At 44.4% G+C, this 144,179-nt stretch overlaps 1 protein-coding gene across 2 annotated transcripts; it reads right to left on the bottom strand.

Moving 5' to 3' along the window:
- Window positions 1-28,835: 28,835 nt before the first annotated feature.
- Window positions 28,836-131,224, bottom strand: SLC9A4 (solute carrier family 9 member A4). Of its 2 annotated transcripts, none has more exons than XM_077296656.1 (12): window positions 130,722-131,224; window positions 93,838-94,301; window positions 90,497-90,756; window positions 88,918-89,135; window positions 82,284-82,486; window positions 78,443-78,529; window positions 76,764-76,834; window positions 71,312-71,470; window positions 40,111-40,210; window positions 31,108-31,227; window positions 30,234-30,318; window positions 28,836-29,190 (listed from the first exon to the last, which is right to left on the bottom strand). In XM_077296656.1, exons 1-12 carry the CDS (start codon window positions 130,918-130,920, stop codon window positions 28,913-28,915), a joined length of 2,244 nt encoding a protein of 747 aa, XP_077152771.1. In that variant the 5' UTR covers window positions 130,921-131,224; the 3' UTR covers window positions 28,836-28,912. The 2 variants fall into 2 exon arrangements, with proteins under 2 accessions (XP_077152771.1, XP_077152770.1); XM_077296655.1 differs by having other exon boundaries at window positions 28,843-29,190; window positions 88,909-89,135; window positions 130,722-131,016.
- Window positions 131,225-144,179: the final 12,955 nt, after the last annotated feature.

Raw genomic sequence — 144,179 nt, 5'->3', positions numbered from 1 at the left:
ACATGTGGGGGTTGCCTGGTTGCTAGGGAATCCCCACATGTACTCAGCCTGGCTAATAGCTGTAAATCATTCAGCTGCCTCTATGAAAACGAAATTTCCGAGCAGTCATAAATTCTCAGAGGTCACCCGAGCATGCTAGGGAAAACCCGAGCAACGAGTACACTCGCTCATCACTAGTGCTAATGCAACAAGTCCGCCCTCTTCATGTCTATCTGCTGTCTGTCCTACATTCAATCTAGCCCTCATAATCTGTTAGCTCTACATTGACACACGCCTTCTCTGTAGTCAGCACAAGATGGCAGTAAAAGCCTTTCTTATATGCACAAAACATGAAAAGTTTCCAAAGAAAATAAAAGTTTCTATGAAATATGTCGTTAGGATGGTTCTCTTGCAGAAGTGAATGTGGTAGCCTTTTTAGTTTGTATTAAATTTTAGTAAAGAGATTGATAGTCCAGGCAGCATAAATCAGAGTCTGCTGTGTTATTACAGCCCTCAATGTTTTCAAAGTTTCAGAGAAAAGATATTCAGAAAAGCCAGCTGGGGATTATGCATCTGGATGACTAGTCCTATAAAGGTCCCTTTATCATGTTTTGCTCTCCTAGGCTGACAGATCTCTCCCAATACACACACATAGAAACATTTTGACACACAGGTCTCTCCCTAAGTAAGTTTTCTCTGAAACTGCAAAGTTTGAAAAAAAAAACATACAAGGCTTTGATAATGAGGCTGAACTCTGATTCATGCTGGAAGAATGCTCCATGAGGACTGGATTCCAGCACCAATAAGAAAATGATAAAACTTAGCTTTTACTCTGTACAATTAAAATTATAGTGACAAAAAGTAAACAAAAAAGAAAAAAGAAATATTGAGGATCCATAAGTTCACGAGCTTTGGGCTAGCAACCCTTATTCGTAGACTGAAACAGCAATGAATTAGGGTTGTTAATCCCAAACTCGTAAGCTAAGAGATCCTTGATCTTTTTGATCTTTTTTGCTTTTTCTCACCATGTTTTTAATTGAACAGTAAAAGTTATGTTTTAACTTTTCCTCATTGGTACTGGAGCCTTTATCCTTTATCCTCATGGACCCTTTATCCTTTTCTGACCTGGATACCAGCCTTGTGTGTTTCTACACTCCATGCATCATACCCTGACCAAACTAGGTCTACCAGGGTTCCTATCTAATATATAATTGCCTAGAATACAGGTCCTTCTCAAAAAATTAGCATATAGTGTTAAATTTCATTATTTACCATAATGTAATGATTACAATTAAACTTTCATATATTATAGATTCATTATCCACCAACTGAAATTTGTCAGGTCTTTTATTGTTTTAATACTGATGATTTTGGCATACAACTCCTGATAACCCAAAAAACCTGTCTCAATAAATTAGCATATTTCACCCGTCCAATCAAATAAAAGTGTTTTTTAATAACAAACAAAAAAACCATCAAATAATAATGTTCAGTTATGCACTCAATACTTGGTCGGGAATCCTTTGGCAGAAATGACTGCTTCAATGCGGCGTGGCATGGAGGCAATCAGCCTGTGACACTGCTGAGATGTTATGGAGGCCCAGGATGCTTCAATAGCGGCCTTAAGCTCATCCAGAGTGTTGGGTCTTGCGTCTCTCAACTTTCTCTTCACAATATCCCACAGATTCTCTATTTCTCTATGGGGTTCAGGTCAGGAGAGTTAGCAGGCCAATTGAGCACAGTAATATCATGGTCAGTAAACCATTTACCAGTGGTTTTGGCACTGTGAGCAGGTGCCAGGAAGCATGAAGTGCTCCAAAATCTCCTGATAGCTAGCTGCATTGACCCTGCCCTTGATGAAACACAGTGGACCAACACCAGCAGCTGACATGGCACCCCACACCATCACTGACTGTGGGTACTTGACACTGGACTTCAGGCATTTTGGCATTTCCTTCTCCCCAGTCTTCCTCCAGACTCTGGCACCTTGATTTCCGAATGACATGCAAAATTTGCTTTCATCAGAAAAAAGTACTTGGGACCACTTAGCAACAGTCCAGTGCTGCTTCTCTGTAGCCCAGGTCAGGCGCTTCTGCCACTGTTTATGGTTCAAAAGTGGCTTTACCTGGGGAATGCGGCACCTGTAGCCCATTTCCTGCACACGCCTGTGCACGGTGGCTCTGGATGTTTCCACACCAGACTCAGTCCACTGCTTCCTCAGGTTCCCCAAGGTCTGGAATCGGTCCTTCTCCACAATCTTCCTCAGGGTCCGGTCACCTCTTCTCGTTGTACAGCATTTTCTGCCACATTGTTTCCTTCCAACAGACTTACCATTGAGGTGCCTTGATACAGCACTCTGGGAACAGCCTATTTGTTGAGAAATTTCTTTCTGGGTCTTACCCTCTTGCTTGAGGGTGTCAATGATGGCCTTCTTGACATCTGTCAGGTCGCTAGTCTTACCCATGATGGGGGTTTTGAGTAATGAACCAGGCAGGGAGTTTTTAAAAGCCTAAGGTATCTTTTGCATGTGTTTAGAGTTAATTAGTTGATTCAGAAGATTAGGGTAATAAGTCGTTTAGAGAACCTTTTCTTGATATGCTAATTTATTGAGACAGGTTTTTTGGGTTATCAGGAGTTGTAGGCCAAAATCATCAGTATTAAAACAATAAAAGACCTGACAAATTTCAGTTGGTGGATAATGAATCTATAATATATGAAAGTTTAATTGTAATCATTACATTATGGTAAATAATGAAATTTAACACTATATGCTAATTTTTTGAGAAGGACCTGTACTACTTCCTGCAATTTGTGCCAACTTCCGTGGCTTTGTCCGGAGCTATTGTCCGGAGCTATTGTCCGGAGCTATTGTCCGGAGATAAGTGACGTCACCAGTGTCACCCAGGCAGAGCACAGTGGCCCCAGGCAGAGCACAGGGGCCCCAGGCAGAACATGGGGCCCCAGGCAGAGCACAGGGGCCCCAGGCAGAGCACAGGGGCCCCAGGCAGCATATGGGGCCCCAGGCAGAGCACAGGGGCCCCAGGCAGCATATGGGGCCCCAGGCAGAGCACAGTGGCCCCAAGCAGAGCACACACCAAATCGGAGGCCGAGGGGCCCCGCCAACCAAATCGGAGGCCGAGGAGCCCCGACCACCAAATCGAAGGCCGAGCGGCCCCGCCCACCAAAGCAGAGGCCGAGGGGCCCGGCCCCGCCCACCAAAGCAGAGGCCGAGGGGCCCCGACCACCACATCGGAGGCCGAGGGGCCCCGCCCACCAAATCGGAGGCCGAGGGTCCCCGCCCACCAAATCGGAGGCCGAGGGTCCCCGCTCACCAAATCGGAGGCCGAGGGTCCCCGCCCACCAAATCGGAGGCCGAGGGTCCCCGCCCACCAAATCGGAGGCCGAGGGTCCCCGCCCACCAAATCGGAGGCCGAGGGTCCCTGCCCACCAAATCGGAGGCCGAGGGGCCCCGCCCACCAAATCGGAGGCCGAGGGTCCCCGCCCACCAAATCGGAGGCCGAGGGTCCCCGCTCACCAAATCGGAGGCCGAGGGTCCCCGCCCACCAAATCGGAGGCCGAGGGTCCCCGCCCACCAAATCGGAGGCCGAGGGTCCCCGCCCACCAAATCGGAGGCCGAGGGTCCCCGCCCACCAAATCGGAGGCCGAGGGTCCCCGCCCACCAAATCGGAGGCCGAGGGTCCACACCATCCAAATCGGAGGCCGAGGGTCCCCGCCCACCAAATCGGAGGCCGAGGGTCACCGCCCACCAAATCAGAGGCCGAGGGTCCCCGCCCACCAAATCGGAGGCCGAGGGGCCCCACCAACCAAATCGGAGGCCAAGGAGCCCCGCCCACCAAATCGAAGGTCGAGGGGCCCCGCCCACGAAAGCGGAGGCCGAGGGTCCCCGCACACCAAATCGGAGGCAGAGGGACCCCGCCCACCAAATCGGAGGCCGAGGGGCCCTGCCCACCAAAGCGGAGGCCGAGGGTCCCCGACCACCAAATCGGAGGCCGAGGGTCCCTGCCCACCAAATCGGAGGCCGAAGGTCCCCGCCCACCAAATCGGAGGCCGAGGGTCCCCGCCCACCAAATCGGAGGCCGAGAGTCCCCGCCCACCAAATCAGAGGCCGAGAGGCCCCGCCAACCAAATCGGAGGCCGAGGGGCTTCGCCAACCAAATCGGAGGTTGAGGAGCCCCGCCCACCAAATCAAAGGCCGAGCGGCCCCGCCCACCAAAGCGGAGGCCGAGGGGCCTGGCCTCGCCCACCAAAGCGGAGGCCGAGGGGCCCCGACCACCACATCGGAGGCCGAGGGGCCCCGCCCACCAAATCGGAGGCCGAGGGTCCCCGCCCACCAAATCGGAGGCCGAGGGTCCCCGCCCACCAAATCGGAGGCCGAGGGGCCCCGCCAATCAAATCGAAGGCCGAGCGGCCCCGCCCACCAAAGCGGAGGCCGAGGGGCCCGGCCCCGCCCACCAAATCGGAGGCCGAGGGGCCCCGACCACCACATCGGAAGCCGAGGGGCCCCGCCCACCAAATCGGAGGCCGAGGGGCCCCGCCCACCAAATCGGAGGCCGAGGGTCCCCGCCCACCAAATCGGAGGCCGAGGGTCCCCGCCCACCAAATCGGAGGCCGAGGGGCCCCGCCCACCAAATCGGAGGCCGAGGGGCCCCGCCCACCAAATCGGAGGCCGAGGGGCCCCGCCCACCAAATCGGAGGCCGAGGGTCCCCGCCCACCAAATCGGAGGCCGAGGGTCCCCGCCCACCAAATCGGAGGTCGAGGGTCCCCGCCCACCAAATCGGAGGCCGAGGGTCCCCGTCCACCAAATCGGAGGCCGGTCCCCGCCCACCAATTCGGAGGCCGAGGGTCCCCACCCACCAAATCGGAGGACGAGGGGCCCCACCAACCAAATCAGAGGCCCGCCCAACAAAAGTAAGTGCGGCCCCAAAAGTAAGTGCGCCCCCGGGTGCAAAAGTAAGTGCGCCCCCGGGTGCAAAAGTAAGTGCGCCCCCGGGTGCAAAAGTAAGTGCGCCCCCGGGTGCAAAAGTAAGTGCGCCCCCGGGTGCAAAAGTAAGTGCGCCCCCGGGTGCAAAAGTAAGTGCGCCTCCGGGTGCAAAAGTAAGTGCGCCCCGGGTGCAAAAGTAAGCGCGCCCCCGGCCCCGGGTGCAAAAGTAAGCGCGCCCCCCAGTCCCGTGTGTGAAAAGTGCTGCTGTAAAGCTGGTAGCGCTGTTCAAGCACCATGTATTTCCTTCAGGAAATGCCCATCTAATATATAATTGCCTAGAATACTACTTCCTGCAATTTGTGCCAACTTCCGTGGCTTTGTCCGGAGCTAATGTCCGGAGATAATGTCCGGAGCTAATGTCCGGAGATAATGTCCGGAGATAATGTCCGGAGCTAATGTCCGGAGATAAGTGACGTCACCAGTGTCCTACACCCAGGCAGAGCACAGGGGCCCCAGGCAGCATATGGGGCCCCAGGCAGAGCACAGTGGCCCCAGGCAGAGCACAGGGGCCCCAGGCAGCATATGGGGCCCCAGGCAGAGCACAGTGGTCCCAGGCAGAGCACAGGGGCCCCAGGCAGCATATGGGGCCCCAGGCAGAGCACAGTGGTCCCAGGCAGACCACAGGGGCCCCAGGCAGCATATGGGGCCCCAGGCAGAGCACAGGGGCCCCAGGCAGCATATGGGGCCCCAGGCAGAGCACAGTGGCCCCAGGCAGAGCACAGGGGCCCCAGGCAGAACATGGGGCCCCAGGCAGAGCACAGGGGCCCCAGGCAGAGCACAGGGGCCCCAGGCAGCATATGGGGCCCCAGGCAGAGCACAGGGGCCTCAGGCAGAGCACAGGGGCCCCAGGCAGCATATGGGGCCCCAGGCAGAGCACAGGGGCCCCAGGCAGCATATGGGGCCCCAGGCAGAGCACAGTGGCCCCAGGCAGAGCACAGGGGCCCCAGGCAGAACATGGGGCCCCAGGCAGAGCACAGGGGCCCCAGGCAGAGCACAGGGGCCCCAGGCAGAGCACAGGGGCCCCAGGCAGCATATGGGGCCCCAGGCAGAGCACAGGGGCCCCAGGCAGCATATGGGGCCCCAGGCAGAGCACAGTGGCCCCAGGCAGCATATGGGGCCCCAGGCAGAGCACAGTGGTCCCAGGCAGAGCACAGGGGCCCCAGGCAGCTTATGGGGCCCCAGGCAGAGCACAGTGGCCCCAGGCAGAACATGGGGCCCCAGGCAGAGCACAGTGGCCCCAGGCAGAGCACAGGGGCCCCAGGCAGAACATGGGGCCCCAGGCAGAGCACAGGGGCCCCAGGCAGAGCACAGGGGCCCCAGGCAGCATATGGGGCCCCAGGCAGAGCACAGGGGCCCCAGGCAGCATATGGGGCCCCAGGCAGAGCACAGTGGCCCCAGGCAGAGCACAGGGGCCCCAGGCAGCATATGGGGCCCCAGGCAGAGCACAGTGGTCCCAGGCAGAGCACAGGGGCCCCAGGCAGCCTATGGGGCCCCAGGCAGAGCACAGTGGCCCCAGGCAGAACATGGGGCCCCAGGCAGAGCACAGGGGCCCCAGGCAGCATATGGGGCCCCAGGCAGAGCACAGTGGTCCCAGGTAGAGCACAGGGGCCCCAGGCAGCCTATGGGGCCCCAGGCAGAGCACAGGGGCCCCAGGCAGCATATGGGGCCCCAGGCAGAGCACAGGGGCCCCAGGCAGCATATGGGGCCCCAGGCAGAGCACAGGGGCCCCAGGCAGCATATGGGGCCCCAGGCAGAGCACAGTGGCCCCAGGCAGAGCACAGGGGCCCCAGGCAGAACATGGGGCCCCAGGCAGAGCACAGGGGCCCCAGGCAGAGCACAGGGGCCCCAGGCAGCATATGGGGCCCCAGGCAGAGCACAGGGGCCCCAGGCAGCATATGGGGCCCCAGGCAGAGCACAGCGATATTTTGGACCACTGTGCGGTGTTTCAGACCCCCTGTGTGATGTCTGGGGCCCTGTTCTTAAGTATATTAAAGATTAAAGTAACGTATATTAAAGTATATTATAGATCAAATTTGACACGTTTATGAGCACCATTGAGTGATATACTCAAGAATGACATAATTTTTCAACATTTTATGGTTTCAAACTGTAAACACTCAGAGTTTTTTTTACTTCAACCAGAAAACCTTAACGGTTCATAAAAAACTTGACTGTTCAGGATATGATAAAAGTCATAGTATTCTGAATCTTTAACTTATAAAGATACCTTTACATGGGGTGATTATTGGTTCCAGAGAGGCTTTCAGCGTTTTTGACTCATTGACTTTAATTGAGTCAGTCAAATCTGCAGCAAAAATGCAGATGTAAAAAGGTCTGCGGATTTGCTGCAGATTTGCTGCCAAAAAGGCTGCGAATTGTCAAAGGAAATGTCAGAAGGAGGAAGAGTGTGTGGGTGGAGAATATGTGTGTGTGTCTGTGTGTGTGGGCGAAGAGTATGTATGTGTGTCCCTGTGTGTTGGCGGAGAATATGTGTGCCTCTGTGTTTTGGCAGAGAATATGTGCATGTGTGTGTCTGTCTGTCTGTGTGTGTCAGTCTGTGTGTCTGTGTGTGTGTACCCATGCGACATGTGTACCCAGGCATCGTCTGATGGGACTACTACTCCCATCCGGCTACATCTTTTGTCACATATGATAGAGACAGCTTGAGCCGATGATGGGAGAATAGTCTCATCAACGGGTGCCTGTGTTCAATTGTAAAAAAAATTGTAAAAAAAATTCAAAACATTTACATAATTACTAGTGATGGGCAAGTATGCTCGTAACTCGAGATTTCCCGAGCATGCTCGGGTGTTCGAGTATTTGGGCATGCTCGGAGATTTAGTTTGTGTCGCCGTAGCTGCATGATTTGCGACTGCTAGACAGCCTGAATACATGTGGGGATTCCCTAATAAACAGGCAATCCCTGCCTGTATTCAGGCTGTCCAGCTGCGGTGACACAAACTAAATCTCCAAGCATGCCGAAATACTCGGAAAACACCTGAGCATGTTCAGGAAATCACGCGTAATGAGCATACTCGCCCATCACTAATAATTACATACATACTGTTTTCACATACAAAATACATATTCACCGAACGCCTAATCCATGATGCCCGTTTCGCCTGCAAACAGTCAAAAATAATAAACCAACATATACTCACCTTTCCGCCGTAGCCCATTTAATACCGAGTGTCCCACGTTGATCTCACCTGGCTGCCGGCGATACACTGAGCTAATCATTCCTGCAGTGTATCACTGAGCCGCCATGAGAGTTCAACGGAGTTCATAAGCTGATCAGTTCCGGTGCTCTCACTTACGGCACTACTGTGTGAGAAAACTTACGAATCAGTGCAGTAAGTGAGAACACAGGAGCTGATGGATTCCAATGTATTCTCTCATGGCAACTCAGTGATACACTGCAGGAGCGATTACCTCCTGTCAGTGTATTGCCAGAGGCCGATAGAGCAGTCACATCTTCCGATGTGACTGTTCTACATGTGAGCTCACCGTGGGACACTCGGTATTAAGTGGACTACATCGGACAAGATAGTATTATATGTTGGTTTATTATTTTTTGCTTGTTTGCAGGAGATGAGGGCATCGGGGATAAGAAGTTCAGTAAGTATGGTAAATTTAGATTCAATAAAGGAGTCTTGGGATGCGCCATTTCTGGGGTGGCTGAGAGCTGATGTTTTTAGCCTGGGGGGTGCCAATATCCGTGGCCCCTTCCCAGGCTATTAATTTTGGCCCACAGCTGTCTGCCTAGCCTTTGCTGGTTAGATTTTATAGGGGAATCCCATGTCAATTTTTTTTCTGGGGTTGTCCTGTAAACTAGCCAGTATAGGCTAAGCAAACAGCTGTGAGCTGATATTAATAGCTTGGGAACCTTTGGCTATTGGCTCCTTCCCAGAATATTAACATCAGCCCTCAGCTGTCGGCTTTCCCTCTGCTGGTTCTGAAAATTATGCGGGAGCCCATGCAATTTTTAAAAAAAAATTTTTGAAAAATAAACAGATATTGCATTTCACGCAGATTTCTGATAGAGGTTGTTTTGTTACAGCATATGTAGGTTAATTATGTTAATGCTCCTACATAGGCTGGTGATTATGCATGTGTGCGTATATGTCCTTAATATTAAGGAGGGTATCTGGCTGAAGAGGTTGAACAAGGAAGTAAAATCACAATTCTTTTTTTTTTAATGATATATCTTTATGTAGCTCTATGGAGTTAGAAAAATGCATGAAAAAACGCATCAAAAACATGCATATTTTCAGCTGTGTTTTTCTGCCAAGAGATGGAGAAACCTTGCAGAAATTTCTGCAAGCAAATACGCAACGTGCGCACATAGCCTAAAATGCATAAAGTTAAAATATATATATATTCTCATTTTTTACATTTAAATATTTACAAAAAGGAAAAGGGGCCATTGTTTGGGCTCCCTGGGTGCTCAGATAACTTTGACCAAGGTTTCAGACTTTAATTAGCCTGTTAGAGTAATGGCTTGTTCAGTATCATCGCTAGGAAAAGTCAGATAACGCAAATTTCACAGCTTTATAAAAACTCAGCCTCCTCTAACCTTGTGCCAAAAAATAGCAGCCACAAGTTCTTCTAAGCCGCTGCCCAACACTCTGAAAATGAAAATGGTGGAGTCCAACAAAGCAGAAGGCTAAGAAGATAGCAAAGCATTTTCAAGTTGCCCTTTCCTCAGTTTGAAATATAATTAAGAATTGGCAGTTAAAAGGAACAGTGGAGAACACTATAAGTTCTGGAAGACCAAGCAAAATTTCAATAAGAGCAGCTTGAAGGAATGCTAGAGAGGCAAATCAAAACCTCTGCTTGACTGCAAAAGACGTTCAGAAAGGTTATTTATTTAAGACACCTCCACCTAATGTGAGGTGCCTGAACAATGTGGTTAGTCTGTTCCCAGCACGCTTGCTAATTCTCACATCTCCATTTTATTAGTAGTTTGCCAGTACCTGCTAGGTCCATTAGTGTCTGCCTGTACCTGCCTATACTCGCTTGTTCCAGCCTGTCCTTGCTTGTGCCTTCCAGCGTACCTGCCTGTGACCACCTATATACCAACAGTATCTTCCAGCACCTGCCTGTGCCCACCTGTATACCAGCCATACCCGCTTGCATCTGCCTGTGCCCACCTGTATACCAGCCGTACCTGCATACACTTGCCTGTCACCACCTGTATACTAGACGTTCCTGACTGCACCTGCCTGTGCCAATATATATACCAGCTGTACCTGCCTACATCTGACAGTGCCTGCCTGTCTAGAAGTCGTGCACACCAGCACCTGCAGCTCCTGGGTTTCTGCCGTGCCTGCCTGTACCAGCTAAACTTCCCGTCTTGCTGTTCCAGCATCCTGTCCCTTGGGGCTTAGCTGCTATGCAATCAAGGTCAGTGCTGGTGTTGTACCTAGTTATGCCCCTACGGGGTCTACTCGGATCACGATAAAGTGGTTCCACCACTCCCATTACAGCCTTCATGATAGAGTCATCAGAAGAAAACTTCTCCTGCATCCTCACCATAAAATTAAGCATCAGAAGTATGCAAAACAACAGCTTAACAAGCCTGATGCAGACAAGTCCTATGAACCAATGAGTTAAAAAAGTAGCACTTTTTTAACTCAATGATCAAATATACTTTGGAATTGTGTTGCAGCCAATAGCATTGGAACAGTTCATGGGAAAAGGGAAGAATGGATTCAATGACATTAATGCAAATACTTGATGTAAACATACCATCTGTAAAAAAGCTGAATTTGAAAAGAGGATGGCTTCTACAAATGGATAATAGTCTGAAACACACGTCAAAATTTACAATAGACTACCTTAAAAGGAGCAAATATATTTTATTAAGTCAAAGAAGATTAAAACCTTAAATAAAAATCAAGGGAGATACAGATGCAGAATAAGCTGTCTGCACAGGGAATATAACAAGGCCTAAAAGATTTATATTAGGAGGCATACATACAAAACCTACTTAGAAATATACAAAAATTATGTACAAAGGCTTGTACTTAATCAAATGAACTATAATGTCCATGCGCCGTTTTGATCTGCATCCTTTCCCTGCGGTGAGCGCTCACTCAGACTTCAGGCTGCTGGTTGCCACCGAGATGCATCTGTGTTTCGGCTGGCTCATCCCCCGGTCTTGACGCGTCGGATGGGGCGTGGACTAGCAGCACATGATGCTAACCAGCGGTAACATCATACCCAGTCTGTTAGTGTGAGCGCTGAAACAAACCACTACCACCATTGATTAACCATGCTATAAAAGCAACCACATGTCCACCTACCTCCATAACTACCCCACAGGAAGAAGCATCATGCGAAACGCGCATTGGGGTTCTGCGCTGTACTGCCATTTAGTATATATCTTCTAACCTACTGCACTGGAGACACTTTATTTATTTTTGCCCTTTGCACTTATATACACTTGCTTGTTGTGAATTTACCTTTTGGCTCCCTCTAGTGGTTACTAGTGATTTGACTCTGGGTATGTCATTCATCCCTTGTATGCTCACCTGGGTCGTTAGGTCAGGGGTGTTGCTATATAAGCTCCCTGGACCTTCAGTTCAATGCCTGGCAACGTTGTAATCAGAGCTAATCTGTTGTGCTCTTGTCTACTGATCCTGGTTCCTGCTAAATTAAGCTAAGTCTGCTTTCTTGCTTTTGCTATTTGTTTTTTGTTTGCATTTTTTGTCCAGCTTGTACATAATCTGTATCCTAACCTTGCTGGAAGCTCTAGGGAGGCTGGAGTTCTCCCCCCGGGCCGCTAGACGGTTCGGGGGTTCTTGTATCTCCAGTGTGGAATTTTGTTAGGGTTTTTGTTGACCATATAAGTTATCTTACTACATTCTGCTATTAGTAAGTGGGCCTCTCTTTGCTAAACCTAGTTCATCTCTGTGTTTGTCATTTCCTCTTACCTCACCGTTATTATTTGTGGGGGGCTTGTATCCGACTTTTGGGGTCTATCCTCTGGAGGCAAGAGAGGTCTTTGTTTTCCTCTTCTAGGGGTAGTTAGTCCTCCGGCTGGCGCGAGACATCTAGCGACCAACGTAGGCATGTTCCCCGGCTACTTCTAGTGTTGGCGTTAGGAGTAGTTATATGGTCAACCCAGTTACCACTGCCCTATGAGCTGGATTTTTGTACGTCGCAGACTTACTTGTTCCTCTGAGACCCTCGCCATTGGGGTCATAACACTTGCTGCCTTTGCAGCTTCATATAGGAGCCATTATAGTTCATTTGACTTCAGATCTTTTTCAATGCATTGTTGCCACATTGTCTCTTATGACTTCCCTGCCAACTTGTGGTATGAATCTTCAATATTAGTGGATTTTATATGAATCATCAGGCTTTCTATGACCTGTGTCTTATGCACCTGTATTAAGACTTCGGTCTATGTAATTTTTCTGCATTTATAAATCTGATATTATTGGACACTATTTGAATCAAGCCTTTGTACATAATTTTTGTATATTTCTAAGTAGGTTTTGTATGTATGCCTCCTAATATGCAGTACATCTTTTAGGCCTCAGTATATTCCCTGTGCTGACAGCTTATTCTGCATCTGTATCTCCCTTGATTTTTATTTAAGATTTTTAATCTCCTTTGACGTAATAAAATATATTTGTTTTAATTGGCCCAAACTTCCTTGTCTTCATAGGATTTATATGTTTAATGGAAGTACCTTCTATTTAGGCTTGTAATAGGTGGACTTAAAAGGAGCAAGCTGAAGGTTTTACAACGGCCCTAGCAGTCCCCTGTTCTGAACATCATTGAAAATCTGTGGCTATACCTCAAAATAGCAGTGCATGTAAGATGACCCAGGGATCTCACAGAACTGGAAAAATTTTCCAAGGAAGAATAGATGAAAATCCCTCAATTGAAAATTGGAAAACTCTTGGCTGGCTACAAAAAGCATTTAAAGCTGTGATACTTTCAAAAGGGGGTGCTACTAGGTATGACCCATGCAGGGTGCCCAAACTTTTGTATCATCCCATTTTCCTTTTTGAAATTTTTAAAATGTAAAAGATGAAAATACAAAGGCAATGTGTCATCTTTAACTTTAGGCCTTTTAGAGATCATTTCATCTCCAACTTGCTTAACTTTTCAGAATAACAGTCATTTTGACTAGGGGTGCATAAACTTCATAAACTTCTACATGCCACTGGATTCCAAATCTCTTTTTATTTATTTCATAAAATTTCAATGAGCCTTACAGTAATTGAAAAAGCTTGATATGCATATGTGACCATTGCCCCTAGTGCCTTGAAGGCATTAATGAGGGTTAGCAAGAGCAGCGAGGTTGTAGGGATCAGCGTTCTATAATGTTGGTTCTGCATTAGTACTTTAAAATGGCATGAATCCTGTGAGTAGTATGTTAAAGAATAGAATAGATCCATTAGGCTGGTTATTTATTTTATATGTACTTGTGGTACACGAATATATGTCTGGGTGACCCTATAAATGCATTAAGTCACATAACATTACTGATATTTGTTTTACTGCTAAGGTTGAGAATCTGAAATAGTCCAGTGTTGTAAGTTATCAAGAAAAACCTGTTTGAGTTTCAGTTAATGAGCAATTGCAGTGTATCATTAAGTATTTCATATCAAAGTTTCAGGGATTTATTTACCTGCCTCATACTTATCTTAGTAGGCTTGCTAACCAAATAGAAGCCTTCCCAGTCAGTTCTTTATTAGAGATTGCATTGATGTTCTACAACACTGAAACTAAGAGTAATATTTAATGCTTATTATGTTTTGATTTTAGTGGGAAGGTGTTTGGCAGCAGATTCAGTCATTTGCATTTTTACTATTTCCTGTACACAAAGCAAAATAACAGGGTTCCTGCAGAGACTGTTCCCAAACTTATTTCTCTCCAGGTGTGGCTACTGCAGCAAAATATTCCGTTGTAAGATATCAAGAAAAACCTGTATGCGTTTTAGTTAATGAACAATGGCATTGTAGAAAAACAGAACAAACAAGTGGCTTGTGGGATCACGAGTAATTAAAACTACACTAACTCTGCTGTTATGGGAACATTCAGTGTAAGTGCTGGAAAAATCTACTGAACTGTATAGCAAAAATGTCCATAAAAAGAGGAGGGTTGCAGCACATGCACTTATAAAATGCAAAAACTTATTTGTTTCACATCCAATAAAACATTACACATGTAGCCTAAATAATAATATTTCTGATGCGTTTCTGGCACTAAACTCGTTCTTTGTCATAGAGTTAAAACCATTACAAGGAGAGTACAATTTAAAATGAGCAATGAACATATGTGGCTATAAAAATAATTCAGAATTTTACATAATGAAGACTGTGGACTAATCATCAAATTAGTAAGTATACATTGTATTATTCCTAAAATTCATGCCATTTTGCCAATTTATATTCAAAATGAGCATCCAATACATTTCTCATGATCACAGTTTTTCTACTAATTGTGTCGTTTCTCGGGATATTTCACTTTTTATGTACCATAAATAATAAACTTACTAGTGTATTTGTGTTTATCTAGACAAATTGCTTTTTAGCACCCGAATGTACATGGTTACCTTTGTATATATTATACAAATGTTTAGCTATGCAATTTTTTACTTGTACTTCCAATACCCAATATTGTAGATTGTAAGCTCTCATGAGCAGGGTCCTCTTATTTCGCTTTAATTATTGTATTGTTAACGTCGTTACTTATGACTGTTGTGTTTGAAACTGTTAAACTGTAAAGCGCTGCGGAATATGTTGGCGCTATATAAATAAATATTATTATTATATTATTATTTACCCAAGGTGCACTTTCAATGCAATACATTGTATGATGTACATCAACTGAAAAAAATATTGTTGCCAAACATGTACATAGTCTATATCAATATGGGCCTAACATGCAGACTCTCAGCTTTAATTTAAGAGTGTTCACATCTTAGTTGGTGTGAGGGTTTAGGAATTACAGCTCTTTAGTATGCAGATTGTCTCTTCAGAGAGGAAGGGGACTAGAACTCTAGTGCCACCTATTGGAAGAAGCAATCCTAACAGTCAATGTCGACCCTTTAACGAGCCTTGTCACATGACTTAGGATAAGAGCCAAACCAAATCTCAGTTTGCAGACACTGTTTTGGGGTACTGCCCCTAGTCAGTGCAAAGTGGAGATCTGGTTTGGCTGAATGAGAGGCGTCTGACCGGGATCCAAAAAGTATTGTTTCTCCTTGCAGAGAGTGACATGTTAAGCATGTTGAGATGAGGAGACTTAAAGCTGCAATGCTCCTCTGGGAAACATGCAAATTGTCTCTTCAGAGAGGAAGAGGACTAGAACTTTAGTGCCACCTATTGGAAGTAGCAATCCTAACAGTCAATGTCGACCCTTTAACGAGCCTTGTCACATGACTTAGTATAAGAGCCAAACTGCCCCTTTTTAAAGGGACCACAAGTAATTGTACAATTATCTCAAAAGCTCTTTAATGGGCTGCATGGGCTATTCCCTTATTAATCCATCATCAATTAAGCAGTTAAAAGGTGTTACGGAACTGCAACACAGAACTAGGATAGAAGGGGGAAAACTGACCCTGCACTGAGACTAGGCTGATACCCTACGATGGAGTGGGTGACCCATTCCTTGCTAATAGACCCACCGACGATCCTAAGTTAATCTAAAGCAAAGACCTTTAGATATAGGGAAGCAGGTCCCTAAAAGATCTAAGGACTGGGTATAAAAACAGGTAACCTCCTAATAGAAAACACAGAGAGGTCTGCAGAAACCAACTGAAAACAGAAACTAAGGATAGCAGAACAGGGGGTCCCAGAACTGCACAATATCAAACACAGAAAGGTATCAAAGCACCTAGCCAGAACTCTAGTGGATTAACACTGTTGTCCAGCAAGGACTGAGAGGCAAGTGCTGGGTAATAAAGGGTGGTACAATCACCTGACCTAAGACAACCCAGCACCAGGGGAAAAAGACCAGCAGCCAGAAAACCACAACAAGATGGCGGACGGTCAAAAACAAAACAGATTCTAACAAAAGGTCTCAGAGCTCATACCAGGTGTGGCATTTGCATTTGGAAGCTTTTGCTGTGAACCTGCTAAATGCAGTCAAATGAGTTCTCAATTAAAGTGAAACATACAATTATTAGGCTGGAAAAAAAGAAGTCCATCATAGAGAGAGAGAGAGAGCAGAAATGTTAGGAGTGGGCAAATCAATAGTTTTCTACATTCTGCAAAAAAGAAAAAAAAAAGAACACACTGGTGAGATTGGGAACTCAAAAAATGGCCTGGAAGTCCATGGAAGACAACAATGGTGAATGATCACTGAATCCTTTCCATGGTGAAGAAAAACCCCTTCACAACATCCACCCAAGTGACGAACACTCTCCAGGAAGTAGTTTTGTCAGTAATTAAGTCTACCATAAACAGAAGACTTCATGAGAGCATTTACAGAGGGTTCTGAAGAAGCCAGTCAAGTTTTGAAAAAGCTTTCTTTGGACAGAGGAAGCTAAGATCAACCTGTATCATAATGATGGGAAGAAGAAAGTATGGAGAACGCTTGAAATGGCTCATGATCCAAAGCACACCACATTCTCTGTAAAACATGGAGGAGGTAGTGATGACCAAGCTCCTGTCTGGTTGGGCTCTGGAACTTTATAGACAAAGGTGTCTCAGTCCTAGTGGGCTGTAGGGTGTGGAGTGCATCACATTCACGAGCAGACCATTGCCTCCAGGCTTCCATCCTCAGTAGCCACTGCACACAATGCATGGGACACCAGGATCTTTGAAACAGTCAAACGTTTACTAAACAGTCAAAGTTCATCAGTAGGATACAAGTGGGATAGGGCACAACAATGCATAGTTCCATCCTCCTTAGCACAACTCTCTCTTCCTCTTTTTTGCCAAATATTTATTCTGGACTACCCCAAAGCCCGCTGACTCTATCAGCCCCAGTGATTCGTTGTCCACTCCGGCAAAGCACCCAGGTCCGACCACCTGCCCCTCATGTAACTCCATATCCAATGACTTCATGATGTCAGAAGACTAGGTCTGCTCCTTGGTACCTGGCCTGAGCCCTAGACTCCAAACATCGTTGGAATGTCCATCAGGGATCTCCATTTGGCCACCCACTGCCCTGAACGTTTGGCTGATGCTGCCCCTAACAAACCAACACCCCACCTGAACTTGAACCCACTCCACATTTCACTGGCTGACACTAAACTCCCCCTAACCAGGAAGTGTCCCCCTTATTATCAGCAGTATGTGTTATGACCCCAATGGCGAGGGTCTCAGAGGAACGTGGAAGTCTGCAGAATACAAAAATCCAGCTCATAGGGCAGTGGTAACTGGGTTGACCATATATCTACTCCTAACGCCAACACTAGAAGTAGCCGGGGATCATTCCTACGTTGATTCTAGATGACACGCGCCAGCCGGAGAATCTAGCTACCCCTAGTAGAGGAAAACAAAGACCTTTCTTGCCTCCAGAGAAGGGGACCCCAAAGCTGGATAGAAGCCCCCCACAAATAATGACGGTGAGGTAAGAGGAAATGACAAACACAGAAATGAACCAGGTTTAGCACAGAGAGGCCCGCTTACTGATAGCAGAATAAAGAAAGGTAACTTATATGGTCAACAAAAACCCTATCAAAATCCACACTGGAAATTCAAGAACCCCCGAACCGTCTAACGGTCCGGGGGGAGAACACCAGCCCCCCTAGAGCTTCCAGCAAAGGTCAGGATATAGATTTGGAACAAGCTGGACAAAAATACAAAACCAAAACAAATAGCAAAAAGCAAAAGGCAGACTTAGCTGATATAACTGGAACCAGGATCAGTAGACAAGAGCACAGCAGACTAGCTCTGATAACTACGTTGCCAGGCATTGAACTGAAGGTCCAGGGAGCTTATATAGCGACACCCCTAACTAACGACCCAGGTGCGGATAAAAGGAATGACAGAAAAACCAGAGTCAAAAAACTAGTAACCACTAGAGGGAGCAAAAAGCAAATTCACAACAGTACCCCCCCCTTAGTGAGGGGTCACCGAACCCTCACCACGACCACCAGGGCGCTCAGGATGAGCGGCATGAAAGGCACGAACTAAATCGGCCGCATGAACATCAGAGGCGACCACCCAGGAATTATCCTCCTGACCATAGCCCTTCCACTTGACCAGGTACTGAAGCCTCCGCCTGGAGAGGCGAGAATCCAAGATCTTCTCCACCACGTACTCCAACTCGCCCTCAACCAACACCGGAGCAGGAGGCTCAGCAGAAGGAACTACAGGCACAATGTACCGCCGCAACAAGGACCTATGAAATACATTGTGAATAGCAAACGACACAGGAAGATCCAGACGAAAAGATACAGGATTAAGGATTTCCAATATCTTGTAAGGCCCAATAAAACAAGGTTTAAATTTGGGAGAGGAGACCTTCATAGGAACAAAGCGGGAAGAAAGCCATACCAAATCCCCAACGCGTAGTCGGGGACCCACACCGCGGCGGCGGTTGGCAAAGCGCTGAGCCTTCTCCTGTGACAACTTCAAGTTGTCCACCACATGATTCCAGATCTGCTGCAACCTATCCACCACAGAATCCACCCCAGGACAGTCAGAAGGCTCCACATGACCCGAAGAAAAGCGAGGATGGAAACCAGAGTTGCAGAAGAAAGGTGAAACCAAGGTGGCGGAACTAGCCCGATTATTAAGGGCAAACTCAGCCAACGGCAAGAATGTCACCCAATCGTCCTGATCAGCAGAGACAAAACACCTCAAATAAGCCTCCAAAGTCTGATTGGTTCGCTCCGTCTGTCCATTAGTCTGAGGATGGAAAGCAGACGAAAACGACAAATCAATGCCCATCCTACTACAAAAGGATCGCCAGAACCTGGAAACGAACTGGGATCCTCTGTCTGACACAATATTCTCAGGGATGCCGTGCAAACGAACCACGTTCTGGAAAAACACAGGAACCAGATCGGAAGAGGAAGGCAGCTTAGGCAAAGGAACCAAATGGACCATCTTGGAGAAGCGATCACATATCACCCAGATAACGGACATGCCCTGAGATAGCGGAAGATCAGAAATGAAATCCATGGAGATATGTGTCCAAGGTCTCTTCGGGACAGGCAAGGGCAAGAGCAAACCGCTGGCACGAGAACAGCAAGGCTTAGCTCGAGCACAAGTCCCACAGGACTGCACAAATGACCGCACATCCCTTGACAAGGAAGGCCACCAAAAGGACCTGGCCACCAGATCTCTGGTGCCAAAAATTCCCGGGTGACCTGCCAACACCGAGGAATGAACCTCGGAAATGACTCTGCTGGTCCACTTATCCGGGACAAACAGTCTGTCAGGTGGACAAGACTCAGGCCTATCAGCCTGAAATCTCTGCAACACACGTCGCAGATCCGGAGAAATAGCTGACAAGATAACTCCATCTTTAAGAATACCAACAGGATCAGCGACTCCAGGAGCATCAGGCACAAAGCTCCTAGAAAGAGCATCGACCTTCACATTCTTTGAACCAGGTAAATACGAGACAACAAAATCAAAGCGGGAGAAAAACAATGACCAGCGGGCCTGTCTCGGATTAAGGCGTTTAGCAGACTCGAGATACATCAGATTTTTGTGATCAGTCAAGACCACCACACGATGCTTAGCACCCTCGAGCCAATGACGCCACTCCTCAAATGCCCATTTCATGGCCAACAACTCCCGATTGCCCACATCATAATTTCGCTCGGCAGGCGAAAACTTCCTAGAGAAAAAGGCACAAGGTTTCATAACAGAGCAACCAGGGCCTCTCTGCGACAAAACGGCCCCTGCCCCAATCTCAGAAGCATCCACCTCAACCTGAAAGGGAAGTGAGACGTCAGGCTGGCACAAAACAGGCGCCGAAGTAAACCGGTGTTTCAACTCCTGGAAAGCCTCCACGGCAGCAGGAGCCCAGTTAGCTACATCGGAGCCCTTCTTGGTCATATCCGTCAAAGGTTTCACAATGCTAGAAAAATTAGCGATAAAACGACGGTAGAAGTTAGCGAAGCCCAAGAACTTCTGAAGACTCTTAACTGACGAGGGCTGAGTCCAATCAAGAATAGCTCGGACCTTGACTGGGTCCATCTCCACAGCAGAAGGGGAAAAAATGAACCCCAAAAAGGGAACCTTCTGTACACCAAAGAGACACTTTGAGCCCTTGACAAACAAAGAATTTTCACGCAGAATTTTAAAGACCAACCTGACCTGCTCCACATGCGAATCCCAATTATCAGAAAAAAACAAAATATCATCCAGATAAACAATCAAAAATTTATCCAGATACTTCCGGAAAATGTCATGCATAAAGGACTGAAAAACTGAAGGCGCATTGGAGAGCCCAAAAGGCATCACCAAGTACTCAAAATGACCTTCGGGCGTATTGAATGCGGTTTTCCATTCATCACCTTGCTTAATGCGCACAAGGTTGTACGCACCACGAAGGTCTATCTTGGTGAACCACTTGGCACCCTTAATCCGGGCAAACAAGTCAGACAACAGCGGTAAAGGATACTGAAATTTGACAGTGATCTTATTTAAAAGCCGATAATCAATACAAGGTCTCAAAGATCCGTCCTTTTTTGCCACAAAAAAGAATCCCGCACCAAGAGGGGAAGAAGACGGACGAATATGTCCTTTCTCCAGAGACTCCTTGATATATGAACGCATAGCGGTATGTTCAGGTACCGACAGATTAAACAGTCTTCCCTTAGGAAATTTACTGCCTGGGATCAAATCTATAGCACAGTCACAGTCCCTATGAGGAGGCAGTGCACTGGACTCAGACTCACTGAAGACATCCTGATAATCAGACAAATACTCCGGAACTTCCGAAGGCGTAGAAGAAGCAATAGACACAGGCAGGGAATCCCCATGAATACCACGACAGCCCCAACTTGAGACTGACATAGCCTTCCAGTCCAGGACTGGATTATGGGACTGTAACCATGGCAGCCCTAAAACAACCAAATCATGCATTTTATGTAAAACCAGGAAACGTATCACCTCGCGGTGTTCAGGAGTCATGCACATGGTAACCTGTGTCCAATACTGCGGTTTATTTGCTGCCAATGGTGTAACATCAATACCCCTAAGAGGAATAGGATTTTCTAATGGTTCAAGAGTAAAACCACAGCGCTTAGCAAATGAGAGATCCATGAGACTCAGGGCAGCACCTGAATCTACAAATGCCATGACAGGATAAGATGACAGTGAGCAAATCAAAGTTACAGACAGAATAAATTTAGGTTGCAAATTACCAACGGTGACAGGACTAACAACCTTAGCTATACGTTTAGAGCATGCTGAGATAACATGTGTAGAATCACCACAGTAGTAGCACAAGCCATTCCGGCGTCTATGAATTTTCCGCTCATTTCTAGTCAGGATTCTATCACATTGCATTAAATCAGGTGTCTGTTCAGACAACACCATGAGGGAATTTGCGGTTTTTCTATCACATTGCACCGAATTAGGTGTCTGTTCAGACAACACCATGAGGGAATTTGCGGTTTTGCGCTCCCGCAACCGCCGGTCAATTTGAATAGCCAGTGCCATAGTATCATTCAGACCTGTGGGAATGGGAAAACCCACCATAACATTCTTAATGGCTTCAGAAAGGCCATTTCTAAAATTAGCGGCCAGTGCACACTCGTTCCAATGTGTCAGCACGGACCATTTCCGAAATTTTTGGCAATACACTTCAGCCTCGTCCTGCCCCTGAGACATAGCCAGCAAGGCCTTTTCTGCCTGAATCTCAAGATTGGGTTCCTCATAAAGTAAACCGAGCGCCAGAAAAAACGCATCAAGATCAGCCAATGCCGGATCTCCTGGCGCCAGCGAAAAAGCCCAATCCTGAGGGTCGCCCCGTAAGAACGAAATAACAATTTTTACTTGCTGAGCAGAATCTCCAGATGAACAGGGTCTCAGGGACAAAAACAATTTACAATTATTCACGAAATTCCTAAACTTAAACCTGTCTCCGGAAAACAGTTCAGGAATCGGTATTTTAGGTTCTGACCTAGGATTTCTGATAACATAGTCTTGTATGCCCTGCACACGAGTAGCCAGCTGGTCCACACTTGTAATCAAGGTCTGGACATTCATGTCTGCAGCAAGCATAGCCACTCTGAGGTAAAGGGGAAGAAGGAAAAAAAAAAACTCAGAATCTTCTTTCTTATAATCCCTCTTCTGCAATGCATTAAACATTTAATACTGGCCTGGCAAACTGTTATGACCCCAATGGCGAGGGTCTCAGAGGAACGTGGAAGTCTGCAGAATACAAAAATCCAGCTCATAGGGCAGTGGTAACTGGGTTGACCATATATCTACTCCTAACGCCAACACTAGAAGTAGCCGGGGATCATTCCTACGTTGATTCTAGATGACACGCGCCAGCCGGAGAATCTAGCTACCCCTAGTAGAGGAAAACAAAGACCTTTCTTGCCTCCAGAGAAGGGGACCCCAAAGCTGGATAGAAGCCCCCCACAAATAATGACGGTGAGGTAAGAGGAAATGACAAACACAGAAATGAACCAGGTTTAGCACAGAGAGGCCCGCTTACTAATAGCAGAATAAAGAAAGGTAACTTATATGGTCAACAAAAACCCTATCAAAATCCACACTGGAAATTCAAGAACCCCCGAACCGTCTAACGGTCCGGGGGGAGAACACCAGCCCCCTAGAGCTTCCAGCAAAGGTCAGGATATAGATTTGGAACAAGCTGGACAAAAATACAAAACCAAAACAAATAGCAAAAAGCAAAAGGCAGACTTAGCTGATATAACTGGAACCAGGATCAGTAGACAAGAGCACAGCAGACTAGCTCTGATAACTACGTTGCCAGGCATTGAACTGAAGGTCCAGGGAGCTTATATAGCGACACCCCTAACTAACGACCCAGGTGCGGATAAAAGGAATGACAGAAAAACCAGAGTCAAAAAACTAGTAACCACTAGAGGGAGCAAAAAGCAAATTCACAACAAGTATGCTGCCTTAGTTTATCCTTGTGCTATATTCAGATCATGCATTAACACCTTATATACTGTATATCAGTACAATACATTAGACACACATTACTTTCACATATAAAACTGCCCGATGGTATTCACACAGTGCATCTATTGACTTCAGGGGCAGGAACAGGGTAAGATAGTCCACATCCCTACAATGGCATAGGCATGCATGGCTTCCAATGGCACTCGGTCTAATGTTTATTGATGACGTGACTGAAGACATAAGCAGCCAGGTGAATTCTGAAGCGTACAGGGTAATACTTTATCCTCACATTCAACCAAATGCAGAAAGGTTGATTGGATGGCTCTTCACAGTGCCCATGGAAAATGACCCTAAACATACTGCAAAAGAATTCCAGGAGTTTTTAAGGCAAATAAATGGAATATTCTACAATGGCCAAGTCAATCACCTGAGGAGAACCTCATTAAGCAGGAGAGATGGTAACTTGTTGGGACCTGCATCAATTGGCAAAATGGGACATTTTTATCCCTGATGGGGAGCCTTTATCCCCATTATAAAATAGCATGGCACGTTGGATGCCCAAGAGCCACTCCATTCATTCTCCGTAGGGCTGCAAGAAAAAGTTGAAGTCAGTGCTTGGCAGCCCTTAAGGGAATCAATGAAGGCATTAAGTTGTGCATGGACACAGCTGCTCTATTATAATGGTCTGGGAAATTCCCTGTTCTGTTGATCGGTGCATGATTATTCAGGGAAGTAGCAAAAATAAATATCTAGCAAAAACAGATTACTATTGACCTGGTAATAGGTCCTGTTTAAGCGACTTTATAGTGTTAAAAGGTCTAAATTTTTGTACTTTAAAAGTGGGGAGATGGTAACAAGATAGAAATTTAAAAAGGAACTGGTGTAAATTATAGTTGAAAACCATATATGCTGATAGATGTTATTACAAAGACAGCCAAAGATACTCATACCTGTTAATAAATTTGCTACATCTTATTCCAGCACACATCAGTTTTAGACTGGATCTCCCTGATACTGTATGTGGGCACTGATGGGGCTGATTTATACTATGGTGATAAATGTTTTTTTTTTTCCCCAGAAACTGGTTATATTGAAAAGCAGGGTTAAATATTTTGTTCAATACAGTAACAAAACAAATATGTATTTTGACCAAATGTATGCAAGGGACTATTTAGCCGAATATATAACTGTATCTTAAATATGTTTTGGAAAGAGCTAAAATGCCAAAAGTTGTTACTGTCCAAATATTTTTGGACCTAAATGTACAAATGAAAATAAAAAAAATATTCCTAATTTCCATCTTTAAATATTGCTCCATGTTACTGGACATAGACATGTATTTATTGAGCTTACCTTAGCTTACAAAAGAGACACACTAAGGTCATTTAGTAACTTACATAGTACCATAGTTACATACTTTAAGTCCATCTAGTTCAACCCATAGACTAACCTAACATGCCCTAACATGTTGATCTAGAGGAAGGCAAAAAAAAAAGTGGCAAAGAGTAAGCTCCACATTGGGGAAAAAAATTCCTTCCCGACCCCACATACGGCAATCAGACTAGTTCCCTGGATCAACACCCTATCAAGGAATCTAGTATATATATACCCTGTAACATTATACTTTTCAAGAAAGGCATCCAGTCCCGTTTTAAATTTAAGTAATGAATCACTCATTACAACATCATATGGCAGAGAGTTCCATAGTCTCACTGCTCTTACAGTAAAGAATCCGCGTCTGTTATTATGCTTAAACCTTCTTTCCTCCAGACGTGGAGGATGCCCCCTTGTCCCTGTCTCAGGTCTATGATTAAAAAGATCATCAGAAAGGTCTTTGTACTGTCCCCTCATATATTTATATATTAAAATAAGATCACCCCTTAGCCTTCGTTTTTCCAAACTAAATAGCCCCAAGTGTAATAACCTATCTTGGTATTGCAGACCCCCCAGTCCTCTAATAACCTTGGTCGCTCTTCCCTGCACCCGCTCTAGTTCAATTATGTCTTTCTTATACACCGGAGACCAGAACTGTGCACAGTATTCTAAGTGTGGTCGAACTAGTGACTTGTATAGAGGTAAAATTATGTTCTCCTCATGAGCATCTATGCCTCTTTTAATGCATCCCATTATTTTATTTGCCTTTGTAGCAGCTGCCTGACACTGGCCACTAAATGTGAGTTTGTCATCCACCCATACTCCCAGGTCTTTTTCATTGACGGTTTTGCCCAGAGTTTTAGAATTAAGCAAATAGTTATACATCTTATTACTTCTACCCAAGTGTATGACCTTACATTTTTCCCCATTAAAACTAATTTGCCATTTATCAGCCCAAGCTTCTAGTTTACATAAATCATCCTGTAATATAAAATTGTCCTCCTCTGTATTGATTACCCTGCAGAGTTTAGTGTCATCTGCAAATATTGAAATTCTACTCTGTATGCCCCCTACAAGGTCATTAATAAATATGTTAAAAAGAAGAGGGCCCAATACTGACCCCTGTGGTACCCCACTGCTAACCGCGACCCAGTCCGAGTGTGCTCCATTAATAACCACCCTTTGTTTCCTATCCCTGAGCCAGCTCTTAACCCACTTACACATATTTTCCCCTATCCCCATTATTCTCATTTTATGTATCAACCTTTTGTGTGGCACCGTATCAAAAGCTTTTGAAAAGTCCATATACACTATGTCCACTGGGTTCCCTTGGTCCAGTCCGGAACTTACCTCTTCATAGAAATTGATGAGATTAGTCTGACATGAACGGTCCCTAGTAAACCCATGCTGATACTGGGTCATGAGGTTATTCCTCTTCAGACACTCCAGTATAGCATCCCTTAGAATGCCCTCCAGGATTTTACCCACAGTAGAGGTTAAGCTTACTGGCCTATAATTTCCGAGTTCAGTTTTTGTCCCCTTTTTGAATATTGGCACCACATTTGCTATACTCCAGTCCTGTGGTACAGACCCTGTTATTTTTAAAGATTAAAAATAATGGTCTATCAATGACTGTACTTAATTCCTGCAGTACTCGGGGGTGTATCCCTTCCAGGCCCAGAGATTTGTCAATTTTAGTGATTTTTAGATGCCGCCGTACTTCCTGCTGGGTTAAGCAGGTGACAGTTAATGGGGAATTTTTGTTATCACTGATCATATTGTCTGCCATGGAATTTTCTTGTGTAAATACTGATGAAAAAAAGTCATTTAGCATATTGGCTTTTTCCTCATCCACCATTTCACCCAGACTATTTTTAAGGGGGCCAACACTATCATTTTTTAGTTTCTTAATATTTACTTAGTTAAAGAATATTTTGGGATTATTTTTACTCTCTCTGGCAATGAGTCTCTCTGTCTCAATCTTTGCTGCCTTGATTTGCTTTTTACAGAATTTATTTAATTTTCTGTATTTATTTAATGCCTCATCACTACCTACTTCCTTTAATTCTCTAAATGCTTTCTTTTTGTCCCTTATTGTGCCCCTTACAGCTCTATTTAGCCATATTGGTTTCCTCCTATTTCTAGTATGTTTATTCCCATACGGTATATACTGTGCACAGGTCCTATCCAGGATGCTAATAAATGTCTCCCATTTTCTTTGTGTATTTTTATGTCTCAGGATATCATCCCAGTTAATTGCACTAAGATCCTCTCTCATCTGTTGGAAATTTGCCCTCCTGAAGTTTAGTGTCCTTGTAACCCTCTACTACACATCTTATTAAAGGATACATGAAAACTTATTATTTTGTGATCACTATTCCCCAAGTGACCCCCAACACTTATATTTGATATGCGGTCTGGCCTGTTGGTTAATATTAGGTCTAGCAGTGTCCCCCTCCTTGTTGGGTCCTGAACCAGTTGTGAAAGGTAGTTGTCTCTCATAGTTGTCAAAAAACGATTACCTTTGCTGGAACTGAAGGTTTCTGTTCCCCAATCTATTTCAGGGTAGTTGAAGTCCCCCATAATAATGACTTCTCCTTGAGCCACTGCTTCATCTATTTGCTTTATGAGGATATCCTCCGTTGCTTCCATTATTTTTGGAGATTTATAACAAACCCCTATCAGTAATTTATTATTTTTCCCCCTCCCCTTATCTCCACCCACAGGGACTCTACATTTTCATTAGATTCACCAATATTGTCATGCAGGATGGGTTTTAAGGACGATTTTACATACAGACACACACCTCCCCCTCGCTTATCCGTTCGGTCATTTCTGAACAGACTATAACTCTGCAAGTTAACAGCCCAGTCATGGCTCTCATCCAGCCGTGTCTCAGATATCCCCACCATGTCATAATTATGCTCCAACAACATTAATTCTAATTCATCCATTTTGTTGGCGAGGCTTCTGGCATTAGTATACATACACTTTATGTATCTCTCTGTACCTCTATTCTTTCTTAAATTATCAATAGTTCTAATCCCACCCCCCATGCCACCGCTACCCCCAACTTCCTTATTTGTGCCCAGGTCTCTATCTGCACTATCTTCCCTCCTAAAAAATGAATACCCTCCTCCCAATCCCTAGTTTAAACACTCCTCCAACCTTCTAGCCATTTTCTCCCCCAGCACAGCTGCACCTTCCCCATTGAGGTGCAGCCCATCCCTAGCGTAGAACCTGTAGCCAACTGAGAAATCAGCCCAGTTCTGCAGGAACCCAAACCCCTCCTTCCTTCACCAATTCTTGAGCCACTTATTAACCTCCCTAATCTCCCGTTACCTCTCTGGCATGGCACGTGGTACAGGCAGTATTTCGGAAAATACCACATTGGAGGTCATTGCTTTCAGCTTGCAACCTAATTCCCTGAAATCGGTTTTAAGGACCTTTCACCTACCTCTAACTTTGTCATTTGTGCCAATGTGCACCATGACCGCTGGGTCCTCACCAGCCCCTCCCAGTAATCTGTCAACCTGATCAGCGATGTGTCGGATTCGAGCGCCAGGTAGGCAGCACACCGTTTGGCGATCCCTGTCTTTGTGACAGATTGCCCTATCTGTTCCCTTAATAATTGAATCCCCCACTACCAGCACCTGTCTGGCCTGCCCTGCTCTCCTATTTCCCTCCTTAATGTAGCAGACACTCCTACGGCTTTCAGAGGACATGCCTAGCTGCAGCAGTGCTACCCCTGTACTGGCACCCCCCTCATCTGCCAACTTAGCAAACTTATTGGGGTGTGCAAGATCAGGACTAGCCTTCCTGGCACTCTTCCCTCTACCCGGCCTTCTAACTGTCACCCAGCTTGCTGCTCCACTGTCCTGCAGCTCCATCCTACCATCCCCCCTCATCTATCCTACTGAGCATTTGCTCAGTGAGCAGAAGACTCCCTTCCTATTGTCTATGGATCTCAGTGTTGCCAGCTGCACATTTAGATCCAGTATCTGGGCTTCCAAATGCACAACGTGCTCACATCTCGCACAGCAGTATGCACCCTCGACTGGCTGCTCAAGGATTGCATACATGTGGCAAGATGTGCACTGGATGGCATTAACAATAGTGGAGTACATTTCCTAATGGGGATTGCACCAGACAAAAGAGTTAAATAAAAATAAATACAAAGTATTAATAAAATACAGACAGCAATTCAGCAATTCCTCCCTTGGAAACTCCCTGAATCCAAAGTCACTGAATCACAAGACACACTTACCGCTGTTTGCACTTACGCTCCGGTCACACCCAGCTCGTTCACACTCGCTAAGAAAAAGATTTAAAGAGATTTTTTTTTCTCTTTCCCCTCAGCAGCAATCCACCTTGCTGTTCAATGCACTTCCAAAAAAAAAAAAGGACACCCTAAGGTCATTTAGTAACTTAGGACACATTTAAGGAAATTTTTTCATTTTAATGAGTTTCTAGATTGATATTTATCACTGTAGTTTTTTAACACTCTATGCTGTTTCACTATTTCAGGACATCATTATTGCTGTCTACATTAGAATCATTTTCTTCTTCTATCACTATGTCAAAGTGCTGTCTTGATTTTTCACGCTGATGCACAGATCTTGCTGTCATCTGTTTTTTGGGCTTTGGTCGCCAATGTATTCCTATGGTTCTGCTCTTTGCACCCTGGAGTTCCTGTTCCTTCTTTTTATGCAATGATGGTTTTACTAAACCGGCACCAGTACTAATTAGGATATCAGTCTTTTCTTCACATTCAGAGTCATCATCATCAGCATGATCTGTGTGAAAACCAGTAGAAATTGAGAATTTAGACACCACTGAATAGAAAAAAAATGAACATATATATTGTATCCTGATAATTTATTTCTGGTTAAATTGAATCCTGTAAATCCCTTTCTTATAAAATGTCTGGTATTGTAGTAGAGAATGGGTGCTCGATAGTGATGAGCGAGCACTAAAATGCTCAGGTGCTCGTTGCTCGGGTTGAGCAGATTGGAATACTCAGGTACTAGGCCAGAACGACGAGCCCAAAGTAAGTCTATAAGAGACCCGAGTATTTTTACCGCGATCCCCCCAGGGGGTCCTTTAAAGGTCTAAAAACGTCTGAAAATGATGGAAACACTGCTCAAATGACACAGGGACATCATGGGGATCACCCCTGGAAGCATTCCTGAGTACTAGTTCACAGCTGCTTTAAACATTTTTTTCCGAGATTCATGCCATGTTTCCCGGTGCCACAAAAAACACACTAAAACGAAACCAAAACGGGTTTTACTGGGAAATATGTTAAGGTACATCCTTTGGAGGTTAATGACTTGCCTGTAAGGCCACATTATTAACCCCAGACCGAAATTTTTTCATGACACCCTTCTGTACGTCTTGTCAAAGGGGTGTTGGGGTGCGTCCAAATTTTTGGCAGCCATTGCATTCACTGCATAGGCAAACACTATGGGACACCCTCTTCCTAATAATGGGAGCATTTTTCATGAGGCCCTCCTGTACGTCTTGTCAAAACTTGTCAAAGGAGTATAAGCACCACGAGGGGTATGACAAGAAATTGTCCAAGTAGTGGACAACTTCTTTAAGTCCCATTGCAGTAACTTGCATTGGTTGAATTGTCTGATGCGGATTCCTTTTTAATCACTTCACTTATAAAACCCATTAATTATTATATCATACACATTTCTGATCATTCCAATATAGATTTCCCTGTAAATTGGGGCATAGACAGATATGTAATACTTTATGAGTGGTTCTCTTTTGAAAGGGAAATAGATACATATTTTCTTAACAGCATATTTTATCTATACATGAATGTTACCTTGATGTGCTTCTTGCTTAATGAATTCACCTGGCGTATAACAGTCAGGAGGCAGTGATAAATAGCGGACATTTCGCATGTCTGTCTGTAAAGCAAGGGATCAATTATTTTTCAGTTACTCAACTTTTTTTCCCTCTAAGGTATTTATTTCTGAAACATTTGGTTTCTTACATTTTGATGTGTAGGTCTTCAAATCACAATAGGTCAAAAACCATGCCATTAATGTCAATATGTAGGTACAGTATATAATTAAAATGTCTGTCATCTTGACAAGTACCCCACAATTCAGTATGTGTTTTAGCTTTTATACTCAAATGGGCCTGGTAAATCGCAAGCTATGTATCATATTTGTTTAAAAAAAAATTCACATAATTATGGTAATAATATTAAAGGGGTTGTCCAGACTAAGTACATCCACCATTCCCCCCAGCTTGGATTCTGTAAAAATAATGAAATGTGCCATAATTATCTGATGCCACCCCTGTGGATCCAGAACAGTGATGACATTGCTATTCACCTGTACCAGGACTGCTGCAGCCAATCACAGGCCGCAGTGGTCTCTTCAGGTCACCGGAACCACTTGTCATCAGAGAAACTAACGATCATGCAACTTACTCTTGCAGCCTTTCACAGGCAACAGTGATCACTTCAGGTTACCTAAACCGCATCTCAGCTGAAAATCACAGGTCACAATGGTCATTTCAGGAGCTGATGCAGACCACGGAGAAACCTGCTCTGAATCCACTGGGGCTGACTGTAGGTGAGTATGGCCACTGTTGGTTATTTTCACAGAATCCAATGGGTTAAAACTACATTTATCTTGGAAAACACTTCAAGTGAGAAATCTATTACCCACGTACTATGTACCATTTACCTGTCTCCCCCACGGGAGGCTGCTTCCTTTTTTAATGTTTGAAAAACGACGAGTTAGTATTTCCTTATTTTGCTTTTCACTGTCATCTTGTGGTAAATTGTACTTAACATACGAAGATGTCTAAAATAAAAGAAATGAGAATAAAGTTATGTATGTGCAAATATTGAACCTCAGTTTTGTGTGTTATTTCTTTTAAGGCTTCATACAGATAAGTGTATTACAACTCCGTACAACCGGTATATGGATCAATAAAACAGCAGGGTCCAATTTCTCTGAGCGGAGGCTCATTTTGCTCCTGACCCATTAATTAATATAACTTAATATAATTGTCCCATTTCAACTAGGCTTAGTCCATAGGCTCTGAGAGGTATGAGAAGGCAAACTGAGTTTTACTTATGCTCCCCAGATCCCGCACTTTGTCTCTGCCGATGCTCCAGCCTTTCTACATCAGCTAAAGCAGCGACATCATGAAAAAGGTGCTGCAGACAATTAAGAGTTCAGCTGCTTATGCCATCTATACCTGCAGGACTGTTAACATGTTGTCACCACTGCAGTCAGAGATCTGAACAGCGGCAATTATACAGCGCTGGACCTAAAGAAGGTAAGTAAAGCTCAGCCTGTAGTTTTACTGAGTCTACGGGCTAGAGTTAGTTAATAAAAAAGGGACAACCCATTGAAAGATGCAGCTAGAGCAGGACAGAGGGGTCTTAGAGAAACATCTACTTTTAAAAAAAATATGAATCACAGTAAAGTGAGCTACTCTAGCTTCAGAATCATCTGTTTATTGCGCAAGAACGAGATGCTGGCAGACATACAGCTCTTGCAAAAATTAAGAGACCACTGCAAAATGTTCAGTTTGTCTGACTTTCTCTTTATAGGTATATTTTGTGAGTAAAATGGAAATTGTTCTTTTATAGTATAAACTTCTGATAACATGTCTCTGAATTTCCAAGCAATACATTTTTTTTCTGACAAAAAAATGGTCAAAATTAAAAAAAAAAACAGTCCTTTCAGACCTCAAATAATGCAATAAAACAAGTTCATAATCATTTAGAAACAACAATACTAATGTTTTAACTCAGGAAGAGTTCAGAAATCAATATTTTGTGGAATAACCATAATTTTTAATCAGAGCTTTCATGCGTCTTGGCATGCTTTCCACCAGACTTTCACACTGCTTCTGGTGCAAAAATGTAAGCAGTTCTTCTTTGATTGATGACTTGTGACTATCCATCATCCCCTTGATTACATTCCAGTGGTTTTCAATGGGGTTCAGGTCTGGAGATTGGGCTGCTAATGACAGGGTTTTGATGTGGTGGTCTCTTAATTTTTAACAGAGTTGTATATATAAACTGGGTGAAAAAAATATCGAACACGTCACCAATTTGCTAATGTATTTCTAAAAGTTCTATTGACATTGAATTCTCACCACATGTAGGTAACAACCCATCCAATCCACGCAGGCAAAGTTCATAAAAGAAGTTATGTGTAATAATGAGAAATGGCACATGGAAAAAGTATTGAACACATGAAGAAAGAGAGGTGCAAAATGCCATGGAAAGTCATGACACCATCTGAAATCTATCAGTAATTAGAAAACAATTCTACCACTTAGTGAAAAATAATATCCATTGGTTCAACTGATGACCAATAAAATAGTTGTCTCATTACCAAAGTGACACACAAGAAACATGATGGGATAAATCAGTGAGCTGTCTCAAGACCTTTGTAAGATTGTTGTTGCAAAATATACTGATGGCATTGGTAACAGAAGAATTTCTAAGGTACTAAAGGTTACAGTGAGCACTGTTGGGACCATAATCCAGAAGTGGAAAGTGTTAGGAATATCTGCTGTGCACGCAATCGTCTTCCTTCGGTATTCCACACTGCGCCGCTGGTCAGTCTGTGATGGGGACAGAGCTAGAGCACACTTAGGTGGTGCAACTACACATCGTGATGCCTCACGTGTGGAAGTGGTGAGCAATGTGGGAACACAGGACGCTGTACTTCACATTGATTTTGTGGCCCGAGAGACATGGGACACTGTGTCTCCCGGTTGTCAGGCAATGCAGGTGAGTCGCCCACAGGGCAATGGGGTACTCGGTACCGGGTCCGGTCGCAATGGGTGATGTCACGGTGGCTGCGACCCGGTCCGTGACCCTGGGCCTCAACGTTAAAGGGAAAAATGTTTAAAGTTTGTCGTGATGCCACTTGTGGAGTTTGGTCAGTGTTGGTACCAACGCTGCATTAGGGAGGTCCCCTGGGGGATGTTGCGGCTGCCCAGATGTTACGCTTCCCACAGGTGAAGCGGGGTCCCCAGGGGTCCTATGGTGTGTGGCGTAGATGGTGTAACCGGTGAATAAATGGAGGAGACAAGTGATGAGGCTTTACCTGGTTTACTTGTGGGTTACAGGCCACAGTCCAGGGTACCAGGCATGGGTGATGGTGGTCCGGCCGACTCAGAGGCAAATTAGAGTTCTCTTTTCCCAGTATAGGTCCCTGAGCCTTTCCTACTTCCGCCTTTCTAAGTGAGGTCCCTGCTGCTTTAAGATTCCTACAAGGTCCTCCAGTTTCCCCCTATCCTGGGACAGGTACCTGCATGACAGGCAGCTTAAGCCTTTTTACAGGGACTCTCAGATGCCCCGGGCTCCTCCAGTGCTGCTGTAACTCAGGCGTGATGCGCTTCAGATCCGAGGGTGCACTGCCACAGTTTCCCTCTGAGCTATGCCTCTCTCCTGTGCTCCTTCCCTTCTGGCTGCTCCACATGCAACCCAACAGGATACTCCTTCCCAGAGGCTGCAGCTCCCTCATGGCTGCCAGGCCTCTCTGTCTGCACTCAGTTCCAGACTCCCTTCTACCTCAGTGTCTCTCCCAGACTGTTCTAGCTGCTCCTCCAGGTCAGGATACATAAAGCCTAGGGAAGCTCCCCTGAATCCTGGTCTTGAGCTCCCCCTCCTGGCCTGGATTCAAAATGTGTTGCATGTGTGTGCCTTACTTGGTGAAGAGAACTCCATTGCCTCTGAGCATGACATCACCTTCCCCGAAGGAAAAGCAACATCACTGCAGCAACCGGTAACCTGGGGTGCTGCACAGGCCTCCGCATTGCCTGGTGTTAGACAATGGTGGTAATTTGTGTCCCCTGCTGTTTAGGTGAGCAGGAAGTGGCTCCTTGGATATGACTGGGAGGAATGCATCACCTAATTATTACCCTTGGATTAGGGCTAGCTTTTTAAGGCCTGTTTGTAAACCATTTCAGTGCTGTTTATTAAGTTCCCTTGTGCAGGTGTAGGGTGAGTGTTTCCTGGTTGAGCTCTGGTTGCTTCTCAGTAGTTGCTAAAGGTCATTTTTGGTTCTTCTTTATTAACTCTTGTCCCGGTTTTCCTTTTGATTTTCATTTTTTTTTTTGCTAGCTTTGGATTTACTCTTGTACCTGACTTCACATCGTCCATGTCATCACGTCACATCTCTTTCGGAAGTGGGTGAAGAATATCCTGACCCTTGAGAATTTTCCTAGCAGTGGTGACTTGGGCAAAGTGCATCTGTGACTACACTTTTGCTGGTCTGATGTGAGTCGCTACAGAGTAGCTATTCCTGCGCATAACAGAAAGAATATAATTTCACCATAAACCGGCAATGACCAAGGGCTCCCCACAAGATTTCAGACATAGGTGTAAAATCAGAAGAGTTGACCAAGAGCCAAGAAGTACCTTTGGAGAGCTACAGAAAGAACTGAAATCAGCAGGTACAATTGCTTCAAAGAAAACTATAAGTAAAACACTCAACCTCCATGGCATGTATGCACGCTAACCACAAAAGACTCAATTGCTAAACAAAAAGCACGTTCAAGAACTTTTAAAGTTTGCTTAACAACAATTAGACAATTGTCTCCCATACTGGAACAATATGGTCCAGTCAGATGAGACCAAAATTGAACTCTTTGGATGCCATAATACACAACATGTTTGGAGGCCAAAAGGCACTGTATATCACCCCAAAACACCTTACCAACAGTAACATTTGGAGGTGGGAACATCATGCTGTATGGCTGTTTTTCAGCATACGGCACTGCCAAACTTCATATGATTGAAGGAAGGTTGAATGATATTCTTGACAAAAATCTGCTGCCAAATACCAGGATGATGAAGATGAAATAAGGGTGGACATTTCAGCAAGAAAATGATCCCAAACATACAACCAAAGAAACTATCATTTGGTTTCAGAGAATAAAAGTATTGCTTCTAGAATGGCTCAGCCAATCACCTGACCTGAATCCAATGGAAAATTTATGGAAAGAACCATAGCTCATAGATGAAGCCAATGAAATCTTCAGGATTTGAAGAGTGTTTGTGTGGAACAATGGGCAAAAATCACACCTCAGCAATGCATGGTGTCTTGAATCTGTCATTACCAACAAATGCTTTTGTATAATAAGTTAAATTTCAGTAAACATGTGAAATACTTTTTCTCTGTGTCATTTCTCATTATTAAACATAACTTGATTTATTGACATGTATGGTTTGACTTATTTGTCTGCATGGATTGGATGGGTTGTTACCGACAACTGGTGAGAATTTCATATCAATAGCACCTGTAGAAGACCCCTGAAATCAACTCTGGCTCTGAGATTGCTGGTGAGAACAATGGCGTAACACTTTTCCTCCACTTTAAGGACTGGCAATAAAACTTATAAAGCATTCAAAGTCGATGAGAAATTGGAGTTTACAGGAAAAAAATGTTAAGAAACATTCTTTCCTGTATAATGACTTGTATATAAGGCAAAATTTAAAAAGGATTTAAAATAAAAAATAATTTATGTAAACAAAAATTTAAATCTTTATTAAAAAATTGGAAATTTCAGTGTAATTTATGACGAAAGCAAGAACTTCCAAAAATTTGATGGAAGGGGGATTGTTATCTAGTGGTACTCCTAGACTCATAAAGGGTATGCCAGCAATTACAAGCAGGGTCATCTATACACCCTTGAAGGCACCAACTGCCTCTTTCAAATATTGAGAACGTGTAATCATGTTACTCTTATACTCATAAAGGATCTGCACACAGTGCAAAGCCAGAACAAAATTCTAAGGAGTGTCATCCATACACCCTTGAAGGCACAAAGTGGAGTGCCTCAAAAAAAATTATGAAAGTGTACTTACACTCATAAATGCTTTGCACACAGTGCAAAGCCAGGGAAAAATGATTAGGAGGGTCATCTAGTCATTCAGAGACCTTTGAGGCAACAACTGGTGGGCCCATTCAAATATTGAAGATTAAAAACACTTCATGCACTGCTGTCATCTGGTGTTGTGGAAAAGTCAAAGCTGATCCAGACTTGGTTCATTTTTTTCAGAGTTAGCCTGTCAGCACTCTCTGTTGACAGCCCAGAGCGCCTGTCTATTATGATACCCCCAATGTCACTAAAAACCCGCTCTAACAAGATGCTAGCAGCAGGGCAGGACAACATCTCCAAGGCATAGAGGGACAGCTCATGCCTGGTGTCCAGCATGGAAAACCAATAGTTGAAGGTCACAGAGGAATTAGAGAGTATGCTAGTTTTGTTGGCCAGGTATTGCTTGACCATCCTTAAAAACATTTCCCTCCTTGTCAAAAATATCCACTCATCAAGGCATTAATGCTGTGAAGATGTCATGAAATTGGCCCAGGCCTTTGGCAATGTACCACTGCCTCTGATGTACCTGGCTTGTGTCTCCCTCGCCTCTCCTCCTTGTTTGGGCAAGGAAGCTTGTGCCTTACTGTTAGCGTTGTCTGATGGGAATTTATTCAACATATTTTCCACAATGGTCTTCTAGTATAGCCCCATTTTAGTAGACCTCTCCACCTTAGGAAGGAGAGATACAAGGTTCTCCTTTTAGCTTGGGTCTAGCAGGGTGAACAACCAGTACTCTTTTTTGGACAAGATAAATGTAATGTTTGAATGCTGCAGCCAGTATCATTTTCCTCACCAACTGTTACACCGATGTCTCTAACTTGTGCCAGTTATTGCACTGGTTACCTATCCACTCCAGAGTGCAATATAAACTTATCACTCTCACCCACAAAGCACTCCACCATTCAGCACCACTCAAAATCTCCTCCCTTGTCTCAGTGTACCACTCTTCCTGTTTTCTCCGTTCTGCCAATGACCTAAGATTAACATCCTCAATAATCAGAACCTCCCACTCCCATCTCCAGTTGTGCTGCACCAATTGTTTGGAATGCACTACTCAGGACAATTCAATTAATCCCCAATACCCACAGTTTTAAGGGTGCCCTAAAAACACATTTTTTCAGACTGGCCTACCACCTCAACATATTTTCTTACTATCTCGGTGTTGCCCATTCAACATTTTCTTCACAACCAGGACCCTTGTATCATCTGTTCTCACACTCTTTATGCATTTAATAGCCCTTTGTGTCTGTACTTTTACACATACTGGTTGGTTACCGGTTCATGCAGCATTACATAAACACCCTATTTATTACATTATGGCTGGTCCGTACAGTGAAAGCAATTGTTACCATCCACCTTTCGTGTCCCCTATTTCCTCATAGATTGTAAGCTTGCGAGCAGGGCCCTCAATCCTCTTGGTATCTGTTGATTTATATATTATTGTTATTCCGGTATGTCTTTTATTTTCTGTTCAAGTCCCCTCTAAAACATAAAGTGCTGCTGAATATATTGTCGCTATAGAAATAAAATTATTATTACTATTATTATTAATAATAATGTGTGGGTCACGGGAAAGGCAGTGGTACATAAAGTGGGCTATATGTACCAAACTTCCTACAGCCAACACTTCCCTCTCTCGACCTTGATGGCTACTCTCCATCTTTTCCTCCTCTTCTATCTCTTCCTCCTCATTACCCTCCTCAGCCCATCAATGTAGGAAAGATGGGACAAAGCTTGTGTAGGTACCAGCTCGTGTTCCTCCTCCTCAGCCTACACCTTCTCATGTTACCCAATCTGCACTGAGCAGATGAGATGAGGTTGGTTAGTATCTCCTGTATTCGTTTATCTCCACCTGGCAAGCATGCAAAGCTTTAGCTTTAATTTTGAACCGTGACTGTTTAAGTAGGCACAGAAATGGGATTGTTGCACTGATTATGGCATCATTGCCGCTCACCATCTTTGTGCAGTCCTCAAAGTATTGGAGAACTGCACAAATGTCAAGACAGTGGTGTCACCTGATGGTACCAATCATGGACCCAGACGTTCGGCCCACCAAATCGGGTACTTGGATGACATGTTGGTGGTGGTTAGGCTATTAGTGGTCAAACTCCTGCTGATCTTGGCATGGCACAGGTTGAAAAGGACCATTTTTGTCTCAGAACTCTCTTTAAAAAAAGTCCCAGACTGGAGAACACCTAACTTTGTGACGGAGAAATTCACGAGTGTCGGTGCTCTGCGGAACAGTTGCCAGTCTTCTCCCTCTGGTCACCGCACTAACTTTTCCTGCCTGTTATGTTATTTTGTTGCTGATGATCCCTTCCCCTCGGCGCTGCTGACCTTGCTCTGCCTGCCAGCTTCCCAGGTTTAGTCGGTGACTTCGTCAAACACTTCCTGTGAATGTGACTGCTCTATGTTTTGTGGATCACTCCTACTGTCCCTCTTGGAATGTGCAGGATGAGAGGACACAATCAAGAAATTATGTTTTAAAGAGTTCCTTGGAGTGTCCTAGTGTGGTATCACTGGTCTCCTGGGACTCAACATGGTGAGAGGAATGAGGATCAGGGTGAGGATTAAGTGATTCGGACTGTAGACTGATGAGACAGGGCCATGTGAAAGACTTGGTGGTGCTGGCAAGCATGCTGGAAGCATTATCTGCTATCCAACCAACCACCTTTCACACTGGTGTGACTTCAGAAGTGGTGTCCCGTGCCTCCCTGCAAAGTTGGACAGAAAGCTATGTGTCGTGGATGGGCATGTTTCTTGTGCTCCAGCAATAGGCATAGTAATACCTTCCCCACATCCTCGGTGTCTGAGTACATCATCATCAGCACTTCCACTTCCGATCCCTTACCACGCGCCTTATGCAATTTCTAATTTCTGGGTCACTGAAAATGAAGTTTCTTTTAATAAATGTAACTACATTTTTGCAAGGAACCAAACAAATTGGTCAACTACAGCAGGCCAAGTGGTTTTTAAAAATTTTAAGCCATTGTAGTTTTGCACAAAGCAGGTTAAACTATATGGATGACATATTCAATTTTGGAACAAAAAAATTTGGTCAACAGTAGCAGGCTAGGTTTTTTTTAACATGTTAAGCCACTGTAATTTAAACAAAGCAGGTTAAACTGTATGGATGACAATAACCAATTTTTGTAACCAAAAAAATGTGGTCAACTGTAACAGGACAAGCGGTTTTCAACAATTTTAAACCACCAGAATTTTACACAGAGCAATTAAAACTGTATGGATGACTAATTGACTGCTGAAAAATATTCTGAACTTTTTTTGCATTTTATATGCCACCATAATATAACACTAACCACGCTAAACTGTTTGGATGACTAACTGAATCCAGAAAAAATGTGAACTTTTTTGGAGTTTTATATTCCACCGAAATGTAAAACTAAATACATTAAACTCTATAGATGACTAATTGAATCCAGAAAAAAATGTAAACTGTTTTTAGGAGTTTCATATTCCACCGTAGTGTAACACTAACCACGTTAAACTGTATGGATGACTAATTAAATCTATGAAAAAAATGTTTGAACTTTTTTTTTTAGTTAATTGCAGAAAGTATCTGATACAAACAGCAAAGCACAGGATTAGACCTTAGAAGGACTGTTAGCATGCTAGTTCAGCATCAGCACTAGTATCAACACTACGGCACTAGACAATGCTCGTCGAGTGCTGAGCACATCTGAGCACCCAGATACTCAAGTAATATCCGAGTATCACCGAGCACATTCACTCATCTCTACTGAAAACCTTTTATTACCATGTCTGCAATTTTACTGTGTATTATAAAGATAATAGGATAAATTGTATCTTACCCTTTGACGCACACGATAGAGACTACTTGTTAATATGTCCTTCATCTGTGAAACTTCTTCTGATGAATGTCTGCTTTCAAATTTATCTTTTCTGTAAGTTCTAGAAATAATGACAATACATAATTGCTTGCAACCAGTCATGTTTAGTAACTATTCTAATGAAGGTCCCAGCAAAGAATCAGGTAAAATAATGGTACTAATATGAAGCATTTCTGTAGTAAATGCAAATTTAATAAGCTAATTGTATCTGGATTGGATCTGTCTTGGAAATTTGGAGGCCATGTTATTTGTTTGAACTCTATGCCATATAACTAGTAATGAGCAAACCCGTGGATGTTCGGTTTTGGCAGGTATGTTGAAGCACCAGTGAAAGTTTGGTTCGGGACTGAACTTGACCCTGAACTCGGGCCCAATAAAAATCATTAGGGTCTCGAACTTCAGTGCTTCAAAATGGCTGTAAAATGGTGATAGTAAGGGCTAGGCGGCTGCAAAATGAAGCCAAATAGGGATAAGAAGCAGAAAAAAAGCCCTGCAAACAAATATGGATAGGAAAATGGCTTAACCTAGAATAAAAATAAAGTATAAATTATAATCTTGAACAAAGAGGCAAAGGTGGAGTAGGAGATTGAGGAAGGCATGGTGGTATAGGTGGAAGAGGCGGAGTAGTAGGAGGTAACCAACACTGTTTTTCTTTTAATCTATTTTTTGAGGAAACCTCAAAAAAAGTGTAATAATCTGCTGGCCACACTCTTTCTGCATAGAGGCCATGTAATACTCTGCAATTTTTATTTTGAAAACAATGAGGAGAGTATCAAATACAGTATATATGGCCGTGTTGCTGGTGGTGGTGATGTAGCTGCTGCAAGGAGAGAGAGAGCATGGGTGATCTGTGTATGCTACGCACACAAATGAAACGCCTTCCTCTGCTGCAAGCAGGTGACAGTCCATTGTGTGTAAGTTCGTAGGCCCGAGTATTGTAGGATGAATGGTGAGGCCAGAACAAGTAGAAGTGGTATTAGATTGGTTGGCTGAGGGTGCCTTCAGTCCCTTTGCTTTGTATTCCACCAGGTCCCCTATTGAAAGTGCAGATTTGGCACCTGTGGCTCATGGTCTTCCACCTCACTCCCTTGCAAATCAGGTAAGCAGTCTGAGCCCCTAGTCATGCAGCACTCACTTTTGGGTTTTTTATGTCTCTGCTGGCTGTGGTTCCATGGGCCATCTACCTGGCCCTGCCCCACAATTCAAAGAGATTGAGTGCACTGATGCCCAACCACTTGTTCTGTTGGAACATGATTATGTGGGAGGGGTATTCCAAACAGTCAGCAGACCACTACAGCATATCTCTCATGATGCTGATGACGAAACACAGGTGCCAGCTGCTGCAGCTTTCTGCTATGTGTGCACTGGCAAGGATGGCTGGGTTGAAGACTGGGTGGAACAACATGTGGGGGATTATTATTATTTCTTTTTAGAGCACCTTTGATTCCATGCTGCTGTATATGAGGAGGGGTTACATACAAAACACAAATAGAGATGAGAAATTATAGCTTACATTTCTGTAAGCTGTTCTCAAGGCATGGGTTTTCAAGTTCCAAATGTAGGTGATAATTGGATGTGTTGGGCCGCAGAATTCTACAGGATTGGGAATACTCGGGAGAAGTTTTGCAGGCGATTGGATGAGGAACATACAATTGTGGAGGAGATAAGGAGGTCTTGGGAGGACCAGAGATTATGTGGTGGGAGAGGTTCATAGATATATGGGGGAGACAGATTATGGACGGCTTTGTAGGTCAGTGTTACTAACTTGAAGTGGATACTTTGTGGAACAGGGAGAAAATTAAGGGATTTGCAGAGGGGAAAAGCAGAGGAGTAGTGAGGTAAGAAGTGGATTAGTAGGGCAGCAGAGATAATGACAGACTTGAGAGGTGTGATAATGCAATGGAGGATGATGAGGTCCTAGACCACACATGGTGTCAAAGCCATGCGAATGACTTGGGCAGTTCGTAATTAGAGGTGGTTATGCTGCCCCAGCTGCACAGCAAACAAGGGAGAAGGGTCAAAAGCTCCGAGGCTGGCCCCTTGGTATTAGGTTGGTTGCTACTGTGCACCATGGCCAGCCCCTGACCTTTTATCTGTCCATGTTGCCTCATCCTCATACTCCGTTTCCTCCACTGTCTCTTCATGCGGTCAGAAAGTGCGGGCTGTCTGTGTGCGCTTTTGGTGTTCTCACCATGTTGCTGCTTGCCTATCTGAAGTGCAGCCTCACTTCTAACTACATGCTCTCTGCCTCATATAAATAAATAATTAACACATGACTAATAACAAAAGACTGTCATTGCCAAACAGAAAAACTGATGTGTACCGGTGTGCGTCAGATAAGATGTACCCATAAGGTGGAACTCCACCTTGCATATGCTTGAGAGACTGTGCGAGCCACAGCAGGCAATAGTGGAGATTTATACAAACAGCTGGTATTGCTATGGGGAGCAATGTTGCAGCTACACATTTGTTGAGTATTATCATCTGATTCAGAGAAAGATTTGTAGTTAAGACAAGTAGAAATTATTCATGTTTCATGTGTGCCATTGGGTGATTGCTATTCCTTTTACACATAAATTGGATGAATTGAAATGGGTACTGTATAATCTCTGCAAGACTTTTAAGTTGCCTTGCAGTGGATACGTCAGATAAGTCATCAAAACTGTTTGATAAGGGAGATAATATCACTGGGTAAAAGTAGTGCAGGCTGAGTCTGAGAGGGAAAGCTTTTTGGTGCATGTCCTTCTCATCACCGAAGTTTGGGGGATGTTTCTGCAGCGCCCCAGAGTCCTGGTCGTTGCAGTAACGTCGCTCTGCCACTAGGGGGAGTGATGTTACGTCTGATTGCACTAAAGGAGTTTACCTGACCAGGTAACACACACCTACACTTCACACTCCGGCCACCAGAGGGAGTGATTCTATCTAGTAGGCCACTCCTCACACTCTGGTAAAACTGGGGGTTGGACAGGAAGACAAGGAGAAGTAACTGGGAAGAGCTAGAGAGAGGACCTGTCAGGGATGGGATCCTGACAGATTCCTAAGCAAGGACAAAAAGCGAGGAAACGGGAATACAGCAAAGAGGCGATAGGACCAGAAGGAGTCGTGCTGTAAGATCTAGGCAACATCCTTCTGAGGCGCAAACAGTCGGTGGCCGGAACGCCGAGCAAGTAAGAGACTCTAAGCATTACTGCAAACCACGGCAGGATAGCCAATTATAGGTTGGCTGTCTCACCCAAATCACCTAAGCAGACAACGGAGGCAGCTGTGGGAGAGGGGCGACGGGTGCATCCTAACCATATCATCTGGGGGACGGAGAGAACGAACATCAGAGACAGACAGAATCAGTTGTGAGGACTATCCCGGGGTGCTCAGCAGGGAAGGACTACAACACACAGGCGCTAGAAGGTAGACGCTGATTCCCACCTGTTAAGGGGACTCCTGATGTGCCTTCGGACCGGCCGGTCTCAGACAGCCCTGTTAACAGTGCTCTGGATTGAGTACCTCGAGACCTTCAGTAAAGAGGTAAAGAGACTGCAACTCTGTGTCCTCATTATTCATCGCACCCCACACCCCAACATCATCACGTTCTCAACTTTCACTGGACGCCCCTCAGCAGGGTCACGGACCGGGCCTAGCCACCGTGACAACCCCAGAATTGAGATGCAGCGGCCCGGTACCGGGTGCCCCTCGGCCCTGCGGCAGTGGGGGCGCTCCAATTTGGCATCATGAACAGGATCTACTTAAGTCTGAAGAATCAGGTCATGTGTGCCTTGGAATTGTGATTTGTTGTGCTTGGACTGTGACTTATTGCAAAGACTGTGCATTGCTAATTGCCTCCAAGAGTTCCCGCCACAATTCGCCATTGCCGCGCACAGAGGGAGGAGCCTTAGCTTCGTGGGTGGAACCGGTCGAGAGAAGCGCGGAACGAGGAAGCGCAGTAAAGTGCCAACTCCGGAAGAGGAACTCCGACCTCCAGCAGGTTAGTGGGAGGAAGGGACAGCCATGTCCGAGTCGGGAGGAGCGGAGGCGGCGGTCGCAGCCGTGGACACAGGGGCAGCTCCGGTCCCCGCAGCGGACATAGCCGCGGCCCTAATACCACCACCGGTTGCCGCGGAACCCGCTGCCCCCACCAGCCAGTTGGACACTGCCGCTACCACAAAGGCCATAATGCCCTTCTCTATGCCGTACCTGCCCGGAGCGACCTGGCTCCCACGATACTCCGGGGAGTCGCATACGTTCACTGATTTTAAAGAAGGGATCTGCAGCCTGCTTGAGTTCTATCCCCTGACAGAGCCTCAGAAGGTTCATATGATAATCGGCCAACTCTTTGGGGCGGCTCTGAGAGAAGTGAAGTCCTGGCCCGCCGCGGATAAGGGAACGGCACAGCAGGTTTTTGCAAAGCTTAAAGCCACCTTCGATACCCGTACTACTACAGAAATTAAACTGACTTTCTATGGATGCAAACAGAGACCGCAGGATAGCTTACGGGACTATGCCCTTAATCTCCAGGAGGTGCTGCGGGCCATTAAGCAGAGTGACCCCGGCAGCATGCAAGATGAGGATAAACTCCTGAAAGAGCGGTTCATTGAGGGGCTCCTGTGCAGTCACCAAAGGGGCCAATTACACTTCTTGGCCATGCAGAATCCAGACTTGACTTTTGCGCAATTCAAGGATAAAGATATCCAGGCGCTGCAGGAGCGACAGCCCAGCCGTGCAATACCACCCAGGAGTCCCACTCTCACATACCACCAGGAGGTGGCGCCGGATGCCCCAGTCGCCGCCGAGGCCGACGCCCAGAGCCTAGAGGACGACTCCCCTGCAGGACTCCGCCTCCAGATGCAGGAGCTGACCAGGAGCGTTGCTGCTCTAGCCCGGATGGTGCAGTCCCTACAGGAGGCCCCCAAGGAGAAGATCCAGCTGGCCTCCAGACCAGAAGATGTCCCCTGGATGCGACAGAGGAGGACTCCGCCGACCAGAGGCCGGGACGACGATCGCTTCCATCGGGACGGACGACCCATCTGCCGCCGCTGTCACCAGGTGGGCCAACTGGCAAGATACTGTCCTTTAAACGAGCAACCCCTGGGGCAAAGGGCCAACCCCCAGGAGTAGGATGATCAGGCCCGCAGCATTGGAGAGCCAAATACGTTGGAGGACGGCCAGTTCTTCCTGTTGTGATCGACGGTATCCCCATGAACGCTCTGCTGGACACCGGTTCTCAGGTGACGACTATGCCTTACGTGCTTTATAAACGGTATTGGGAGGACACCGATATTACTCGTGGCCCCGATGACAATTTCACCATCATAGCCAGTAATGGTCAGCCATTGCCACAAGTGGGGTATAAAGAGGTCACCATCAAGGTGGGGCGGGTGGAATTGAAGGCCCAAGGGATTGTAATCGTTGATATTGACCGCCGTGAATGTAATCCCATGATGACTATCGGTACCAATGTTATAGAAAATTGTCTTGCAGAAGTTATTGTCTTGTTACAACAGGTAGCAGAAACCGCTGGCTACAGTGAACAACGCGCCCTGCAAAAAGAAATCAGAGCTCTGATGCAGAGACAGCAGGTAGAGCTGACTGGTGGTGAAATTGGTCGTGTCACTGTGAGTGATTCAAACCCTATCGCGATACCCCCCAGGAGTGAGATGTTAATATGGTGTCGGGCAGCCATAGGCCTCAGGGGTAAGGACTACCAGGCCCTGGTAGAACCCGTGTATTCAGACAGTAGGCCTACTCTCCTGACAGCCAGGGGGGTGGTCGACATCCGACAGGGGAGGGTGCCCGTACGTGTCCTTAATTGTGGAGAGGAAGAGGTCCACCTTACCAAGTATGCCCGCTTGCCAAACTGTTCGCTGTCAATAATAGTGTGATACAGACACCTGGACCCTTGGCCCCGTCTAACCTGGCGGAGGACAACGGTTCTGCAGGGCACTCGAAAGATTGGTGTCGAGAATTGCATGTGGGCACTGACTCCACCCCATCCCACCAGAAACAGGGGGCCTACAGGGTGGTTCACGAGTACGAGTGGGTATTTAGCAAACACCCCTTAGATTTTGGACAGGTGAAAGGGATCCAACATCATATCCCCACGGGAGATCACCGGCCCATAAAGGAGAGATACCGCCCTGTACCCCCAGCTCATTACCAGTGTGCCAAGGACATGTTGCGAGAAATGAAGGAGGCTGGGGTGGTGAGAGACAGTTGTAGCCCCTGGGCAGCTCCATTAGTCCTTGTAAAAAAGAAAGATGGCACAATGAGGATGTGCGTTGATTACAGGCAGTTGAATCGCATTACACATAAGGATGCATACCCACTGCCCAGGATAGAAGAGTCTCTGGCTGCCTTAAAATCTGCTAACTACTTCTCCACCTTAGATCTCACCAGTGGGTACTGGCAGGTTCCCGTGGCGGAGGCGTACAAAGAGAAGACGGCCTTCACGACACCGATGGGTCTCTGCGAATTCAACTACATGCCCTTCAGATTGTGCAATGCCCCGGGGACGTTCCAGAGGATGATGGAATGCTGTCTGGGGCACAAGAACTTTGAAACCGTACTGCTGTATTTGGATGATGTCATTGTCTTCTCTAAAACCTATGAAGACCATCTGAAGCACCTGGCTGAGGTGTTTGAAGCCCTGTCCAACTTTGGCTTAAAGGTGAAACCGTCCAAATGTTATAGGCTGAAACCCAAAGTGCAGTACCTGGGCCATGTGGTGAGCGCTGAAGGAGTAGCCCCAGACCCCGACAAGGTCACGGTGATCCAAGACTGGCCGAAGCCCAGCAACCTCCACGAAGTCCGGCAGTTCCTCGGGCTGGTCGGCTATTACCGACGGTTCATCAAGGACTTCACCAAGAAGGCCGCGCCCTTGCAAGACCTGTTGGTGGGCCACTCAAAGAAGACCAAGAGGAAGAATGCCCCATTTGACTGGAACGAGGGGCTGGAAGGATCCTTCACTTGTTTGAAGTCGGCACTGATGGGAGAAGAGGTGCTGGCCTACCCCGAATACGACCAACCGTTTGTGTTATACACGGATGCCAGCAATGTGGGATTGGGAGCCGTGCTGTCCCAGGTCCAGAAAGGCAAGGAGAGGGTGATCGCTTACGCCAGCAGGAAGCTCCGTCCCACGGAAAGGAACCCTGACAACTACAGTTCCTTTAAACTGGAGTTCCTTTCCATCGTCTGGGCAGTGACAGAGAGGTTCAAACACTACCTGGCCTCGGCGAAATTCACCGTCTTCACGGATAATAATCCGCTGATGCACTTGGGTACAGCCAAACTCGGGGCCTTGGAACAGCGGTGGATGGCCCGGCTGTCCAACTACGACTTCACCATCAAGTACCGGGCAGGACGCAAGAATGCGAACGCCGATGCCTTGTCCCGGATGCCCAATATTCCAGAAACGGGGGAGGACCCGGAGGCACTTGAAGAGGTAGAGTTGCCTGTGTTCCATCGCCCCAAAGCCGCTCAGTACTCCCATCATGTGAAGAACTGGTACAAGAACCAACAGGATGCCATGCTGAATCCCCTGCCCCATCACGGATGGGCGGAGACCCAGGATGGTGACCCCGCGGTCCGTCGGGTGAAAGAGCTCCTGACGCAGGCAGGGTTGCATCCCAGCCCAGATCTACAGGAGACACGACAGCTGTGGAAGGGGAGAAGCCAACTGTTTATCCATGATGGCAAGCTGTGCCGGAGGAGTATCGACGCGCGTACTCATGAATTGGTATGGCAGATAGTGGTGCCGAGGCGAGATGCGCCCATGGTTCTGGGAGCCTACCATGATGGAGCCGGACACTTCGGATGGAAGAAGCTGGAGAGGCTACTCCGAGGGAGGTTCTATTGGATTGGCATGAAGGGAGCCATTGAGAAGTGGTGTCGGGAGTGCAGTCCATGTAGCCTACGCAGGAAGGACCGTGACAGCCAACGGGCTCCCTTGCAGCCCATCATCACCAAACGGCCGCTCGAACTGGTCGCGCTGGATCATGTGAAGCTGACAAATAGCCGGTCAGGCTATATCGACGCTCTTACCATCGTAGATCACTACTCCAGATTTTTGGTGGTTGTACCTGTCAAGGATCTAACAGCCAGGACGGCTGCCAAGGCCTTCTAGCAGTACTTTTGTAGGCCCCATGGGTACCCGGAGAAGGTACTGACCGATCAGGGACCAGCATTCGAAGCAGAGGTGTTCCAAGAGTTCTGCCATCTGTACGGGTGTAAGAAGATCAGAACCACACCGTACCATCCCCATCTGTGAAAAGATGAAGCAAATGGTGATCGACTTACTGAAGACCTTACTCGCACAGGAGCGGAACCTGTGGCCAACAAAGTTGCCTGACTTGGTGGACATATACAATCATATCCCAGTAAATTCCACCAACTGCACTCCAGCGTACCTGATGCGAGGAAGATCTAGCAAGTTACCCATTGACCTGGACATGGGGGTCCTAGTCCCCGAAGATACCTCACCGGATGCAGATTGGGATGCAGAAAGGCAGCGAAAGTACCGCAAAGTACAGGAATGCGTGGAAAGAAGTCTCACCCAGGCTAGACAAAAACAAGAAAGAGACTACAACCAGCATGCTCCTGCGATTCCCTTGTCACCCGGTGAGCACGTACTCAAACGAAAGAGGAGGCTACACAAACTCGACGACCAATGGGAAGCGGAACCGTATACCGTCCTGCCATCCGATTTCGACAACACGAAGGTTTGTCTCATCAGCAAGGATGGAGGGGAGACCTCGACGGCGATATCCAGGGACCACCTTAAAGTCTTCTCTGATAAGTTGAGAGAGAGGGAAACGGATCCAGGAACCTCCCCACCTGTAGAAGAGAAGATGATACACAGTGTTCTTGGCGATTTTCCCCAGTCCTGGATTCAGATAAATGAGGCCATCGTGGTACCTCTCCTAACGTTCCATCAACCAAATCCACTAGAACTAACAGTGGTGCCGGATCATCCAGGCCCGCAACCTCAGCAGATCCCGCCCAAAGATGCCATGCCAATCGTTGAACCGGCAAGTCCTCCCTCTGCTATTGGCGAACCTGCCGTACCTACTGTTGGTAACAGCAGCTCTGAGACCTCCAGCCTGCCAGTGCTACCCAGACTCACTAGAAGCGTAGCTAGAAGACAGTGCACTACACCAGCGGTAGCAAGCATAGCGGGCCCTGTTAGGCCAATAGCAACCCCTGCGCTGCGAAGGTCCACACGCAGCACCCAGAATCAAACTCCCCTCCGCTACAAAACTTGGAGGTATTAATGAGGGCTGCTATTTAGTTGAAAATGGTTGTGTGCATATCTTTTGTTACAGGTTTTAAAATGGACAAACAGAGTAATGGACAGTGAATTGCTCCAAAAACTTCTAAAGGGGACCCCTTTGTTTACCCGGGGTTCCCGCTGATTCAACCACTGAACTGAGAGTCATAAACTGTGCATGACCTAACTTTCGCAACGTTCAAGAGTCCTCACCTCCCATAAAGGGAAGCACTGTTAAGTTTAACTGTTATGATATTTCAAAATTTTGTGTGTTTTCTGTTAACATGTATTGTTGTTCTTGTTTTCCCAGTCTGGGAGTACTGGATTTAACTGGGGGGAGTGCAGCGCCCCAGAGTCCTGGTCGTTGCAGTAACGTCGCTCTGCCACTAGGGGGAGTGATGTTACGTCTGATTGCACTAAAGGAGTTCACCTGACCAGGTAACACACACCTACACTTCACACTCCAGCCACCAGGGGGAGTGGTTCTATTTAGTAGGCCACTCCTCACACTCTGGTAAAACTGGGGGTTGGACAGGAAGACAAGGAGAAGTAACTGGGAAGAGCTAGAGAGAGGACCTGTCAGGGATGGGATCCTGACAGATTCCTAAGAAAGGACAAAAAGCGAGGAAACGGGAATACAGCAAAGAGGCGATAGGACTAGAAGGAGTCGTGCTGTAAGATCTAGGCAACATCCTTCTGAGGCGCAAACATTCGGTGGCCGGAACGCCGAGCAAGTAAGAGACTCTAAGCATTACTGCAAACCACGGCAGGATAGCCAATTATAGGTTGGCTGTCTCACCCAAATCACCTAAGCAGACAACGGAGGCAGCTGTGGGAGAGGGGCGACTCTAGGGTCCCGGAAGAACTCCAGGCCTACCCCGTCATACGGGTGCGTCCTAACCATATCATCTGGGGGACAGAGAGAACGAACATCAGAGACAGACAGAATCAGTTGTGAGGACTATCCCGGGGTGCTCAGCAGGGAAGGACTACAACACACAGGCGCTAGAAGGTAGACGCTGATTCCCACCTGTTAAGGGGACTCCTGATGTGCCTTCGGACCGGCCGGTCTCAGACAGCCCTGTTAACGGTGCTCTGGATTGAGTACCTCGAGACCTTCAGTAAAGAGGTAAAGAGACTGCAACTCTGTGTCCTTGTTATTCATCGCACCCCACACCCCAACATCATCACGTTCTCAACTTTCACTGGACGCCCCTCAGCAGGGTCACGGATCGGGCCTAGCCACCGTGACAACCCCAGAACTGAGACGCAGCGGCCCGGTACCGGGTGCCCCTCGGCCCTGCGGCAGTGGGGGCGCTCCATTTCTATGTCTATGTTACCTCCTCTTCCTTCACAGTCTCCTCATTTGGTCAATGGAACACCTGCACTACCAACTATAGTTGGTCTATAGGGCTATTTAGTTTGGAAAAACGAAGACTAAGGGGTGATCTTATTTTAATGTATAAATATATAAGGGGACAGTACAAAGACCTTTCTGGTGATCTTTTTAATCATAGACCTGAGACAGGGACAAGGGGGCATCCTCTACGTCTGGAGGAAAGAAGGTTTAAGCATAATAACAGACGCAGATTCTTTACTGTAAGAGCAGTGAGACTATGGAACTCTGTGCCGTATGATGTTGTAATGAGTGATTCATTAATTAGATTTAAGAGGGGACTGGATACCTTTCTGGAAAAGTATAATGTTACAGGGTATATACACTAGATTCCTTGATAAGGCGTTGATCCAGGGAACTAGTCTGATTGCCGTATGTGGAGTCGGGAAGGAATTTTTTTCCCCATGGTGGAGTTACTCTTTGCCACATGGGGTTTTTTTGCCTTCCCCTGGATCAACATGTTAGGGCATGTTAGGTTAGGCTATGGGTTGAACTAGATGGACTTACAGTCTTCCTTCAACCTTAATAACTATGTAACTATGTAACTTCAGCAGAGCCAGAAGGAAACTACAGCAGGTTGATCTGAAAATCATCTGGAGCTGTGAATGGGGACCAAAGAACATGCAGATGTGTGGCTGGTGCCGTGGTGTATGATAACAGGTGAAATCTCGTAGCAGCTCTAGACCTTGCTGGTGTGTCACACATTTCTTGCCTGTGCTGAATTTGGCAGTGCAGAGCTTCCTTAAAAATGACATAGATATGTCAGAGCTGCTGCTTAAACTGTGAGACATCTGTGTCTGTGCACTCTACTTTGCATATGTTGGAAAGACTACTGTGCGAGCAGCAGCATACAATTGTGGAGTCTGAGCTGCAGCACGCACAGTGCAGTCGATCTGCACAACAACACCACTTCAAGACGAACAAATAGGCCTCAATGTGTGTGCTGTGTTGTGCTTCTTTGAGTAACCACGAACATGGCCAGTGCTGATAACGCCATCACCATTACTATCCCACTTATATGCCTCATAGAAAAACAAAGCTTCAAACGATGGTGGATGAGGTGGTGGCACAAGAGGAGAAGGAGGAGGAACAGGGACCAGTCACACTATTATTAGGCCAGGCATCTGGGCATGTCTTGGAGGATGGGTTCCTTTATCAAAAGCAGCCAGGTAGACAAATGTCCAGCCAGGGTACAGTTTTGGAGGATGAGAAGGAGGAGGATGAGGGTCAACTGTGTTCACATCAGGGTGGCACTCAAAGCAGCTCACCGGCATCACTAGAGTGTGGCTGAGGGAATACAAGAAAACAATTGATACAGAGTAATCAGACTGTACACCTACCACTAAGACAGCTTGTCATTGCCTCTGGCTGCCTGGCACACATGAGGCATAATATATGGTGCTGGGACTGCGCAACTACCGCTGAGTTGACTGGATTGTTACAAGTTCTGATTACTGGGTAGCTATGCTGCTGGATTATTTCTTTGTTCTAGAAATGGCAACAAGACGGCTGATTCCAATTGTTTATTTCCCAAACTACTAAAAAAACACACACCAGTTCAGAAAAAATATTTCTTAACCCTAAATGGCAACAAGATGGCTGATGCCAATTATTTATTTCCCAGACTAGGACCAGAAAAATTATTTCTGTGCCCTAGAAATGGCAACAAGATGGCCGATGCCAATTACTTATTTCTATATTATTATTATTTACCGTTCGGGTTCGCTCATATCCCTACATATAACTCAAAACTATTTTGAACAGTTTGCAGTGTGGCAGGGCATGTTATTGCAAAATACGCCACTGCCAGTAAGTTATAACTTTGCCATTATTGGTGTTGCCACCCAAGTATTATTTTTTCACCTAGATAGCATGCATCCAACTGTTTGCTTAAAAACATACTGGTGTAACCAAATTTACTTTGACTAGTAACACAGAATCTTAATAGCTTATAACAGAAAGTTATCTCACTAAAAATGATTAAAGTAACATAAAGGGAATCTGTCAGTAAGCAGAAAACCCCAAACCACAAATATGGATATGATGGTCTTTAACCCTTTAACGACCAAAGGTATTTTTGTTTTTGAGTTTTCATTTTTTGCTCCCATTCTTTCCAGAGCCATAACTTTTTATTTTTTTGTCAAAATGGCCAAGTGAGGGCTTATTTTTTGCGGGATGAGTTGTACTTTAGAACGACACCATTAATTTTGATATAGCATGTAATGAAAAATTGGAAAAAAATTCAAAGTGCGGTGAAATTGCAAAAAAAAGTGCAATTCCATAGTTGTTTTTTTTTAACATGTTCACTAAATGCTAAAACTGACCGGCCATTATGATTCTCCACGTTATTTACAGTTCACAGACACCAAACATGTATAGGTTCTTTTTTTATTTAAGTGGCGAAAAAGTATCCAAAGTTTGTTAAAAAAAAAAAAAAAAGCATAATTTTCCGATACTCATATCGTCTCCATTTTTCGTGATCTGGGGTTGGGTGAGGGCTTAATTTTATGTGCAGAGTTGATGTTTTTAATGATACCATTTTGGTGCAGATGTGATCATTTGATCACCCGTTATTGCATTTTAATATAATATTGCTGTGACCAAAAAAAAACGTAATTCTGGCATTTTGAATTTTTTCTCATTACACTGCTTAGCGATCAGATTAATTATTTGATTCTGTACTCGGTGATACCAGATATGTGTATATTTGATTTTTTTATTGTTTTATTTTGAATGGTGCGAAAAGAGGTTGATTTGAACTTTTATATGTATTTTATAATTTTAATATTTTTAGGTTTTTTTTACTTTTGGCATGCTTCAATAGTCTTCAGGGGAGACTAGAACCTGTAGTTGTCTGATCGCCTCTGCTACACACAGGCGATGATCAGCTCACTTGCTATGCACACCGACCATCGGGAGGCGCTCATAGCAATCCGGCAATGACAACCAAAGAGGTCTGCTGGAGACCTCTGTTTGTCATGCCGACCCATTGGTGACTTGCGATCATGTGATGGGTCACCGATGGGCGAGATTTACGACACGCTTCTGGTAAGCACGAGTTAAATGCCGCTGTCAGAGATAGTAACATAGTTATTAAAGTTGAAGGAAGACTTTAAGTCCATCTAGTTCAACCCATAGCCTAACCTAACATGCCCTAACATGATTACTAGATTGACTAGTCAACAGCCGTGGGTGGATCGCAATTCCACCCTCGGCTGTTACGGGCACATGTCAGCTGTATATATCAGTATATATCAACCTTTATATTATTTATCTGTTGCTGCGTTTCTGAGAAATCAGTGTTTTAATTCACATGCAAATATGTGTCAAGTGCTCTGGGCATAGCAGAGCACTTCCTGAGCCTCTGCCTCCCGAGGTTGTTTCCCTGCAGATCACAAACCTCTTTGCCAGATTGTTATCTCGGTGTCATATCTGGTGCCAGGCAAACAAATCAGACAGTGAGCTATCAATCTAAAAATGCTGGTAGTGGTAAGTGAAGCAATCTCAGGAAGCAGAACCTCAGGAAGTGTTCTGTCATGCCCACAGCACTTAATACAGCATTTATATAATAATAATAATCTTTATTTTTATATAGCGCTAACATATTCCGCAGTGCTTTACAGTTTGCACACATTATTATCGCTATCCGCGAAGGGGCTCACAATCTAAATTCCCTATGAGTATGTCTCTGGAATGTGGGAGGAAACCGGAGAACCCGGAGGAAACACACGCAAACACGGAGAGAACATACAAACTCTTTGCAGATGTTGTCCTTGGTGGGGTTTGAACCCAGGACTCCAGCCCTGCAAGGCTGCACTGCGCCACCGTGCTGCCCGTATATATTTGAATTAAATGCAACAAAATATGAAAGACTTAAAGGTCTCAATAGATTTAGCAAAAAGCTGCATTCCCATATTTGCAGTTTGATATAGCAAATACCTTCATTCCCATATTTGCAGTTTGGGGTTTGATCTAAAGGTACCGTCACACTAAGCGACGCTGCAGCGATACAGACAACGATGCCGATCGCTGCAGCATCGCTGTTTGGTCGCTGGAGAGCTGTCACACAGACCGCTCTCCAGCGACCAACGATGCCGAGGTCCCCGGGTAACCAGGGTAAACATCGGGTTACTAAGCGCAGGGCCGCGCTTAGTAACCCGATGTTTACCCTGGTTACCAGTGTAAAATGTAAAAAAACAAACACTACATACTCACCTTCACGTCCCCCGCCGTCCGCTTCCTGCTCTGACTGAGCGCCGGCCCTAACAGCAGAGCGGTGACGTCACCGTTGTGCTGTGCTTTCACTTTGCGGCCGGCCGGAGCTCACAGTCAGTGCAGGAAGCGGACGGCGAGGGACGTGTGACAGACATCAGAGGGTGAGTATGTACTGTTTGTTTTTTTACATTTTACACTGGTAACCAGGGTAAACATCGGGTTACTAAGTGCGGCCCTGCGCTTAGTAACCCGATATTTACCCTGGTTAGCATTGTAAAACATACACGGCGATCTGACGACCAAATAAAGTTCTGAACTTTAATCAACGACCAGCGATATCACAGCAGGATCCTGATCGCTGCTGCGTGTCAAACACAACGATATCGCTAGCCAGGACGCTGCAACGTCACGGATCGCTAGCGATATCGTTTAGTGTGACGGTACCTTCACTGACAGATTCCCTTAAACTTAATCATCTTAAGTGAAAGTAAGATATCCTTTTGTGACAGGTTACCAAGATGGTGCAGTTGCCTGCTTGCTCATATATGTGGCTTTGAGGGGGTAGGGGAGGTGGATTCCCTTTATCTTAATCCTCTTAAGCGAGAGTGAGATAACCTTCTATGACATCTTATCAAGATAGTACAGTTTCCTGTATGCAAATAAATGTAGGTTTTGAGGGTGGGGGGTGATCTTACTGACAGATTCCCTTTAATATTGCTTTAACTTTTTCAGCAATCTGTTGCAATTTGTGTCTTTTACAGTGGGTAGGAAAGTATTCAGACCCCTTTAAATGTTTTACTCTGTTTCATTGCAGCCATTTGGTAAATTAAAAAAAGTTCATTTTTTCACATTTATGTACACTCTGCACCCCATCTTGACTGAAAAAAAACAGAAATGTAGACATTTTTGCAAATTTAATAAAAAAGAAAAACTGAAATATCACATGGTCATAAGTATTCAGACCCTTTGCTCAGACACTCACATTTAAGGGTACTGTCACACTCTGCAACTTTCCAACGATCACGACCAGCGATACGACCTGGCCGTGATCGTTGGAAAGTCGTTGTGTGGTCGCTGGAGAGCTGTCACACAGACCGCTCTCCAGCGACCAACGATGCCGAGGGCCCCGGGTAACCAGGGTAAACATCGGGTTACTAAGCGCAGGGCCGCGCTTAGTAACCCGATGTTTACCCTGGTTACCATCGTAAAAGTGAAAAAAAAACAAACACTACATACTCACATTCTGGTGTCCGTCAGGGTCCCTCGCAGTCTGCTTCCCGCTCTGACTGACTGCCACCGTAAAGTGAAAGCAGATCACAGCGGTGACGTCACCGCTGTGCTCTGCTTACTTTCCGGCCGGCAGTCAGTGAGAGCGGGAAGCAGACTGCGAGGGACCCTGACGGACACCGGAATGTGAGTATGTAGTGTTTGGTTTTTTTTACTTTTACGATGGTAACCAGGGTAAACATCGGGTTACTAAGCGCGGCCCTGCGCTTAGTAACCCGATGTTTACCCTGGTTACAAGCGAATGCATCGTTGGATCGGTGTCACGCACACCGATCCAACGATGACAGCGGGAGATCCAGCGACGAAAGAAAGTTCCAAACGATCTGCTACGACGTACGATTCTCAGCAGGGTCCCTGATCGCTGCTGCGTGTCAGACACAGCGATATCGTATGGATATCGCTGGAACGTCACGGATCGTACCGTCGTAGCGACAAAAGTGCCACTGTGTGACAGTACCCTAAGTCACATGCTGTCCATTTCCTTGTGATCCTCCTTGAGATGGTTTTACTCCTTCATTGGAGTCCAGCTGTGTTTAATCAAACTGATAAGACTTGATTTGGAAATGCATACACCTGTCTATATAAGACCCCACAGCTCACAGTGCATGTCAGACCAAATGAGAATCATGAGGTCAAAGGAACTGGGCAAGGAGCTCAGAGACAGAATTGTGGCAAGGCACAGATCTGGCCAAGGTTCACCTTCCAGCAAGACAATGACCCTGAGCACAGCTAAAATAACAAAGACGTGGCTTGAGAACAACTCTGTGACCGTTCTTGACTGGCCCAGCCAGAGCCCTGACCTAAACCCAATTGAGCATCTCTGGAGAGACTTGAAAATGGCTGTCCACCAATGTTCACCATCCAACCTGACGGAACTGGAGAGGATCTGCAAGGAAGAATGGCAGAGGATCCCTAAATCCAGGTGTGAAAAACTTGTTGCATCATTCTCAAGAATACTCATGGCTGTACTAGCTCAAAAGGGTGCTTCTACTCAATACTGAGCAAAGGGTCTGAATACTTATGACCTTGTGATATTTCAGTTTTTATTTTTTAATAAACTTGCAAAAATTATTACATTTCTATTTTTTTCTGTCAACATGGGGTGCAGAGTGTACATTAATGAGAAAAAAATGAACTTTTTTGAATTTACCAAATGGCTGCAATGAAACAAAGAGTGAAAAATGTAAAGGGGTCTAAATACTTTCCGTAAACACTGTATATGAGATTGAACTACAAAAAAAAGCCAGCTATCATCCCCACATGCATCCGCAAGGGTTAGTTTCCTTTGTCTTGTCACTGATTATCCTTCCTTGGCCAACTTTTGGTGGATAGCAACTACTGCATACCAGGAACACCTGATAACCAGTTGAATGCCGCTGTCAGTTTCTGACAGTGGTATTTAACACTAGCGCGCTGGGGCGTCATTCCACCCTCCATCGGTGTGTTCGTTATGTGATCATGGGACAGCCAGGGGTCTGCTGATGACGCCTGTGCCTGTCATTATGATAGTTTTGTGAAAGCCAGCAGTTAGTTAGAGGTCATAGTAGATCACGATGCAGTTCTGTGTAAAGTACAAGCAATCAGACTACCACAGCTTCGAGTTCCCTAAGTAGACTATTAAATACAGTAAAAAGTTAAAAATAATTTAAGAAAAAAAAAAAAAAAAAAAAAGTTAAATCCCTTCCCTTTAGCCCTATTAAAAAATAAAAAAGGCACATATTTGGTATCGCTGCGTTCGTAAAAGTCCAATTTATCAAAATGTAAATTAAATTAATCTGATTGGTAAACAGTGTAATGAGAAAAAAAGACAAAATGCCAGCATTACGTTTTTGGTCGACGCATCATTTCATACAAGGCAATCAAAACATTGTATCTACCCCAAGAGCACAAAAAATAAGCAATCAAACAGCTCCATATACATAAAATTGACAATGTTACAGGTCTCACAAAATGGCAAAAATCTTTTTTTCACTGCTTAAATAAAAAAAACTATGCATATTTGGTATCTGCTAGTCATGAGCGAATGTGCTCAGATAAGGTGTTATCCGAGCATGCTCACGTGCTAGCTGAGTGTCTTTGAAAAATATGTTTGATGCTCCATGGCTGCATGTCTCCCAGGTGTTTGACAACTGCAACACATGAAGGGATTTCCTGTTTGTTAGGCACACCCTGCATGTGTTACAGCTGTCGAATAGCTGTGCTGGAACTCAAACATATTATTCGAGCACTTCAAAGATACTTGCTTAGCTCCTGAGCATGCTCAGATAACAGTTTATCCGAGCATGTATGTAGCGCCCCCACTGCCGCAGGGCCGAGGGGTACCCGGTACCGGGCCTCTGAGTCTCTGCTCTGGGGTTGTCACGGTGGCTAGACGCGGTCCGTGACCCTGCTGAGGGGCGTACAGTAATAGATGTGGATGGTGGTGGTGGTGCGGTGCAGTAAATAACGAGGACACCAGGTTGCAGTCTCTTTACCTCTTTACTGAAGTCTTCTGGGTCCTCAGTCCGGAATACGGTTAGCCGGGCTGCGCAAGTCCGGCCGGTCCGATGGCACCTCCAGAGTTCCCTTCGCAGGTGGAAATCTGTGCCTTCCTTCTAGCGCTTATGTGTTGTGGTCCTCCCCTGCTGTGCTTACGGGATAGTCCCCACAACTGTTGTGTCTGTTTCTCGTGTTCCCTCACAACTCGATTCTGATGTTCTTCTTAATCTCGTCCCCCAGATCTTATGGTAGGACGCACCCGTATGACGGGAAGGCTCGGAGCTCTTCCGGGACCCTAGAGTCGCCCCTCTCCACAAGTTGCCCCCTATGTCTGTGTAGGTGATGTAGGTGAGACAGCCAGCCTATAGCTCTCTGCCCTGCCATTGGTTTGAAGTAATGCTTAGAGCTCTGTACTTCCTCGGCGTTCCGGCCACCGGTTAGTTACGCCTCAGTAGGATGTTGCCTCGGTCTAACAACACGACTCCTACTGGTCTTTCTCCCTGTTGCGTTGATCTCGTTTCTCACTCAGCACAATAAATCTCGCTTCTTGTCCTTTCTTAGGGCACCGCCGCTATGAAGTGCAGGCGCGGTCCCGTAGCTTTCTCTCTGATTGCCAGGCCTCTGTCAGGATCCCACCCCTGACAGGGACCCTACCGAATCTTCCCCTACAACACCCTCTGCCACAAGGTGTTGCCTGGTTCCAACCCAGTCAGCGTTCTCCCTAACTTCCTGCCTAACCCCCAGTTTTACCAGACTGTGAGGAGTGGCCTAATGAATAGTACCCTTAGCTCCCCCTGGAGGCCAGACTGTGAAATGTATTGGTGTCTGTGATACCTGGTCAGATGAACTCCTTCAGTGCCATCAGACGTACCATAGCCCCCCTTGGTGGCGGAGCCACAGTACTGCAACGACCAGGACTCTGGGGTGCTGCACTCCTCCCCCGGTTAAATCCAGTACTCCTGGACTGGGAAGAAAACAACAATACATGTCAGCAAAAAGACATACAATTTTGAAAATGCAAGTACAAGTCAACTTTGTAACAGAGCTTCCCTTTATGGGAGGTGAGGACACTTGAACGTTACAAACATGGTTAAATACTTTTAAATAACTTTACTATAAATAACTTTTCTTACCCAACCGGGTATTCTACTAAGTGCAAAATTTTGAACAACAATCCAACTTTGCTTTTAAGGACGTACTCGCTAAATCCACTAAAGACCTTCTTATAATCACATTATAAGGCTAATTAACTTTTATGCATTCTCCTACTTTAAGTCTGCAGGACCGCCTGTCCTAACTGCCCCAGACCTACTGCCTCTCCTTTCTGTTACAGGACCGCTCCTTTCTGCCCGAGCCTACTGTCCTTCCACCACTATACACAGTATAGAACATATTTTTCTTTCAGTTCAAGATCACCGAGCCATCCCTATATGGCTCCTAAGAGGACTCACCACTAACCCCTACGGGTTCACTTCCTGTCCTCATTCTTCTATTAACATTATTGAACATTTCTTACAATCAACTAGTTAGTTACATTTAACTTTCACATATCAACATCATCAATACTTTCTTTTCAAGACATTATTGCCATTCAACCATCTTAAGGCAACACTGTTCATAAGTGCAGGATGTGAACATCCCCTTTAAGAGGGGACCAAGTCTCTATGAGGTAGTGCAACTTCTCAAGCCGCAAGTCCGTATGCAGCAAGGACTCCAGTGCAGGTTCCAAGAACCGTATCTTCGCAAAGAGTCCGTCTTTTATGTAAAACCAGTAGAGAGCACCTTTAAGAAGGTGAAAACTATATACAAGGAGTTTGTATCATGCATTGTTCATGATTCAGCAGTTCTTTGATAACTTGTGCAAAACGTAAAAAACCAACAAATACAATAGGGATCCCGGGTCAACAAAGGGATCCCTTTAAGAATAACCCTAGACGGGTTTTAGCAGCAAAACATCAGGAAGACAAACAGTTAACTATTTACATGTTCAGGTTTCCGAGGTTTAGTTGGACGGCTTCCAGGGCTGCACATGGCACTTAACCCCTCTTGGCCTGGGAAAAGTGAGGTCCAGGGTCACACCCAGTGCTGGACAAACGCCGTTAATCCGTCTTTCAAGTACGGTGAAATCATGCGCAGCGATGGAGGTCTGCGCAGCTTGAGTATGGACATTTGCTGCAGCAGAGGTAGCGGCTGCTGCAAGATCAGTCACTGGAACGGAGTCAGCAGCTGTGGCACTAGCAGTCACTGGAGTGGTGTCGGTCGTCAGGGCAGGGTCGTCCTTCATACCTGCTTCAGATGTGGTCCCTCCGGTGCCGGTCTGCTCCGTCTCCGCTGGTGACTGGAACGCTGGTTGCAGGGCTTTGCGCTGCGGCGTCGTCATCTCCGTTTGCAGCATCTTGCTTTCCGGTAGGGCCTTGCTTTCTGGCTTCGGAGCGCTGGAACTTCTTTCTTGCTCCGGACCAGATGAGGCTGCCGACAGATGTCTGGTGAGGCTCCCGATGTTGGTCTTCTTCCACCCGGCCTCAGTGCTCAGCTGCGTCTGCAGGAGTTGGTGGATCAGCTCGTCCGCTCCGGTCTGCAGGAGGTCACCGTCAACTGTGGAGGTCTGGCTGCGGTGCCTCTCCGGGTAGCTGGGGGAGTCCTCGGCTCCGACCCCACGCTCCGGCTCCTGGCGGCTGGCCATGGCGTCCTCCATGTCGCTGACTTCTTCTTCCTGGTCCTTTTCCCGCTCTCTCCTTCGTGGGCGGTTTCGTTTTCGTTGTCTCCGCCCTCCATTGAGGATTAGGAGGCGGATCTCGGCTGCTGACGGACACGTCCTCACGGTGCAGAAATATTTAGACTGGGCGGCCATAGTTGTTCGCGCTCTCCAGCTTGTCTACGCCCACTCCACGCCCTTCTTCTTCTCCTGCGCTCCCGGTGGCGCTGTAATGGCGGCGGTTTTGGCGGGAACTTCTGGCGGCAAGTGGCAATACACAGTCTTTGCAATAAGTCACAGTCCAAACACAATAAATCACAGTTCCAAGGCACACATGACCTGATTCTTCAGGCTTAAGTACATCTTGTTCATGACGCCAAGTTGTAGCGCCCCCACTGCCGCAGGGCCGAGGGGTACCCGGTACCGGGCCTCTGAGTCTCTGCTCTGGGGTTGTCACGGTGGCTAGACGCAGTCCGTGACCCTGCTGAGGGGCATACAGTAATAGATGTGGATGGTGGTGGTGGTGCGGTGCAGTAAATAACGAGGACACCAGGTTGCAGTCTCTTTACCTCTTTACTGAAGGCTTCTGGGTCCTCAGTCCGGAATATGGTTAGCCGGGCTGCGCAAGTCCGGCCGGTCCGATGGCACCTCCAGAGTTCCCTTCGCAGGTGGAAATCTGTGCCTTCCTTCTAGCGATTATGTGTTGTGGTCCTCCCCTGCTGTGCTTACGGGATAGTCCCCACAACTGTTGTGTCTGTTTCTCGTGTTCCCTCACAACTCGATTCTGATGTTCTTCTTAATCTCGTCCCCCAGATCTTATGGTAGGACGCACCCGTATGACGGGAAGGCTCGGAGCTCTTCCGGGACCCTAGAGTCACCCCTCTCCACAAGTTGCCCCCTATGTCTGCGTAGGTGATGTAGGTGAGACAGCCAGCCTATAGCTCTCTGCCCTGCCATTGGTTTGAAGTAATGCTTAGAGCTCTGTACTTCCTCGGCGTTCTGGCCACCGGTTAGTTACGCCTCAGTAGGATGTTGCCTCGGTCTAACAGCACGACTCCTACTGGTCTTTCTCCCTGTTGCGTTGATCTCGTTTCTCACTCAGCACAATAAATCTCGCTTCTTGTCCTTTCTTAGGGCACCGCCGCTATGAAGTGCAGGCGCGGTCCCGTAGCTTTCTCTCTGATTGCCAGGCCTCTGTCAGGATCCCACCCCTGACAGGGACCCTACCGAATCTTCCCCTACAACACCCTCTGCCACAAGGTGTTGCCTGGTTCCAACCCAGTCAGCGTTCTCCCTAACTTCCTGCCTAACCCCCAGTTTTACCAGACTGTGAGGAGTGGCCTAATGAATAGTACCCTTAGCTCCCCCTGGAGGCCAGACTGTGAAATGTATTGGTGTCTGTGATACCTGGTCAGATGAACTCCTTCAGTGCCATCAGACGTACCATAGCCCCCCTTGGCGGCGGAGCCACTGTACTGCAACGACCAGGACTCTGGGGCGCTGCATGTACATCCCTAGTAACTCCATATTCACACAGTTTTGGCATACAGTGAACAAAAAACAATTGTGAAATTGCACTTTTTTTGAAATTCTAACACATTTGGAAAATGTTTCTCGCTTTCTAGTTCATCACATGATAAACTGATTGATGTCATTCAAAAGTACAACTTGTCCCATAAAAAACAAGCCTGTGAAAAGTAGAAAATTGCCCAGTTGCAAAAGTGTTAAAGTCTTTTAGATAGATACAGATATAGTGCCTTGAAAAAGTATTCATACCGCATGAACTATTCCACAATTTTTTCGTTACACCCACAAATCTAAATGTACTTTTGTGGTATTTTATGTGATATACCAACATAAAGTAGCAAGTAGTTGGGAAGAAAGGAATAAAGAAAATTATATACGGTTTTCTAACTATCTTAAAAATATAAATCTGAAAATTGTGACATTCATTTGTATTTAGCCCCCCTGCAGGGCCGGCTCCAGGTTTTTGAGGGCCCAGGGCGAAAAAGTCTCAGTGGGCCCCCCTCTTTAACACATACCACGATTCATGATGCACAGATACAGCAGAGAAATATAGCACAGCCAAGCAGCATATAACACAGCCCACGTAGTATATAACAGCCCACGTAGTATATAACAGTCACGTAGTATATAACACAGCCATGTAGTATATAGCACAGCCCACGTAGTATATAGCACAGCCACGTAGTATATAGCACAGCCACGTAGTATATAGCACAGCCACGTAGTATATAGCACAGCCACGTAGTATATAACACAGCCACGTAGTATATAGCACAGGCCACGTAGTATATAACACAGCCACCCACATATATAACACAGCCACCCACGTAGTATATAGCACAGACCCGGGCCGTGACGTAGTATATAACACAGCCCACGTACGTAGTATATAACTCAGCCATCCATTTAGTATATACAGCCAGTCTAGGACTACAAGTCCCAGCATCGCTAAAATACCATATTGTTGCACAAGTCCCAGACAGAGAGTGAGACAGTACTGTCTGTCTTGCAACTTGCACAGAGCAGAGACCAGGCAATCAGGCATGATGATCCACTCCCAGGCTCACAGCAGGCTGCATCCCCCTGCCCCTGCAATGCATTGGGACCACCAGGAACTTGGAAGGAAGACTCACTCACTCTTCATCACTCAGTGCTGCACTTCGCCGTTGCTTCAGTTGTGGACACAGGCAGGGGACAGGGACCGGGTGCACCGTCCGTGCACCTGACTGCTCCTGCCTCCTGCTCATCTGTCTGCTTGGCGCTGCGCTGCCCCTGGACGCCTGGCCCTGGACGGTGGAGGATGTGGATGACAGCAGCAGCCGGATCTCTTCTCTGAGCGCTTAGGATGATGAGCTCTCACCCAACCGGAAGTGACAGGCAGACGGCCCGGAAGTGACTCTGTATCCACGGTGACGGTCCTGGAGCCGGAGGTGAGTATTCCTACAGCTGCGCAGCGGGGCGGGCGGTGATGATAGATGTGCTCCGGTCCTGGCTGGGAGACTGTCACGCTGTGTCACGCAACAGCACAGCGTCAGCGGGGCCCCCCAGGAGCGCATAGCGGCATAAGTGTGTCTGTGTGAGTGTACAGTACTTGTTGTGAACCAACGCTACTACCGTAAATGGGCCCCCCCGTCTCGCCAGGGCCCCGGCACTTGCCCGGGTACGCCGGGTGCTGACGCCGGCCCTGCCCCCCTGTAGTCTGATATCCATAAATAAAATCCTGAGCAACAAAATGCCTCCAGAAGTCACAGAAAGGTAAATTGAATCCACCTGTGTGTAATTTATTCTCAGCATAACTACAGCTGTTCTGTGAAGGCCTCAGAAGTTTGTTTGAGAACATTAAAGATCAAACAGCATCGTAAAAACCAAGGATTCCCTTGGTCAGGGGATACAGTTGTGGAGAAGAGTAAAGCAGGATTAGGAAATAAAAAAATAGCCCAAGCTCTGAACATCTCATGGAGCACTGTTCAATCCATTATCCAAAAATGGAAGGGACATGACACAGCTGTAAACCTACCAAGAAATGGCTGTCCACCTAATCTCCTATCCCAAGAAAGAGAGCCCCAACTAAGCAAGCAGCCAAAGGGCCCATGGTTACCCCAGAGAAGTTGCAAAGATCCACAGCTCCGATCAGAGAATCTGTCCTCAGGAAAACTATTAGTTGTATACTCTACAAATCTGGATTTTATGGAAGAGTGGAAAAGAAAAAGCCATTTTTGAGAACAAGCCAGAAGTCTTGTTTACAGTTTGCAAAAATATATGTAGGGGACACAGCTAGCATGTGGAAGAAGGTTCTCTAGTTAGATGAGACCAAAGTAGAAATTTTGGGGCTAATTGCAAAACACTATGTGTGGCGGAAAGCTTACACTGCACAGCACCCTGCCAACACCATCCCCACCATCAAATATGGTGGTGACAGCAGAAAGAGGTAAGCTGGTAAGAGTTAATGGGAAGATAGATGGAGCGAGATACAAATCAGAGATCAATCCTGGAGAAAAACCTGTTAGAAGCTGCAGAAAGTTTGAGACTGAGGCATAGGTTCACATATTTGAATGGCCCAGTTACAATCCCGACCTAAATCCCATTGAGAATCTATGGCAAGACTTGAAAATTGCTGTTCACAGATGCTCTCCATCCAAGAGTAAGAGCTAATCTGCAAATAAGAATGAACAAAAATTTTAGCCTCTACATGTAAAGCTGGTAGAGATATACCTCAAAAGACTTGCAGAAGTAATAGCAGCAAAAGGTGATTCTACAAAGTGTTGACTGAGCTGAGCTGAATGCAAATGAATATCACAATTTTCAGATTTATATTTTTAAAATATTTTCTATTTTCTTTAAATACTTACACTTAATTACTATTTTGTGTTAGTGCAGCGCCCCAGAGTCCTGGTCGTTGCAGTACTGCCGCTCTGCCGCTAAGGGGAGTGATGGTACGTCTGATGGCACCTAAGGAGTTCACCTGACCAGGTATCACAGTCACACATTACACGTCACACTCTGGCCACCAGGGGGAGCAAAGGGTTCTATGATTAGGCCACTCCTCACAATCTGGTAAAACTGGGGGCCGGACAGAAAGTTAGAGAGAAGCTGACTGGGTTGGAACCATGCAACATCCTGTGGCAGAGGGTGTTGCAGGGGAAGATTCAGGGGGGTCCCTGTCAGGGGTGGGATCCTGACAGAGGCCCAGCGAACAGAACAGAACGTTACGGAACCGTGCCTGCACTTCATTGCTGCGGTATCTTAAGAAAGGACAAGAAGCGAGGTTTATTATGGAGAAGTGAGAAGCGAGATCGCAGCACAAAGGAGATAAAGCCAGTAGGAGTCGTGCCGTAAGATCGAGGCAACATCCTACTGAGGCGCGTAGCCGGTGGCCGGAATGCCGAGGAAGTATTGGGCTCCAAGCATTACTTCAAACCAACGGCAGGACAGTTAACTATAGGTTGGCTGTCTCACCTAAATCACCTAAGCAGACATAGGGGGCAATTGTGGGAGAGGGGCGACTCTAGGGTCCCGGAAGAACTCCAGGCCTACCCGTCATACGGGTGCGTCCTAGCCATATCATCTGGGGGACTGAGAAGAACATCAGAACAGATACGAGTTGTGAGAAATAACATCAGAACAGACACAACAGTTGTGAGGACTATCCCGTGGTGCTCAGCAGGGAGGTACTACAACACACAGGCGCTAGAAGGTAGGCACTGATTTCTACCTGCAAAGGGAACTCTGGATGTGCCTTCGGACCGGCCGGTCTCAGCCAGCCCTGTTAGCAGTGCTCTGGATTGCGGATCCTGAAGCCTTCAGTAAAGAGGTAAAGAGACTGCAACCCTGTGTCCTCGTTATTCATCGCGACTTGCACCACACACCACCACCACACCTTTCATTGGACGCCCCTTAGCAGGGTCACGGACCGAGCCTAGCCACCGTGACAACCCCAGAACCGAGACAGAGAAGCCCGGTACCGAGTACCCCGCGGCCCTGCGTCTGGGGGTGCTCCAAACTTGGCGAACTTGACGAACAGGATCTACTTATGCCTGAAGAATCAGGTCATGTGTGCCTTGGAACTGTGTCAGAATTGTGCTTGAACTGTGACTTATTGCAAAGACTGTGGATTGCCACTTGCCGCCAAAAGTTCCTGCCAAAACCGCCGCCATTGCAGCGTTACGGGGGGCGCAGAGGAAGAAGAAGGGCGTGCCATGGGAGGAGACTACCAAAGCGGCACCAAAAGTGGCGACCGCCCCCTCCGACTACTGCTGCGAGATGACGACCTGCCCAGAAGCAGAGGAGAGCCGCCCCCTGATTTGCAACGGCAGGAACGAGAGGAAGGAGAAGCTACGCCCTCAGAAAATGGAGGGGCAGCGTGCATGTGCCACCGAAGATCCCGGAGCAGGGATGGCGACCAGCAAGTCCCAGAGCGACGGTGAAGTGATCCCGGCCTTACCCGAACCCACCACAGCTGGAGGATCCGGACCTCTTGGAGCTACAGGCGGCAGAGCCGGGCCAGCCTATCCCGAACGCGGAGCTAGCCGCTGTGAGGCCACGGAAGTCGGAGCCGGGCGAGAGGCCGCATTGGAGGAACCGCAGTCCGGGCTGCAGCCGATTCCAGTGTCCTTGTCAACGGAACGGATCGACATCGGTGGAATCACATCAGATGCAGGTATGGAAAGCATCCCTGCTCCCCCGACCGATCCTGCTCCCGCGAACGCTCCCCAGCCCGACAATAACCGAGTTTTCACCGCTGAGCTGGTAGTGCTAACCCCAGGCACCATGGAGAAGCTGGTGCCTCCGTTAGCAACAACGATGGGGAAACCGCTAGATGTGAGCTCAGAGGGGGTGACCTTCCAGTGGGACACCCCACGGATCGGGCCGGATGGGGCCAGGCAGGAGGGCCTCAGCATTGCTGCGCTCACCTGGGAACAGTATAAGCAATGCTTAATTCAACAATGGCAAAACCAAAAAGAGACAGAACCAAATGACCCACCGAGAGTACAGAGACCAAGGACTGAACACAATAAGAGGAACTCGGCAAGGCCGGGGACTGTACTGGCCTTTCACCCGAAGCGGGGTTGGGGATCTATACAAGAACCGGGACTGCCGACTGAAATCTTCTTTACCAGCTACAATGTGAAAACCCCGTCCCGCAATCGATATGACAATCAGCTACCATGTAAAGGGGACCAGGTGAGCTACACTCGCCACCGGAGTGTGCAGGGGTGGTGCGCTCGAGACGTCCAACGATGCGACCCAGCAGTAGCGCCACCTGTTGTCCCGACTACGACTAACCCGGATTTGACCAACGCCACTACTGTCGCCACGGTGTGTATTATCGCCGCCACTGAACTTGCAACCACAGCTGACATTCGAATCCAGACACCGGGTGATTTGACTGCATCTGGGAGACCAACCAATGATACCGATTCTGCATCCGCCGAGGACAGAGGACCGCAGCATTACCGGCCAGAGAGTGTCCGCCACCAGCAGATGCCGTGTAACCTCATGTAAGGATAAACCCCGGAACCATGAAACTGTACATAGTTAACTGTTTGTTTCCCTGCTTTTTGCTGTTAATGCCCGACCAGGGTTGTTCTTAAAGGGATCCCTTTGTTTACCCGGGATCCCTATTGCTTTTTATTTTTGCTTTTGTTTTCCTTTTTGCTTTTGTTCCACAATGTTATAAAGACTGCGGAATCATGGACGGTGAATGGTTCACAAACTGTAATGTAAATAGTTTGCACCTTCTTAAAGGTGCCCCTTACTGGTTTTACAAGAAGGAGAGCTTTGCGAAGAGACTGTTCCTGAGTACAGCATGGAAGCTCTTGCCTTAACTGGACTTGCAGATAGAGAGAGTCTGCATTACCTCAAAGAGACTTGGTTCCCTCTTAAAGAGAAGGTTCACTAGTAGCACTTAAAGTATAATGTTGCCTTAAAGAAAGTAGTTGGTAATAATGTTTTACATAGGAGTAATATGTAGTTAGCTAGACAGTTATAGAGAATGTTTGATAATGTTGCTAGAGATTGAGAACAGGAAGTAGACCCGTAGGGGTTAGGGAGTGAGTCCTCCTAGGAGCCATAGAGAGATGGCTCAGTGATCCTGTACTAAGAAAAGAGGCAGTAGGCCTGGACAGATAGACAGGCGGTCCTGCATATGAGCAATCATAGAGTAAAAAGAAGAGTATTGCACTTAGAAGAGAAAAATAAAGAAAAAGTTAATTTATATTTTAGAGTTCTATAGTAAGCCTTTAGTGGGTTCAGCTTATACGTCCTTAAAGGCAAAGTTAAATTATTGCTCAGAATTTGCACTTAGTAGAATACCCGGCTGGGTAATAGAAGTTATTTACAGTGTGTTATTTAAAATATTTAACCATGTTTTGTTTGTAACGTTCAAGAGTCCTCACCTCCCATAAAGGGAAGCACTGTTATTACTACTTATTACTTGTTCATTGCATTCCAAAATTTGTATGTCTTTTGCTGACATGTATTGCTGTTTTCTTCCCAGTCTAGGAGTACTGGATTTAACCGGGGGGGAGTGCAGCGCCCCAGAGTCCTGGTCGTTGCAGTACTGCCGCTCTGCCGCTAAGGGGAGTGATGGTACGTCTGATGGCACCTAAGGAGTTCACCTGACCAGGTATCACAGTCACACATTACACGTCACACTCTGGCCACCAGGGGGAGCAAAGGGTTCTATGATTAGGCCACTCCTCACAATCTAGTAAAACTGGGGGCCGGACAGAAAGTTAGAGAGAAGCTGACTGGGTTGGAACCAGGCAACATCCTGTGGCAGAGGGTGTTGCAGGGGAAGATTCAGGGGGGTCCCTGTCAGGGGTGGGATCCTGACAGAGGCCCAGCGAACAGAACAGAACGTTACGGAACCGCGCCTGCACTTCATTGCGGCGGTATCTTAAGAAAGGACAAGAAGCGAGGTTTATTGTGGAGAAGTGAGAAACGAGATTGCAGCACAAAGGAGATAAAGCCAGTAGGAGTCGTGCCGTAAGATCGAGGCAACATGCTACTGAGGCACGTAGCCGGTGGCTGGAACGCCGAGGAAGTATTGGGCTCCAAGCGTTACTTCAAACCAATGGCAGGACAGTTAACTATAGGTTGGCTGTCTCACCTAAATCACCTAAGCAGACATAGGGGGCAATTGTGGGAGAGGGGTGACTCTAGGGTCCCGGAAGAACTCCAGGCCTACCCGTCATATGGGTGCGTCCATATCATCTGGGGGACGGAGAAGAACATCAGAACAGATACGAGTTGTGAGAAATAACATCAGAACAGACACAACAGTTGTGAGGACAATCCCGTGGTGCTCAGCAGGGAGGTACTACAACACACAGGCGCTAGAAGGTAGGCACTGATTTCCACCTGCAAAGGGAACTCTGGATGTGCCTTCGGACCGGCCGGTCTCAGCCAGCCCTGTTAACAGTGCTCTGGATTGCGGATCCTGAAGCCTTCAGTAAAGAGGTAAAGAGACCGCAACCCTGTGTCCTCGTTATTCATCGTGACTTGCACCACGCACCACCACCACACCTTTCATTGGACGCCCCTTAGCAGGGTCACGGACCGAGCCTAGCCACCGTGACAACCCCAGAACCAAGACAGAGAGGCCCGGTACCGAGTACCCCGCGGCCCTGCGTCTGGGGGCGCTCCATTAGTATACCACATAAAATCCCAAGAAAATACATTTAAGTTTGTGGTTGTAATGTGAAAAAATGGGGAAAAGTTCACATGGTACAAATACTTTTTCTAACGCACTGTATGTATTTCAGGGTGAGATATGGCTATGAAGGGGTATTCTATCCCTACGGAAGGGTATCACATCCTAAAAGTAGAAAAAACAGACTGCTTTCATTGAGTAATATTGCTACATCTGTCCATGCTTGATATTCCAGTTTGATGTTGCTTTTTGAAGAAAGCCACAATATTTCTCTATTTATGCATAATTCCTTAAAGCTGCAAAATATAGAGGAATATGGAAGAAACGTTGCTGTTTTTCTATAGTAGCTTTCCTTAATATTGTAGCATAATCTTGGAACTATGGTTGGAGGAGTGCTGGATGGGTCCCCATTCATGTTCTATCTTACAAATTAGAGTTCGTGCCTTAAATTAGAAGCATCAGGTAGTAACCTCTTTACTAAGATTTAAGACAGTTTAAGAAATTTTTTAATAATGTTTATGTCAGACTGGGCAGAAAATTGGTGGTAATGTCAATGTAAATGTTTATGACAAGTAACTTTTGTGCTGCATGTAGGAGTCTGGTGCAAAGACAATACTATGGTGGGTCCATCCAACAAGTAATCATACCACTCACTGTAATGATGTCTGTGAAATATCTCTGTTCATACCAAATTTTGTCATCTCAATGGCTTGTTTAATTTCAAGCTTTTTGTGAAGGTTAACAATGCTTGATTTAGGCTGATTTCCACGGATAAGAGCTTTTCGTAGAAACTTGTGATCAACCTTTTTAAACCTAAAAGACAAATTTTTGTGTGAAATCTCTACATATTACCAAATATTGAATAATTAACTGAAACATTTTATTACTCTTTTTAACCTCTTTTAATGTGTATATATAGGGACAAAGTTAAAGTTGTGTTCAGAAGAAATATGACAGAATTAACTCAATGGTTACATTTTCTGTCACTATATACATTAAAGTGAATCTGTTGTAAGGTGCCCAATTGAGGTAGCTGTGGGCGAACTCTGGTCCCCACTTTCTCTGGCATCCTACAGACAAGGGGTGTCTTAGTCCTGGGGTGCTGCTGTGTATGTGGTGCTTCCCACGTACTTGTGGCCAGCAGGCCTATTCTGAGTCCAGGAATCCCTCTTCTGGAACCAGGGCAGCAAACAGTCAAGGAGACACGTGGTTTATAAAAACCAAACTTTTACTGAGAGAATGGCAGTCTGTACAATATTTACAAACAGGTCATCTTTCCCACAGGTACCGGATACAACTTTAGCCTTGGTTCTCGGGATAGGTGGCATATCCCCCTTCCTGGCTTTCCTAGCCCTTGGGGATCTTCCTTACCTCTAGCAGCATTTCTGGATTGTGATACCTTCCGCAACATGTAGTCTAAGTCCATCTTGCTATCTAGCTTCGCAAGCTGTGTGTGCCCCTGGTCACCGACATCCATCTCGAGGTTGCCCTTGGCCATTAGATGGAATCACATGAAAGGTATTTACGGCAATCTGCTGTTCCTAATATTGAGCTCACATTTTCCGTTAGCAGCCTGTTATCCCTGCTGCTTATGCAATCCAGCCTTGCAATAACTGCCTGTAACGTCCTGCCTCTGCCTCTAACACTCAGTTTCCCCCCTCCCACTGTGGTTGGTCACTATAGTTAACTCTTTCCTAGCCAACTGCAACCCATGGGGATATTCTACTTGTACCACAGACAAGTATATAAACACATTTAACCCTTGGGGGTCCATAAGCAATCCATGAGCTTCCACCATCATTACATTGTCATCAGGTTTATGTATCCCTATCTGTGGGTAGCATCAACTAGGGACAGAGGTCCGAATTCCAGTGCTTTGTAAATTAATGGGAGCACCTTATTGCAGTGCACACCAGCACCTGCGCTGAAGAATGCTGAAGCTAATTCACATAGGAGTGCAGAACAGGTAAGTGTAATTGCACTACTGCAGGGTGTAGGCATGGGATTCTGGGGCCACCAGGACACTGATGCTGAGGGGAGGCAGGTGGTATGATAATGAAGACAGGAGGAAAAAGATTTCTTCCAGGCATCATTAGCATACAGAAATAAAATATGATTTCACAACAACAAAACCATTAATATTCGGCATACAGGTAGGACTAGTGTAACATTTCTATCACCTGTAGGCCCATATTAATAGGTTATTTAAGTCCCGGGGGTGACATATTCCCTTTAACTCTGATATGTTGTGATGTTTCAGAGAAAAATGACTTGGGATGCCAGGGTCCAAGTCACGCAGAAGACTAGTCAGAGAGACTGATCTGCAGCAGCTTCTACCTTCCTGTTGACAGGAAAAAAGCAAAAGTGCATTTAAATAACACAGAGTTTACCATGTGTACCAACTCAAGTTAAGCTCAATTTTTGTGTTTTTTTCTTTGTATTGTTGCATTCTGTGCAAGCCGGGGTGTGGCCTCCCTGTTTCTGAGCTAGAGATTGTATGTAAAGCCCCCGTCTCACTAGCAAGATCGCTGCTGAGTCACAAGTTTTGTGACGCAACAGCGACCTCAGTAGCGATCTCGCTATGTGTGACACGTAGCAGCGACCAGGCCCCTGCTGTGAGATCGCTGGTCGTGTCGGAATGGCCTGGACCTTTTTTTGATCGTTGAGGTCCCGCTGGGTAGCACACATCGCTGTGTTTGACACCTTACCAACGACCTCGTTGACGACTCAGACACTGAATCGTCATAATAGCTCCCATGTGACATCGTTGTACAGGTCGCTACAGGTCGCTGGTGAGATGTCAAACAGTGAGATCGCAGCAGCGATCGTTGGGAAGATCTCACTGTTTGACATCTCACCAGCGACCACATAGCGACGCAGCAACGATCCCTGACAGGTCGTATCGTTGTCGGGATCGCTTTAGCGTCGCTAAGTGAGACGGGGCCTTTAGACTTCCCCAGTCTGGTGTTCCCTGGTTGGACCCAGTCCTTTTGTCTGCCCTTATTCTCACTGAGGTCAACATTGACACATGGTAAGGTTTTAATATTAGACAGTGTAGGACTGTCCCGATCAGAGTTACCTTGACGCGGTGGGATGACTTTTGTGCTATTTTTTGATCAAAAAACAGTATTACTAAAAACTCTTGTTATTTAAATGCACTTTTGCTTTTTTACTTAGTTATATCAGGGTTTTTGCTTACTTTTTCTCTTGTAGGTTTTAATGTTTTGTGGCCACTGTGAACATGTGTTTAACTCTTGCATGTGTACCAACTTAAGTTAAGCTCAATTTTTGTGCTTTTTTTCTTTATATTGTTGCATTCTGTGCAAACCGGGTTGTGGCCTCCCTGTTTCTGAGTTAGAGATTGTATATAAGGCTTCCCCAGTCTGGTGTTTCACTGGTTGGGCCCAGTCCTTTTGTCTGCCCTTATTCTCACTGAGGTCAACATTGACACATGGTAAGGTTTTAATATTAGACAGTGTAGGACTGACCCGATCAGAGTTACCTTGACGCAGTGGGATGGCTTTTGCACTATTTTTTTATCAAAAAACAGTATTACTAAAAACTCTGTGTTATTTAAATGCACTTTTGCTTTTTTTACATAGTTACATCAGGGTTTTTCTCTTGTAGGTTTTAATGTTTTGTGGCCAATGTGAACATGCGCTTAACTTCTGCATGTGTACCAACTCAAGTTAAGCTCAATTTTTGTGTTTTTTTCTTCCTGCTGACAGGGACTGACAGTTCTCTTCCTGTGTACGTGTATAGGAAGAGATCTGTCTACAGCAGAGCAATGGTACCGTGCACCCGCCTGTCAGACTAGTCTTTCGTGCAGCTTGGTCCCTGGCAGATTATAAAGTTTGCCTCAGAGTCAAACATACATGGCTGAAATCATGTAACCAGCATCTGAAACATGGATTGGGTCTCATGTATCAGATGTCAGGTTCACTTTAAAACTACAGCAAGAAGCCAAGTACGTGAAACTAAAATTAAGATTTCTGAAATAAATAAGGCGCTAAAATTACACAAATTCTCTAATGAATTTATTTGTACAGGAATTCTTGTCAATTACTGCATCTGTTGGATGAGAAACCTCTATATGTAACCCCAACCACAATCACATGAATAAATATTATTTTTATATAAAGTGAAAGTTTAGATTTAGAAATTTAGGTCAAATAAACAGTTTTTGCTAAAGGAAAAGAATCACAGATGCCTTGTGGGGGAACTTTTGACAATAGATCAAAATGAAAAGCAAAGTACAATACGTGAATTAGCAGTAAATCCATTGTATAGAAATATAATGCTCCTCATGATGTTCTCGGACTAAATAGCATTATTCTATATGCTATATTTTTGGTGAGCGGACAAACAAAACAATATCTTTCCATGTCTGTGCACTATTGGACTGAAATAGATGTATACAGTAATATTGGAAAAAACTTGTCACCAACATCTCTTATTTAAAAAGTAAAATACTTACAATCGTGTTCAAAAGTCCTGCATAGGCGTGAAGAAAACTATATGTTTCATACTTCTGCATCTCTACAGTTAAACTGGTGGAACATATATATTTTTGTAATCCCTCATTGTATGCCATACTCATTTTTGAATGTCCCAAGTGTATAAATTGTTATGGTATGCGCATTTTTGATAATTTTTTTTTACAGCATAACCATATCTACACCAGTACAGTGTGTAGAACAGTGAACAGGTTTCTAAGTTCATTTACTTCCAATGCAAGTTCACACAGACTTAAATTTTACTTTTTAAGATTTATTATTTTTTATTTAATTCAGAGTCCTGAAAAGGGCCTTTTGAGTGCATCTTTAGCTTCTAATACTTTATTGTCCAGCCTTTGCTCTTGAGCACCAGCTTGCATCTCTGTGGCATTGAGTGAACAAGCTTCTGCAGATGTTCACGAGTGATGATGTGGTTCCAGGCCTGTATCAGAGCCTCAATCAACTCACTCTTGGTCGTTGGCTGTTTTCTAGATATCTCAAATGATACCTTGTGCCACAAATTTTCAATTGGATTGAGGTCCGGGGACTGAGCTGGCCAGTCAATAGTAGCCACCTTGTTCTTCCAACACCATTGGCTGCCATACAGCCCCAGACCATTACTTTCATCGGATGTTTCACAGAGAAGCTCAAACACTCTGGCTTGTACTCTTCATGTGGGAACCTTCTCACATAAGACTTGCCATCATTTCCTAAAATGCAAAAAGTGCTTTCATCACTAAATAGCACTTTTTCCCACTCCTCCTTCCTCCATTTTAAATACTTCAATGCCCACAGTTTTCGCCTTTGTCTTTGTATGGCTGTCATCAATGGCTTCTTTCGGGCCTTGCACCCTCTCAATCCTGCTTCCAAACATCTCTTCCTAACATTTGATGTTGCTACCTCAATATTGCACTTTTCTTGCCATTCTCGCAGAAGCTGAGAAGAGGTGAGCTTTCCATTGGAAAGGGATGTTCTTATCAGTACTCTATCCTCCCTTTTAGTTGACTTTCTGGGCCGACCAGATCTGGGCCTGTCCTGGGTAATTCCAAGCTGCTTATGTTTCTGCAAAATTCTTACGACTGTACTCTGATTACAGCCAACCTTCCTTGCGATCTGGGGGCCAGTATAACCCTCTTTATGTAGCACCACAACTTGCACACGATCCTCCGCTGACAAAAATCTGAAGGCTCCCATCATAAACCTCTACAGTATGATTCACTAGATAGACCAACAGATAAAACAAACAAACAAAGCAGCAGATGTGATGCAATGTGATTGGCTGCCATATCCAGGTTATGATTGGTCACAAGAACCTCATCTGTGATTGGCTAATTTTGGATCTGAAGCTGTACAATATTTAGTTGTGTTTTCAATTCCCATATTGTTGCAATAATTTCAGGCATAACTGCTTCAAAAGATAAAAATATTACAGGGAGAGAATGCAAAATTGTATTCTGAACAAAACCATATATAATATGTCATATTAGCATCGAAGATATTAGACAGAAAATGTTTAAAACTTGAAAAATCAATTTATCCTATGCCTATGCAGGACTTTTGAACACCACTTGTATTAGCAGGGAAAATCTTTCTATATTAAAAATACTTACTTCTCTCTCATTTGATAGTGTCCCCAGTGGCCACATATATCTGCAATTCCTGCTTTCAAGTGATCCATTAGCTAAACAAGTAATGAGGAAGGGACAAACGTAGATATATATTATTAATATAACCGTCTTGTCAAAAAATGTTGTCTTTTGTAGACAAAAAAATACCGTTATTATTTTCTAAATTTCATATATAAAGTATTAGAACCTGCCAACACAAAGTGGGCTTTCATAAAACATCTTAACAAGTTACAATATTTTTGGGCAACTCATAAGTTGTTTTTACGATAATATCGACTAGCTGCACCAATACGGGAGGAGCATGGGCAGGACAGGGTGTAGCTACGTCCGTCCGTCAAATTCATGAACAGTTACGCCACTAAAGGCATGACTTACTCCAAACTGTACTCCAGTTCAGGAATGGAGTGACATTTCTGGCAAAGGTACATGCCAGTTAAGAGATAATTCAGCTAATTAATTAAGCGCTGTGCCTCCTAATGATTTAGGCACATTGTACTTTAGCAAGCCCATTCATTAAGACTTGACAACACTAGTCTTACTGAATTGCACCCTTAATTTAGAAATGACATGGGAACATGGAGACCAATCAATTGAGAGTGTCCATGATAGTTTCTTCCTCTTCTTATACACATATAGGAAGAGACCTGTCAAGCTTGCAGGTAAGGAGAGAGATCTATGGGTCAGACACAGATCTACTTGAGAATTTTGTCTGCAGAGATTATTTAAAATGAAGGGGGCATTACCATTGAACTTGTCTCATTACAAACACAACAAACAAGTGCATTTATCCTCTCACAGTTCTTCAGCTTCCATCTCACAGACAGCCAGTGTGTATGTGTGTGAGAGTGGGGTGGGGGGAGTAAAGCAGAGCTGACAGGACTGTGAAAATATAAATGCACATATGTTTCTTGGGTTGGTAATGAGATAAGGTTCAACTGTACTCTGCTGTACTGTGTTGGTTATGATGAGGGAATCTGCAGCAGAGCGGACAGCACTATAAAAGGACAATTCCAAATGTGATTGAAATAAGACAAAGTCCCCTCCTGCTGTGCTATGTTAGCTCTGCTATACTGTGTTAGCTTTGATATCATTGTAGGGCTGTGTTTGAATATGAGTTAAAGTGTCAGTGATTACATGTTTCACACCGATGTTGCACCCTTTCATTTAAAATAAGGCATGGAGGCAGTTTCTTATGCATATCTGTGTCTGACCCATAGATCTTAACAGCTGAAAAGTATCTCAGAAAAATATAGATTTCTCTAGAATAAGACATCATATTGCAGCTATCAAGGTGTCAGTTTATTCAACTTTCTGTGACCTGCATGCCCATGTAGGTGGCTTAGCTTGATCCTACTGGTAGATTCCCATTAACCTTTATTTTGATATCCAGCATTAGCTTTTTGAACTTCTACCTCAAGAGTAGATGCTGACCGGTGGAGCAAGGCGAGGGATTAAATTAAACAAGCTGGGTCAGTACCAGAGAGACTGGGACAAGACGATGTATGCATATCTCTATGAGTCACTTTGGAATTTTTTGTTTATTCCATGTACTCTTCATGCAGCAGCCCTCTGTTTTTAACTGGCCATAGAACTCAGTGACTTCCTAGTGGGTATATTATCTTATATATAAACATAAGAGTATATTATTGTATAATACTTACCCGCGTATGAATCTCTTGGTTAACTGTTTCTTCTCGGGAAGTTTTTTTCACATCTAGAAATCTAACTAATGGTCCAATTGTTATTCCCTGTATTAAAATGAACATACATTTTGTGTTATATATAATATATATATATGTTGTATGTAATGCATATTCATACATGGTACTGTGCACATTTTTAAGGCAGGTGTGGAAAAGATGCATCAAATCATCAATTCGTCTAGATATGATTTCACACATTTGTAGGACCTCACTGTTCCAAACTTATTGCAGAACTAACTGCAAATCCTTGTGTATGTACAGTACAAACCAAAAGTTTGGACACACCTTCTCATTTAAAGATTTTTCTGTATTTTCATGAATATGGAAATTGTATATTCACACTGAAGGCCTCAAAACTATGAATTAACACATGTGGAATTATATACTTAACAAAAAAGTGTGAAATAACTGAAATTATGTCTTATATTCTAGGTTCTTCAAAGTAGCCACCTTTTGCTTTGATGACTGCTTTGCACACTCTTGGCATTCTCTTGATGAGATTCAAGAGGTAGTCACCTGGAATGGTCTTCCAACAATCTTGAAGGAGTTCCCAGAGATGCTTAGCACTTGTTGGCCCTTTTGCCTTCACTCTGCGGTCCAGCTCACCCCAAACCATCTCGTTTGGGTTCAGGTCTTGGTGACTGTGGAGGCCAGGTCATCTGGCATAGCACCCCATTACTCTCCTTCTTGGTCAAATAGCCCTTACACAGCTTGGAGGTGTGTTTGGGGTCATTGTCCTGTTGAAAAATAAATGATGGTCCAACTAAACGCAAAACGGATGGAATAGCATGCCGCTGAAAGATGCTGTGGTAGCCATGCTGGTTCAGTATGCCTTCAATTTTGAATAAATCCCCAACAGTCTCACCAGCAAAGCTCCCCACACCATCACAACTCCTCCTCCATGCTTCACGGTGGGAACCAGGCATGCAGCTCAAAAATATCTCCAGAATCCGTCCTTTCCTCAACCCTCAATCTACTAAAATGCTTGTGCATGCCCTCATCATCTCCCGCCTTGACTACTGCAACATCCTTTTCTGCGGCCTCCCTGCTAACACCCTTGCACCTCTCCAGTCCATCCTTAACTCTGCTGCCCGACTAATCCATCTCTCTCCTCGCTACTCCTTCGCTTCCCCCCTGTGCAAATCTCTCCACTGGCTCCCATTCCCTCAGCGTATCCAGTTCAAATTACTAATACTGACCTACAAAGCCATCCATAACCTGTCTCCTCCATATATCTCTGAACTAATCTCCCGATATCTTCCCTCACGTAATCTCCGGTCCTCCCAAGATCTCCTTCTCTCCTCCACACTTATTCGCTCCTCATCTAATCGCCTCCAAGACTTCTCCCGAATATCCCCCATCCTCTGGAACTCTCTGCCCCAACACGTCCGACTATCAACCACAGTCGGATCCTTCAGACGGAACCTGAAAACTCATCTCTTCAGGAAAGCCTACAGCCTGCACTGACCCCGCTGCCTCCTAATCACTACCGAAGCTACCGCCTCAACAACACTGGAGCTCCTGCAACCCCCAACCTACTGTCTCCTTCCCCATAATCCTGTAGAATGTAAGCCCGCAAGGGCAGGGTCCTCGCCCCTCTGTATCAGTCTGTCATTGTTAGTTTGTTTACTGTAAGTGATATCTGTAACTTGTATGTAACCCCTTCTCATGTACAGCACCATGGAACCAATGGTGCTATATAAATAAATAATAATAATAATAATAATAATGCAGAGTCCATCCATTCACCTTTTCTGCATCGCACAAAGACATGGTGGTTGGAACCAAAGATCTTAAATTTGGACTCATCAGACCAAAGCACAGATTTCCACTAGCCTAATGTCCATTCCTTGTGTTCTTTAGCCCAAACAAGTCTCTTATGCTCGTTGCCTGTCCTTAGCAATGGTTTCCTAGCAGCTATTTTACTATGAAGGCCTGCTGCACAAAGTCTCCTCTTAACAGTTGTTGTAGAGATGTGTCTGCTGCTAGAACTCTGTGTGGCATTAACCTGGTCTCTAATCTGAGCTGCTGCTAACCTGCGATTTCTGAGGCTGGTGACTCGGAGAAACTTATCCTCAGAAGCAGAGGTGACTCTTGGTCTTCCTTTCCTGGGGCGGTCCTCATGTGAGCCAGGTTCTTTGTAGCGCTTGATGGTTTTTGCCACTGCACTTGGGGACACTTTCAAAGTTTTCCCAATTTTTCGGACTGACTGACCTTCATTTTTTAAAGTTATGATGGCCACTCGTTTTTCTTTACTTAGCTGCTTTTTTCTTGCCATAATACAAATTCTAACAGTCTATTCAGAAGGACTATAAGCTATGTATCCACCAGACTTCTGCGCAACACATCTGATGGTCTCAACACCATTTATAAGGCAAGAAATCCCACTTATTAAACCTGACAGGGCACACCTGTGAAGCGAAAACCATTCCCAGTGACTACCTCTTGAAGCTCATCAAGAGAATGCCAAGAGTGTGCAAAGCAGTCATCAAAGCAAAAGGTATATAATTCCACATGTGTTAATTCATAGTTTTGATGCCTTCAGTGTGAATGGACAATTTTCATAGTGAATGAAAATTCATGAAAATACAGAAAAATACAGAAAATACAGAAAAATCTTTAAATGAGAAGGTGTGTCCAAACTTTTGGTCTGTACTGTATATATAATCACTGAATCACTGCCTGGACTCATTGTTCTCCTATATGCTGAAGACAGTTCTTAAAGTGAACCTGAGGGTATGTGCACACGTTGCGGATTTCTTGCAGAAATTTCCTGAAGAAAACCGGAAATTTTCTGCAAGAAATCCGCATTTTTTTTTTTGCATTTTTTTTCCGTTTTTTTCGCGTTTTTTTAGCATTCTGCAAGCGTAATTAGCTTGCAGAATGCTAAAGTTTTCCAAGCGATCTGTAGCATCGCTTGGAAAACTGACTGACAGGTTGGTCACACTTGTCAAACATAGCATTTGACAAGTGTGACCAACTTTTTACTATAGATGCAGCTTATGCAGCATCTATAGTAAAAGATAGAATGTTTAAAAATAATAAAAAAAAATAAAAAAATGCTTATACTCACCCAGACATCTCCTCACCGGCGTCCGTTCCTCTTCCTATAGCTGGTCTGTGCGCACAGGACCTTCCGTGACGTCACGGTCACGTGAGCGGTCACATGACCGCTCACGACCAATCACAGGACAGTGACGTCATCGGCAGGTCTTTCACCGCACACCAGCTACAGGAACCGAAGCGACAGCATGCAGTGGAGGCGGGAAGACATCGAGGGTGAGTATAGGACTGTTTTTTATTTTAATTCTTATTTTTTGACCACTTATATGGTGCCCAGTCCGTGGAGGAGAGTCTCCTCTCCTCCACCCTGGGTACCAACCGCACATAATCTGCTTACTTCCCGCATCGTGGGCACAGCCGTGCGGGAAGTAAGCAGATCAATGGACCCCTAGGTGTGCGGAATCCCCTGCAATTCCGCATTTTAATGAACATGTTGCTTTTTTTTCCGCGATGCGATTTTTTCGCGGAAAAAAAGGCTACATTTGCACAAAAAATGCGGAATACACTTAAAATAATAGGAGGCATATGTTAGCGTTTTTTTCGCGTTTTTATCACGTTTTTATAGTGCACATGGCTTGACAGCTGATACATGCTGCCCAATCAAAATTAATCAAAATAAACTATTAACACATCTATTTTTAAAAGGATTCTTTGCAGGATTTTCTTCACTCCTGCCTAAAACGTTTGCACAGTATTGTATACTGTATATTTAGTGATATATAAATAATATCCTTACCATGATAAATACTGTGAAATATATTACGACAATTGTTGAAGTGATAAACATTTTCTTTCTAGGAATTAATAGAATTGGCAGCAAAAACACAAGTGAAAAGCTACTGGCGCCCCGTAAACCACTGTAAGCAATGATGAACTGGTCTTTAAAAGTAAATGGATATGTCCGGAATTTGTTTATTATGTAGAACAACATAAATACACCTGCAGTTTAAAGAAAAGGGAAAAAACAAGGCATTATTAAAAATAAAGGTATAAACACAAAGAGACAGCATTATTCACACATTATAGTATACAGACTTTTCATAAATTTTAATGTTCTTCTGAAAATAAATATATACATATAGATATATTTTACTATTCAGTAAAGTAAGTAATAAGTAATTATAAAAATTAATTTTAAATTTTCCACATTCATGTAGCTACAAATATTTAACAACTAGTTGCTGTATCAACCATGATCTTGGTTCCATTGACCGCGGTCTATTCTAAAATAATTTTTTATGATGTTGTTTAAAATTTATTTTAACCACAGACACCTTTGATAGATAGATAAATATGAGATAGATAGATAAGTAGATAGATAAAAAGTAACGAATGGAGGTAGCACACCAATCAATATGGTAAAAAAACTGTGGTTTATTAGCCCACAGTGACCGGCAACGTTTTGGTTCTTCTCAGCGCTAACAAACCTTTTCCAAGATGGTGCTAGTGACATCAATCATCATTGTGCATGTGAGAAATTGCATAGCACACCTGCCTTTTGTTATGACATGTGCAATGGGCTAATTAGGATGCAGAATACGGCAGTTTTGTTATATAGATGTTCCTGTAACCTATAGCGTTAGTCATCTGAGAAATATTTTTAATTATTGTGATTTTTTTCACCTGGTATTTACCTACATAATTAAGCACTGCTGTACTTTTTCTATACACTGTGATAGTATAATAGCTTGACTTACTGGTATTTTTAATGTACTGTATATACACATGGTAATGCATCTGAATTTTGTTTATTCATCTTGCATATATTTTTTTTGTATTTTTTATAACATTGCATAATCACCTTTCTAATCACTTTGCCTTTAAATATATGGCATTTGTATCTGATCACTGCTTGAGAAAGGTTCATAGTTCAGAACCAAAACTTTGCTACAGCCACTATGGGCTAATCACTGTTTTTTGGGAATTTTTTGCCATGTTGCTTTGTGTGCTACCTACAGTACATCCGTTACTTTTTATCTGGATGGTTTGGTTTTTGGCAGGGAGGCTCTGCACCCACCTTACCCTGGAGATGCTCTTGCTTGTCTATTTTTAGATAGACCCAGTGACTCTGAAGAGTGGTAACGTTAATGACATCACCGCTGTTCAGAGCCACCGGATCTCCCGCAGCGCATCGCAACCCAGCAGTCGCTGTTGCAAATACTATAGAGCCTCAGAATGAAGCTCCATAGTCTTTGGATTTGATGGAGTTTGCTGGATTCGCTTGGGCTACATTGGAATTGGTGGGCTACATTGGACCTGCGCGGGAACTTTTTTTTTAACCCCTTTACCCCCAAGGGTGGTTTGCACGTTAATGACCAGGCCAATTTTTACAATTCTGACCAATGTCCCTTTATGAGGTCATAACTCTGGAACGCTTCAACAGATCCCAGTGATTCTGACAATGTTTTCTCATGACATATTGTGCTTCATAGTGGTACAATTTCATTGTTTGTGAAAAAAAAAAACAGAAATTTGGCGAAAATTTTGAAAATTTTGCAATTTTCCAAATTTGAATTTTCATGCCCTTAAATCGCAGAGATATGTCACACAAAATACTTAATAACTAAAATTTCCCACAGGTCTACTTTACATCAGCACAATTTTGGAACCAACATTTTTTTTTGCTAGGGAGTTATAAAGGTTAAAATTTGACCAGCGATTTCTCATTTTTACAACACCATTTTTTATAGACCACATCACATTTGAAGTCTCTTTGAGGGGTCTATATGATAGAAAATACTGAAAAGTTACACCATTCTAAAAATTGCACCCCTCAAGGTACTCAAAACTACATTCAAGAAGAATATCAACCCCTCAGGTGCTTCACAGGAATTTTTGGAATGTTTAAAAAAAATGAACATTTAATTTTTTCACAAAAAATTTACTTCAGATCCAATCTGTTTTATTTTATCATAGGTAACAGGAGAAATTGGACCCCAAAAAGTTGTTGCACCATTTGTCCTGAGTACACTGATACCCGATATGTGAGGGTAAACCACTGTTTGAGCGCATGGCAGAGCTCGGAAGGGAAGGAGCGTCTATTGACTTTTCAACACAAAATTGAGTGGAATTGAGATCGGACGCCAGGTCGCGTTTGGAGAGGCCCTGATGTGCCTAAACAGTGGAAACCCCCAGAAGTGACAACATTTTGGAATGTAGGCCCCCTAAGGAATTATCTAGATGTGTGGTGAGCACTTTGAACCCCCAAGTGCTTCATAGAAGCTTATAATGTAGAGCCATAAAAATAAAAAATCATTTTTTTCCACAAAATGATTTTTTAGCTCCCAATTTTTTATTTTCCCAAGGGTAACAGGAGAAATTGGACCCCAAAAGTTATTGTCCAATTTGTCCTGAGTATGCTGATGCCCCATATATGGGGGTAAACCACTGTTTGGGAGCACGGCAGAGCTCAGTATGGAGGGAGCACCATTTGATTTTTTCAGCGCAAAATTGGCTGCAATTGAGATCGGATGCCATGTCGCATTTGGAGAGCCCCTGATATGCCTAAACAGTGGAAACCCCCAATTCTAACTCCTAACTCCTCTAACTGTCTAACCCCAACACACCCCTAACCCTAATCCCAACCATAACCCTAACCACACCCCTAACCTGAACACACCCTTTACCCTAACCCCAACTCTAATCACACCCCTAACCCTAATCCCAACCCTAACCACACCCCTAACCCTGACACACCCCAACCCTAATCTCAACCCTAACCCTAATCCCAACCATAAATTTCATCCAAACCCTAACCCCAACTTTAGGCCTAACCCTAACTTTTGTCATGTCGGACGCTGTTCACACTAGGGCGTCCGACAGACAGCGGTAATTCCGCTTCTGTCCACTATGCGCTCAGCGGTGTCGGCTAGATTCTATCTAGCTGGTCCGGGGTTAATTTAGCTGGTACTCGGATTGGAAGCTGGGTCACGCCCACTGCCTATACATAGTTCTGCTGAACATTGGGCGTCGCCGATTATAGCTTCTGTCTTGTGCTTGGTTATCTCGGTCTGGAGTGGTGGTCTAGGAGAAAAAGTTTTGTATCTGGTGGTGTATTTCCCTTTGTCATATTTTCTCCTTCCTATATTTGTATTTGTTTTGCCCTGAGCATTTATAGTGTATTCCTGTGTGACTGCGTCGTGGTGTATATTTTCCGTTATCCTTGTCTGTGCTAACTGTGGATATTGGTGTGGTCTCCTCACTGGGTGGTGGGTGGCGGTTTCAGCTTAGGGTTGAAACAGGAGACAGGGTGAGGATGGAGGTCCAGACATGCACACCATCAGTGTAAACTCTGGGAGAGGGTCAGTCAGGGTTTCCCTAGTCTAAGGGAAATCGCAGGGGCCCGGGTTGTTAGCTTTTGCCTACCTAGGTCTCCCGTGACAACTTTAGCCCCGACCCTAACCTTAACTTTTGCCCTAACCCTAATTGGAAAATAAAAATACATTTTTTTTATTTTATTATTTTTCCCTAACTAAGGGGGGTTTGATTTACTATTTATAGCAGATTTTTATAGCGGGTTTTTATGTTTAGCAGCTGTCACACACTAAAAGACGATTTTTATTGCAAAAAATAGTTTTTGCATCACCACCACATTTTGAGAGCTATAATTTTTCCATTTTTTGACCCACAGAGTCATGTGAGGTTTTGTTTTTTGCGGAACCAGTTGATGTTTTTATTGGTACCAGGATGAACATAAACCAGCAATTCATGAATTTCTTTTTTGGGGGCGCGTTTATACTGTTCTGCGTGTGTTAAAATTGATGATGAAGTTTTATTCTTCGGGTCAGTACGATGACAGTGATACCTCATTTAAATTTTTTTATGTTTTGCCGCTTTTATACAATAAAAACTTTTATATAAAAAATAATTATTTTTGCATCTCTTTATTCTGACAGCTATAACTTTTTTTTATTTTTCTAGTGATGGAGCTGTATGGGGGATTTTGCGGGACAAGATGATGTTTTCAACAGTACCACGTTTATTTATATCAGTCTTTTTGATCACATGCTATTCCACTTTTTGTTTGGCGGGATGATGATAAAGTATTGTTTTTTTGCCTTGTTTTTTTTAATGGTGTTCATTAAACGGGTTAACTAGTGGGACAGTTTTAGTTTTATAGGTTGGGTCTTTACGGATGCGGCAATACTAAATATGTGTACTTTTATTGTTTAGATTTTTTTAATTCAAATATTTATTTATTGATGGAATAATAAACATTGATTTTTTTATTATTATTTGCTTAATATTTTTACAATTATTTAATTTTTTTTAAATTCATTCTTACTTTTACACTGTGTCCCACTATGGGACAATCATTTTGTGCAGGCTGATCGCTCCTATAGCATGCAGATCTGCATGCCATATAAGCTGTCAGCACTGCACTCTGTGCACACTGACCTTAGAGACTTCATGACATGCACTGCACATGACAGGAAGTCTCTCAGCTCTAGTAACCCGGATGTCATCATGATGACATTGGGTTACCATGGGAGTGATCGGGACCCCGCAGCATGCTGCGGGGTCTCTGATCCAAAGGCAGAGAAGCTGTCAGGGCTGATAGCCCTAGGCTGCTCCCGAAACGCTGCGATCATTTTTGATTGCAGTGTTCCAGCGGTTAAAGTGCCGGGTGTCAGCTGTGAGACTCAGCAGACACTCGGCCACGATCAGACGCGCTCCCCCCGGGAGTAAGGCTGATCGCACTGGACGTACTATTCTGTCCATAGGGATTAAGTCCCAGGTCACATGGATGGAATAGTACGTCTGATGGCAGAAAAGGGTTAATAAAGTGGTAAACGTGGCAAATTGTCTTTTTTTATTTGTCTGTGTTTTATGTGTTTTTTCTTTTCAGGTTTCCATTCGCTGGACTACGCCGGGTTTGATGGACTACGATTGTGTGGAAATTTTTTTGTAAACTGGTAAACCAGGGAAAGTGCTGAAAATATGTCTTATATTCTAAGTACTTCAAAGTAACCACCTTTTGCTTTGATGACTGCTTTGCACACTCTTGGCATTCTCTTGATGAGCTTCAAGAGGTAGTCAGAAATGGTCTTCCAACAATCTTGAAGGAGTTCCCAGAGATGCTTAGCACTTGTTGGCCCTTTTGCCTTCACTCTGCGGTCCAGCTCACCCCAAACCATCTCAATTGGGTTCAGGTCTGGTGATTGTGGAGGCCAGGTCATCTGGCGTAGCACCCAATCACTCTCCTTTTTGGTCAAATAGCCCTTACACAGCCTGGAGGTGTGTTTGGGGTCATTGTCCTGTTGAAAAATAAATGATGGTCCAACTAAACGCAAACCGGATGGAATAGCATGCCGCTGAAAGATGCTGTGGTAGCCATGCTGGTTCAGTATGCCTTCAATTTTGAATAAATCCAAAGCACCCCCACACCATCACACCTCCTCCTCCATGCTTCACGGTGGGAACCAGGCATGTAGAGTTCATCCATTCACCTTTTCTGCATCGCACAAAGAGATCGTGGTAGGAACCAAAGATCTCAAATTTGGACTCATCAGAACAAAGCACAGATTTCCACTGGTCTAATGTCCATTCCTTGTGTTCTTTAGCCCAAAAAAGTATCTTCTGCATGTTGCCTGTCCTTAGCAGTGGTTTCCTTGCAGCTATTTTACCATGAAGGCCTGCTGCACAAAGTCTCCTCTTAACAGTTGTTGTAGAGATGTGTCTGCTGCTAGAACTCTGTGTGGCATTGACCTGGTCTCTAATCTGAGCTGCTGTTAACCTGCGATTTCTGAGGCTGGTGACTCGGATAAACTTATCCTCAGAAGCAGAGGTGACTCTTGGTCTTCCTTTCCTGGGGCAGTCCTCATGTGAGCCAGTTTCTTTGTAGTGCTTGATGGTTTTTGCAACTGCACTTGGGGACACTTTCAAAGTTTTCCCCATTTTTCAGACTGACTGATCTTCATTTCTTAAAGTAATGATGGCCACTCGTTTTTCTTTACTTAGCTCCTTTTTTATTGCCATAAATAATACAAATTCTAACAGTCTATTCAGTAGGACTATCAGCTGTGTATCCACCAGACTTCTCAACAACACAACTGATGGTCCCAACACCATTTATAAGACAAGAAATCCCACTTATTAATCCTGACAGGGCACACATGTGAAGTGAAAACCATTTCTGGTGAGTACCTCTTGATGATGGCAGCTGTCTAGTGACTACTATTTAACATGATTTTAAATGTGCACACTTATGCAACCACATTACATTAGTTTTCTTTATTTCTCCCCTTAAACTGATTTCAGTTTGTTTCTCTGTGGATTTGAGATATAGAATCTAGGTGACATTAAATGTGGAAAAAGTCACAATTTACAACAAAAATATATATATAAAAGATAAATTTTACATTTCTTACTCAGTGTTCTCCAAATGAGACAGAAGAGTAAAGTAAAGCTGACAAAAGCCCAGTTCCATTCATGGTTTTTTCCTACTGTTGAAACGCCCATGAAGATAAATATCAGAGTTTCGCACACGCTGCTCACCATCTTCATAACATATTTTATGGTTATGCTTGAATTCTTTGAAATGTTTTCTTCAATATAATTTTTCATGGTCATTGCACAGGCTGTCATACTGTTAAGCATAAAAAGACAATACATTTTTGTGCAAAATCCTTGGAACCTTTTGGCATATTGATTTATTAATAGTATGCATTTTGTAAAATAATAAAAATGTGATATATTTATTAAATAGTACTACAGGAGGATTTAAAGACAACAGATAGCACTTATATGACAGAAAACTGTGATATATTAGCATTATTGTATGAGGGAGATACTTATGACAATTGCATTGTGCTTGACAGCTCAAAAAAATAAATATTAGACAAACAAGACAATTTGTAGTCTGTTTCAAAAGATAAAGGACTCTGCAACACTTTTACAACTTCAATGTGATTGGTTAAAGTTGCAGGGTGAAAATGAGGACTGTAAATGTATTACACATGGTGCAAGGTCTTACAGATTTAGCATTAGGTCAATAGAAGAATAATACTGTGCATGACAATTTATAAATATATTATACATGACCGTGTATGGCCAATATGGCTCCCCTTATTATACAACCCCCACCCACCAATTGTGATAAACCCAATCACAATACAAATAAAAACGTGACACCAAATTCTTTTGGATAATTATGGCCACAGCGGCCAGTTTATTAACAAACAAACAAAAAACATTTTATTCAACATTAGCATAATTTATGCAAATTAGAGGGGAGGGTTCTTGGAGCCCACCGGGAAAAATTCTGGCTTAAATTATTTTGGCAAAACCAAAAACATAACCTCAATTTTACCCCCAGCTGTACCACCAGCTCGAGGGCACCATAATTCCCGTTTTGGGAAAAAATTAACCACCACCAGCTCCCAGGGTAAACACCCCGTCCAGAGCCTGTAACCAAAATGCCAGAACACCAAACCCGTTTGACTGTCCGGAATTTCCTTCAAATTCCTTTGCCGCTGAATCCGCATAAACTCCAAGAACCCCAACCCCCCGCCCCAGCCACTGTGACAAAAAATAATAATAACCCTTACACGTGCCAACTAAAAATTCCTCGCTCTCAATAAATCTATCACATCAACCCCAACTAAAACTAACCACCTACCACAAAAAAAACCAAAAAAGGGGGAGGGCGGGTGCGTCACTTTCAGTACTTTCTAACTGCCAGTGTGCCCCGTTTTCCCGCACTTTTTGATTATATAGCCCCCCCACCACCCCCACTCACAACCCATCCCACACCACCTAACAGCCAATAAAATTTACTCAATTTTATTTAAAAAGAGCCCATGCCCAAACACAGTCATGGGGGGCCTACATACAGCTCCGCCTATTCCTGCCCCCTCCTATACATTAATATTATGCAGAGCTTTGTGTAAATAATGTAAATAAAAAAAAAAGATTTTCTATGTAAAAGTGTCATGCTGTAATACTCACGCCAGGATTCCGGAGAGGTAGAAGGCTTCTGCAGATAGGTAGGATAGGTAACTGAACATGAAAACAAGAAGGGGTTCAATGGAAGTAATGTTCCTGGTAAAACGTGTGATGAAAGCCGATAGGAATCCAAAGATGATTCCAAAAAACACTCCTCCAATGCCAACCATAAAAAAACGACCTATGCCAGCAAGTATGTCCACTGGTTCAATTGCTTCATAGGTGTGCATTTGTGTAAATGAAATAAAAATGTTATAAAGAACCTAGATGAAAAACAAATTGACAGTGTGGGTAGATATACAGGTTGTAAGGGTTTCTAACACATGATTCCAAATACAGATGTAGCCTTTTTTTCTTATGATTGAGGTTAAAGGGGTTGTCCGCTTTTTGTGACAATTTTTTTTCTTACTTAAATGCATGCAATTGAAGCTAAAAAATTTTTTGCAATTGGGTTAAAGGGAATTTGTCACCCCTTGCACATATGTAACCTAATAATATGGGCATACAGGTAATAGAAATGTTACATTAGTTCTACCTGTATGTCTCATATTAATGGTCTTGTTATGGAGAAATTATATTTCATTTCTGTATGCTAATGATTTTTTCCAGGCTCCGGTTCCTGGAAGAAATCCATGCCTATGGGGAACAGATACAAAGTGCTACTGAGTGCATGGAGGGTGTGTAAGCAAATGCTACAAGGAACCAGATTTGGGAGAAAATTTTGGAAGGGCAAAACTGGAATAGTTATCTAAGGAAGGTGAGGCCATAGGCCAGTCTAAAAGCTCCTCAGGTGATGGAGCAGAGCGTCGCTGGAATGGGAGCGAGGTGAGTATGTGTTTTTTTCATGTGTATGGGAAATTGTATGTATATATGGAGGTTATGTGGGACTCACACTATATATATGGAGTCTATGTGGGGCTCACAGTGTATATATGGAAGCTATGTGGGGCTCACAGTGTATATATGAAGGCTATGTGGGGCACACACTGTATATATGGAAACTATGTGGGGCTCGCAGTGTATATATGGAGGTTATGTGGGGCTCACGGTGCATATATTGAGGCTATGTGGGGCTCACAGTGTATATATGGAAGCTATGTGGGGCTCACAGTGTATATATGAAGGCTATGTGGGGCACACACTGTATATATGAAAACTATGTGGGGCTTGCACTGTATATATTGAGGCTATGTGGGGCTCACAGTGTATATATGGAAGCTATGTGAGGCTCACAGTGTATATATGAAGGCTATGTGGGGCACACACTGTATATATGGAAACTATGTGGGGCTCGCAGTGTATATATGGAGGTTATGTGGGGCTCACACTGTATATATACAGGCTAGATGGGGCTCACAGTGTATATATAGAGGCTATGTGGCTATATTACTTCACCCCTTGCATCTATTATTGTTATGCCCCTGGTAACAGGGCCCCAACTACAATACATATTTAATAATTCTGTTGTCTTCTTAAGTGGTGGAGAGGCCTTTGTGCCCTCCTGACAGCAGGATTCTGCTGCAACTGCTACCTCTGATTTTTCTTGCCAATCTCCTATTTTTGAATAAAAACTGGAAAGAACAATTTCAACCTCGAACAATTGGAAATATTTATTAAAATTACTGTAATGCAAACAGCTCCATGCATCAAGATTTAAGGTGGCCATACATTAAACAAATTATATACTATACGTCTCTCTACTGCTATTGGTCAAGACTCTTCCTCCTACTACTTTTTGTGCGTGTGTGTGGGGGAGCAGTTGTTCCCAAGTGCAGGTGGGGAGAAAAGAAGGATCAAGCATGTTGGGTTCTTTGCTCTTAACTCCTCCACCACCGGAAAGATTTTCTGTTTTCAGTTTGATTATGAAGATACCAAGCATAACATGTATAGTTTTATTTTTTTAAGAGGTGAGAAAAAATTAGAAAATTTGTAAACAAAAAAAAATGATGAAAATATGTTTTACTTGTGTTGACATTTTCTGAGACCTGTAACGCTTTCGTGTGATTGCTTGAGCTATACATAGTAGTGCATCAGAGCTGATATGTATAGTGAAAATCAATGTCAGCAGACTTTCACAGGGTAATCCTCATGACAAGTACCGAGGTCTTCAGCAGACCTCCGGATGCCATGGCAATCCATTTGCACCCCGTAATCACGTTATGGGCACTCCAATAGTCATTCCAAAATCACGCGTCTACCAGTGCTCAGTGCTGCTGTCAGAGATTGACAGAGGCATATAACAGGTTAACAGTCGCAGGCTGAATTCAGCTCCACCTGTGGTTGTTAAAGGCACATGATGGCTGATTAAATCATTCATTATTTCCCACAAAAGATGCGGGCTTGGAAAGTCATGGACACGACATATGACGTAAATGTAGGTTATATGTCGTAAAGCAGTCAAGGAAGTTAAGCCATTGCCAGATGTGTCTGCCAGTGGCTTATTTTCATTTCTCTATTGAGAACACATGCATTTTCAGTTCTGGTATGGGGGATGGACGGAAAAACTGTTGCCTGAGCATATGTTCGGCCGAATATCGACAGAAAAAGAGCCTACACTTTTGAAGTGTGATTTTACATGTCAGGAAGGGAATTTATCCATGAATTGAGAATTTTCCTTACTTTATGTCACTAAAACAGTGTGTTTGCATTAATCAATAGTCATGTTTCTAATTGCTGTAAATGGGATTTCTGCTTTTATCTATTGGCCAATATTAGTCTCCAGTACACATATAAGAATATGAAAAATATAAAAAAGAAGTATTTACGTTTTAAGAGTACCCTAAAAAAAAGCTAAAAACTAAAAATATATTGAATTTGCAGCCAAATAATCTCCGGTTCTGCTCATTATTTGCTATAAAAATGAGATTCATGTCGTACATTGACTTCTTTCATCATATAACACAATGGATGGATGTGCACACACTTTATTGAAGCCCAGTAATTAATTTTTTATGTCAAAGAAGAAATCCTCACATAAAAGGTGTGCAAATATACTTACTTCACAGAACATAAGCTCTAGCCTTATTGCACTTGCATTATGACTATTTATTGCTGAATATAATTACTAAGAACAACAGTTATTCCTTGATGGAAAAAGGAGATTCTTAAGTGAAACAACACAACTGCAGTTACAGGTGTTTTAATATTTTTTAAGGTATTTCAGGAAACTACTAGAATTCTATATAGACTAAAACAAAAATATTTTTCAGACTTCTGAATAAAATTACCATTGATCAAGGTCACTGTGAAATGTTAGAAAAAAATTGTAGTTTTTATTTGTACCATTTTTGGATACACATGATTTATTAATTAAAGAGTTATATGTTAGATGTATATCTACTTACCACAGTTATGCCATCATTTAACAACGACTCTCCAAAAATCATCATGTATAGCTGTTCATTGACAGATATTTCTTCAAAGACCGCAAGGACAGCCACTGGATCCACTGCTGAAATAAGGCTTCCATATAACAAGCTCTGCAGCAGAGAAACATCACTTAGTGCAAAAGCTTCAATCTGGCAAATACCATAAAGGGAAAGGCCAATGCCAAAAGCATTCATTAAGGTCCCCATTACTGACCACCAAATTATAGTTCCAATGTTGTCAAAGAAAGGACGGGTTGGTAAAAAATATCCCCCTTCAAGCACAATTGGAGGCAAGAGATAAAGGAAATAAATATCAGTCCTCATAGCGGGTGGAGTTTTGTGATCTGTCCCAAAAATAATTCCACCAAGTAAGACACCAATGGCAATCAGGATGCAACTTTCTGGCATTATTGCTGGCAATTTGTGGTAAAGATGAAATCCTGAAGGAGAAAACAATTTTATTAATGTTTGGCTGGGATAGCACGTGCGCGGGGTCACTCGCACAACAGATATTAAGTGCAACAGTATAAAGTGCTTGGCAGTTAGACAATGGCAGTGAAGCTGATGTTCCTTGCTTCTCTTCTTCACATAGGTATTTAATCCATCATCCGTTTGTGTGCTCTGTCTGACAAGTGTGACCAGAACCATATCTAGCAAGTAGTGTTGAGCATTCCGATACCGGAAGTATTGGGTATCGCCCGATATTCGCGGTATCGGAATTCCGATACCGAGTTCCGATACTTTTAGTATATCGGATACCGGAATCGGAAGTTCCCATAATTCAAAGAGCCAGAATTCAGCCAATGAGGAATCATTAGAAGTGTGGGAACATCCTGTTCTGCATGTTAGGCATGTAACTACTGCCATGGCTGTGATTGGCTGCTGAAATGATGTCTTGATGCACTATAAAAGTCGCCCCCTCCATTTTGGGTGCACTCTGCTGTGAATTCAGTTAGAGACAGGACGCTGTGTTCTGACTGAGGGACAGTTTTGAGATAGAGATTTGCTTCGTTGTGCTTTACCCAGGCTAATTTAGCAACCGCTGTGTGAGAACCTTGTTTTTGCCTTTCAGCGCTGTTCACGGCTGTCTGCAAGGTCTGTGTGTGAGTGCAGCTCACTCTGTAGACTGGTCAGCAGCCACAGCTGATTTTAGTCAGCTCAGGATGCATCACTGCCTCATACCGTTCCATTGTCCTTTTTTCAATTAGTGTAGCCTGCTGCACATTTTTTCAAATTTATCCTATTAGTGGCTTTCCATCCGTATCCTGCTAGATTGTGGAAAAACACCATATAGGATTACATAGAGGAGCTTTTTTTGGCCGTTTACGGCTGTCTGCATGGTCTCTGTGTCTCTGTATGCCTTTAATGTCTCCTCCACCTCCCCCAAAACATCCTACATTATTCTTAGTTGTTTTCATTCATGTAGAATTAACCTACAAGGAAAGAAAGGGTTTATTTTAATTCCGATATTTTTGTCCCATTGACTTGCATTGGTATCTGGTATCGGTATCAGCGATATCCAATATTTTTTGAATATCGGCTGATCCAATCCGATACCGATAGTTCTGGATATCGGAAGGTATCGCTCAACACTACTAGCAAGCTTTTTTCATGGTATTTAATCCATCATCCGTTTGTGTGCTCTGTCTGACAAGTGTGACCAGAACCATATCTAGCAAGCTTTTTCATGGTATTTAATCTATCACTCCTGTGTTTTTGTTTTTTTCCCCACTGTTTTATTGCCTTGTTCAGCATTGGTTGTTTACCCTGCATACTAATGCCTGCACTGGCCTTATGCTAATTGGTTAATTGCAGATTGTGGCCATTTGGTGCCTAATGCTAGCAGTCATTTCTTTTCATATATATTTAGTCTGGCTGGGATAGCACGCGCACAGGGTCACGCGTGCAATAGATATTGAGTGCCACAGTATAAAGTGCTTGGCAGTTAGACAATGGCAGTTGGACAGGGCAGGAGACAGGTAAGGTGCATAAGTGTTTCATACAATCATGCTTCTTGGTCAGTCATACTATACATTATGCATTGATCATATCAATCTGGTTCTTATTTGTTTTTTCTTCTGCTTTCTCACAATTTGCCCGCCCTTTAACACATTCTGTGCACTCTCTCCTTATTCACCTCTCCCTTCTCCCTTCTCCCATGTATAACTGTGAGGCTCTACTGACATTTCTTACCCACTCCAAACCATCCAATACCTCCATGCATTACTCAAAACGTTCATACAAATCATCCCACCACCTGCTCTTTCTGTTTTTTCTCTTTTACTAGCTGCAGGCGACATCTCCCCCAACCCTGGGTCTCCCTCCACCAGCATACATTACTCTCCTCCAGCTACATATAAAAAACCCTGCTAATCTTATTAACATTCAGTGCATGCCTTCTCCTATCGTTTTCCAATGTGCTCTATGGAATGCTTGGTCTGTGTGTAACAAACTAACTTACATTCACAATTTTTTCCTCTCTAATTCCCTTAACCTTTTTGCTATTACAGAAACCTGGATCCAGCATTCAGACATCACCGCTGCTGCCACTCCCTTGTTTGGTGGGCTGAAATTTTCATATACCGCCAGACCTGAGAACCAACAGGGTGGAGGTGTTGGTTTGCTCCTTTCATCACAATGTGCTTGCCAGGTCATCCCCCGGTTCCCTCACTTACATTTCCTTCCTTTGAAGTCCACGCCGTCAGACTCTTTAAGCCCTTCTCCTTGCGAGTGGCGGTTATTTATCGCCCTCAAGACTCCTCCTGCCAGTTTCTAGACCACTTTGCCACCTGGCTTACTCACTTTCTAACCTGTGACATCCCCGCCCTCATCATGGGAGACTTTAACATCCCCATCAATGATCCCCTCTCCCAATCTGCCTCTCATCTTCTTTCTCTAACTTCTTCATTCCGCCCGTTCGTTCCACAAATGACCTAAGACTAACATCCCCCATAATCCGAACCTAGCACCTCCATCTCCAAGACTTCTTTCGTGCTGCGCCAGCTCTCTGAAATGCACTTCCCCAGACGATCAGACTGATTCCTAGCCCCGACCTATTCAAGCGCGCTTTGAAAACCCACCTCTTCAAACAAGCCTACCACATCAACTACTCAGTAAACTAACTTTGCCCTGTTCCCTCCTTCCAAATATTACTCTGAATCTGCACCCTACTATTTATCTGTCTCCACACCCTCCATGCACACCATAACTGCACTTGATACTTGACTATTGCACTTAAACACACGGGCTGATGACCGGATCATGCAGCATTATATGAAAATCCCTATTTATTATAATTGCCAGACCTGAAATAACAAGCACTTTTCACCTATTGTGTCCCCCAATTTCCTTGTAGATTGTAAGCTTGCGAGCAGGGACCTCATCCCTAATGTCACTGTTTAAATTGTCTTAACTTGTATTGAATTTATTGTCTGTACATGTCCCCACTTAATTGTAAAGTGCTGTGAAATATGTTGGCGCTACATAAATAAAAAATTATTATTATTATTATTATTTTATAAGGGTGATGAGATAGATCTTAGATTTTTGACATTTATGTACAGCTGTTTTATAATGTACTTAAGAAAACTTAAAGAGTTTTTCCCAAGAACAAAAGTTGAGTTCTGTATGCTTGATCTGTTGCCTGGGGAGAGAATACGGATTCAGGCCATACAAATGGACTGCAGAATCCGTGAAAGACATGGTGAACAGCAGGCCGCATGTTATACTTCCCTGAGAAGGTCCATTTACCTGAGATCCTGTCTCCGTCTTCTCTCCACAGGCAAAAGATCAAGCATACAGAACTCAAGGCACAGGAAAGCACAAACCTCACAAGCTGAATGTATGTCTGGCAGTAGTCTGGGTGAAGCTGCTCAGTTAAGTAGGCATGGCAATCACCCGGGCTAGTGAACACTTGGAGACAGCCGATGCCTCTCAGTCACAGATTTGATAGTCGAGCAGTCAATCAACACACCGACAGCTCAGCACGCCCCTGTACAAGATTGGATGGACATGCTGTCAAAGTACTACTGACAGCTTCAGTACACCCCTGTACCGGATTGGATGGCCGAGCTGTAAGTAACTGCATCCCAGACACCCTGAGAGGCTGAACCGTGACACACATGTTACACAATATCAGCCATGCTCTGGCTAACGCAGTCACAGGGAGGGTCCACCTAACCACAGTTACATGGAAAAGTTCTTGTGAAGAGGGATGCTACATTTCTCTGACAACACACTGGGTGAACCTGATGGTAGCTGGGACACAACACATCTTACCCACACCAAGAATAGCAATCCCAACGTTCATCATGGTTTCAGCACTGCTTTGGCAAAGTGGAAGCACGTTCTGCAGCTCATCTGTTTAGATGATAAAGCTCACAATGCAGCAGAGCTGTTGAAAGGGATTAAAGAACAGACTGATCAGTGGCTCTCTTCACTGAATCTCCAACCAGGTCTGGTTGTGTGAGATGATGGGTGTAGCTTGATGGCGGTTTTAAAGCTTGGCAAGCTGGTACATGTTCCATGCATGGTCCACATGCTGAACTTGGTTGTACAGCGGTTTTTAAAACATACCCTGACTTACCGGACCTACTTGACAAGGTACGCCATGCACCAAGATGGTGAGCGCTAATGACACTATTATCAATATTCTCAGGCCACATTGGGTGATGACGAGGATGAGGTGGAGGAGGTTGAGGAGGAACAGGAGTTTTTGGTCTGTTCTACAGAAGGGACTCCCAATCCCAGCTTCATGCCTGTCCAGCATGGATGGCCTGAAGACGAGGCGGCAGAGGAGGTGAGGCGCCGTGAGGAGGAGAGGATGGTTAGTGTTTGCCCTGGTGAGGACACTAAACTTTTGACTCTTTGTAGTCTGCCACACATGGCACAGTTCATGTCCAGATGCCTTTCCCAACACCATTGCATGAAAGACATTTTGTTGAACATGAAATATTGGCTGTGCACCTTTCTTGACCCACGGTACAAGGAGAAATTTCCTTCTCTCATGTTGGAGTCAGATGTGCCATTTTCAGTGCATGCATGCCAGAGGGCCGTTGTTGAAGAGTTGCTGAAAAGATTACCCTCAGACAATGTTGCTGACAGAGCTGCACACTTGGTCTGACCTCTCCTTATACGTCTTGGAGGTGCTGCCATGCCCTGCTGCAAAGTGTATAGGTTTTTATTTCGGCCTGTGCATTCATAACGGATAAGCGCACATGCCTTTCAACAGAAAATGCAGACAGGCTGACTCTTCAAAACCTGAACAAGGGCTGAATTTCCTCCGACTTTGTAAGCCCTACGTATGACAGCAACCCAACCTAAATGCACCCCAAATGTTCTTTTTTGGAAGTTGTCTTAACGTCCATCCCTTATTATCCAAACCTATTTTGTTCTGGAAATCACATCCTACTCCTCCTGCTTCTGCAATAAGTACTTAGTGTTCATATATGTATACCCCCGTAGGTAATGTTTTTAAATTTGTAAACCTTTGTACATTGTGCAATGGTGCAACTTGTACTCCCTATCTCTAGCAATTGTAATAACTGCAAAATTTATTGTGGTGTTCCCATCACGGTCTCTTTCAACGTGTATGATACAGACCCATTGGGTAATTTTTGGAAACTGTTGCACATTGTGCAATGGAAAAGCTTATGCTCATTATCTCTAGCAATTGTAATAACTGCAAAATTTATTGTGAGGTCTCCATCACAGTCTCTTTCAGTGTGTATGATAAGGACACCTAGGGCAATTTTTGGAAACCTTTCCTACATTGTGCAATAGTGAAACTTGTTCTTCCTTATCTCTAGCAATTATAATAACTATAAAATTTATTGTGAGGTCCCCATCACGGTCTCTTTCAGTGTGTATGATGCAGACCCCTTGGGTAATTTTGGAAACCATTGTACATTGTGCAATGGTAAAATTTCTACTCTCAATCTCTACATATTCTATTATTATATTTTTTTATTGTGCTGCCCTTCTCAGAATTTCTTTCAGTGTGTACCTGGGAGCCTGATGTTGATTTTGGGGTCTGCACTTGGACATTGTGGAACATCAATTTATTAACATGCTCAACACACTTTTTCAGGTTTCAGCCTTACACAGAATAATAATATGAGTAATGAAATATGCTCTATATATATGCTGCTAGTTCAAAAATCTTACCCACGCATCACTTTATAAAGGGAAATTCGACTTAATACCTCTGTTAGCATACGCCATATACTGCTCATGTAAGCAGCACCCCAGTAGGTGGGCAGAATGCCTGGGTACAAAATCTGTGTCTCAGGGTGAAACCACTGGCCCTTCCCCTGTGTAACTTTCCTCCCAATCTGCTGTCTAGGAAACAGGCGCTGATGCCTCTTGCCCACAACCTGCAGTTGCACATACAGTAAGAACATTCAGCAACCACATCCACTTTTTGGTCCCAGCACAGTGTTCAGTTTTCCCTTGACAGCATATATGACTCTTCCCAAATTGTTACTTTGATAGGGCATACATATTTATTAGCACATTACATTGTCCAGTGCTGGCCAAAGACCATTCCTGGCTTTTCTAGGCTGCTCCTAAATGAGACTTGTGTCTCTTTATTAAACTGTCACTTCCTTAAATTTTCTAAATTTTGGTAAAAAAAATAAATGGTGGTGGGGTATTGGCCAGTTTCTGTACGTTTTAAGCAGGTCTAAGAGGCTGGGTTAATATGCTCCACAAACCTATTCAGGTCGCAGCTTTGCGCATATTGGAACATGGTCATTGCCATGCTAAGGTCTTTACCTGAGCTCTGTAGCACTGCTTGTCAACTAAGTAATACACTCCACAGACCTCGTCACTCTCTGGGACATATCCTGTAATTACTTTGTTGTAAAACCATGTAAAGGATACATTCTGCCTGGTTGGGTAGTTTCCAGGAGTGCATAGGCTTATGCAGATTGGTCAGTGGCACTTCTGGATCTTTCCCTTGAGACAGCTACTTCAGAGTAAAATGAGGCTTGTACATGTTCCTGACATGGGTTTCAGGCCTGACAGACTGACCACAATACAGGCCCTTGCTTGCATACTCTGTATTCAGAATTTAATTCTTTTGGTGTGTTAGAATCTAATTTACTGACACTCATCATACAGCTCCCCCAACTCCTGTATTATATTCACCTTACCACGGCTTCTCCTGCTATGACAGTGGCTCCATTGGGATCCGGTGGCCAAATTGAACTGTGGAGCTCACAAAACCCACGTTTCACGGCACCTGCTGGCCCTCTGAAATTGTGAAGCAATGGCTGCATAATGATATGACAGTGGACACGGCGGTGGTGGCAGGCAAAGCCCAAAATTCAATTGGGCATGTTTTAGCTGGCATTGTAAAGTGCTGGGGATTACTTATTCCACTATCTAGCTAATAATGTTGAATGAGGGAGGGACCTCACATATTTAGGAGTGAGAGCTCTCCCAAATGTATGATACAGGGCCACCTGAGGGCCCTTCCCAAACTCAGGTTTCTGAAAATGTGAAGTGAGGGCCCAATAATGACATGGCGGTGGACGTGGTGGTGGTGGCGGGCAAAACTCAAAATTCAAATTGGCATGTTGTAGCTGGCATTGTAAAGAGCTGGGGAATACGTATTCCACTATCTAGCTAACAATTTTCAATGAGGGAGGGACCTCCCAAATGTATAAGTGAGGGCTCTCACAAATGTAGTAGGAAAAACTAAAGCCAAAACGTTACGTGTGAATATATGTTAATGGGGAGGTATAATTTTTATTATTATTTTATTTTGCATTATATACAAGTAATTATGAAGGAAAAAAATGTTTCTTAGCATTTTTCCCTATAAAAAACAATTTAGGTTTGGTTTGGTAGGTCTTCTTATAAATCCGTAAAGCTGGCGCAATAGTCTGACAACATTATTCACAGATACCATATGTGAGTCAGAAAGGCATGCAGGTCTTCTCTGCTGTTCCCATTTAGCTTTAGAATGTTCCCATCTATTTCAGCTTTTTTCTCAGGCAACAGACCTGTTTGTTGGGTCCAGCAGAAAAATATTCGACTTTCTCATTGACTTGCATTGTATTCGTTTTTCGGTACATTACCTTAGTATTAGAAATGATTCTGACCGAATGTCATGCTGCTGCACTGCCTTAAAGCGCAACCTCCACCAGGGGGAGCTTGAGAGGGAAGTGAGACTGCACACACAGAGCAGCAGCACAGACCCCACCAAGTGGCAAGAGAGTGGTCAGACAGGCCGAGTAAAAAAAACAGTCAGAAGCAGAAGTACCAAAAGTAGCAGCAGTATACGTGGTCAGAAACAAGCCAGGGGGTTCAGCAATGGTCAGAAGCGGATAAGACAAAGACAGAAGGCAGAAGGGAGTCTGAATATGAGCCAAGTCAAAAACCTGAGAATCAAACCAACAAAAAGGGAAACACAGGGAAAAGGGCAGACAGAGGGAGTCAACAGACGCGGGGCAAGTCAGGGATCACAGCAGGACAAATCAAGAGCTACCAGAGTCAGGTACACATGCCAAAGGCAGAGCTATAGCTGACACCGCCAGCAGGATGCATCAGAGCTAAATAGCAAACCTGAAACCAAAAAGTGGCAGAGCAAAGTTAACCCTTGTGTCAGGACACTGAACATTTTTTATTACCTTTTGTGCATTACTGCCCTTTTCCAAGATGGCGTCTTTGGTCTCATGTGTACTGTGTCTTCCTGCTATAAAACTCCACCCCAGCCTTCAGTCTGTGCTAGAGTATTCTGCCTTGCATCCAGCTCCTGACTCTGGTGACTCCCTGGCTATATACCTGCTCCTGTGAACCTGTGTGGTGATCCTGCTACTCTGCTCTGAGTTCCTGCTGCATACACCAGTTTCCAGTAATCCTCATTCATCTGCTGTTCGTGTTTACTTCCATCTGCATTTGCTGGACATGTAAGCTGTTGCTGCTCTGCAAAAACCTGAGACTTTTACCCAGGCCTCCCTGGTTGAGCTAAGATATTATTTGAACTGCCTTATAAGCATATCTATCTGTGTTTGGACTAAAACAAGGACTTATTCGTGTCAACTATCCTCAAGAATAATTGTGCTTCATAGACTTTCTGCTTGATTGCATTTTCCTCTGAAGTTTCCTATAGACTGTTAAGCTGCGTTTAATATTTACACCAAGTGTTGTGGACTTGAGTTTCTCTCTGCACCTGTTTGAATCACCGTGTTATAATATAGATTTTACCACTTATAAAACTGTGTCCTGTAGTTGTCTTGTTCCACGCAAAGAGTCTCCTGGGTTATCCCCTATAATTATTACACCTTGACATGATCCGCCCAGAAAAATGGCAGACAGGATTAAACCCTGGAATGGATCATGACAGTACCCTCCTCTCAAGGGGGGCCACTGGACCCCCAGGCTTCCCAGAACACCATGCGTGAAATGCCCAAACCAATCTATCAGCATGGGCAGATTGCACCGGGATCCAAGATCGATCCTCAGGACTGTAACCCCTCCAATGGACCAAGTACCAATGGACACAAATTGTACCCCTCTATCAGAAACCACATTCAAAGGCACGCCATGCAGCCATACAACGTGCTCAACAAACAGCTTAGATAGTGTTTCAGCATTAGGTAATCCTGCCAGAGCACCAAAATGTGCCTGTTTACTGAATCTGTCAACCACTACCCAGATTACAGATTTGCCATTAGAAGGAGGGAGATCAGTGATAAAATCCATGGACAAATGAGTCCAAGGTCTATCCGGAATTGGAAATGGCTCCAATTCCCCGGAAGGACGGTTATGGGAGCTCTTAGCATGGGCACAAGTATCACAAGCAGACACAAACACAGTGATATAAGAGGTCATGGAGGGCCACCAAAACAGCCTAGCAATGACTTTCTGGGTGGCTGAGATCCCCGGGTGTCCACTGAGAGCAGAATCGTGGAACTCCCGGAGAACCCTCAACCGTTACTGAACCGAGACAAAGAGCTTATTGTCAGGCAAAGAGGGAGGAGCAAGAGACTGAGCCTTGCGAATCTCCTGCTCCAAATCAGAGGATACCCCCAACAATCACCCCGTGCTGAAGAATGGAGGAAGGAGGTTCGGGGGTGATATCGGATCACAACTGCAAGATGATGCATCCGCCTTGACATTCTTGGAACCAGGCCGAAAAGTAAATGAAAAATGAAAATGAGAAGAAAAAAAAGCGACCACCTAGCCTGTCTAGAAGTTAACCGTTTGGCAGATTCAATTTAAGACAAGTTCTTGTGGTTTGTAATCACCATGATCCGATTAACCGCCCCCTGCAAAAAATGCCTCCATTCTTCAAAAGCCAATTTTATGGCCAATAACTCCCGGTTACCAACATCATAGTTCCTCTCTGCAGAAGAAAACTTCTGGGAGAAAAAGGCACATGGTCTTAAATTGATCAAAGTAACGGGTCCCTGAGACAACACCGCCCCTACTCCCACTTCTGATGCATCCACCTCTACAATAAATGGTTCAGATGGATCGGGCTGAACCAATACAGGAGCAGACATAAAACACTTCTTTAATGTAGAAAATGCTTCAACCGACAAGGGTGACCAAACCTTGAGATCAGCCCCTTTGCAGTGAGATCGGTGAGTGGCTTGAGCACCTGAGAAAACCCCTTGATGAATTTTTGATAATAATTGGTGAAACCCAGAAAACGCTGCAACCCTTGAGGTCTCTGGGTTACACCCAATCAACAATCACCTGTACCTTTACGGGATCCATACGAAACCCATTGGCAGAAAGGATGATCCCCAGAAAGGAAAGCTCCTGGACACAAAACAAACATTTCTTGGGTTTAGCGAACGGAGAATTTCCCCATAACCTGTGAAGAACTGCACATAAATGACCAATGTTGGATTCCTTGTCAGGTGAGAAGACAAAGATATCATCCAGGTATACAACCATAAAGGGCCTGAAAAAAATCAGAAAAAACATCATTCATGAAGTTCTGAAACACTGCGGGCGCATTCGTGAGATCGAAGGGCATGACCAAACAGACCCTCGGAGGTGAGAAATGCAATTTTCCACTCATCCCCTTCCTGAATGCGGATAAGGTTATATGCTCCCCTGAGATCAAGTTTGGAAAATCACTTAGCTCCAGACAAATTGGTTATAGAGGTCAGGAACAAGCCAGGGTTTCAGCAACAGTCAGAAGCGGATAAGACATAGAAGGCAGAAGCGAGTCCGAATACGAGCCAAGTCAAAAACCAGAGAATCAAACCAACAAACAGGGAAACACTGGGGAAAGGGCAGACAGAGGGAGTCAACAGACGCTGGGCAAGTCAGGGATCGCAGCAGGACAAATCAAGAGCTACCAGACTCAAGTACACATGCCGAAGGCAGAGCTGTAGCTGACACCGCCAGCAGGATGCATCGGAACTAAATAGCAAACCTGAACCCAGAATGAGACAGAGCAAAGTTAACCCTTGACATGATCCGCCTGGAAAAAGGGCAGACAGGATTAAACCCTGGAACGGATCATGACACCGAATTTCACGAATCCGAATATTTCACTCTTCGACCATCACTAATCTTGGATGAAAAATAAATTCCACAATTGGATGTGTTTAGTTAAAATGTTCCTGTGCTGAGATAATCTTATAAATCTGCCACTGCTGTGTACTTTGTAATGGCTTACCATGCAGGCACATGGTGTGATTATACCATAGCTCCTGGGCAGGGGAGGAGGCAAAAGAGTATACAGACAGGACAGCATGGGATCACAGCTGGATTGGTGACAATTACAGTATGGGGGACAGAATTAGGTATTATTAGTTCATAGTTGCAAATGGGGACATAATTACTGTAGGGACCAGTTAGATGACATTACTGCTGTAATATAATTTATTTTTGAGGATACAGTCTTCCATGGGGGAACAAAAGGGAGGTCCTGATAAAGTGAAGGGCGGCACTATGTCACTTTTTTTCTTCATCTGACGTAGTATGGAAATTGTGAAAACAGTAGGGAATGTGCTCTAGAATTGATCAACTATTGATAACTGTGTCATTTTCTGCAGAAACGAGTCCTGGCTGGAAAAAGTGATGGAGGTCTGTGCCAGATGAAGAAGAAAAGCAAAGATGAAGGACCTAAACTAGATATATCACCGATGAGTCAGTGTATTACCTGTACACTTATACTATACACTATATATTATATACAGAGCTCCAGTGTATAATGTCACTGGTGATCACTGTATTACCTGTACACTAACACTATATACAGAGCTCCTGTGTATAATGTCACTAGTGATTACCATATTAGGCTAGTTTCACATTTGCGTTTAAAAACGCAGCGTTTAAAACGCAAACGCAGGTGGTGAAAAAACGCATGTAAACGCGTGCAAACTCTGCGTTTTTTAGACGCATGCATTTTCTCATGCGGTAAAAAAAACGCGGCGTTTTGACGCGTTTACATGCGTTTTTTCCTGCGTTTGCATTTTTGAAACGCATGCTGAGAAGTGTGTGACAGCTGCCAATCATCAAAATTAGGGTTGAGCGAAACAGATCGGCCAATTTCAAAAGTCGCCGACTTTTGCACAGTCGGGTTTCGTTTTATATATATATATATATATATATATATATATATATATATATATATAATTGAGACACACATATATATATATATACTAGATTGTGGCCCGATTCTAAAGCATCGGGTATTCTAGAATATGCATGTCCCCGTAGTATATGGACAATGATGATTCCAGAATTCGCGGCAGACTGTGCCCGTCGCTGATTGGTCGAGGCAACCTTTATGACATCATCGTCGCCATGGCAACCATTATGACATCTACGTCAATACTGTGCCCATCGCTGATTGGTCGAGGCCTGGCGGCCTCAACCAATCAGAGACGCGGGTTTTCCATTATGACATCATCGTTGCCATGCTGTGCCCGTCTCTGATTGGTCGAGGCCTGGCGGCCTCGACCAATCAGAGAGGCGGGATTTCCAGGACAGACAGACAGACAGACAGACAGACAGACAGACAGACGGAAAAACCCTTAGACAATTATATATATAGATATATATATATATATATATATATATATATATATATATATATATTTATATTTACTTCAGCGCGATATAGCAGAAAAGCCGATTGCCGGCTTTTCATTTCTCCTGCCTAAACCCAACATGATATGAGACATGGTTTACATACAATAAACCATGTCATATCCCCCTTTTTTTTGCATATTCCACACTACTAATGTTAGTAGTGTGTATGTGCAAAATTTTGGCGCTGTAGCTATTAAATTTAAGGGTTAAATCGCGGAAAAAATTGGTGTGGGCTCCCGCGCAATTTTCTCCGCCAGAGTGGTAAAGCCAGTGACTGAGGGCAGATATTAATAGCCTGGAGAGGGTCCACGGTTATTGGCCCCCCCCTGGCTAAAAACATCTGCCCCCAGCCACCCCAGAAAAGGCACATCTGGAAGATGCGCCTATTCTGGCACTTGGCAACTCTCTTCCCACTCCCGTGTAGCGGTGGGATATGGGGTAATGAAGGGTTAATGTCACCTTGCTATTGTAAGGTGACATTAAGCCAGATTAATAATGGAGAGGCGTCAATTATGACACCTATCCATTATTAATCCAATTGTATGAAATGGTTAAAAAAAAAACACACACAATATTGCAAAGTATTTTAATGAAATAAACACACAGGTTGTTGTAATATTTTATTGCTCTCTCAATCCACCTGAAGACCTTTTTCCCACGCTCGACGTGATATGAGGACATCCAGCAGAAGGCGCATCACCGCGACTGAAGGTAACTATAGGTCATTGACCTACATTACCTTCATTCCCCAGGGTTTACAGGCAGGAGCACAGCTGCATTATAGCAGAGCTCCTGCCTGTAAAATATTTTAACCCTTTCAGATGGATTTACATCGTGGGACGTTACAGATCTACAGAAGGTATGTATATTGTTGGTTTATTATTTTTAATTTGTTACAGAATGAGGGTCTTCAGGTGGATTGAGAGAGCAATAAAATATTACAACAACCTGTGTGTTTATTTCATTAAAATACTTAGCAATATTGTGTGTGTTTTTTTTAACCATTTCATACAATTGGATTAATAATGGATAGGTGTCATAATTGAAGCCTCTCCATTATTAATCTGGCTTAATGTCACCTTACAATAGCAAGGTGACCTTAACCCTTCATTACCCCATATCCCACGGCTACACGGGAATGGGAAGAGAGTGGCCAAGTGCCAGAATAGGCACATCTTCCAGATGTGCCTTTTCTGGGGTGGCTGGGGGCAGATGTTTTTAGCCAGGGGGGGGGGCAATAACCGTGGACCTTCTCCAGGCTATTAATATCTGCCCTCAGTCACTGGCTTTACCACTCTGGTGGAGAAAATTGCGTGGGAGCCCACGCCAATTTTTTCCGCGATTTAACCCTTAAATTTAATAGCTACAGCGCCGAAATTTTGCACATACACACTACTAACATTAGTAGTGTGGAATATGCAAAAAAAAAGGGGGATATGACATGGTTTACTGTATGTAAACCATGTCTCATATCATGTCGGGTTTAGGCAGGAGAAATGAAAAGCCGGCAATTGAATTACCGGCTTTAGAGTTAGGGGTAGGGTTAGGGGTAGGGTTAGAGTTAGGGTTTGGATCCCTTTATCACGTTGATGGTGGGGGGTGGCTTATCAGTGTGTATTCTTGTTTTTTTCTATTAAAACGCATGCGTTTAAAACGCAACCAAACGCATGTGCTTAAAAACGCATACGTTTACATAGACAGCAATACATTTTTTTGCCGCAAAAAAAGCATGCTTTTTTTGCGGAAAAAAAACGCCTCTAGAAATTACTACATGTTGCATTTCTGCAACAAAATGCAAGCATAGAAAAGACGCATGCGTCGTCAAACGCGGCAAAACGCATACAAAAAAAACGCATGCGTTTTTAATGTTAAATAAAGGAAAAAAAACGCATGCGTTTTTTTGCGCTAAAACGCAGCGGCAAAAAACGTAAATGTGAAACCAGCCTAACCTGTACACTGACACTATATACAGAGCTCCCGTGTATAATGTCTCCAGTGGTCATTGTATCACCTATATACTACATAATATAGAGAGCTCCTGTGTAAAATGTCACTAGTGATCACTGTATTACCTGCACACTGACACTGTATACAGATTCCTGTGTATAATATCACCAGTGATCACTGTATTTTCTGTACACTATACACTATATACAGAGCTCCTGTATATAATTTTACCTGTGATCCCCATATTACCTATATGCTGACACTATATACAGAACTCCTGTGTATAGTGTCACCTGTGATCCCTGTATTACCTGTAAGAAGACACTATATACAGATCTCCTGTGTATAATGTCACCTGTGATCCTTGCTTTAACTGTACACTGACACTATATGCAGAGCTACTGTGTATAATCTCACCAGTGGTAGCATTTGTGTTTTTATCATTGTGGTCTTTATTCATGATTATTATTGCAGCACTATTTGGTCACTATTTAATGGTACCATGGGGTCTGGTCATGGTATTGCCATATTCATCACTTGTATGTGATAGTAATATGTGATCTGGTCATGATGTGGTGATATTTGGCCCTTGTATGTGGTATTATTCGTTCACTATGTGGTGGTGATATCTGGTCTAGTCATGGCGTGACAGTATTTACCCCTTGTATGTGGTATTATTTGGTCACTGTGGTAGTAATATGTGGTCTTATCATGGTGTGGCGGTATTTGTTCCTTGTATGTGGTATTATTGGTCTTCGTGTAGTGGATTGTGTTGTGTATGGAGGTAATGTTAGGTGTCGAGTTCCCGCCTCTGCACAGGGGGAATCTCGTGCCATCTCCACTGCAGTCTCCCATCCTTCTCCAGCCGCAGTGGAGCCTGATCAGCAGAGATGTCAGTCCCAGCGTCTGACTCAGGCAGATACTCTGCACCTGGTTACTGCTGTTCTTCCAGGTTCTGCCATTAAGACCAGTGCTGGGCAGCGGCGAGCAGACGCTTTTGGGACTAAGTCCTGCTTTTCACCTTCTGAGCATGCCCAGGGTGAGATCTCTTATTGGAGGTCGAGGGTCACATGCTTTGATACTGCAGCAAAACCCATTGGTCCTCCAGGAAGGTCCTGAAGGTGCTCAGGCTCTGTGGTAGCCTCTCATTGGTCCTTCTTGGAAGGTCATGTACCTGCTGCAGCTATAAAGGGTTCGCATGGCCGCACGTCCGCACCTCCGGCGAGGAGATTGTGTGCGTGGATTTAGGGCCCCAGCTGAAATAAGCCTCTAGAATACCGGCTCCTCCGGTGAGGAGATTGTATGTTTGCGTGACCACAGACTGCCTTCAGCTCGGCAGTTAGCTGTGAACTCCTGTGGGGTTAACAGGGCACAGCGTCTTGTTTCCGTGCGACTCTGTGAAGTAACAGAGTTCGCTTAAACCGCCATATAGTGCCGTCATTTGCTAGCAGCAGGTTCCTCCTGCACGGTGGACCCCGGGCTGCGAACGCACCAATAATAACATCTATATTTACTCGGTGCATTCCGCTAGCCCTAACATAATACTAATACTAGCGCCAGGGTCTGGCTAGCAATGGCGGACAAACAGCAATCTTTGCGGTACATCCAGCTGGAGGGTAGGTTGGCGGCTCTCGAGTGCACAACCTCAGCTGTGGATGTTACCGCAGTAGCTGTTCAGGCTGCTAGCGTGGCTGCAGCAGCTTTGTCCACTGCCACTCCTGTTCCGACCCTATCTCGCCTCTCGCTGCCGGAAAAATTCTCTGGTGATGGCAAATCATGTAGGAGTTTCGTGAGCCAGTGCTCTATACACCTCGATCTCCTGGCTGCACGTTTCCCTACAGAGCGGGCAAAGGTGGGATTCATTATGTCTCTCCTGTCGGACAGGGCCTTGGAGTGGGCTACGCCGCTGTGGGAGCGTGACGATCATGTGGTGCAGAGTGCTCTGCTGTTTCTGAGCACTCTGAAACAGGTCTTTTTAGGACCTCGAGTCACCCATGATACGGCGCTCCAACTGTTGGCATTGACTCAGGGCTCGTCCTTGGTCAGCCATTTTGCCTTCCACTTCTGCACCTTAGCATCTGAGCTGGAGTGGTTGGATAAAGCCCTCATCCCTATATTTTGGAGGGGGCTGGCTGACCATGTTAAGGCCACTAGGGAGATTCCCGCCACACTGGAGGAGTTAATAGCTGTATCTACTTGTATTGACCTCCGTTTTAACGAGCGGAGGTTAGAGCGAGCCCAGTGTAGGCAGAGATTTCGGCTGGCTCCCACCTTCGCCAAACCTTTGGAATCTCCGGTCCAGGCACCTGAGTCACATGAGGCCATGGAGGTGCTATGAGCGGGACCTAAGTCCCGGACCGCTCATGCACTTAGGGTTTGTCATGTTTTTCGGCAGTCAGGACATTTTGCCACCAGATGTCCTCAGCGGTCGGGGAAACGTCAGCGTCTAGTGGTAGTAGGTGGAGGTTCACTAGACACGGCGACGTTTGCCTCCAAGTTGTCCTTTAAGGGGACAATTACCATTGGCCCATCCACTCATTCGGTAGAGCTTTGCGTGGATTCCGGGGCGGAGGGCAATTTTATGTCTTCTGCCTTCGCCCAACGACACGCAATACTTCTGGTGATGCTCGGCCAACCAGTGACCGTACGAGTGGTGAATGGGTCGACACTGCCCTCACAGATTACGCACCAGACCATCCCATTTACTCTATCCATGTTGCCATGTCATCAAGAGATAATATCTCTGCTCATCATTCCTGAGGGAATTGATGAGGTCCTCTTAGGGATACCTTGGCTACGGTACCACTCTCCTCATATTGAGTGGTCCACAGGCAGGATTTTGGGATGGAGTGAATCTTGTGGGGGTAGACGTCAGAGGGAATGCATTCAGGTTGCTACTACAGAGGTACCCGCAGATCTCTTCTCTCTCCCCAAGCAATATTGGCCCTATGCGGACATGTTCTCCAAAACGGCTGCGGAGACTCTTCCGCTTCATCGCCCCTATGACTGTCCTATTGACCTCTTGCCTGGTGCTTAGCCTCCCCGGGGTCGAGTCTATCCATTGTCTCTCCCAGAGACGGAGGCAATGTCTCAGTACATCCAGGAGAATCTGGCAAGGGGATTCATTAGGAAGTCTGTGTCACCTGCAGGGGCTGGTTTCTTCTTCGTGCAGAAGAAGAACGGAGAATTACGTCCATGCATAGATTAAAGGGCTCTTAACGCCATCACCGTTAAGAAAAAGTACCCTCTGCCCCTGATATCTGAGCTTTTTGACAGGCTTCGGGGAGCAAGAGTGTTTACTAATCTAGATGTGAGGGGTGCTTACAACCTGATTCGCATCCGTGAGGGGGACGAATGGAAGACGGCTTTTAACACCAGGGATGGGCACTATGAATATCTGGTGATGCGCTTTGGGCTTTGTAATGCCCCCGCCGTTTTCCAAGACTTTGTAAACGATATCTTCCGGGATATGCTCTCCACCTCGGTTGTAGTCTACCTGGATGATATTCTCATCTACTCTCCAGATATAGACTCCCACTGGAGAGATGTGTGCAAAATCTTCAATCTCCTACGGGCAAATTCTATGCCAAGTTGGAGAAGTGTGTGTTTCAGCAGGAGTCCTTGCCTTTCCTGGGCTATTTCATCTCGGCCCAAGGATTGGCTATGGATCCTGCCAAGCTACAGGCTGTGATGGACTGGCAAGAACCCTATTCTCTCAAAGCGGTGCAGCGCTTTATGGGGTTCATTAATTACTATCGCCAGTTCATTCCCCACTTCTCAACTTTGGTAGCTCCTTTGGTTGCCCTCACCAAAAATGGAGCAAATCCCAAGTTGTGGTCGGAGGTCTCCAAGGCCTTCCTCTCTATTAAGTCCCACTTTGCTAGTGCTCCCATTCTACATCGCCCCGATGTAGATAAACCTTTCATAATGGAGGTGGATGCCTCATCTGTCGGTGCTGGAGCAGTCCTATTCCAAAAGGATGCTCAAGGTCGGAAGCATCCCTGCTTCTTTTTCTCTAAGACCTTCACACCGGCGGAGAGGAATTATTCCATCGGGGACAGGGAGTTGCTAGCTATGAAGTTGGCCTTCTCGGAGTGGAGACATCTCTTGGAGGGGCTCGTTTTCCCTTCCAAGTTTTCACCGACCACATGAACTTGGTCTATATTCAGACTGCCCAGCGGCTAAATTCTCGCCAGGCCAGATGGTCTCTGTTCTTCTTCCGGTTCCATTTCACCCTCCATTTTCTCTCCGGGGAGAAGAACATTCGTGCCGATGCTCTCTCCCACTCCATAGTGTCATCAGCGGAGGAGGAGGAGGAACCTCGGCTTATTGTCCCTTCTGAGAGTCTGAGGACCGTGGCTCCGGTTTTGCTACAGTCTGTGCCCCCGGGTGTTGTGAATTCCGTTCTGGAGCTCCCTCCTGTGGTTGCTAATGGTATTTTTGTGAGTTCTGCCCTTGGGCTCCCTCTGGTGGTTTCGAGTGGAACTGCTGCTCCGTTAGGTAGCTGTAGCAGCTGCCATCACTGATCGCTTTGCCTGGGTTTGTTATTTAAACCTGCTCTGGGCTTTAGTTCATGCCAGCTGTCAATGTCTTAGGTTGGATTTGGTTCTCTCCTTGGATTTCTCATATGGCCTGTCCTTGTCAGCAAAAGATAAGTTCTGCTAGTTCTTGTTCGTCCATTTGCTTTGGACATTATTGCTTTGCAAATATGTCTCTTTTTGTCCAGCTTGTCACTATGTCATATTCAGGGTAGCTGGAAGCTCTGGGAAGCAGATTTGCCCCTCCACACCGTGAGTCGGTGTGGAGTTCATTTTTTGTAAACTCTGCGTGGATTTTTGTAGTTTTTAATACTGACCACACAGTATCCTTTTCTCTCTGTCTATCAAGTTTAGTATTGGCCTCCTTTGCTGAAAACTGATTTCATTTCTGTGTATGTCATTTCCCTCTCCACTCACAGCCAATATTTGTGGGGGGCTATCTTTCCTTTTGGGGTTTTCTCTGAGGCAAGATAGCTTTCTATTTCCTCCTTTAGGGGTAGTTAATTCTTAGGCTGTGAGGAGGTGTCTAGGGAGAGTCAGGAACATCCCACGGCTATTACTAGTGTTGTTGTTAGGATTAGGGATTGTGGTCAGTAGAGATACCACCTTCTCAGAGCTCGTCCCATGTTGCGTTTTAGCCACCAGGTCATATCGGTGTGGCCTCTTAACCACCAGGTCATAACAGTACAGCTGGCCCACAATGTGTTAAATGCATCTCAAAAGAGGGAAAAGAAAGTTCTGAGTCATTTTTTTTCCTTTGTAGCTTGTTTTGTCTTTTTTTTCCCCTTAATCTCTGGGTGGTTCAGGATTTTGGTGCTGATATGGAGGTTCAGGGTCTGTCCTTGCGCGTGGATCAACTCGCTGCAAGGGTACAGAGTATCCAAGATTATGTTGTCCAGACTCCGGTATTAGAGCCTAGAATTCCTATTCCTGGTTTATTTTCTGGGGATAGATCTAAATTTTTGAATTTTAAAAATAATTGCAGATTGTTTTTTGCTCTGAGACCCCGTTCCTCTGGTGACCCCATTCAGCAGATGAAGATTGTTATTTCTTTGCTGCGTGGCGACCCGCAGGACTGGGCATTCTCCCTTGAGCCAGGAAATCCTGCATTGCTCAATATTGACACATTTTTTCAAGCGCTCGGATTGCTGTATGACGAGCCTAATTCTGTGGATCAGGCAGAAAAAACTTTGCTGGCTCTGTGTCAGGGTCAGGAAGCAGCAGAAGTATACTGCCAGAAATTTAGAAAGTGGTCTGTGCTCACAAAATGGAATGAGTGTGCCCTGGCAGCGATTTTCAGAAAGGGTCTTTCTGAAGCCCTTAAAGATATTATGGTGGGGTTTCCCATGCCTGCTGGTCTGAATGAGTCAATGTCTTTGGCCATTCAGATTGATCGGCGCCTGCGCGAGCGCAAGGTTGTGCACCATATGTCAGTGTCCTCTGAGCAGAGTCCTGAGCCTATGCAATGTGATAGGATTTTGACTAGAGCAGAAAGGCAGAAATTCAGACGTCAGAATGGCCTGTGTTTTTACTGTGGTGATTCTGCTCATGCTTTTTCTGATTGCCCTAAGCGTACTAAGAGGGTCCCTAGGTCTGTTACCATTAGTACTGTACAGCCTAAATTTCTTTTGTCTGTTACCCTGATTTGCTCATTGTCGTCCTTTTCTGTTATGGCATTTGTGGATTCTGGCGCTGCCCTGAACTTAATGGACTTAGAATTTGCCAAGCGCTGTGGTTTTTCCTTGGAGCCTTTGCGGAGCCCTATTCCCTTAAGGGGGATTGATGCTATGCCATTGGCCAAGAATAAACCCCAGTACTGGGCACAGTTCACCATGTGCATGGCTCCAGCACATCAGGAAAATATTCGCTTTTTGGTGTTGCATAATTTGCATGATGTTGTTGTGCTGGGTTTTCCATGGTTACAGGTATATAATCCAGTGCTGGATTGGAGATCTATGTCTGTAACTGGTTGGGGTTGTCAGGGGATACATAGTGATATTCCTTTGATGTCCATTTCCTCGTCCCCTTCTTCTGATGTTCCTGAGTTTTTGTCGGATATATTTGATGAGCCCAAGTCCAGTTCCCTGCCTCCTCATAGGGACTGCAATTGTGCCATTAATTTGATTCCTGGCTGTAAGTTCCCTAAGGGCCGACTTTTCAATCTGTCTGTGCCAGAGTATGCCGCTATGCGGAGTTATGTAAAGGAGTCCTTGGAGAAGGGGCATATTCGCCCGTCTTCGTCACCATTGGGAGCGGGATTTTTTTTTGTTGCCAAGAAGGATGGTTCCTTGAGACCCTGTATAGATTATCACCTTCTCAATAAGATCACGGTCAAATTCCAGTACCCTTTACCTTTGCTTTCTGATTTGTTTGCTCGGATTAAGGGTGCCAGTTGGTTTACTAAAATCGACCTTCGAGGGGCGTATAATCTCGTGCGTATTAAACAAGGTGATGAATGGAAAACAACATTTAATACGCCCGAAGGCCATTTTGAATATCTTGTGATGCCATTCGGGCTCTCTAATGCTCCATCGGTATTTCAGTCCTTTATGCATGATATCTTCCGGAATTATCTGGATAAATTCATGATTGTGTATTTGGATGATATTTTGTTTTTTTCCGATGATTGGGAGTCTCATGTGAAGCAGGTTAGGATGGTATTTCAGGTCCTTCGTGCTAATGCGTTGTTTGTGAAAGGGTCTAAGTGCCTCTTTGGAGTTCAGAAAGTTTCTTTTTTGGGTTTCATTTTTTCTCCCTCGGCTATTGAAATGGACCCTGTTAAAGTCCAGGCCATTTATGATTGGACTCAACCCACATCTGTAAAGAGCCTTCAAAAATTTTTGGTCTTTGCTAATTTTTATCGCCGCTTTATTGCTAATTTTTCTAGTGTGGTGAAGCCTCTGACCGATTTGACGAAGAAAGGTGCTGATGTGATGAATTGGTCCTCTGCGGCTGTTGAGGCCTTTCAGGAGCTTAAACGCCGTTTTACTTCTGCCCCAGTGTTGCGTCAGCCAGATGTTTCTCTCCCTTTTCAGGTTGAGGTTGATGCTTCTGAGATTGGGGCAGGGGCCGTTTTGTCTCAGAGAAATTCTGATGGCTCTTTGATGAAACCATGTGCTATCTTCTCCAGAAAGTTTTCGCCTGCTGAGTGTAATTATGATGTCGGCAATCGAGAGTTGTTGGCTATGAAGTGGGCATTTGAGGAGTGGCGACATTGGCTTGAGGGAGCCAAGCATCGCGTGGTGGTCTTGACTGATCATAAAAATTTGATTTACCTCGAGTCTGCTAAGCGGTTGAATCCTAGACAAGCTTGGTGGTCTCTGTTTTTCTCCCGTTTTGATTTTGTGGTCGCGTATATCCCGGGATCTAAGAATGTGAAGGCTGATGCCCTTTCTAGGAGTTTTTTGCCTGATTCTCCGGGAGTTCTTGAGCCGGCTGGGATTCTCAAGGAGGGGGTGATTCTTTCTGCCATCTCCCCTGATTTGCGGCGGGTACTTCAGGAGTTTCAGGCTGATAAACCTGACCGCTGTCCAGTGGGGAAACTGTTTGTTCCTGATAGATGGACTAGCAGGGTAATTTCTGAGGTTCATTGTTCGGTGTTGGCTGGTCACCCTGGGATTTTCGGTACCAGAGATTTGGTGGCTAGGTCCTTTTGGTGGCCTTCCTTGTCGCGGGATGTGCGTTCGTTTGTGCAGTCCTGTGGGACCTGTGCTCGGGCTAAGCCTTGCTGTTCCCGTGCCAGTGGGTTGCTTTTGCCTTTGCCTATTCCTGAGAGGCCCTGGACGCATATTTCCATGGATTTTATTTCTGATCTTCCTGTTTCTCAGAAGATGTCTGTCATCTGGGTTGTTTGTGACCGGTTTTCTAAGATGGTCCATTTGGTACCATTGCCTAAGTTGCCTTCCTCCTCTGATTTGGTTCCATTATTTTTTCAGCATGTGGTTCGTTTGCATGGTATTCCGGAGAATATTGTGTCTGACAGAGGTTCCCAGTTCGTTTCTAGGTTTTGGCGGTCCTTTTGTGCTAGAATGGGCATTGATTTATCTTTTTCTTCAGCATTCCATCCTCAGACAAATGGCCAAACGGAGCGAACCAATCAGACCTTGGAAACCTATTTGAGATGCTTCGTGTCTGCTGATCAGGATGATTGGGTGACCTTTCTGCCATTGGCCGAGTTTGCCCTTAATAATCGGGCTAGTTCTGCTACCTTGGTTTCGCCTTTCTTTTGTAACTTTGGTTTTCATCCTCGTTTTTCTTCAGGGCAGCTTGAGCCTTCTGACTGTCCTGGTGTGGATTCTGTGGTGGACAGGTTGCAGCAAATTTGGACTCATGTGGTGGACAATTTGACGTTGTCTCAGGAAAAGGCTCAACATTTTGCTAACCGTCGTCGGTGTGTTGGTCCCCGGCTTCTTGTGGGGGATTTGGTCTGGTTGTCTTCTCGTCATGTTCCTATGAAGGTTTCTTCCCCTAAGTTCAAGCCTCGCTTTATTGGGCCTTATAAGATTTCTGAAATTATCAATCCGGTGTCTTTTCATTTGGCCCTTCCAGCTTCTTTTTCCATTCATAATGTGTTCCATAGACCTTGTTGCGGAGATATGTGGTACCTATGGTTCCCTCCGTTGATCCTCCTGCTCCGGTGTTGGTTGAGGAGGAATTGGAATATGTGGTGGAGAAGATTTTGGATTCTTGTTTTTCGAGACGGAAGCTTCAGTATCTGGTCAAGTGGAAGGGTTATGGCCAGGAGGATAATTCTTGGGTTGTTGCCTCCGATGTTCATGCTGCCGATTTGGTTCGTGCTTTCCATTTGGCTCTTCCTGATCGGCCTGGGAGCTCTGGTTAGGGTTCGGTGACCCCTCCTCAAGGGGGGTGTACTGTTGTGAATTCCATTCTGGAGCTCCCTCCTGTGGTTGCTAATGGTATTTTTGTGAGTTCTGCCCTTGGGCTCCCTCTGGTGGTTTCGAGTGAAACTGCTGCTCCGTTAGGTAGCTGTAGCAGCTGCCATCACTGATCGCTTTGCCTGGGTTTGTTATTTAAACCTGCTCTGGGCTTTAGTTCATGCCAGCTGTCAATGTCTTAGGTTGGATTTGGTTCTGTCCCTGGATTTCTCATATGGCCTGTCCTTGTCAGCAAAAGATAAGTTCTGCTAGTTCTTGTTCGTCCATTTGCTTTGGACATTATTGCTTTGCAAATATGTCTCTTTTTGTCCAGCTTGTCACTATGTCATATTCAGGGTAGCTGGAAGCTCTGGGAAGAAGATTTGCCCCTCCACACCGTGAGTCGGTGTGGAGTTCATTTTTTGTAAACTCTGCGTGGATTTTTGTAGTTTTTAATACTGACCGCACAGTATCCTTTTCTCTCTGTCTATCAAGTTTAGTATTGGCCTCCTTTGCTGAAAACTGATTTCATTTCTGTGTATGTCATTTCTCTCTCCACTCACAGCCAATATTTGTGGGGGGCTATCTTTCCTTTTGGGGTTTTCTCTGAGGCAAGATAGCTTTCTATTTCCTCCTTTAGGGGTAGTTAATTATTAGGCTGTGAAGAGGTGTCTAGGGAGAGTCAGGAACATCCCACGGCTATTACTAGTGTTGTTGTTAGGATTAGGGATTGCGGTCAGTAGAGATACCACCTTCTCAGAGCTCGTCCCATGTTGCGTTTTAGCCACCAGGTCATATCGGTGTGGCCTCTTAACCACCAGGTCATAACACCGGGTAAGACTTTCGTGCCAGCAAATTTGCGACCGGAGGTTCTCTCTTGGGCTCACTCGTCCAGGGTGGGTGGACACTTTGGGACCACAAGGACATCTGAGCTTCTGGCGAGGACGTACTGGTGGCTGAATATGGCCCGTGATGTTGGAGACTATATTCGGGCGTGTGTCTCCTGCGCCAAAAATAAGTCTCCTCGACAACGGCCAGCTGGCTTACTTTATCCCATGCCGGTGGCAGACAGGCCCTGGGAGATGGTCGGGATGGACTTTGTGGTGGGCTTACCCAAGTCCCATGGCTGCACCATTATTTGGGTGATCACCGACCATTTTTCCAAAATGGTGCATTTGGTGCCTCTTCCACGGCTACCTTCTGCAGGGCTCTGGCAGCGTTGTTTATTAAACATGTCTTTCGCCTACACGGTATGCCAGACAAAATTGTCAGTGACCGGGGTCCCCAGTTTGCGTCTCGGTTCTGGAGAGAGCTTTGTCGTCTACTCAGCCTTGAGTTGAATCTCTCTTCAGCATATCATCCCGAGACGAATGGGTTGGTAGAGAGGGCCAACCAGACTCTGGTCACATATCTGCGACATTTTGTTTCTGCTAGGCAGGATGACTGGGCATCCTTGCTACCGTGGGCAGAGTTTGCGCTTAACAACGCCGTAGCTGACTCCACTGGTCAGACTCCATTCCTCCTTAATTACGGTCAGCATCCACACGGGACATTTGGGACCGCACTCAGGATGCCATCTGGGCCTCCAAGGAGAGAATGAGGTCCTCCGCTGATGCACATCGGTGCCCCGCTCCGATCTTTGCTCCTGGCGACTTAGTGTGGCTCTCCGCCCGTAACATCAGGCTGCGAGTTGAGTCCACTCAGTTTGCACCTCGCTACTTGGGTCCCTTCAAGGTCCTCGAACAGGTTAACCCTGTGGTCTACCGTCTGGCCCTTCCTCCACGCCTGGGTATCACCGACACCTTTTATGTGTCCCTCTTAAAGCCCGTATACATGTCCCAGTTTTCTGAGTCATCTGCGGGGACATCGGGTTCATCTTCGGATGATTACGAGGTGAATGCTATCTTGGGGTACAAGGTGGTACGTGGCAAAAAAAAATTATTTGGTGGATTGGAGGGGTTATGGCCCAGAGGACAGGTCCTGGGAGCCTGCTGAGCTCCACAGCTCATTGATGCATTTGAACGTAGCGAGGTCCAAGGAGAGGGGGGCCCCTAGGAGGAGGGGTAATGTTAGGTGTCGAGTTCCCGCCTCTGCATAGGGGGAATCTTGAGCCATCTCCACTGCGGTCTCCCATCCTTCTCCAGCCGCAGTGGAGCCTGCTCAGCGGAGACGTCGGTCCCAGCGTCTGACTCAGGCAGATACTCTGCGCCTGGTTACTGCTGTTCTTCCAGGTTCTGCCATTAAGACCAGTGCTGGGCAGTGGCGAGCAGACGCTTTTGGGACTAAGTCCTGCTTTTCACCTTCTGAGCATGCCCAGGGTGAGATCTCTTATTGGAGGTCGAGGGTCACATGCTTTGATACTGCAGCAAAACTCATTGGTCCTCCAGGAAGGTCCTGAAGGTGCTCAGGCTCTGTGGTAGCCTCTCATTGGTCCTTCTTGGAAGGTCATGTACCTGCTGCAGCTATAAAGGGTTCGCATGGCCGCAAGGCCATGCGCTAGTATCATATCTGTTATGTGCATGCGCCAGTGTGGTCACATTTATGTGTGTTCAGGGACTCGGCTGAAATAAGCCCCTAGAATGCTGGCACCTCCCGCGAGGAGATTGTGTGCGTGGATTTAGGGCCCCAGCTGAAATAAGCCCCTACAATACCGGCTCCTCCGGTGAGGAGATTGTATGTTTGCGTGACCACAGACTGCCTTCAGCTTGGCATTTAGCTGTGAACTCCTGTTGGTTTAACAGGGCACAGCGTCTTGTTTCTGTGCGACTCTGTGAAGTAACAGAGTTCGCTTAAACCGCCATATAGTGCCGTCATTTGCTAGCAGCAGGTTCCTCCTGCACGGTGGACCCCGGGCTGCGAACGCACCAATAATAACATCTATACTCGGTGCGTTCCACTAGCCCTAACAGGTAACTTGTTCTCTATGGTATCATTGAGGGGAACACTCTTTATTTCCAATAGAGATTAATTACTTAAATGTTTAATTCTTCCCTGTCCTGTGTCTATTACACAGTAGCAAATATCCACTTACAGTGGTTCGCCTGTGAAAGCAAGTAATCACCTTTGCTTAGGCCACATTCACAAGATCAGTATTTGGTCGGTCAGTATTTTACATCAGTATTTGTAAGCCAAAATCAGGAGTGCATGATAAATACAGAAGTGGTGATGTGTTTCCATTATACGTTTCTTCTGATTGTTCCACTCCTGATTTGACTTCCAAATAAGTTATGTAAAATACTGAACGTGTGAGCGTGGCAAAAGGATAAGTTATTGATTGGTGAGGGTCTGACTACTGGGGCCAGGCCGATCAGCAGAATGTGGAACTTTTATCCCCATTAGACTGGAGCGGCATATGCGACTCGACGACTGATCTGTTAATTCAATAAGCAGCTGCTCTTGTTTTTTCTGGAAGTTCCAAAGAGAATGAATGGAGCTGCGGTCAGACATCCCACCTGCTGCGGCATTTTAAAATGGAGTTAAAAGTGCCCTGTCAGGGATAAAAGTTCCCAATTGTACTGATTGGTGCAGTTTCCAATGGTTGGATTCCACCAATTAATAAGTTATCACCAACCTAAGGCCGGAGGCACACTAGCTTATCACATCTGATACAATAGCATCGGATGTGATATGCTAATGACACTCGGCTCATGCGCTGCTGCGAGCATGTGCTGAGTGTCAGTGCTCTGTGTTCTGATCTTCTCGCATGAGAGAATCACAGCACAGCTGCAGAGGAGATGGAGAACACAAGAATAGGATTAAATTGGTACGAATGCAATCCGATTTTTAATTGGATGACATTCGTCCGATTTAATCGCAAATGGGAGTGAGCCCAACCTGTGCATTGGTGATGACTTGTTTTCACCAAAGTAACCCTTTAATGCAAACTAACATAATACAACCCATTTGCGGTATGTGCACAGTAGATGTGCAGGGGCCTCCTGTGTTTTACTGTCGACGTTTCACTATAACTGAGATAATGGCTATCCGAAATTTGCATATAGCTGTAGGGTGGATCCCTAGAGTCAATTCCCCCTGTGGGCCCCAGACACCCCAGCCCGACCCTGTATACAATCCAACCCATACATTTTAGGGTATATGCACATATGGAGTATACAGAGTGTCATGCATGAGATTTCAAGAAATATTGTGTAAATGGTCCTGAGAATATTCATAGTATAAATTTACTCGTGCTGAAATCCGCAGCATGTTATTTTATGCTGCTGATGTTACAGTGGACTTGAAATGTACTCAGCTTAACTCCTCTGTTTCTGCTCTGTGTTTCATGGCTTATAGATTTGCAATTATTTCTATGATACCTTATATAATAGTTTTTTAATATCTCTACTAGTGAAACTCTTATAATTAAGTGCCAGTATAAATAAAATAAATGTTGCTTTAAGAATATCATCTTTCTGTTTTGGATACTAACATGTAAAATGTGTTTGCGTCATTGTTACGATATTCTAATGTAATAACATACAATTATCCATAATGAAAAATCTGTGTGAAAAAGTGTAAACAGCAAATAGTTGGACTTGTACTGACAACAAGCAAGACTCACTGGAAATAAAACTTAAACGGAACGTGTCACCAGAAAAAAATGCTATTAACCTGCACATATGTGGTTAATTTGTAGTTAATAGCATTATTAACCTGCCCTCAGCAGCATTCCGACTTCAGTTACCTTTAAAAGGTTCTTCCCAAAATCCCAAGTTACACCCAATCCTATGTATAACCCAGCTGTCGGACTCCCAGTGTACCAAGATCATGGCTCCAGAACCCCAATGATAAGATTCTACACAGAATTGTATAACATTGGGCCATGTCATTTTTTTCAAATGTGCAAAAAACTATGGTTGACCGCGCTTTTGTGCATGCCTTAAAAGATGGATGCTGCTTGATCATAGGCCAGACGGCGTTCATAGTGTCTCCATCTTCATCACTATAGGGAATATTCTGCCTGGGGTTCCACTTTAATCACATATTTCAGACATCTACATGGAAACCCTGGTGTGAGTGCTCAGCCTTTCTGTAGCCTTTGTGAGACATAATGAACAAATCAACAGCAGGTCATGAATTGGTTTTATTTATTTTTTCACCCCATTCCTCTTGCAGTATAAGTGATAAGGTGGCTTTATTCTTTGGTTCGGTTCGAATACATTTATACCAGATATTTATTGATTTTTCTTGTTTGGCTGCGGTCACTCAATAAAAGGCCATTTTTATTTTACAAAATAAAGTTTTACATTGTCATATTCTGAGAGCTATAATTTTTCTATATTTCTGATTATGGAATCATGCCAGAACGAGTTGATGTTTTTATTTGTGCAATTTTTGGGCAAATAACATTTTTTGATCACTTTCTATTCTTTGTTTTGGGAGGCAGAATGAACAAAAAACAGCAATTCAAGAACTGTTTTCCATGGTGATTTTTATGCTGTTCTCTGGTAAAAGTGATAAGACAGCTTTATTCTTTGGGTCAGAACAATTACAGCAATACCACATTTATATCATTTTTTGGTGCTTTAACACAATAAAAACTTTTTTTTAGAAAAAAAATAGTTTTTCTTCACTATATTCTGAGAACTCTCCTTTTTTATTTCTATGCTGATGGAGCTGCAAGGCGGCTTCTTTTTCGTGGGACAAGATGGCGCTTTTAGAAAGACAATCCTTATTAATATTTGACATTTTGATGGAGTTTATTTAAAATTTTGTCCGGCAGTATGAGGAAAAAACATTGTTTGTTGCAATTTTTTTACGATGTTCACTGAGGGTGTTAACTAGTGTGGCAGTTTTATATTTTTGCTTTTTCTTAAATATGTGTATTTATTGGTAGAATTATTTTTCATCTTTTTATTTTGTGACCTTTTTTTAAAAAAAATATATATATATTTTTACAATCTTTTATAACTTTAACTTTCATTACTCTGATCGCTGGTATAATGCATTACAAAGCACCAGCATTGAAATGCATTATACCTGCCAATGCTGGACTGATAGAAGCCTCTTACACCATGCTCTTTGCATGGTCTAACAGGCTTGCCATAGCTGACAGACCTGTCATCGGCATGACTTCCTCAATGATCGAGCCCTTGAGATGACAATGCAGGGATTCCAATTGGAAGGGAGAGGGAGCCTCTCAGCTATAACTTACTCTGAGCTCCCTGTTGAATCACTCTTATGCTTTCTGGAGCGAGCCTTAGGTCACTTTTCAGTTCAAGTCTATGAGAGTCTCATTCTGGCTCTTATAGACTTTCATTAAGAGCTTGTGACTGTTGCTTTTGACTTCGGGTCAGTCAGAAGTTGCAGTCACAAAATGGCGCCACGTGACTGGAGCAGATCATGTGAATTAAAGGATCTGGATGCCATTCTTGACAATATAATATTACAGGCTATGGTCACTAGATTCTGTGATGGCGCGTTAAGCCAGTGAGCTAATCTGATTGCCGTATGTGGAGTCACAAAATAATTTTTCCCCTAATATGGAGCTATTAGTGTCTGTCCCATGAGGTTTATGCTTTCCTCTGTATCACCATGTTAGGTTATAAGCTGAACTCGATGGACTTAAGTGTCACATAGTGACTAGAGACTGTGGGCACCTACTCAATCCCTCAAACTAGGGGCGCCCAAGTCTATCCCTGTCCCCCAGATTGCCCCTGAAGGTGGAGATGCATGGGTCATGTGCCTTGCTATGCTCCTAAATTAACCTTTATCTGTTCCTTCCCCCACCCAGGGAGTTGTGTGGTTGAAGTGTATAGGATAAAAGCAACCAGACAAACTCTATGCAATAATCTCCTGAGTAACTCTCCAAATGCCTGCTCCAAACATGAACTTCACCTCCAACTCCATAACCAGGCAGTAAAAACTATAACTGGCAAGTACCAGTGATGAGGATATATAGCAGAAGGGAGTGACCAACACTGAACAGCTGAGACAATCCAGGTTGGAGAGCTCCAGGAGATCAACTGAACTGATTAACCCTTGTACTGCCAGCAAGGAAAAAACTTGCATTGTTTAATAAGATGGTGAAGCAATTCTAATCAGTGCAGGAGTTTGTGAATCTAGATGCCACAATCTTCTGGCCCCTCTCTGTTGTGGTATCCCTGTTACATTAAGTCTGCCTTAAAACTATTTTATAAGACAATGGTCAGGGACCTTAGATTAGAAGCACCACTCCAGTGCTGAAAAAAACCAAAAAACACAGGCATAGTTCTTTAAACTATACAAAAGCTAAAACATTACTAATTGAAAAAAAACCTGATATTTATACAAGTAACCGTTTTCTTATGTACATATGGGATAATATAACATGTAAGGAACATAGTGGTCACAGTGGAATATAACTTATTTTATTATATTGAAGAAGAAATTCTCTAGGAGCACAGATACACGTATGTTAAAAAAAATGGCATGCACTAAAAATCTGTCACGGGGGGACTAGGTGAGCGAGAGCTAATAACCCGGGCCCCTGCAGTTTCCCTCAGACTAGGGAAATCCTGACTGACCCTCTACCTGGAGTTTACACTGATGGTGTGCATGTCCAGGCCTCAACCCTCGCCCTGTCTCCTGTTTCAACCCTAGGCTGAAACCTCCGCCCACCACCCAGTGAAGATGTAATTCACCAATACCCACAGTTAGCACAGACAAGGATAAAGGAAAATATACACCACGCCGCAGACACTCAGGAATACACTATAAATGTGCAGGGCAAAATAAATACAAATATAGGAAGGAGTAAATAAGACAAAGGAAAATACACCACCAGCAACGACTCTCCAGCAACCAGCTCTCCACTCCAGACCGAGATAACAACGCACAAGACAGAAGCTATAATCGGCAACGCTCAATGATCAGGAGAGCTATTTAAAGGCAATGGGCATGGCCCAGCTTCCAATCTGAGGATCAGGTAAATTAACCCCAGAACAGCTAGATAAAATCTAGCCGACGCCAATGAGCAAATAGTGGTCAAAAGCGGAATTACCGCTGTCTGTCGAACGACCTGGTCTGAACAGCGTCCGACATGACAGTACCCCGCCTTCTACGAGGGACCCCAGGACCCTCATGGCTTATAGGACCTGGCTTGTCTGGATAGCAACGATGAAAAAACCTGACTAGCCAATCCGCATGAATATCTGAGGCTGGTACCCAGGACCTCTCCTCAGGCTCATAACCACGCCAGTGTACCAAGTACTGTAAAGTGCGGCGCACTACACGAGAGTCAACCACCTTGGAGACTTCAAACTCCAAATTACCATCCACCAAGACTGGAGGTGGCATAGGCACCGCGTCCACAGAACCCACCACCTTCTTTAGAAGAGACCTGTGGAACACGTTGTGTATCTTATACACCGTAGGGAGCTCCAATCGGTACGCTACTGGGTTAATGACGGCGGTGACCCTAAATGGACCAATAAACCGTGGACCCAATTTAAGGGATGGTATTATGTTTTTTGTGGATAACCACACCCAGTCATCCACACTCAGGTCCGGACCTGGCACACGCCTACTGTCAGCCACACATTTGTACCTAGCACCCACACTCAACAGGCACTGTTTAACTCTCCTCCAGACTGATGACAATTGTGCTCCTAACTGGTCCTCCTCCGGAACGCCGGAAGAGCCCCTCTGACTCAAAGTACAAAATTGAGGATGTAGCCCGTAAACACAAAAAAACGGAGACTCCCCAGACGACTCCTGGCGGTGATTATTGATGGCAAACTCAGCCAAAGGAAGAAAGGTAGACCACTCCTCCTGGTTATCAGAGACAAAGCAGCGTAAGTACTGTTCCAAATTTTGGTTCATACGCTCCGTCTGACCATTTGACTGAGGATGAAACGCCGAAGAATGAGACAACTTGATCCCCAGCCGTGAGCAAAATGCTTTCCAAAATTTTGCCACAAACTGAGACCCCTTATCAGACACGATGTCAGATGGAACCCCATGAAGTCTGACCACCTCCTGCACAAATACCTGAGCCAGAGTCTTAGCGTTAGGCAACGAAGGCAAAGACACAAAGTGCGACATTTTAGAAAACCGATCAACAATCACCAAGATGACCGTGTTCCCAGCTGATGAGGGCAAATCAGTGATGAAATCCATGGAGATTTCCGTCCACGGCTTACTAGGTACCTCAAGAGGAAGTAGTGTGCCAACAGGACGGGAGCGGGGCGTCTTAGCCCTAGCGCACGTGGTACAAGCTGACACGTATGAGACCACGTCCTGTCAGATCTTGGGCCACCAAAACCGACGTGACACCAACTCCAAGGTACCTCTAACCCCTGGGTGGCCAGCCAGGACAGCATCATGATGCTCCACCAAAACCTTTAAGCGGAGATGAAGCGGTACAAAAGATTTGTTGATGGGAAGCTCAGATGGTACCTCCTCCTGAGCCTCGGTAATCTCAGCCTCAACCTCGGTAGTGAGAGCCGAAACCACAACACCCTTTTGGAGGATGGGTACTGGATCCTCCCGAGGTTCTCCCCCCGGAAAACACCTGGACAGAGCATCCGCCTTAGTGTTTTTAGACCCCGGTCTATAAGTGACAACAAAATTGAACCGCGTGAAAAACAATGCCCAGCGGGCCTGCCTGGGGGACAGACCCTTGGCTGACTCCAAATACAGCAGATTCTTATGATCGGTAATAACAGTTACCTGATGTACCGACCCCTCTAAGAAGTGTCGCCATTCCTCAAAGGCCAACTTAATTGCCAACAACTCCCTGTTGCCGATATCATAGTTACGTTCGGCAGACGACAGTTTCTTGGAGAAATAGGCGCACGGACACAAACCACTCAAAGATGAGCCTTAAGATAGTACCGCCCCCACACCAACCTCAGACGCATCGACCTCCACAACAAAGGGTTTTGATACGTCTGGCTGCACAAGAATGGGGGCTGAAACAAAACTGTTCTTAAGAAATTCAAATGCGCGCACAGCAGCCTCAGGCCAAACGGAAAAATTGGTACCCTTTTTAGTCATGTCAGTTAGCGGTTTAGCAATGATGGAAAAATCCTTGATAAATTTCCTATAGTAGTTAGAAAACCCAAGGAACCGCTGAAGTGCTTTCAGGTTATCAGGACATTCCCAATGCAGCACCGCTTGCACCTTAGCGGCGTCCATTTTAAAACCAGAAGCGGACACAATATAACCCAAGAAAGGCAACTCTTGAACAGAAAATACACATTTCTCAAGTTTAGCATATTCTCTCTGAGAAGCTGTAACACCTGCCTGACATGATCTAAATGAGCATCACGGTCGCAAGAATATATGAGAATTTCATCTAGGTACTCGATAACGAATTTCCCCAAAACATGCGAGAACACATCATTGATGAAATGTTGGAACACTGCAGGTGCGTTAGTCAACCCAAATGGCATCACCAAATTTTCAAAATGACCCTCAGGGGTATTAAAAGCCGTCTTCCAATCATCACCTTGACGGACTCTTATGAGGTTGTACGCCCCCCTGAGGTCAAGCTTGGTAAACCACTTAGCACCTGCCACCTGGTTGAACAAATCTGGTATCAGTGGCATAGGGTATGGATCACGAACCGTAATCTGTTTCAACTCCCTGAAATCCAAACACGGTCGTAATCCGCCATCTTTCTTCTTCACGAAGAAGAACCCTGCTGCCACCGGCGAGGATGACGGCCTGATGTGCCCTTTGCTCAAGCTTTCAGCAATGTAATCTTTTAACGCTTGTCTCTCCGGACCGGAGATGTTAAACATCCTTGCTTTAGGCAATTTGGCCCCTGGTTTAAACCTGATAGAACAGTCATAGGGATGATGTGGCGGCAACTCTGAACAACCCTTCTCAGAGAACATATCCACAAAATCCAAAAGTGACTCCGCAGCCACACATATGGCCAGGCAATTCTCCTGGCAGAACTCGCTCCACTGAATTATGTCCTGAGTTTTCCAGTCAATTACCGGGTTGTGCATAGACAACCAAGAAAAACCCAAAACCACCTGAGCAGGAAGATTCCTGAGCACCTTACTTGTAACCCGCTCGGAATGTAGAACTCCAATGTGGAGTTTCACCTCAGCCACAAATTCAGTAATCTCCCCCTGAGAGAGAGGAGCAGCATTGATGGTGACCACGCGGATAGGATGAGACAGTTTTTCAATCCTAAAACCTGCTGTGCGCACAAACTCCTCATCAATGAGATTTGTGGCTGAACCACTATCCACAAAAACAGTAATTGGCAGCTCACTGCCAGCGATAAAAACCTTAGCAGGGAGCATGCATTGAGAAACCACCATGGAGGATATACGTAAGCTCAGATTGGTCTCCTCCACACCCTCTGAGCTTAGAAGTTTTCCGCCGTTGCATTTTTCTTAGACAGCAGAGGACAGATGTTAACAAAATGACCAGTTTTACCACAGTAAAAACAGGCTTCCTGCTTCCTGAGCTCAGGGACACGATGCTTAACATGTGACACCCCTGCGATTTGCATAGGCTCCGTGGGCTCACCTGCAGCAACCACACGTGAACCTAAACCCTCTCCCATAGGCGGTGTCTCATGCTCCCCCTGACGCAAACGGCGATCAATGCGGACAACCAGACTCATAGCGGAATCTAGAGAAGTAGGAGTCTCGTACATCAGAAAGGCTTTTTTAACCCTTCCAGAAATCCCATGTACAAACAATGCTGGATCATTCCATTGTGTATCGATCGCCCAGCGACGAAATTCAGAACAGTAATCTTCTGCAACTCGCTCCCCCTGGTGAATAGTGCGTATCTTAGATTCTGCTAGAGCCATTCTGTCAGGTTCATCGTAGATTTTCCCAAGAGAGGAAAAAAAACTCTCCACAGAGTCAAATGCAGCAGAATCAGATGGCAAAGAAAACGCCCATGCTTGTGGATCCCCACTTAACAATGACAATACCAGGCCCACACGCTGAGCCTCATTACCCGAGGAGATCAGGCGCATACGGAAATATAGTTTGCAAGCTTCACGAAAAGAAACAAATTTACTGTGTTCCCCAGCAAAAATCTAGCCGACGCCAATGAGCAAATAGTGGTCAAAAGCGGAATTACCGCTGTCTGTCGAACGACCTGGTCTGAACAGCGTCCGACATGACAAAATCTCTTCCATACGTTTTTCTATAATACGTGTGTACATTTTTACAAGCTTCATTTGGATGCATGAGAAAGTCAATTAAACTTTCTGTAATGTATTTGCTGCACGTGAACATACCGCAAAAGGTTTTAAATTTTCACAACTATTCTATTAAATCTTAGAATTACACATTTTCCTTTCTAGTAAGCATTAAAATTCACTGATCATAGAGGTTTTTGTTTTGGTAGACTACTAATAGGTTGTGTGAGCTAGAAGTTGCTGAACCTCAAAATGTGTAAATCACGTGTCCTCTAGTGGTCACTGATTCAAAACACAGCAGAAAATAAAACATTTACATTGTAAACTACTTACCGATTTTGGCATATGAAGCAAGAATAATCCATAGTGTGATTTCATAGGGGATTTGGACCAAGTTATAATCCACAGTGAAGGCATGGAATCCTCCATTTGATTCTGTACTTTCTGCAACCGGGGTCCCAGTAGTAACTTCTGAACTTCCACACGTGGTCTTGAAAATGATCAGAATAGTGAAAAGAATACTTGGTTCCATTGTTTTATGTGTAATGAAGTATTTTGCTTAGCAAAAATAAAAGATAAGTTTCATCAAGGCACGCTTTTACATGCAGAACATATTCTGTTAATATCTCACCCATGAAAAATGAGCTATGCACCATAAGTTCAATATAATTATATGAAAATGTAACTGTAGGATACAATTCTAATAGTCTACTACAATGCTGAGAGACAATGATGTGTTTTTCATGAGTAAGTCATTTGGCCGCTGTATTTACCTAAGTTATCATTCATGTTCCCTTAAAATTATAAAGATATTGTCCACTGGCAAGTAAGTCCACAAAGACTTTAATTACTGACTGTGCCATTGTGAAACCTGATAACGAGAGAAGACTGACATCAGCAGGGTACGGTGTGCACAGGTGTGGTTAGTATGCACAAAACTTCTGCCAGTCTGTGTGTACGGATAACAAGGTTGCCACCTTGTGAATAGCTTGGACAACTACTTTTTGATTTTAATAAATACAATTTTTTAATCATTTTATAACAATCTTTTACAATACTTTTTCCAGTGTACATACATATTTTTAAGGTTTTTACTGATGTATCTGAAGTGTTCTTGTTAGTATTCTAACCTACATACATATATAACTTATCATCTTATGTATCAGACATAACTTACCTACAGTGGACAAAGAGGACGGTGAGCTAAGGTTATGAATTAAATTGGTAGATTCCACTAAAGACAGGTTGTCAAACTTGAAGTTCTTAGGTTTGGAAGAAAGATGATCTAATTACAATGCACAAATACATGAATAAACAATACATAAATATTTTCTAATCATCTTTTTACATCTATGCCTGCAATGATGGACAGGGTGCATCCTATACATCTGGAGAGAAGAAGGTTTCAGCAACATCACAGATGATGATTCAATGAAGGGGACTTGGATGCCATCTTGAAAGACACAATGAATCACAGTGCAATCTAAAAAAATATGAAGGATCCAAGAAATCACTGCCCATACAGTTGAATAACATTGTAGGAACATATTTATTGAAAAACTATTAAAATAATAAAATGCTTTTAAGTATTGAGCTAGCTCCTTCAGGCATATAAAAAAATATTAGAACATATCAGGAACACAGATAATCAAACTGTGGTCCAAGAAGTGCCACTAAAATATATTTAAAACAAACATCTTTTATTACAAATCACTAAAGTACAATACAAACATACATATATAAACATGAAGGTGCCTCATTGAACAACCAAAATTGCAATCAGCATGACCAGGACACTATTTTAATGGAACAAAGAAAGTAGACTGAGAGTGTGGCCGATTCCACATATATCAAATCATGTATACAATCTCATAAATGCAGCCACTGCATAGTAATGCATAAATTCCTAATTGAATTACACCAATGTGGGGCATTCTAATTTGTCAGCTATCATGACACACTACTACAGGTGCTACTGAGGGTTCGGCTGCAACCACTGCCAAAAACATATACTTATAATCTACGTAACATACTATGGCATTGCAAGCGGTGCGCCCCGTCCCCCACACATAATTCCTGCTCCGTGCCTCTTCCTAACGTGCTCAGCCTGGTGGCGTGCTGTGTCCGCAAACCCCGACGCGCGTTTCGCGTGATGCTTCTTCCTGGGGAATTTAGTGATTTGTAATAAAAGATGTTTGTTTTAAATATATTTTAGTGGCACTTCTTGGACCACAGTTTGATTATCTGTGTTACTGATATGTTCTAATAGTTATATGAAGTGTTGCCCACTCCCCTTTGGGGTTATGGGTTTGGGCGTTGTGCTCACATATAAAAAAATATGAATGTGTATTTGCACAAAGCGTGGCAAAAACAACATGAATCCATCACAAGACAAGGGCATTTATAGACTCTAAAATATAGTAATATAAAATCTTAAAGGAATCTAATGTAGCAAAGACATGTAGGCTAGGGTTCAAAACCTAACACTACAGGTTCTGACTAGGAGCACCTGGTTGACTCTGCATATAACTGGGCTAGGTGTTCACCTTTGTCAGTCAGCTGGGGAGGGCTGAGCAGACTGGATTGAGTTGGAGCTCAAGAGGCCAAGTGCTCCAAACTACAAGTATCACTGGTTGCTATTTACAATAGACTTTTTTGTACTGAATTGAATCTAGCTCAGCCATGTATGAGTAGCTAGGGATTATATTGTTTAGAGGGCACCTGGACAAGGCTGGGGATTTTGTGTTTATGGTTTTGTGTTCATTTCTGTGCAATCTGTAGATTATTTTTAGACACAACCCCAAGTAATGGCTTGGGGAGATGGAGGTTTAATTTAAAAAAATCATTAAAAAAAAATTAATTTTTAATGATAAATTATTAAAACATTAATAAAAATGTAAGCTAGAAAGACAAAAAGTAGTGCGCTGATACTAAATGTACATTAAGAGTAGCTACATTACCTGAAGACACATTGTACAAGTGCTTCTCACAAAATTAGAATATCATCAAAAAGATAATTTATTTCAGTTCTTCAATACAAAAAGTGAATCTCATATATTAAATAGAGTAATTACAAGCAGAGTTATCTATTTCAAGTGTTTATTTCTGTTAATGTTGATGATTATGGCTTACAGCCAATGAAAACCTGAAAGTCTTTATCTCAGTAACTTAGAATACTTTATAACACCAGCTTGAAAAATGATTTTAAAATCTGAAATGTTGGCCTACTGAAATGTATGTTCAGTAAATGCACTCAATACTTGGTTGGGGATCCTTTTGCATCAATTACTGCATCAATGCGGTGTGGCATGAAAGCGATCAGTCTGTGGCACTGCTGAGGTATTATGGAAGCCCAGTTTGCTTTGACAGCAGCTTTCAGCTCATCTTCATTGTTGGCTCTGGTGTCTCTACTCTTTCTTTTGACAATATCCCATAGATTCTCTATGGGATTAAGGTGAAGCAAGATTGCTGGCCAATCAAACATAGTGATGCTGTTGTTCCAGGTATTGGTACTTTTGACAGGGTGGACAGGTGCCAAGTCCTGCTGGAGAATGACATTTTCATCTCTAAAAAGCTTGTCGACAGAGGGAAGCATGAAGTGCTCTAAAATTTCCTGGTAGATGGCTGTGCTGACTTTGGTCTTAATAAAACACAGTGGACCTACACCAGCAGATGACATGATTCCCCAAACCATCACTGATGGTTCCCCAAACTTCACACTAGTCCTCAAGCAGCTTGGATTGTGTGCCTCTCCACTCTTCTTCCAGACTCTGGGACCTTGATTTCCTAATAATAATCTTTATTTTTATATCGCGCTAACATATTACGCAGCGCTTTACAGTTTGCACACAATCTCACAATCTAAATTCCCTATCAGTATGTCTTTGAAATGTGGGAGGAAACCGGAGTACCCGGGGGAAACCCACGCAAACACGGAGAGAACATACAAACTCTTTACAGATGTTGTCCAAGGTGGGATTAGAACCCAGGACTCCAGCGCTGCAAGGCTGCTGTGCTAACCACTGCGCCACCGTGCTGCCCAATGCCCAATGCCTAATGAAATGCAAAATTTACTTTTATTGGAAAACAACACCTTGGACCACTGAGCAACAGTCCAGTTCTTTTTCTCCTTGGCCCAGGTAAGACGCCTCTGGCATTGTCTATTGGTCATGAGTGGCTTGACACAAGGAATGTGACACTTGTAGCCCATGTCCTGGATACATCTGTATGTGGTGGCTCTTGAAGCAATGACTCCAGCTGAAGTCCACTCCTTGTGAATCGCCCCCAAAATTTTCAATGGCCTTTTCTTAACAATCCTTTCTACTCAACTTTCCATAAATATGCTTGGATGCAGCACTCTTGTGGCTTACCCTCCTTGTGGAGTGTGTCAATAACTGATTTCTGGACATCTGTCAAGTCAGCAGTCTTCCCTATGATTGTGGAGCCTATTGAAACAGACTAAGGGACCATTTTAAATGCTTAGGAAGCCTTTGCACATGTTTTTTGTTAATTATCTAATTTACTGAGATAAAGACTTTTGGGTTATCATTGGCTGTAAGCCATAATCATCACAAACAGAAATGAACACTTGCAGTAGATCACAATATTTGCAATGACTCTATATAAGATATGAAATTCACTTTTTGTATTGAAGAACTGAAATAAATTAACCTTTTGATGATATTCTAATTTTGTGAGAAGCACTTGTAAGTCCAAATGATCTACATTAACCCCCTTACCAATGAAGGTGGTTTACAAGTTAATGACATGCCAATTTTTACAATTATGACCACTGTCACTTTATGAGTAGTGTTGAGCGATACCTTCCGATACTCAAAGGTATTGGTATCAGATGGGATCGGCCGATATCCAAAAAATATCGGATATCGCCGATACCGATACCCGATACCAATGCAAGTCAATGGGACACAAGTATCGGAAGCTATCCTGGATGGTTCCCAGGGTCTGAAGGAGAGGAAACTCTCCTTCAGGCCCTGGGATCCATATTCATGTAAAAAATAAAGAATAAAAATAAAAAATATGGATATACTCACCCCTCCGAAAACCCTGGTTGTCACCGCTGCAAGCGTCTGCCTCCGTTCCTAAGAATGCAGAGCGTGAAGGACCTTCGATGACGTCGCGGTCAGGTGACCGGTCACATGAGCGGTCACGGACCAATCACAAGACTGCGACGTCATCGAAGGTCCTTCACCCTCTGCATTCTTAGGAACGGAGGCAGACGCTTGCAGCGGTGACAGCCAGGGTTCTCGGAGGGGTGAGTATATCCATATTTTTTATTTTTATTCTTTATTTTTTACATGAATATGGATCCCAGGGCCTGAAGGAGAGTTTCCTCTCCTTCAGACCCTGGGAACCATAATCACCGCACACGCCGAAGATGACTGGGAACACTTCCGATTCCGACTTCCGATATTGCAAAAATATCGTAACTCGGTATCGGAATTCCGATACAGCAAATATCGGCTGATACCCGATATTTGAAGTATCGGAATGCTCAACACTATTTATGAGGTAATAACTCTGGAACTCTCCAAATGATCCCTGTGATTCTGAGACTGTTTCTTCAAGACTTGTTGCAGTTTATGATGGTGGTAAAATATATTTGATATGCCCAGCGTTTATTTTTGCAAAAAATGGAAATTTAGCAAAAATGTGGAAAATTTAGCAGTTTTCCAACTTTGAAGTTTCGTGCTCTTAAATCACAGAGATATGTCACGCAAAATAGTTAATAAATAATATTTTTTACATGTGTACTTTACAATAGAATAATTTTGGAACCAATTTTTTTTGTTAGGAAGTTATAAAGGTTAAAAGTTGACCAGCGATTTCTCAGTTTTCCAGCAAAATTTATAAAACCATTTTTTTATTGGACCACATCACATTTGACATTACTTTGAGGGGTCTATATGATAGAAGATACCCAAAAGTGACACCATTCTAAAAACTGCACCCCCCAAGGTGCACAAAACCACATTCAGGAAATGTATTAACCCTTCAGGTTCTTCACAGGAAAAAATGGAACCCAAAATTTGTTGTGTAATTTCTCCTGAACACGCCAATATTCCATATGAGGGAGAAAACCACTGTTTGGGAGCATGGCAGAGCTCAGATGGGAAGGAGCACTATTTGACTTTTTGAATGCAAAACTTGCTGGAACAATTGGCGGACCCCATGTTGCGTTTGGAGAACTCCTGATGTGCCTAAACAATGAATATCCCCCACAAGTGACACCATTTTGGAAAGTAGACCCCTCAGGAAACTGATCTAGCTACAGTATGAGGTGAGCATATTAAACCCTAAGGTGCTTCACAGAAGTTTTTAACGTTGAGCTGTAAAAATGAAAGAAAAATCTAATTTTCCCAACAAATATGTTTTTAGCACAACATATTGCATTTTCATAAGGGTAACAGGAGAAATTGCACCATATAATTAGTTGTGCAACTCTGTACTCTCCTGAGTACACCAATACCCCATATGTGGGTGAATAATACTTTTGAGGCACAGTGCAAAGCCCAGAAGGGAAGAAGTGCCACATTGGATTTCAGATTTTGCTGGAATGGTTTGAGGGTGCCCTGTCATATTGGCAGAGCCCCTGAGGTGCCAGAACAACAGAAACCTCCTATATGTGAACTACACCCTCCAATGAATTCATCTAGTGGTGCAGTGATCATATTGATACACACATGTACCTCACAGAATTTTATACCACTGATCGGTGAAGAAAGAATAAATTACATTTTTACCACCAAAATGTTGTTTTATCCCCAAGTTTGTAAATTTTCTAAGGGCTAATAGGAATTTTTTTACAACAAACTGAGGTCCATTTTTTCCTGAGTGCGCCAATACCCTACATGTAATCGTGAAATATATTTCAGGCACAGTGCAAAGCTCAGAAGGCAAGGAGCGCCAGATTTTACAATTATGGTTTGACCAACCGTGTTCATATATAGTTAAATAATGCAACTGGTAATCAAATATGCTTAGAGTAGCTAAATGTCAAAATTATTCAGGCATTGTGACTGTCACACAATGTTGTCGGGTGTCCAGGGACCAGTGGCTCTTTCCTTGTCCCTAATGCTAGGGTGCGCCCTAGCTAGCCCTGTTCCCCCGGTTACTTCTGAAGGTGAAGATTCCATGGCCATGTACCTTCATTATCTCTTGAATCCAGCCCCTGTCTGTACCCCTCCCCCACCCAGGGAAGAGGGGAGTAACAGTGCACCATAGTAAATCAACCAGATGAACAAAACAACGCGAATCTGGGGAAATGGAAAATACCAGACATACAAATTTTCACTCACATATAACAGAGGAATGCACCATGGAGTGGAAAATGGGGTAAAACCAAGGCAGGAGATGAAAGCGAACTATCACACTCACTAAACCAGGCAACAGTCACAGATAAGTCCACCAAAACACCTCCTCTTATAACCACCAACTACTAGCCTCCCAGCCATGCAGCATAAGCTACTTCTGACAATGTGAGTCAGTCATGATCCAGATTATATAGCAGAAAGTGGTGGCTAACCATGCTCAGTTGAGAGCCTTAGCTCCCAGAGCTCTCAACATAGCTGATTAACCCATGTACTGCCAAAAGAAATTTAGACCGTTTAAAAAGATGAAGTTCTTCTTTTCAGCTCATGAGTTCGAGCAATCAGACGGTGCAGTCTTCTGGCTCCTGTCTGTCGCGGTAACCCAGCGACACTTACATTCTGCACAGAATTAACTCGCATGTGCTTTACAAAATATTTACTACAACTAGAACATGTAATGTTAGTTTTAGCACATGAATATGGACAAATGCTGCATCATTTCTTTTTTTGGAGGCCATGGGTTCACTTTATTGAGCATGCTGCTGGATACTGTTTATCATGCATAGATCTCATTATCATGGGTAATATTTGATGTATAATTTATGTGATATATTTTTTCTGCGAATGGCAGTGTGTATAGTCTGTGTCATGTTTTAAATTGTGCGATGTAATCTGTAATTTTGTATATTTTGTTAAAACATTCTTTCACCCCTTTCTGACATCTGACGTACTATCCCGTCGAGGTGGGGTGAGCCCGTATGACCACCGACGGGATAGTACATCATATGCGATCGGCCACGCTCACGGGGGGAGCGCGGCCGATCGCGGCTGGGTGTCAGCTGACTATCGCAGCTGACATCCGGCACTATGTGCCAGGAGCGGTCACGGACTGCCCCCGGCACATTAACCCCCAGCACACTGCGATCAAACAAGATCGCAGTGTACCGGCGGTACAGGGAAGCATCGTGCAGGGAGGGGGCTCCCTGCGGGCTTCCCTGAGACTCCGAAGGTCTCTTGCCTCCTCCTCCCTGCAGCAGGCCCGGATCCAAGATGGCCGCGGCATCCGGGTCCTGCAGGGAGGTGGCTTCACTGCGCCTACTCAGAGCAGGCGCCGGGAAGCCTCCAGGAGCTGTGCAGGTCAGATCGCCGATTGGCGATCTTACACTATAACATGATGCCCCACCCTGGGGCAATGTTATAGTGTAAAAAAAAAATATTCACATGTGTAAAAAAAATTTAAAAAAAAATCCCCCAAAAAATTCCCCAAAAAAATAATATATTGTTCCTATAAATACATTTCTTTATCTAAATAAAAAAAAAACCAATAAAAGTACACATATTTAGTATCGCCGCGTCCGTAATGACCCAACCTATAAAACTGTCCCACTAGTTAACCCCTTCAGTGAACACCGCAAAAATAACGCTTTATTATCATACCGCCAAACAAAATGTGGAATAACACGCGATCAAAAAGACGGATGTTAATAACCATGGTACCACTGAAAATGTCATCTTGTCCCGCAAAAAACGAGCCACCATGCAGCATCATCAAAGAAAAAATAAAAAAAAAAGTTATAGTCCTCAGAATAAAGCGATGCAAAAATAATTATTTTTTCTATAAAATAGTTTTTATCGTATAAAAGTGCCAAAACATAAAAAAATGATATAAATGAGGTATCGCTGTAATCGTACTGACCCGAAAAATAAAACTGCTTTATCCATTTTACCAAACGCGGAACGGTATAAACGCCTCCCCCAAAAGAAATTCATGAATAGCTGGTTTTTGGTCATTCTGCCTCACAAAAATCGGAATAAAAAGCAATCAAAAAATGTCACGTGCCCGAAAATGTTACCAATAAAAACGTCAACTCGTCCCGCAAAAAACAAGACCTCACATAACTCTGTGGACCAAAATATGGAAAAATTATAGCTCTCAAAATCTGGTAACACAAAAAATATTTTTTGCAATAAAAAGCGTCTTTCAGTGTGTGATGGCTGCCAATCATAAAAATCCGCTAAAAAAAACCCGCTATAAAAGTAAATCAAACCCCCCTTAGTTAGTGAAAAATTAAAAAATTAAAAAAATGTATTTATTTCTATTTTCCCATGAGGGTTAGGGTTAGGGCTAGGGTTAGGGTTAGGGCTAGGGCTAGGGTTAGGGCTAGGGTTAGGGCTATGGTTAGGGTTAGGGCTAGGGTTAGGGTTAGGGCTAGGGTTAGGGCAAGGGTTAGGGCTAGGGTTAGGGTTGGGGCTAGGGTTAGGGTTGGGGCTAGGGTTAAGGCTACAGTTAGAGTTGGGGCTAAAGTTAGGGTTGGGGCTAAAGTTAGGGTTAGGGTTTGGATTACATTTACGGTTGGGAATAGGGTTGGGATTAGGGTTAGGGGTGTGTCAGGGTTAGGGTTTTGGTTAGGGTTACCGTTGGGATTAGGGTTAGGGATGTGTTTGGATTATGGTTTCAGTTATAATTGGGGGGTTTCCACTGTTTAGGACATCTGAGTGGACTTTATTTATGGACTTGTGATTTTATGTCCAGGCCTTTTGGCCATTGAAAACTCCCCTGATGAATCTCCGTTATTGGTGAAGAAACGCGTAGGGAGGCGTTGACTACATTATACACGGTGAGGGGTGTCCATAGTAGGACTTATTTGGGCCTGTCCTTGTAAGGACGGGAGTCATTGCTGGGGCATGACAGGGGATTAGAAACAGGTCCCCGTCCCCCTTTTCACTACCCTACAACTACTGGACCCTCCCTGGGACCCTAATATCTACGTGGGTATCCCTCGTCCATAATTGGTGAGATCAAACCAGTTTTTTTATCCTTGAGCACAGTTTTCGGCGTGAGCACTGTATAATTTGGTTTTGTTATTGTTTGTCCATTTTTAATACTATTAGTAAAGGTTATGTTTTAATTATATTGGGCTATACTCTTCTAGCTGATATCTACTATCAACATACTCAGGACACATTGGATAACAACTTTTGGGGTCCAAATTCTCCTGTTACCCTTGGGAAAATAGAAAACTGGGGGCTAAAAAATACTTTTTGTGGAAAAAAAAAGATTTTTTATTTTCATGGCTCTGCGTTATAAACTGTAGTGAAACACTTGGGGGTTCAAAGTTCTCACAACACATCTAGATAAGTACCTTGGGGGGTCTAGTTTCCAATATGGGGTCACTTGTGGGGGGATTCTACTGTTTAGGTACATTAGGGGCTCTGCAAACGCAATGTGACGCCTGGAGACCAATCCATCTTTCTCTGCATTCCAAGTGACGCTCCTTCCCTTCCGAGCTCTGCCATGCACTCAAACGGTGGTTCCCCCCCCACATATGGGGTATCAGCGTACTCAGGACAAATTGGACAACAACTGTTGGGGTTCAATTTCAACTGTTACCCTTGGAAAAATACAAAACTGGGGGCTAAAAAATAATTTTTGTGGAAAAAAAAGAATTTTTATTTTCACGGCTCTGCATTATAAACTGTAGTGAAACACTTGGGGGTTCAAAGCTCTCACAACACATCTAGATGAGTTCCTTAGGGGGTCTACTTTCCAAAATGGTGTCACTTGTGGGGGGTTTCAATGTTTAGGCACATCAGTGGCTCTCCAAACGCAACATGGCGTCCCATCTCAATTCCTGTCAATTTTGCATTAAAAAGTCAAACGGCGCTTTTTCCCTTCCGAGCTCTGCCATGCGCCAAAACAGTGGTTTACCCCCACATATGGGGTATCAGCACACTCAGGACAAATTGGACAACAACTTTTGGGGTCCAATTTCTTCTCTTACCCTTGGGAAAATAAAAAATTGGGGGCAAAAAATCATTTTTGTGAAAAAATATGATTTTTTATTTTTACGGCTCTGCATTATAAACTTCTGTGAATCACTTAATGGGTCAAAGTGCTCCACACACATCTAGATAAGTTCCTTAGGGGGTCTACTTTCCAAAATTGTGTCACTTGTGGGGGGGTTTCAATGTTTAGGCACATCAGGGGCTCTCCAATCGCAACTTGGCGTCCCATCTCAATTCCAGTCAATTTTGCATTGAAAAGTCAAATGGCGCTCCTTCGCTTCTGAGCTCTGCCATGCGCCCAAACATTGGGGTATCAGCGTACTCAGGACAAATTGTACAACAAGTTTTGGGGTCCATTTTCTCCTGTTACCCTTGGTAAAATAAAACAAATTGGAGCTGAAGTAAATTTTTTGTGAAAAAAAGTTAAATGTTCATTTTTATTTAAACATTCCAAAAATTCCTGTGAAACACCTGAAGGGTTAATAAACTTCTTGAATGTGGTTTTGAGAACCTTGAGGGGTGCAGTTTTTAGAATGGTGTCACACTTGGTTATTTTCTATCATATAGACCCCTCAAAATGACTTCAAATGAGATGTGGTCCCTAAAAAGAAAATGGTGTTGTAAAAATGAGAAATTGCTGGTCAACTTTTAACCCTTATAACTCCCTAACAAAAAAAATTTTGGTTCCAAAATTGTGCTGATGTAAAGTAGACATGTGGGAAATGTTACTTATTAAGTATTTTGTGTGACCTATCTCTGTGATTTAATTGCATAAAAATTCAAAGTTGGAAAATTGCGAAATTTTCTAAATTTTCGCCAAATTTCAGTTTTTTTCACAAATAAATGCAGGTAATATCAAAGAAATGTTACCACTGTCATAAAGTACAATATGTCATGAGAAAACATTGTCAGAATCATCAGGATCCGTTGAAGCGTTCCAGAGTTATAACCTCATAAAGGGACAGTGGTCAGAATTGTGAAAATTGGCCCAGTCATTAACGTGCAAACCACCCTTGGGGGTAAAGGGGTTAAATAAATAATTTTAATAAAATGGCGTGGAGTCCCCCAAACTTTTGACAATCAGCCAAGCTAAAGCAGACAATTCGGGACTGGTATTCTCAGCCTTGTAAGGGGCTATGGACATTGGCACCCCCAGCCTAAAAATAGCAGCCTGCAGCAGCCCAGAAAAGTTGTATCTATTTGATGCGCCAATTCTGGCACTTTGCCCGGTTCTTCCCACTTGTCCTGTAGGGGTGACAAATGGGACTCATATTTGTGTGGTTGATGTCACCTTTGTATTGTCAGGTGACATCAAGCCCAAGGATTAGTAAAGGAGAGGCGTCTATGAGACACCTATCCACTACTATTTCTATAGTTGTATTGTAATTAAACAGACAGCCAGAAGTCTTTTATTTGAAGTGAAACAAAACACACTTTTAACTTTTTTATTTAAAAATAACAATCACAGTTTTACTCACCTATTACTCACTCATTCATTCCATTGACGCCCTCATCTCCTGTAACCTTGATGAGGTTAGGCTGGTTTCACACTTGCGTTTTTGTCTGCATGCGTTTTTTAAAAAAAACGCATGTGTGAAAAACGCATGTAAACGCGGTAAAACGCATGCGTTTTTTAGACGCATGCGTTTTTATAGAAAAACACAAGAAAACACAAGAAAACACAAGAAAAAACAAGAAAACCCTAACCCTACCCCTACCCCTAACCCTAACCCTAAACGTGACTGAAATACGTGGCACTGAAATACGTGCAACTGAAATACGTGGTACTTAAATACGTGGCACTCAAATACGTGGCACGTGGCACTTAAATACGTGGCATGTGGCACTTAAATATGTGCCACGTGGCACTTAAATACGTGGCACGTGGCACTTTAATACGTGGCACGTGGCACTTAAATATGTGGCACGTGGCACTTAAATACGTGGCACGTGGCATACGTGGCACTGAAATACGTGATACGTGGCACTTAAATATGTGCCACGTGGCACTTAAATACGTGGCACGTGGCACTTAAATACGTGGCACGTGGCATACGTGGCACTGAAATACGTGATACGTGGCACTTAAATATGTGGCACGTGGCACTTAAATACGTGGCACGTGGCATACGTGGCACTGAAATACGTGGCACGTGGCATACGTGGCACTGAAATACGTGGCACGTGGCATACGTGGCACTGAAATACGTGGCACGTGGCACTTAAATACATGGCACGTGGCACTTAAATATGTGCCACGTGGCACTTAAATACGTGGCACGTGGCACGTGGCACTGAAATACGTGATACGTGGCACTTAAATATGTGGCAATATGACTGTCAGAAAATGTTCATTAAACGGTTAGGGGTGAGGTTAGGGGTAGAGTTAGGGTTAGGGTTTAGATCCCTTTATCACCTTGATGGTGGTGGGTGGCTTTTCAGTGTGTTTTCTGGTTTTTTTCTATAAAAACGCATGCGTTTTTAGCGCAAACAAACGCATGTGCTTAAAAACGCATGCGTTTACATAGACAGCAATGCATTTTTTTGCCGCGAAAAAACGCATGCGTTTTTTCGCGGCAAAAAAACGCGCAAGAAAATACTGCAGGTAGCATTTTTGAAAATGAACGCATGCAGACAAAAAACGCATGCGTTTGAAAACGCGACCAAACGCATG

Source organism: Ranitomeya variabilis, chromosome 3 (assembly GCF_051348905.1).
Source record: "Ranitomeya variabilis isolate aRanVar5 chromosome 3, aRanVar5.hap1, whole genome shotgun sequence".
Taxonomy (NCBI): domain Eukaryota; kingdom Metazoa; phylum Chordata; class Amphibia; order Anura; family Dendrobatidae; genus Ranitomeya; species Ranitomeya variabilis.
Note: the sequence above shows the minus strand (reverse complement) of the source record. Positions and strands in the feature narration are given on the sequence as shown.

Coding starts and splice junctions, on each gene's coding strand:
- SLC9A4 (XM_077296655.1), bottom strand. CDS start 130,920: ATGGAACCAAGTATTCTTTTCACTATTCTGATCATTTTCAAGACCACG. Junction 89,136..90,496: donor TACCTCTCCGGAATCCTGGC/GTGAGTATTACA, acceptor TATGCTTAACAG/TATGACAGCCTGTGCAATGA. Junction 78,530..82,283: donor ATTTCACAGTATTTATCATG/GTAAGGATATTA, acceptor ATTTTAATACAG/GGAATAACAATTGGACCATT.